Source organism: Stomoxys calcitrans, chromosome 2, assembly GCF_963082655.1.
Source record: "Stomoxys calcitrans chromosome 2, idStoCalc2.1, whole genome shotgun sequence".
Lineage (NCBI taxonomy): Eukaryota > Metazoa > Arthropoda > Insecta > Diptera > Muscidae > Stomoxys > Stomoxys calcitrans.
Genome location: NC_081553.1, coordinates 170,034,129 through 170,178,307, shown reverse-complemented (window position 1 = coordinate 170,178,307; position 144,179 = coordinate 170,034,129). Strand labels below are relative to the sequence as shown.

General features: G+C 40.3%; 2 protein-coding genes across 2 annotated transcripts; both read left to right on the top strand.

Annotated features, from left to right (window-relative positions):
* Positions 1 to 18,955: 18,955 nt before the first annotated feature.
* LOC106091066 (tryptophan--tRNA ligase, cytoplasmic) lies at positions 18,956 to 29,545 on the top strand. Its single transcript, XM_013257478.2, has 6 exons — positions 18,956 to 19,084; positions 19,295 to 19,597; positions 19,680 to 19,908; positions 19,995 to 20,177; positions 28,641 to 29,220; positions 29,282 to 29,545. Exons 2-6 carry the CDS (start codon positions 19,480 to 19,482, stop codon positions 29,393 to 29,395), a joined length of 1,224 nt encoding a protein of 407 aa, XP_013112932.1. The 5' UTR covers positions 18,956 to 19,084; positions 19,295 to 19,479; the 3' UTR covers positions 29,396 to 29,545.
* A 15,184-nt stretch (positions 29,546 to 44,729) lies between these two features.
* LOC106091064 (ataxin-2 homolog) lies at positions 44,730 to 80,738 on the top strand. Its single transcript, XM_013257474.2, has 6 exons — positions 44,730 to 44,869; positions 45,630 to 45,816; positions 70,810 to 71,171; positions 71,249 to 73,873; positions 79,839 to 79,984; positions 80,052 to 80,738. The coding sequence occupies exons 2-6, from the start codon at positions 45,719 to 45,721 to the stop codon at positions 80,343 to 80,345; spliced, it is 3,525 nt and encodes a 1,174-aa protein (XP_013112928.2). The 5' UTR covers positions 44,730 to 44,869; positions 45,630 to 45,718; the 3' UTR covers positions 80,346 to 80,738.
* Positions 80,739 to 144,179: the final 63,441 nt, after the last annotated feature.

Sequence of the window (144,179 nt, the reverse complement as noted above, 5' to 3'; positions counted from 1 at the left end):
TTTAAAAAATCCGCAATTAATTTTTTAAGGCAACCCAATAATTCACTGAGTAAAATTTTAGCGAAATCGGATTACAAATACGCCTTTTATTGGGCCATGACTTTAAATCGAGAGATCGGTCTATATGGTCTATATCCAAATCTGAACCATTCTAGGCCAAATTGAAGTGTGATGTCGAAGAGCCTAACATGTCTCACTGTCCCAAATTTCGGCGTAATCGGACAATAAATACGTCTTTTATGGGCCCAAAACCGAAGATCGAGAGATCGGTCAATATGACAGCTACATCCGAAACTAGACTGATCTGGGCCAAATTACAGACAGATGTGGAAGAGCCTAACATAACTCACTGTCCCAAATTTCAGCAAAATGGAATAATAAATGTGCCTTATATGGGCCTAAGACCTCAAATCGGCGGATAGGTCAATATAGGGGCTATACCCAGATATAGTCCGATATAGCCCATCTCCGAACTTAACCTGCCTATGGACAAACAAAAAACTGTGCAAAGTTTCAGCTCAATATCACTATTTTTAAGGATATTGACGGACGGACATGGCTTGATCGTCTTAGATTTTTACGACGTTCAAGAATATATATACTTTATGGGGTCGAAAGTTGATATTTCGATGTGTCGCAAATAGAATGACAAAATGAATATACCCCATCCTTTGGTGGTGGGTATACAAATTTATATATAACGAAAAATTGATACCATATGGTATCAATGACAATGATATCGAAGCAACACCGTGAATTAATGCCGAAACATTACCGTATAGTATTTTTAATAGTATTGTTTTGGTATTAATTTACTATTAAAACTGTAAGTTTCAATTTTTCAAGTTCCCAAATGCGGAATTAGAATTGTTATCAGAGGTGCATGTCACCAATTTCTATTAATCTACAAAAGTATTAAGTTGTTTGTATTTCTCTAATCGAAATTATTATGAATTTCTTTTCTTTAGATTAATTGCAACGGTATTCATTTCCAGGAATAGGTGCAGTCATCCGGTGACACTCCTATAGAAAGGGAATTGACCGCTACTTTAAACAATTTCATAACAGATCGAGTCGTCGGCGTAGCTAAACATTTTCGAGCGGAGTAGAGTGGGGGCTACGACCCGACCAAAAAAATTATTTTTTTACTTTTTTATAAACGTGAAAAAATTTGCACACACTCAAAAAAAGCTTACTCAAACTTAAAGATTTTGTCCTTAATTTTAGGATTTTTTTAATGATTTCGAGTCAAAGACATGCCAATTTAAACAAGGAAAGCGACCTTGCATAGAAGACGTAGTTTGGATACAAACTAAACACGGTGTCTTAAAATAAACAAGTAAAAGCGTGCTAAGTTCGGTCGGGCCGAACCTTGGATTCTGCTAAAAATTTATACAAAGTAAATTATGTTGTAGGGCATAATTTTATTGGTATGTAGACCAAACTTCTGTCAAACCAGCACAAATTGAAGCTTCTAGGTACCGAACAAGGATGATCGACAGACCGGTTTACATGGGAGCTATATGAGGTTATAGACCAATTTTGTGCCGTATTTGGCATAGTTGTTGGAAGTCGCAACAGAACACCGCATGCAAAATTGCGGCTCGTAAGGGCCTACATCAGGTTCTTGACCGATATGAACCGTACTTAGCACAGTTGTTGGAAGTCATAACATAACACAATGTGCAAAATTTCAACCAAATTGCGGCTTCCAGCGGCTCGAGAAGTCAAATCGAGAGAGTCATAACAGAACAGAATGTGCAAAATTTCAGCCAAATCGGACAAAAATTGCGGCTTCCAAGGCTCAAGAAGTCAAATCGGGAGATCAGTTTATATGACAGCTATATCCAAATCTGAACCGATATGGCCCATTTGCAATCCCCAATGACCTACATCAATATTAAGTATCTGTACAAAATTTCAAGCAGCTAGCTTAACGCGTTCGACCGCTATTGTGATTTCGACAGACGGACGGACATGTCTAGATTGACTCAGAATGGCGAGGCGATCAAGAATATATTGGGTTGCCCAAAAAGTAATTGCGGATTTTTAAAAGAAAGTAAATGCATTTTTAATAAAACTTAGAATGAACTTTAATCAAATATACTTTTTTTACACTTTTTTTCTAAAGCAAGCTAAAAGTAAAAGCTGATAACTGACAGAAGAAAGAATGCAATTACAGAGTCACAAGCTGTGAAAAAATTTGTCAACGCCGACTATATGAAAAATCCCCAATTACTTTTTGGGCAACCCAATATATACTCTATGGGATCCTAGATCAATATTTCGAGGTGTTACAAACGGAATGACTAGATTAGTATACCCCCATCCTATGATGGTGCATATAAAAATGTATACCATATGGTATCAATGACAATGATGGCAGAGCAACGCAGTGAATTAATGCTAAAACATTACCGTATGGTATTTATAATGATTCACATCACCTATACCATACGGTATTGTTTTGGTATTACTTTACTATCAAGACCGCTGGTATCAATTTTTTAGCTTAATACAAGTTACCAAATGCTGAACTAGTATTGTTATTAGAGGTGCATGTCACCAATTTCTATTAATCTACAAAAGTCTTAAGCTGTTTGTACTTCTCTTATCGAAATTATTTAGAATTTCTTTTCTTTAGATTAATTGCAACGGTATTCATTCACAGGAATAGGTGCAGTCATCCGGTGACACTCCTATAGAAAGGGAATTGACCGCTACTTTAAACAATTTCATAACAGATCGCCTCGTCGGCGTAGCTAAACATTTTCGAGCGGAGTAGTGTGGGGGCTACGACCCGACCAAAAAAATTCTTTTTTTGCTATTTTATAAACGTGAAAAAATTTGTATACACTCAAAAAAAAGCTTACTCAAACTTAAAGATTTTGTCCTTAATTTTAGGATTTTTTAATGAGTAAGAGACATGCCAATTTAAACAAGGAAAGCGACCTTGCACAGAAGACGTAGTGTGGATATAAACTAAACGCGGTGTCTTAAAATAAACAAGTAAAACCGTGCTAAGTTCGGTCGGGCCGAAACTTGGATTCTGCTTAAAATTTATACAAAGTAAATTATGTTGTAGGGCATAATTTTAACGGTATGTAGACCAAACTTCTGTCAAACCAGCACAAATTGAAGCTTCTAGGTACCGAACAACGATGATTGAGTGACCGGATTGCATTGGAGCTATATAAGGTTATAGACTGATTTTGGCACAATTGTTGGAAGTCGTAACAAAACATCGCATGCAAATTTTCAGCCTAAACGGACAAAAATTGCGGCTTTTAAGGGCTCAAGAAGTCAAATCGGGGGACCGGTTTATATGGAAGCTATATCAGGTTAAAACCCGATTTTGACCGTACTAAGCACAGTTCTTGGAAGTTATAACAAAACACAATGTCCAAAATTTCAATCAAATCGGATGAAAAGTAAGGCTTCCAGGGGCTCGAGAAGTCAAATCGCGTGATCGGTTTATATGGGAGCTATATCAGGTTCTTGCCCGATTTCAACCGTACTTGGCACAGTTTTTAGAAGTCATAACAGAACACTATGTGCCAAATTTCAACCAAATCGTAAAAAAATTGCAACTTCCAGGGGCTCAAGAAATCAAATCGGGAAGTCAGTTTATATGGGATCTATATCAGGTTATACACAGATTTAAAACCGTACTTGGCACAGTTGTTGGAAGTCAAAATAAAACACCATGTGCAAAATTTTAGACAAATCAAACAAAAATTGCGGCTTCCAGGGGCTCAGGAAGTCAAATCGGCAGATCGGTTCATATGGAAGCTATATCAGGTTCTTGACCGATCTGAACCGTACTTGACACAGTTATTGGAAATCATAACAGCACACTGTGTGCAAGATTTCAGCCAAATCGGATGAAAAGTGAGGCTTCCAGGGGTTCAAGAAATTTAATCGGGAGATCGGTTTATATGGGATACATACTAAGCACAGTTGTTGGAAGTCTCAACAAAATAATTTATGCAAAATTTCAGTTAAATCGGACGAGGATTGCGTCCTCTAGACGCTCAAGAAGTCAAGATCCATGATCGGTTTATATGGCAGCTACATCAAAACATGGACTGATTTGAATCATACCTAGCGCAGTTGTTGGAAGTGAAACCAAAACACCAAGTGCAAAATTTTAGTCAAATCTGACGAGAATTGCGCCCTCAAGAGGCTCAAGAAATCAAGACCCCAGATCGGTTCATATGGCAGCTAAATCAAAACATAGACCGATTTGGGCCATTTACAATACCAACCGACCTACACTAATAAAAAATATTTGTGCCAAATTTCAAGCGGCTAGCTTTACACCTTCGAAAGTTAGCGTGCTTTCGACAGACAGACGGACGGACATGGCTAGATCGACTTAAAATGACATGACGACCAAGAAAATATATATTTAATGGGGTCTCAGACGCATATGTCGAGGTGTTACAAACAGAATGACGAAATTAGTTGGGGGTATACTAATTTCGCCATTCCACCATTCCTATGGTGGAGGGTATAAAAATCAGTAATATTTCTACGTTATTGCAGTTGTAAACAAATGACCTAGCGGCAAACCGTAGAGTAATATTAAACTTGCTCTCATAGATAAAAGCGGCAAACGGTAGTGCAATATAAAACTTGCTCTCATAGATAAAAGTCAGCTGTCTAACATTTTTATACCCTCCACCATAGGTTGGGGGTATACTAATTTCGTCATTCTGTTTGTAACACCTCTAGAGGGCGCATCTCTCGTCCGATTTGACTGAAATTTTGCACGTGGTGTTTTGGTAACACTTCCAACAACTGCGCTAAGTATGGCTGAAATCGGTCCATGTTTTGATATAGCTGCCATATAAACCCATCTTGGGTCTTGAATTCTTGAGCCTCTAGAGGGCGCAATTCTCATCCGATTTTATTGAAATTTTGCACGAGGTGTTTTTTTATAAATTCCAACAACTGTGCTTAGTATGGCGCAAATCGGTAAATAACCTGATATAGCTGTCATATAAACCGATCTGGGATCTTGACTTCTTGAGCGTCTATAGGGCGCATTTCTCATTCGATTTGGCTGAAATTTTGTACAATAACTTCTCTCATGACTTTCAACATACATACGTGTCAAATATGGTCTGAATCGGTCATTAGCTTGATACAGCTCCCATATAAACCGATCTCCCGATTTTTCTTCTTGAGCCCCTACAAGACGCAATTCTTATCCGAATGAACTGAAATATTACGCAATGACTTCTACAATGTTCAGCATTCATTTATGGTTCGAATCGATTCATGGTGGAGGGTATATAAGATTCGGCCCGGCCGAACTTAGCCCGCTCTTAGTTGTTTTTAACACTTTTCCTCACTTAAGGTGGGTATTAAGTTAGCGTTTTGCTGTGAAAATTAATATTTTTTACGATTACTTCAATACATGATTTTATTCATAAGGACATACCTTATTGTTTATTCCTCGTTTTTATTTATGATAAAATTTTAATAAAAGTGTTATGTTATCAGTGATTTTTTTTTTTAGTTTTTCAAAAAGTAATCGTGAAAAACGTGGGTATGTCAATGTGAAACATCTACTTAATACCCACCTTTTTGTTAACATGCAATTTGACTCGTTGAATTTCATTAAAGATTTTCGTAGATAACACATAAAGAAATCGCAATTCTTGGAAGAAAATTAAAAATTCAAAAAGCAAATTTTAAAATGTCACAAATAATATTTCACTGTGCACAGAAATAACAAATTTCTACTAGAATTTTCGTCTCTTAAACATCCCATGAGCTCCGTATCAATTGCCTTAAATACTGTATTGTGAATTATGGAATTCCAAGAAAAATAAAATTGAAATGGTTTTATTTGAAATAATTATTTTAAAATGTAAATTAATCTGGGTGACCATTTCGGGGTTTTAAAATTGTGTTCCCGAGTACTTGAAATTTTTTATTTCATTGCTGATATAATTCAAATAGTTTATAACTAAATATTACTAATTATTCTTTAGAAAATTATTTCAGACTAACAACCAAAATGTTTGATTAAAGACATTTTTTATATGATATTTTTTCTACAGATAAAACTTCAATAAAAATAATAAAACGAGCCATATCGAAATATGGTCCGATACCAATAATAAATACCAAATACCAATAATAAATACAAGTCATTGTTCAATTGTGTATAACAAAATATTATTCTTTTTAGTAGCTATATCTAAAACTATACCGATCTGAACCATATACGACACGGATGTCGAAAAGCCTAACATAAGTGACTGTGTCAAATTTCGGATTAAAAAAGCGTCTTTTATGGGGCCAAAACTTTAAGTCGAGATATCGGTCTATATGGCAGCTATATCCAAATCTGGACCGTTTTGGGCCAAGTTGCAGAAAAATGTCGAAGAGCTAAATTCCTAAATTTTGGCGACATTGGACAATAAATGCGCCTTTTATGTGCCCAAAAGCTTAAATCGTGAGATCGGTCTATATGATAGCTATATCCAAATCTAGACCGATCTGTGCCAAATTGAAGAAGGGCCTAACGTAACTCACTGTCTTAAATTTAAGCAAAATCGGATAATAAATTTGGCTTTTATGGGCCTAAGACCCTAAATCGGCGGAACGTTCTATATGGGGGCTATATCAAGATATAGTCCGATATAGCCCATATTTGAACTTAACCTGCTTATGGACAATGAAAGAATCCGTACTGATCTCTCGATTTAAGGTTTTGGACCCATAAAAGGCGCATTTATTGTCCGATGCCATCGAAATTTGGGACAGTGACTTAAGTTAGGTCCCTCGACATCTTTCTGCAATATGGCACAGATCGGTCTAAATTTGAATATAGCTGCCATATCGACCGATCTCTCGATTTAGGGTCTAGGGCCCATATGAAGCGCATTTATTGTCCGATTTCGCCGAAATTTGCGACAGTGAGTTGTGTTAGGCTCTTTGACAACATTCTGCATTTTGGCCCAGATTGGTCCAGATTTGTATATAGCTGCAATATTGATCGATTAAAGGGTTTTGGGCCCATAAAAGGCGCATTTATTGTCCGATTTCGCCGAAATTTGGGACAGTGAGTTGTGTTAGCGCCTTCGGCGTCCTTCTTCAATTTGGCCCAGATCGGTTCCGATTGGATATAGCTGCCATATAGACCGATCTCTCGATTTAAAGTCTTGACCGCTTAAAATGCACATTTATAATCCGATTTCGATCAAATTGGACACAGTGACTTATGTTTGGCTTTTCGACAAACGTGTCGTATAAAGTTCAGATCGGTCTATATTTGGATATGGCTACTAAAAATACCAATATTTTTTTCTGCAGAATTGAACAAAGACTTCTACTTATTAGACCACTCAATATCCATGTCGAATTAGGTCCAAATCGGACCCTTTTTCAATGAAGCTGCTATGGAGGCATAATTTATGAATTTTTCACCGGATTCTGACGAATGGTGGTTTCTATTTATACCCGAGTATCCGGCTGGGCCGAACTTAACGCCTTTTTACTTGTTTTGTTTTAGAATAAAATTAATTTAAATTTTTTCTTTAGAATAAATGATTTTGTGGGGGGCTCGGGCCCAAGGCCCCCCTGGTTACGTCCTTGATGGGAGCTATATCCAAGTCTGAACCAATATGGCCCATTTGCAATCCCCAACACACTACATCAATATAAGGTATCTGTGTAAAATTTCAAGCAGCTAGCTCTACGCGTTCGACCGCTATCGTAATTTCGACGATAACTAGTATACCCCCATCATATGGTGGTGAATATAAAAACTTAGCCATTCATTTCAGTAAAATATTTAATATATAAAAAAATCCAAATTCACAATAAGTCTTAAACTTATTCATCAAAAGTAAAGGTGGGAGTTTAACTGATGAAGCAAATCCCTCAATATATTTTTATATCCAGGGTTAGCCGCTGTTATGATTTCCATATATAATATCTATTCCTGTAAACCGTTGAAATGCGATTTTACTATCCATTTTCGCCATTACAGTATGCCGCTCACTCATTTGAGTATGTACCAGATCTGACCATGTTTGTATGTAGCTGACAAATAGCCCTGTATTCCGATTGAATGCATTGGACGCACAAAAGCCGCATTTATTCCCAAGAATTGACGAAATTTGGAAGTGATCCCTTAACACGCGTACCAATTACAGTCAATGTCAGAACTTACTCCCTTTTCCTGAAATTTGAAGCATTGAGACCCCTTGTAACAGTGTTTGGCCCGTCAACATCCATGGTTTTGTTTTGCACTTTTAACGAATACACAAAAACGACAAGAAGTGGAGCATTTTGAATTATCCCCGCATATTTTTTCAAAAATAACTTTGTATTTGTATGTTGGAAAAAGCTACTAAAAATTGAGGTCAGCCAACCTAACTACCAAGAGAATAAAAGCCTACCAATTTTGGTAGGAACCTACCAAAAAATGGCAACACTGTTCATGACTACAGATCTAGTACTAACAAGTAATAGCGTGCAAAGTTCGGCCAGGTCGAATCTTGGGAATCCACCACCATGGATTCTGCTAAAAATGTATACCAACTAAATTTAGTTGAAGGGCATAACTTTATTCTACATACCAAATATCTGTCAAACCAGCAAAGTTAAAACTTCTAGGAGACGAACAAGAATAATCGAGAGACCAGTTTATATGGGAGCTATATCAGGTTATAGACCGATTTGGACCGTACTCCGTCAAAACAAAACGCTACATGTAAAATTTCAGTCAAATCGGACAGAAATTGCGGCTTCCAGGGGCTCAAGAAGTGAAATGGGAAGATCGGTTTATATGGGATCTATATCCAAATCTGAACCGATATGGCCCATTTGCAATTTCCAACGACCTACGATGCAAAATTTCAAGCGGGTAGCTTTACGCGTTCGATCGCTAACAAAGCGCCAAAAGTTATGCTACAGAGTTTATACAAAGACGCTCTGGCGGCAAACATTTTATGAAAGCCTGAATATACGGTTTAAAATAAAATTTTAAGTCTAAAACTGCGTTGCCGTTTTGGTTTTTTTCTACCCAATTTAGTAAGATTTACTTTAAATTTTAATGGTTTGGACGGATGGTCTGCCCTTTTCGATGTTGGTAGATTTTTATCGAATTTGTATTTTTATACCAAATTGCACGTTTACATAGAAATTTTTATGATATAGATTTAACTAAATCTAAAAACAAACCCTGCCCGTTTACACTGCTTTTATGGGCATTTAAGTGACTTACACAAGCGTACATGCGTATATATGAATGTGCACATAACACACATCCCTAAACAATTCTTGAAAACAGTTGCATATTTTGGTATTTTTAACGATTATTCAGCCATGAAATCAGGTTGATTTGGGATTCAAAACCAAATCCTGCAAAAATTGGATTTATTTTTATATGGTAAAACCTGCAAAAAAACACAGGATTTAGCACTTAATGTTGGCGACATTTGCGAGGTACAATGCCATGCATGGTCATTTAAATAATTTTCCCCAAAGGTATGTCGCACTGCGGGACGCCGTTCGGATTCGCCAATAAAAAAGGTCCCTTATCATTGAGTTTAAACTTGAATAGGAAACACTCATTGATATGTGAAAAGTTTGCACCTGCTCGGATCCTGGCGTTTTTATAAATTAGGGTAATGAGAAGTGATTTCTAGGGGAGGGATGGCATCTCAGACATTTCGACTCAAATATGGATATCAAATTCGTGCTGAACTTCGTTCGTTTTCTGGTCTCCAATACCATTCGTTGATACCCTTATTGTACCCATCGGACCACTTTCGGATATGGGTGGCGTTTTTGGGGTAAGGGGGAGAGTCCGTCTCCACCCGATATCTGAAAATTATATTGTCTACGTTTCCTTCCAGACCAACGCACACAATCTATGAAAATTTTAAGAAAATCTGTCCAGCCAAGTATTATATAGTCATTATGGGTCTAATGGCGTTTTTAAGGGGAGGCGTGACCCTCTATACTTCGATTTGATTTTGTAAGCCAGATTCGAAATCTACTCCCGAATACCTTTCATTTCATCCCCATATTGAAATGAACGTCCAATATGTCTGTTTGGGGGAGTTTTGGGGTTGGGGCGGCCCGATGGGTACTAAGATTCAAATTTTAATATCATATTCGTATTCTACTCTCCAATACCTATTATTGGTTAACTTTTGATTTTGGGTTGTGTTTTTGGCATAAGGGGGAGGGTCCATCCCCTCCCGATATCAAAAAATTAAACAGCCTATGTGTCCTTCCAGACCAACCTACACAATCTGTGAAAATTTCAAGGTAATCGGTTCAGCCGTTTTTGATTCTATACGGAACAAACAAACACAAATTGAATTTTATGTATAAGGTCGTATAATTCTAAGACGATTTAACTATGACCGTGTGTCTGTCCGTCCGTCCAGAATCCGTCATGAATTGAGATATTGGGCTGAAATTTGTGACAGAACCACATTTTTTTCATACGCAGGTTAAGTTCGAGATAGACCCAAATCGGCCTATATGATGTAGCTGCCACAACTACCGACAACAACTGCATCTATTATCCGATTATCTACTATCTGATTATGTATTATATTATCCGATTATCTATTATATATCTATTACAGTACACTACTTGGTAATAATATCATGCTAAGCCCGAAACGATGTGTAAACATCGTAGATTTCTTGGTGTAATAAATTTTTAACGTCTAGTATACCTCATCCTGCTCAATTGCAGTCACCATTCAACAAATTTCTCAAAGTTATGACGAAGAATGATAAGAAGAAAGTCCCTTGGGCATTCGAGGCAGAAAGAGCATTTTTGGGTTGTAAGGAGAGCCTACTTCATGCAACCATGCTTGCTCAACCGACTTCAACTTCAGACCTAGCTCTTACTACGGATGCATCGGATATTGCAATCGGTGCCGTTCTAGAACAGAACCATAATGGAGTGTGGCAGCCTCTTGGTTTCTTTTCCCGGAAGTTAAGTAGCTCTGAAAGGAACTATAGGACTTATGACATAGAATTGCTTGCCATTTATGAGGCAATAATATTTTTCAACAAATTCTCGAAGCTCGCCATTTTGTGATAAGGACCGAGCACAAACCTTGAATCTACGCTTTTTCTCAAAGACCGGAGAAAGCTTCACCTCGGCAACTGAGGCACTTAGACTTTATCTCGCAATTCACAACTGGGATTATATATTTGGAAGGACCTGACAACAAGGTGGACTTGAAGTAGACATCGATATCGCATTGAGGCGATACTTCAGTTTCTCTAATGGAATTTCAATCAGCACAAGAGACGCGCGAAGAGTTGGTAACTATTCCAAATGGCGTCAATTCTTTAAAGCTTCAAAAAGTACATTTCGATTCAACTTCAGTTTATTGTGACAACTCGACTGGAAATGTTTGTATATACGTTCCTGAGTCTTTACATCAACAAACTTTCGACTCCACTCACAATCTTTCACATTCCAGTGGACGTGCTTGTCTTCAACAGTTTCGTGAAAGGTACGTTTGGCCTGGAATGAAGAAGCAAATTTTTAGAACATTCCTGAAGAATCATCAGAATTTTTTGAAGAGACTTCGTATTCAGTTTAATTTCTTGCGACCCGTTGCCGCCTCGCATCATAACAAGAGTAAAATGATAATATTTTAGAATCTTAAGGATTGTTCTCATGTTTTTCAAAACACAGATGCGAAATAGTTCAACGAATTTCAGATCGAATATATACCATCATGATAAGGACAAGAATGTTAACGTATCCGTCAACCGTCTGAAACTAGATTTCAACATCAATAATTCTGAACAACCAGTTAAAGAACATGCTAACACAAGATGCAACGTCGAGATCTGAGATTATTCCATCATCGACGCAAAACATGACATGGTCTTCAGTTCGAGATTCACCAGCGATTGATAAAACTGATTGATCGAACTACATTCGAGCACACAACCATGTCCATCTCGCAAAAGTGTGTCGTTCCAAGCACTTCCTGACTTGGACACTGGAGAGGGTGTGGATGTGGCAACCCCGAACTTGCCGACTTCTGACAATAAACGAGATGGCAACCCTTCAGCTGCCAGACGAACATGAAAGCAAGTGCTAGTTGCTCGTGAGTTGTTCAGCCTTTAGCTGTAGACTTTCGTAAATGTTAATCGAATTAATTGTTGCACAATTTTTTATTAATAAAAGATAGATTTAAATAGTTTTTAAGTTAAAGTTGAATCTTTTATTATTTAATTTGCCCTGCGTTGCATAGAATGAAAGACCTTTCATAGTAAAACAATTACTAAAAATTGATTTTTTCATCCATAATTGCCATATAAACCGACATCTCTAATAATTTCTTGCCTCATAAAATAGCAAACTTTTCCAAACTTTTTTTTATAATGGCGATTAAAAACCTTAGATTATACTTAATAATAATAGAAAATTTTTGCTATTTTTATATTATTTTATGTATTTCAGGGATAATTTTATTTTTTTATAAAATTATAAATCATAAGTTATTAACTTTATTCCAAATACATTGTTAGATATTTTATTCTTTTTAACGAATTATATAATGCTTCCTTCGAACATATAAACATAATTTATCCTAGGACATCTCCCATATTAAGGGTAGTACCACGTTATTTTAAGTGAAAAAATTCCGAAAATCCGTTTTTTCTCTAATTAAGACAGAGATGCCGTATTGGAAGCTTTAGTGATTTTGGCTATGAAAAACGCTTTTTTTCGTAAAAATGCACCTGGCAGAACTGGTAACTGTCAAGTAAACATATTTTTTATAAATTACTACAAAATAAATAAATCTACTGAGCGATAATGAAAAACAAAAGCTGAAATGATACATATGTATTTACAATAAAGCATGATTCTCATACATTATTTGATAATTTCATGTTAAGACGCCTATTGTTGAACTAGAGCCAACATCCTAGCTAAGCTTTGCCATGGCCACAAAAGCAATAGCTGAAGTCGAGCAAATGATCCAGAAATCTGAGGGAGTATCGTACACATTAGCAAAGGTAAGAGGGATTTTAAACTAATACTTTCCAAATTTTTATTTAAATAATTTGTGCATAGGAGTCCGCTGAAGTTGCTGCTCTATCTACTGTCACAGGCCAAGAAAATGGGCTTTACTGTACATGCCGATAAAACTATTGGCGACAAATGGTTAACGATAACCTCGCTCTGAGAGAAAGTACCAAGTAACTGAAGAAAAGGGCTCTACTACGCGCTACGACAAAAATGTAGATTTTGCTCTAAAGTCTTTATAATACAAGAAATAAAAATATGTTTGGTTAAATCAATAAAACAATGTCTTCGCTCATGTACTTGAAGAGTGAAATGACTCAAAAAAATTTAATTTGCAGAAAACGCATTTTAAGGTTTATAAATCATTAACTCAAAAAATTTATTTTTTGGTTTATGTATGCCACTCTTCTGGTACAGACATTAAAGATATTGTTTTGTTGATTTAACCAAACATATTTTTATTTCCTGTATTATTTATTTATTTTATTGGTAACCCACACACAAATACCGGTATGTTATAATTGACTGTGCGGGTTCGTTATTTTACAATACATCATTGATATGAGCAACTAAGTATTTTAGGTATTAAAGGGTGATTTTTTTGAGGTTAGGATTTTCATGCATTAGTATTTGACAGATCACGTGGGATTTCAGACATGGTGTCAAAGAGAAAGATGCTCAGTATGCTTTGACATTTCATCATGAATAGACTTACTAACGAGCAACGCTTGCAAATCATTGAATTTTATTACCAAAATCAGTGTTCGGTTCGAAATGTGTTCAAATTTTGACAAATTTTGTTCAGCGATGAGGCTCATTTCTGGTTGAATGGCTACGTAAATAAGCAAAATTGCCGCATTTGGAGTGAAGAGCAACCAGAAGCCGTTCAAGAACTGCCCATGCATCCCGAAAAATGCACTGTTTGGTGTGGTTTGTACGCTGGTGGAATCATTGGACCGTATTTTTTCAAAGATGCTGTTGGACGCAACGTTACGGTGAATGAACACATTTCGAACCGAACACTGATTTTGGTAATAAAATTCAATGATTTGCAAGCGTTGCTCGTTAGTAAGTCTATTCATGATGAAATGTCAAAGCATACTGAGCATCTTTCTCTTTGACACCATGTCTGAAATCCCACGTGATCTGTCAAATACTAATGCATGAAAATCCTAACCTCAAAAAAATCACCCTTTATATAAAATAAGGAATACTAAAGTTGTTTACAAATTATTTTCAAGAGTATTAATCTATTTATGTAGTTGGAAGTAAAGATACAATTAATACTTTAAGTAGGAGTATGTGACGAAGAACAATTAAAAGGAAAACATTAGATCATATAGCATGACAAATTGGGGTTACACTATATCTGTCCAAACATTCTGTAAAGTGTGCTTCTGAACGTTATAGCATTGCCTTGGAATTGGGTGCTGGTTGGTAATTGGTTCCAAAGTTTTATTTAATGTATGAAAACATGCTATTCATAAATCTTGGCGCGGTGCCATGGTTTGATCAATTTTTTTCCTCTGGTGGACTGAGCGAATTGTAGGTTAGGTTAGGTTGAAAAGAGGATGCAGATATTAATCCGCCCCATGCCACTATGGACATACATACACCTAAGCCAGCAATCGCCTTGTTGGGCGCTCTAAAAACTATAAAGTAACCACTAAAAAGATAAATTTAAATTAGGAACTCCGTGCTACTTACATACAAATTCCTTAATTTTTTTCAATACCACTCCCCTAAGTTTGTTCATGTCTGATATTGTGTCTCCACCTAAGTACCGATGTCAGTTAGACGCAAAAGACGGACAACGACAAAGGAAATGCTCCAACGTCTCATCATCTTCGCCGCATGCCTTACACATGCAATCACTTGCCGCACCGATTTTACCTAAGTCAGCTCGTAGTCCATGTGTCCCGTTATGATACCAATAGCTATACTGACCTCCTTCTTGCTTCCTTTCAGTAAAAGCCTCGTCTTCTCACGATCAGGTTCCCCCCATAGGATTTTCGCCGTCCTACCGACCGTTTCGCTGTTCCACAATGTTGCACGCGCATTTGTCGCACACTACCTTAACTCGGACTGCGTTGACCCGAAAGGCTTCGGGTTAACCAAGTTTATTGACGGCAGTCCTCTGGCATTCACCACCAAATCGTATGCCCTTTCATTTCCCAATACTCCGTTATGGCCCGGCACCCAAACGATGTGGATTTTCCCATCCTCAGAGAAGGCGTTAATCTCCTTCTTACACTGCAAGACTGTTCGTGACCTTACCGTCCTGTTTGTTATTGGTCTTATTGCAATTTTACTGTCGTAAAGATGTTCACGCTCAACGTCCTCGCGTTAGCACCACAACACTACGCATTCCGTGATCGCCTGGATCTCCGCCTGCAGGACCGTATTATGGTCAGGCAGTCTAAAACATATCTCAGTCCCTGGGTTCTCAATGTAAACCCCCAAGCCCAGGCTCTGTCCTCTAGCTTTGATGCATCCGTGTAACATGATCTTCCAGATGGCAATATTACGGTTTCGTGCCTCGAACTCGACTTCAAGGTTCATTTCAGGTATCCGATCGGAAACCTCTGCTCTTCCCTCCGCCAATGCCAAGACAACATGTTCTCTTAACCTGTTGTATGGTCCTTATGTTTCACTTTTTCTCCATAGCAGTCCACCAAACTACTGAGGCGTAAGTAAGTATTGGTCTAATCACGCTCCTGTAGAGCCAGTGGACTATCCTAGGATTCAGGCCCCATTTCATAGTATCCAACATCTGTGAGTCTTCTCAGAACCCCCCTAAATGCGACACTTCGAAATCAGTTTCCTGTCCAAAATCACACCTACGTATTTAACCTTGTTAGATATCGAAATCGTCGTATTGAGAAGACGTGGTGAGTTAAATTGGCCCACTTTCGTCTTCCTCGTGAACAGACATATTTCAGTCTTCTCTGGGTTAACATTGAGACCTCTGGGTCTAGCGCAGTAATATGCCATATGCAAGACCCTTTCGGTCCTTCTGCGTAGCTGGTTCGGATCCTTACCTCTTAGGAGTTTTATAACATCGTCCGCGTAGCAGACGGGTTCAAATCCCTCCTCAATCGGCATCCGTAATAGGTCATTTACTGTGGTCACCCATAGGAGTAGCGATAAAATGCCACCCTCCTCTTGGTGCTAAATTCACGTAGTTGAACATGTGTATCAAAAAGCAAAGATACATACATACAGCGGTCAAAAAAAGTATTCATCATTAGCAAAATTGATAATAAATTCACTTATTTTGGGTAATTGAAGAAAATTTAAAGTAAACAAATAATGCAGTTTTATGCAATAGTTTATTTTTCGTAATATGTTTTAAAATAAATTCAAAAAATAAATTTAATTAGCGCAAAAAATGCAATTTTATATAATAACACCAAAAACAGAACATAAAAAGTATTCATCATTGATGTGCTATCATCAAAGTCAAATTCAAATATTATTTGGGAATCCCCCTTTTCTGTTTTATTTAGTAAAGGAGGCTTTGCCCTTGGCAGCAAATATTTAATTTCATTGAAAATATAGTTTTTGTCAAAATGGGTCGTAAGCAAAACGAGGTTTCTGATGAGGTAAAAGTTTTGATAATAAAACACCACAGGAATGGTTTAACTCAAAAAACTATCAGTGAAATATTAAATAGACCACGATCTACTATACAATCCATCATCAGAAAGTGGACAGAAACGAAAACTGTTGACAATAAACCAAGATCTGGTCGACCAAAAGCACTTTCAGTTGGAGATGTGCGTTGGCTAGTGCGGCAAGTTCAGAAAACTCCGAAGACAAATGCGACCATTCTTCGTAAAAACACTATGGAATATTTAGGGAAGGAAGTTACTACACAAACAATTCGAAATACACTCAAAAGGCATAGTTACAGAGGAAGAACTGCACGTAAGAAGCCCTTTATAAATAAAATAAACCGAGTGAAAAGGCTAAACTTCGCAAAAATGTATGTAAAACAGCCCGAATCATTTTGGAAAACAGTCATTTTTGCAGACGAGAGCAAGTTTAATCTTTTTGGGTGCGATGGAAAGGTCATAGTGTACAGAAAACCAAATACAGAGCTTGATGAACGAAACACAGTTGCTACTATAAAACATGGTGGAGGTGGTTTAATGGTTTGGGGGTGTATGGCGGCTTCAGGAGCGGGAAATCTTGAAATTATTAATGGAGTAATGGATCATAAGTATTACATTGACATTTTAAAGAGGAATTTAAAAGATAGTGCTGTAAAACTTGGGCTTGGTAATAACTTTCAATATTATCAAGATAATGACCCCAAACATTCTGCTTTAAATACCAAGATGTGGATGCTGTATAACTGCCCCAAAGTCATTAAAACTCCTCCTCAAAGTCCCGACTTGAACCCAATTGAACATCTTTGGGAACATCTCGAACGCAAATTGAGAACGCGCAATTTTTCGAGCAAGAGTCAAATGCAACAGGTGATAATGGAGGAATGGACTAATATAGACCAAAATATAACCGCTAAATTAGTCCAATCGATGTCAAACCGTTTAAAAGAAGTTATAAGATGCGGTGGTCGAATAACAAAGTATTAATTTTTTTAAATTATGTTATTTATTTTTTTGTTTTTTTGCAATGATGAATACTTTTTTTGTTTAATTTTTTGTGTTCAGCTGTAAAATGGCCCTTTTTGTTCCAATAAATACTATTTTTTTCTTTAAAAACAATGAAATTGTGTACATATATATCACACAAGCACTACTGCATCATTAGTTTAATATGTTTTTATTCCAATTGTCTTTTGTAGACTTATTAAAAAAAAAACATTGAATGATGAATACTTTTTTTGACCGCTGTATGTTGTTTGGTAAACAAGCGAGCTGATCGTCTCCAGATGTTTTGTAATATATCTCGTTCCAAACCATATTCGAGATATCCAATTCTAACTGAGGTATATTAATATGTTTAAAGTCCTAATATTTCTCGGTAGATACCTCCATACGCGTACCAAATTCATGAATCATGAATATTAGGTCATGTTTTTATAAACGATGAACCGACAACTACTCGTACAGCAATACTTTATTAGCATCATCGACGATGAATAGGTCTAATAAAGTTTTGCAGGTGTTGGTATAATGCTTCGAATTTACCGCAGCTGGCTGACGCTAGTGGGAGTGAGTTAATTACCTTGTCGATGTTCCTGAGGTACGTTTGGCAGCACTGTGAAAGTCCTTGGGTTTGCTCTGCAAATCATATGGTGCAATCCGCCATCTTGTCATCAAACTGATCGACGTTTTACCACCACACACAAAGAAATTTGTGTCGTGTGTGAGAACAAAGAGAATGCAAACGAAAATCTGAGATCTTAATACCGTAAAACCTGGCTGGCTGTTAACAACCGTTCGCGTGAGACCACATTTTTAAAAACGCCTTGAGACAAATCGAAAAAGATTCGATTTCGAGCGATTCGTGATAGGGCGGTCCTTGTGGCACTGGACCTATCGAAGGCATTCGACACGGTCAGCCATGCCAAATTATTTGAGGACATCGCCAGCACGTCCCTACAGCCAGGCTTAAAACGTTGGGTCGAGAATTATTTGTGTGGTCGCCAGTCATTTTGTGGAATTTAGGGATAAGAAGTCGAAGCATCGTAGAGCGAAACAGGGTGGGGTGATATCTCCGGCACTGTTTAACCTCTACCTTTCCTCCATTCCACCCCCTCCAGACTGTATAGAGATCGTACGGCTGTCTCCTCAGTTCTCATGTGGCTATAATTTGGATTTTGTAGCACATTTATTTTGCATAAACTATTCCTAAATACAAATAAGTATGTATATATTTATTTCATATTATACAATAATTACATTAAAAAACTTGCATTTTTACTTTTGTTTTAATTATTTATATCAAAAACAATTTTATTCGATTGCTTACGAGTGGATTTGGAACAGCTGATACTCGATTGGGCTCTCGTTAACGAATGCCAACATCTCGAATGTCGAAAGTGCTTATACGTTAACGAATACGGTAATGACAAAACAAAAATTTTCGAACAATTTTACTCGTTCACGTATGCGGTAATTCGGCCCCTGGATTATTGTTCGACATCCACTCAGTTTATTTGTCTTGAAAATTACCTTTGTAAACCTACCTTTATCAAATATTCGCCAGTACTTGACGGCGTCATTTTTTTATACATGTACTTTGTACTTTTATAATTTTTTTATAATTCACTAGGATTGACTGGAGGGAACTGACCGTTATTTGAATTTTCTACGTAATATGTCATCATTCATCAATTCGTTCAAGGCACGCCGCATATAAAAGAAGGTACGATCGCTTCTTTTCATTTTAGTAAAGAAAAGTGCGTCTATTAGAAAGAAATTGTTTCGAGCAAAGAGGAGTGCGCTAATTTTTAGAAAATGAGTGATGAACTAAGTGGTGCTGTACAAAAAATATCTGTCGAAGATGAAGATATTGTTAATCCATGGACGGTGGAAAGTATCAGTGATGCAGGCATTAACTACGACAAGCTAATTGGTAAGTATTGGTTTGGCTAATGAGTCAGCCTGCTTTATTTATTTAAATTGTGTATATATATTTATTTGGTATATTCCCCTAGACCGCTTCGGTTCAACACGCATTAATGAAAATTTGATAAAGCGCATAGAAAAGATAACTGGGAAGCCAGCCCATCACATGATTCGGCGAGGAATATTTTTCTCGCATCGGGAATTGGATGTTATATTAACATTATGGGAAAAGGGCAAACCGTTTTATTTATACACCGGTCGTGGGCCAAGTTCGGAGTCGATGCATATGGGTCATCTAATACCTTTCATAATAACAAAGTAAGTTTGCAAAATCAAAAGCTATGCATTTAATTCTGCAAAAAATTGTGTCGCTAATATGTATGTGTTTTTGTGTTAATTTTTAGATACCTCCAAGATTCCTTTAATGTGCCTTTGGTAATTCAAATGTCCGATGATGAAAAATCATTATGGAAGGATTTAAAAGTAGAGGATGCTATTAATTTAGCCCATGAGAATGCCAAGGACATCATAGCAATGGGATTTGATCTAGAGAAGACCTTTATTTTTAACGACTTGACATTTATGGGGTAAGTTCGAATGAATCTGTTAAACAAGAGAAGGTATTATTTAAAAATTTCAATTGACCAAAATTCAATAACATAATGTTTAAGGTGATATATATATACCCTTTAAGGATATATTTCAAGAAAAAAAGGAACTATTGAAATTTTGCTAGAGAATCCTCCATCATGTATCACGCGTCACAAGGGAAAAAATTATTTATATATTTGATACTGGCCACAAGATAATTATATAATTAGTATTGGCAATTAAGTGTTTGTGGCACCACATTGGTGCCACATATCAACAAAGACAGTAGACTTCATTTGCCGATGTCGATATATTTTTTGCAGTCACTGATATCCAAGGGAAATTACCTAACCAATATCTTAGTCAGCTTTTTTTATTGAAATGCTTACGAGCCAGCCAGCCAGCAAATGAGGGCTCATTAAAAACACAAATAATCTTAATATCTTCCAACAGCTTCCTTTTTTTTTTTTGTTTGGGATGAATGTGTTTGTTCTCTCCAAAAACCATTCTCCAAAGCAATTAAAAATAAGAAAAACAATACATAAAATTTACACTAAACAACAAAGGTTTATCATTAAGCCATAAAAATGAAGAAAAAATCAGTCTGTGTGTAGAGATGGGATTCTAACCGTTATTTATAAATAAACACTAGAAATTTAGCTTTTGGCCACAACTGATTGCCAACCCCGCACGGGATAACTATGAGCATCACAAAGGCTGGAACTTTGAGCTCAAATCTGTGTGCTGTTCTTCGTTATCATGAGAAGCTTAGCTGGGCGCGTCTACAGGTTGGGGATAGTGGTATGCACTATACGAAGTAACTGTAAATGCAGTATAGGGGACAACCAGCTGTCCCCGACCTCTCCCGTGCGGCAATATACGCAACAGCAGCATCCCAGCCCCAATATTGTGGATTTCATGACTCGGAGAAATATATTGGGCGCAGCGATTCAGGAGACAAAGCTGAGCAACACCTGCAACTTGCACAGTTGTCACGGATACAATGTGCCACGTAAGGATCGCTCAAGGAATGGAGATGGGGGATTGACCTTCGTGATACACCATTCCGTGGAATGTAGACCCATCTTGCCTGCCCATGGCGCTAGTTACCCCTACATGGAGTGCATGGGGATAGCAGTCAGGTCCGGTACTGCCGAGATAGAGGTATACAAGTCCCGACATAAGTGGGTTACTATCTGCCCATAATCGTCTGGTATTAGGGGACTTTAATGCTAATCACACTTCATGGCATTCTCCCCTAGGTAAGGACCAGCGTGGCATAGCTTTGGCAGAGCAGATTGAAGGTATCACGTTTTGCACGGTGAATTAGAATGCTTCCACTAGTATTACGAGGAAGTGCAGCAGCTCGCCAGACATTTCCATTGCATTCCCTGATTTCCTGAGTGACGTATTCTGGCAAGCCGTCAACTCTTTGGTGTCAGACCACCTCCCCATAATTCTTACCATCGACCGACCACCGAACTTCATAAACTCTGACCGTCGGACGTTTAGCAATCAGAAGAAGGCCGATTGGGCTGGCTTCAGAGAGTATACCAATCGCCGCTTCAGTGAACTGCCACACTGACAAAGAAACCTTGTTGACCACGTACAAAGCAATTGGCCGGTCTGTGGCAGCGCCAGTGCGGTCTCGTCAGCTTTGTGACACGTAGTGGTATAATACTCAGATCTGTCAGAATGCCACCCTCCGAACTGCGACGGGCTGTCTCCTCAGTACTCAGAGAAAGTACTCTCGCAGAGATAGTACTAATTTTCCCGTGCCGGGTGGAAAATTAGTATCGGAAAAAGGCCGAATTGCTTACAGTTTCGAAAATTCTAATGGAAAATGTTGTGAAATGGAAACCCAAACCATAATAAATCCCATGGCAGCCGTTTGTACGTACCGGATTGACCCAATGAAGTCCTTCATCAGCAAGTCCTTCATGTGCAACACACTGCTACAACAACAACCAAACCAGAATCCTGTGTCAGAAAATGGGAAAATTGCGAGGCTAAACAAATTAAAAAGATGCCTATGTTGTCAAAATAAATTATTGAACATAGGTTGATATATTCGAAATAGTCAAAGATGTTATTTTTAGATGGGCAAAAGAAGAATGGCGCAATATTCTTTGGTCTGATAGCTAAAAATCGCCCAAATAGGCGATTATATAATGTAATTAGACCACCTAAAGCTATAGCAAACCCCAAGTATACTGTATTAACTGTGAAACATGTCTTTGGAAACATATTGGGTTGGATAATGTTGACATTTTCGGGGCTGTATCCTTACATTATCTGAAGACCGCAGGCAAGCCAAATAAATTTTCCAACTGAATAAGAGCCTTAACCACACTTCTTAATACAGACATTTTTGGCATAGAAGCAATAAAATGTCTGTCTTGGAGTGGCTTTCAAAGTTTCCGAATCTAAATTCGATTGAAAATCTGCGGAATGTCGTTTGAACTCAAATTAGAAGATCACTTTCGTCCAACTCAGATCAATTTTTGGTTACTCATTTAAGCTTCATAGGTAGTTATACCAGTTTTAGTTCGCCAGAACGGAACCGACTCTATGCATGGGGTTATACAAAGCCTTTTTAAATACAAGAGATCGTTAAGTGACTCTGTTAGAACACAATTTGGGTACATTCGTAACTCAAAACTTGCCTCTTTTTTTCTAATTTTACCATTTTTTCGTGTAAAAACCAGAAGTGTCCCTATAATTTTCCACAGGTTAGGTTAGGTTGAAAAGAGGGTGCATATATTAATCCGTCCCATGCCATTATGGACATACACCTAAGCCAGTAATCGGCTTGTTGTGCGCTCTAAAAACTATAAAGTAACCTCTAAAAAGAACAGGAATTCCGTACTACTTACAAAATCCTTAATGGTTTTCAATGCCACTCCCCTAAGTTGGTTCATGTCTGATATTGTGTCTCCACCTAAGTACCGGTATCTGTTGTACGCGAAAGCCGGACAATGACAAAGGAAATGCTCCAACGTCTCATCATCTTCCCCGCATGCCCTAAACATGCTATCACTTGCCGCACCGATTTTACATAAGTGAGCTCGAAGTCCTATGTGTCCCGTTATGATACCAATAGCTATACTGACCTCCTTCTTGCTTCCTTTCAGTAATAGCCTCGTCTTCTCACGATCTGGGTCCCCCCCATAGGATTTTCGCCGTCCTACCGAACGTTTCGCTGTTCCACAATGTTGCATGCGCATTCGTCGCCCACTCCCTTAACTCGGATTGCGTCGACACGAAAGTCTTCGGGTTAACCAAGTTTATTGATTGCTGTCCTCTGGCCTTCACCGTCTGCCCTTTCATTTCCCCTTACTCCGTTATGGCCCGGCACTCAAACGATGCGAATTTTCCCATCCTCAGAGAAGGTGTTAATCTCCTTACACTGCAAGACTGTTCGTGACCTTACCGTCCTGGTTGTTATTGCCCTTATGGCAATTTTACTGTCCGTAAAGATGTTCGCACTCGACGTCCTCGCGCTAGCACCACACCACTTCACACATTCCGTGAGCGCTCGGATTTCCGCCTGCAGGACCGTATTATGGTCAGGCAATCTAAAACAGATGTCAGTTCCTGGGTTTCCAATGTATACCCCCAGGCCCACTCTGTCCTCTAGCTTTGATCCATCCGTGTAACATGATCTTCCAGATGGCAGTACTAGGGTTCCGTCAATCCAAGACTGTGGCGATGGCAGCAGTGCGTCGCACTCGATCTCAAGTGTCGTCTCAGATATCCAATCGGAAACCTCTCCCCATCCTTCCAGGTTTCCTATCGCCGCCTCGATTATACAGCGATGGTATGAGCTGCTTCCATCCTCAATCCATTCTCCCATCGCCTTAAGGTTTATAGCTGCAATGGCTGCGGCTAGCAGCCACCAAACTACTGAGACGTAAGTAAGTATTGGTCTAATCACGTTGCTGTAGACTATCCTGGACTATCCTAGGTTCAGGCCCCATTTCGAGCCTACGGCCCGTCTACATAATGTGCCCAACATCTGTGAGCCTTCTCAGTACGAATGTGGTTGTCGTCGAGGAAAGCGTTGTGCGAAAATTTTGGCAAGATTGGTCAATAAATGCGCCTGCAGTGGTTCTTGAAGTGAAAATCGGGCGAAGTACATATATGGGAACTATTGGGTTGCCCAAAAAGTAATTGCGGATTTTTCATATAGTCGGCGTTGACAAATTTTTTCACAGCTTGTGACTCTGTAATTGCATTCTTTCTTCTGTCAGTTATCAGCTGTGACTTTTAGGTTGCTTTAGAAAAAAAGTGTAAAAAAAGTATATTTGATTAAAGTTCATTCTAAGTTTTATTAAAAATGCATTTACTTTCTTTTAAAAAATCCGCAATTACTTTTTGGGCAACCCAATATATCTAAATCTATACGGATTTCTATGAAATTCATCAGTAATACTAAGAGTCATAAGAAAATCCTTCCTGCCAGATTTCGAGAGACTCGGTTAACAAATGGGCACATTATTGCAAGTATTTCTCAAAATCGGATGAACTTTATATGGGAGCTAAATCTATACTGATTTCTATGAAATTCACCAGTAATACTGAGAGTCATAAGAAAATCCTTCCTCCCAGATTTCGAGAGACTCGGTTAACAAATGGGCACATTATTGCAAGTATTTCTCAAAATCGGATGAACTTTATTGCTTCAGATTTTGGAAGATTGAGCTTGCATTGGCTCCAGGAGAGAAAATCGTGCGATATACATATGAGAGCTATATCTAAATCTGAACCGATTTCTATGAAATTCACCCGAAATGCCGAGAATCAAGAGAAAATCCTTCTCGCCGAATTGCGATAGAATCGGACGACAGTCCATATCGGACGGAGCTATATCCAAAACTGAACCGATTATGTGCCAAAATTGAAGACGGTCAGATGAAAATCGCGATGTGTAGTTTGTACACAAATTATAAACATGGACAGACAAACAGACGGACATAGCTAAATCGAATCGGAAAGATATTCTGAGTCGATCGGTATACTCATCAATGCGTCTATCTCTCTTCCTTCTGGGTGTTACAAGCAAATGCACTAAGTTATAAAAAAAATGTTGTTCCGTGTTATCATTCACACATACCCATAATGCGGTTGAACGCAATGTTTGTTTCCGACAAGAAATTCTACACCAACTCTTGATTCAATTTTGAGGGAAGTGCCTGGAATTTTAATAGTTCTCTGTGTGTTTATATGGGTGTTTGTATCGATTATTTCTAAGAAAACGAATGATATATGTACCCAGAGACAAAAGCAATCCATTTGCTTTACGGGAAAGTACCTAGAAAAATCAATTTCTGTATAATTCGATATCATAAAGTAAGTGAAAAAAAAAATTATTTAGAAGATAAAATAAACATTGAAGAGATATGTGTAAGAATATAAACCAGTAATTTATTATTAATAGGAAATACTATGTTTTTATACCCTTCACCATAGTATGGAGGCATAGTAATCTTATCATTTCATTTTTGACACATCGAAGTATTGAGCTTAGTGCTCATAAGTGTATCTACCCATCTTGAAATAATTGACAAATGAAGTAAATCGGTTCATATTTTGATATGTATCCCTTATAAGCCTATCATTGTTTGATTTCTTAAACCTTTAGAAGCTTACGTTTGCCCGTTCTGAAATTTGTTCTACGAAATGCAGTAAGGATACCCAAGAATCAAACTTTATAGATCACAGATAGGTCCATAAGTTCATTTAGTCCCCATATTAGTCTTTCAGTTTGAATCTTAAGACTCAAGAATAGTCAATTTTTACATGATTTTGTTCAATGTTGGGGAAACGTGGGTGTATGCCAAACGCTAGTTATGCTGGTTGGATGTCATGCATAAATTTCAGACATTTAACCGAATCCATAATCAAAATACGACTACGATATACATAATAAGAGTGTTTGACTCTTTTTTTATTATAACCTACAATAAAACGTCCCAGCAAAATAGATTGAAAGTTATTATAAATAAACAGCATTTTAGCGACGAACTTTGTTTTTTTTTTCCCCATATCTTTGGAAGTAATGTAGAATAGCATTGACTATGCTAACTTTAAATGCTTCTGGACCCGGCACGGAATAGCTGTGAGCACCACATAGGCGGGAGCTTTTGAGGTCCAATCTGTGCGGTGTTCATTCCTGTCACGAGAAGCTGTGAGCTACTGGACGCGTCCACATACGGAGTAGCTGCAACGGCAGTCGCGGACAATCAGCGGTATCGATCGGAGAGAGTCTCATTGAGAGGTCGGGTGGCAAAGGCTCTTGCGTAAATGCTGGGTGCCTACAATGTTCGATACCAATGACCATCATGTTCCCGCGGCGATTGGTCGTACAGACCGGAACGGGGTTGCTCGCCTATAAGAGCTTGATGAGGATCGCCACCTCCGCTGTGGCCACAACAAGAATATTCATTGGGGGAATTATAAATGGATTGCATGTTTTGTAGCTTCAAAGCGACATATCCTTAGTCGTGTGCTGTGCATTTGCTTAAAAAGGGATTTCGTCATACTCTTGCAGAATTTTTGGTCGATTTTTCACTTGAAGCTTCTATGGTAATTTTCTTTTATGTCGACTTTACGTTTTTCTTACTTTTTGCTAAAATCATTGAAATTTAAAAAACAACATTGAAAATATTGATCCTTAACAGCTATAAAAAAGAGCATAAAATTCGCTGAAAAGGGTGTAGAAGAAATTTGGGGCAGTTTTGGAGTACATCCATATCCCCAAAAACTACATTTTTTCTACATCTTTGGAAGCAAACATTTTGCTGGTCTGTGGTATAGGGTATTATAACTTAGTGAATTTGAATGTAACATCCAAAAGAAAGAGAGCTAGACCCATTGATAAGTATACGGATCGACCCAACATATCTTTCTGATTCGGTTTAGGTATGTCCGGCCGTCTGTGCATGTCAATATGTGTACAAAGTACATTACGCACATTATTTCCGATCATCTTGAAATTGAAAATAGATGATCCCCACAAAGAATTCTCTTGAGACTCTTGACATCAATGATGTATTTCAAAGAAATCGGTTCATATATTTAGAAGCTTGCATAACTCCCATACGAATGTTTCGACCGATTTTCACTTCGTGGGCTTTGGCAGGCGCAATTTTTAACCGATCTCAAAATTTTGCAACAAAACTTTCCTCTATGATTATCAAAACATGTACGGATGTGGTCGAAAACGCTTGTTGTAGCCACATTGGTATGTGGAGTTAGTGATCCTCGTCAAGCTTAAACCAGTGAGCGATATCGTTCTGGTCCATACGACCGATCGCCACTGGAACGTTAAGACCATTGGTTATTAAAAGGCGGATCTCTACTCGATAGCGCTGATTGTCCGCGGCCGCAATAGCAGCATTTCACTCTTCGCGACCTGTGGACCCGCCTGGTAGCTGTCAGCTGAGCTTCTCTTGTTGACGATGAACCCAATACAAGTAGTAGCTTAGAGTTCCAACCCATGTGTTGCTCCCAGTCATGTCGTGCCGGGAGATATAGCTCTCATATACGAGTATATATAAGAGCTATGTGGCGGTGGCATGCAAAGCAGTTATTGTGCTGTACAGTCTTCAAAATCCATGCTGATGCTCGGCGAATGGAAATTCTTCAACGAGGCTCGCTCAAGTGTCTTGGCTACTGGTGAAACAAGGAAGATCGAACTCACGTGACCCGCAGCCAGGGACTTCAGCGACGCCCGACTGTTAACATAAATCGTAACATTCTGTTATGGCGCCGCTCCTAACTCAGAGCCAAATCCAAGGCCCTGAGTATCAGAAAAATCTCTGCCTGAACGACACTGCATCCATTTAGAAGTCTATGTGACTCCCTAAATTCTAGGAATTCAACAAATACCCCTGCTCCGGTGCCCCCATTCATGCCTCGGTCTGAAGGCAGTCTTCAGCTCTGCGCAATCCACGTACAAATGCAAAAGCTTCAGATGAAGTATTGTATTCAGCGCTGCTCTCGGAGCACTCCTTGCTCCCCTATATAAGCACCACCACAATACCCTGTAACTTCTCCAACACATGGTGTACATACTCTGCGCTTGTTGTTGTTGTAGCAGTGTGTTGTACACTGAGGCGGCAGCACTTGCCGATGAAGGAATCCATCGGGTCAATTCGGTACGTACAACCGTTTTGTGACCCCTTCTCAGAAAAAAATCCTATTTTTGCCCGTTTTCAAAATTTCTCAACGGTTTCCCAGACAACGGGACTAATGAGAAGCCCTAGCCAAGATTTTAAACATCCGTCAATGGCATGCTATTTATGACCAATTTTCTATTGGTAGGGGAAAAATATCATACAAATTTATTGTGATAATAAATATAACTAATTTTTATTTTTGTCTGCAAACATAATGAATCAAATCGGTAAATTTCGTTTTGTTAGTATAAAAAAAATATTTTTTTTTTATTTCAGGCAATGTCCAGCTTTTTATCAGAATATAATTCGTATGCAAAAATGTGTGACTTTCAATTCAGTTAGAGGTTTATTTGGTTTCACTGATTCCGATTTGGTGGGAAAGATTGCTTTTCCGATTGTGCAGGCAGCACCAGCTCTATCCACTACATTTCCTTTTATTTTTGGCAACCAGAAAGTTCATTGTTTAGTCCCTTGCGCCATTGATCAAGATCCATATTTCCGCATGTGTCGCGATGTGGCGCCACGTTTGGGTTTCCCCAAATGCGCTTTAATACATTCGACATTCTTTCCTGCATTGCAGGGTCCTAAATCGAAAATGTCCGCAAGTGAGGAGAATTCTGCAGTGTTTTTGACCGATACACCTAAGCAAATTGCCGATAAAATCAATAAATACGCTTTCTCTGGTGGTCGCGCTACAAAGGAGGAACACCAAAAACTAGGTGGCAATCCGGATATTGATGTTTCCTTCCAATTGCTAAACTTTTTCATGGAAGATGATGCCAAATTGGAGGAGATTCGTTTAGCTTATTTGAAGGGCGAATTGCTGTCGGGAGACATAAAAAAGAAGGCCATTGAGGTAAGGTTTGCCTGGAATAGCGAATGATGAAGTGATTGTTAATTCCGTATTTCTTTTGCAGACTATTACGCCTATTGTTGAGCAGCATCAACGAGCTCGTAGATCAGTGACCGACGAAGTATTACAAAGCTTCATGAAGATACGCCAGTTACATTTCAAAGGATGCTCTATTTAGCATTGTTCGTTCGCTCATCACAAAAGGAAATTATAAACCTACATATCTATATTCTGTTTGTTTGTTTTTGATGTTTTTTTTAAGCTTTACATATGTATAATAAATATATAGGGTAAATTGCGTTCTATTCGAATGCAATTTTCATATAAACCGGTTAGCAAAACAGGTCTCTTTCCTACCCGGGTAAGAGATTGCAATTGTTGTTGAATCGAGGATTTGTGGAAGCAGACAGGGCCATGTGCAAGTTATCCCAAACTAGTACATGAGCGAGCTGAAGTGCGTACACGTACACTGAGGTGGCAGCCCCTGTCCGGTGAGTATTCCACCTGGTCAATGTTGTTGGCTGCCATTGGTTGGATTGGATTGAGCGAGATGAAGTCGGCGATTGCGGTGTTATCGATCTGTCTTTACGAGTCAATGGAGGCAGTAATTGAGTCCTCCAGGTTCCTTATAGTGCTCTTCAATGACTCGAAAAACTTTTGATAGATGGTGGAATCTGGTCGGAGTCTAGCTGTGGGATTCTTTGTATACTATCTGCACTTCCCGGTGTGCTAGGTTAGGTTGAAAAGAGGGTACAGATATAAATCCGCCCCATGCCACTATGGACATACACCTAAGCCAGTAATCTGCTTGGTGTGCGCTCTAAAAACTATAAAATAACCCCTTAAAAGAAAATTAAATACAAAATCCTTAATTATTTCCAATACCACTCCCCAAGTTAGTTCATGTCTGGTATTGTGTCCCCACCTAAGTGCCTGTATCTGTTAGACGCTAAAGCCGGGCAATAACAAAGGAAATGCTCCAACGTCTCATCATCAGGAACAGATCTGTCCGTGGGTTCTCAATGTAGACCTCCAGGCCCACTCTGTCCTCTAGCTTTGACCCATCCGTGTAACATGATCTTCCAGATGACAATACTAGGGTTCCTTCAATCCAAGACTGTGCCGATGGCAGCAGAGCTTCGCACTCGATCTCAAGTGTCGTCTCAGGTATCCAATCGGAAACCTTTTCCCTTCCTTCCAGGTTTCCTATCATCGCCTCAATTATACCGCGATGGTATGAGCTGCTTTCATCCCCAATCCATTCTCTCCTTGCCTTAAGTCTCATAGCCGCAATGGCTGCCTCACACTTAATCTGTATGTCAATGGGTCGGATATCTATCCTCATAGCTCCGTCTATGCCAAGACAACATGTTCTCTAAACCTGTTGTATGGTCCTTATGTTGCACTTTTCCTCCATAGCAGTCCACTAAACTACTGAGGCGTAAGTAAGTATTGGTCTAATCACGCTGCTGTAGAGCCAGTGGACCAGACCCCATTTCGAGCCTACGGCCCGTCTACATAGTGCCCAACGCCTGTGAACATTAGTACGTTCCTGAATGTGACACTTCTAATTTAGTTTCGTGTCCAAGATAACACCTAAATATTTGACCTTATCAAATATCGAAATTGTTCTATTGGGGAAACGTGGTGCGTCAAATTGGCCCACCATCGTCTTCCTCGTGTGTCAGTCTTCACTGGGTTAACATTGAGACCTCTCGGTCTAGCCCAGTCATATGCCATAGATATGAATGTCGTACTCTTTATGACGGTGTCCACAATACGTTCCATGGTTTGAGTTGAAAGGACGTAAGGCTTATGGGTCTGTAGGCCTTTGGTGTCACATAACATGCCTTGCTGGGCTTGGGTATAAACACCACCCTTGCCTCCTGCAAGGCTTTCGTAGTATATGCAAGTCCTAGGCACACTGTGAAAATATTGGCCAGATAAGGCGCCAGATGGTCAGCCTCTTTCTGTAGTAACGCCGGAAATATTCCATCAGGTCCGGGTGACTTAAATGGTTTGAAACTTCTCAAGGCTTCCTTGACAATAAATTCCGTAATTATAAACATTCGATCAACGCCATTATTTCAAGTTTCCGGTGCCTCCGTGAGTCCCATCGTATGCTGTGGAAAATGGGTTTTCATCAAAAGCCTCAACATGTCCTCCGTTGTCTCTGCTCTCTCTCCCATGTCGTCTACTAAAGTTTCAGTTTGCACATGGGTTTTTGAGAGAAACTTTTTTATCTTGGCGGCGTCGTTAACGCTATCGACCTGTTAGCAGAAAGCTTCAAGGAGGCACGTTTTGCCGCTCTGGTAATCTTATTGTGTTCCTTGAGCCGTGTGTAATACACATCCCAATAAACATCTGCTTTTTTACGACGTGCTCTGTTAAAAAATCTGCGGACCTCTTTCCCAATATTGCGAATCTCCCCGGTCATCCAGGGTTTTTCTTGGGCCGATTTCCTTTTCCGAAGAGGACAACTATCTTCGAATGACCCCACCAGCGCAGTCGTAATCCTGTTGACATTTTCGTCAATGTCTTTGCTATGTTCTTACGAGATGGTCGGTCAATAGAACGTCGATGTTTAAAACATAACAATCAATTTATTTATTTAAACAATACTTTAAATGACATTAATGAAAAATAAAATCTAATTAAGTAAGTATGATGAAATTGTCTTTAAGAGATGTGTAATGGTTGACGGTTACAACTTGACTCAGCGTGTGTGCAGAAATACAAAAACTGTTGAGCCAGCTGCGCTGCCATGAAGTTGCCAGATTATTACAATAAAACAGAAGATTGTTAGGGTTACCATAACAGTCTTCTATGCTTGAACAAACTAAGTTATTTTGCCCAAGTCTCCTTCTGAGTAGCCTTTCGAATTTTTTCCAGTTGGGTTTCAACTTATTCCGAAGCTTATCGGATTCGGCGCCGGCAGAGAAAGAGTGTTCTATGAAGACCCTCCAATCCTGAACCTCAAAGACTTTCAAAACATATCGTCACATCTAATACCTCCTCCCTAATCCTATTAACAAAGGTAGCGCTGTTACCAATATTAAGTGTTATTTGGTCGTTAGTATTCACGAACTCTGACAGGGATTGGCCAAGCCTATTAGTGTTGGTACTACACCACGAAATGTGGTGAGAGTTCGCATCGCACCCTATTAGTACCTCGTTTCCTGTCTGTTTTGCTTTCCTCACCAGCCGTTGCAGCTCCATCGTGGGTGACGGTGTCGGAGAGTCGAAAGGCATGGCGGAAGGAAAAATAGTCTGGCAGGGAATTCGTTTGAATCCTACGAGTATATGTATGTCAACGGCACCAGATGGTTCGTTGCCGGCTATGCTTCTGCAAAGGGCGAGTTTACAAGTTGGGGATAAGCGACTTCACCTTGACAGCCTTTTTGGTCATAAAATTGAATAAGTTGAAGTTGGCGTCTATACATCACTTTGATGTTTTCTCGTAAATTGGGTTTATACTGAAAGATGGGATTATTGAAGCATCACTAGCAGATGGCCGGCCCGTTTCGAAAAAATGCGACTGAAGGAACTGCGCAAGGAAAGGTTTTATCCCTTTTTTGTGGCTTTTGACTATCAATGAGCAAGTTGTTGCCTATGCGGATGGTGGACAGGCAATAGCCCATGATCAAGTGGTGCAACTGCATTAGTCGAGCTTAAAAGACCACGAAAATGTGTGTTAGATTTCATTCATTATTGCTAAAATCTAAGCTTAAATAGGACAATTAACATGTCATGAAAATGTGGGCCAGTCAGACGGACGGATATGATACGCTAGGCACAGATGAGGGTCACCAGCCCAGAAACGTTATCCATGCCCGATTGTCTGATAGCTGGCAATTTCTTTTTTTCAGTTCATAAAAAAGCAATCTCTTCTTACTTACTTTAATTGGCTATGGCAGAACATTTGTTCCACTAGCCGAACGTAGAATAGCGTTCCAAGCGCCTCGATCTTTTGCGCTCATTTTATAATCTCTGACACCAGGTTTCGAGGTATCTCCCACCACTTGATCTTTCTATCGAGCTTTTGGTCGTCCCGGTTGGCGTACACCACCGTGTTTATTTTGATACGTGTAACTATGTTATCGTCGTCACACAGCTCGTGGTTCATACGACGCCTATATTCTCCATTAACGCAAACTGGTCCATATATTTTACGAAGAATCTTTCTCTCAAATACTCCAAGCACTGCCTCGTCTGCTTTCACAAGTACCCAAGCCTCAAATCTCTCAATTTTCTTTATCTGCTCAGTTGTACAAGGCTTTTTTGTGAATAGAAACCAATCATTTCGTCTTATCTGCATTCTTGCAAAGACTGCTTCCGGTGACCGACCTATGATGTCGATGTCGTCGGCATAGGCGAGTAGCATGTGTTCTCTTGTGATTAGTGTGCCATATCTATTCACATCTGCATCTCGTATAATCTTCCCCAGCAGGATATTAAAGAGATTGCACGATTGGCAGTCCCCTTGTCTGAAACCTCGTTTGGTATTAAATGGTTCCGAGAGATTGTTTCCTGTTCTTAGTGAGGAACGCATATCAGCAAGTGTCATCCAGCAAAGTCTTTTTAATTTGCAAGGATACCAAACTCAGACATGGCTTGGATTACATGTGAACGTATCAGGGTATCGAATGCAGCTTTCTAGTCAACAAAGAGATTTTATGTGTTGATTTGTCCTTCTCGGGTCTTTTACAGAATTTGGCGCAGCGTGAATATCTGATCTAGGATGGATTTACCAGGCCTAAAGCCGCATTGAGAGAGCCCAATTATCTCATTGACTTTAGGTTTCAATCTTTCACACAGTACGCTTAAGAGTATTTTGTATGCGATAGGGAGGAGACTTATTCTTCTGTAGTTGGCACATTCCGTCTTGTCTCCTATCTTGGGTACAGGACATAGTATGCTGAGTTTCCAATCATCGGGTATGCGTTCTTCTTGCCAGATTGCGCAGACGAGCTGATGCATACGCCTTATCAGCGTGTCGCCTTCGGTCTTAAATAGTTCAGCGGGTAACCCGTCGGCTCCTGCAGCCTTGTAGTTCTCTAGACGGGTCACTGTTACTTGGACCTTGACTAGGAGGTAAACATTCTATACCATCATCAGGGATTGGTTCTGCTGTATCCATTTCGCTGCAATCGTCGGACACTAGCAGTTGAGTAAAATATTCTTTCCATATCCTATCTGTGTCAGTTACCAGATTTTCTTCTTTGTCTCTGTAGGAGAATGTGCCTGCACCAAAGCCACCGGTTTAATTGTTTGGTAGAATTTCCAGACTTCATTCTGACTCCTGTACATCTGAATTCGCTCACACTCACGTCTTCATTTCCTTTTTCTTTCTTCGAAATAGACGTTTCTCCTCTCTCCTTTTCTCCCGATACGACTTCTTCATCTGGCGCGTTGCTACTGATTGCAGGGTTGCTCTATATTCGGCATTCTTGGCTTCAGTAGAATCTCGACACTCTCGGTCGTACCATGGGTTTCTTGGGGGAGGCTTCCGGTACCCAAGTATGGATTTCGCGGCATTTTCAAAGGAGTGGGTAATGGCATGAGTTACGATAGCACAATCCCAACCTTAATAACATTTCCTAATCCACCTACGTTATAATATTTCCAAATAAATTTCATATAAGAACATGTAGGTCACTTCATTTCATTTCATTCCATTTCAACACCTGGTTGCTACATTTAAGAACACACAAACATACATACATACGTAAAAGCTCACACAGTCATCCAGGTGCATCTTTTTGCAACAGTTTTCTCACAGTCATTTTACATACATACATACAAGCTGACACAGTCATTCAACTGCATCTTTAGCAATAGTTTTCTCACAGTCATTTTTGTTAAGCTAAGCTATTCTGTAATTTCTATTGTTAAGTTATTGGTACTTGTGAAAAAATTTGAATAAAGAAGACTACTCCCGTTCTGACAACCAACTAGTGAAGTTGTTATTAATTAACTGGCGCAGTCGAAAAAAAGTTGAGTGCATATCAACTTCGCTCCCGCTTTCAAAATCTATTAAAGCATATAATAGAAGGAAGCAAATCTATTACGGAATATAATAGAAAAATAAATATTAGTGCTAAGTGAATTATAATAACAAAAAAAAAAGATTCTATATTTATCAAAAAATTAATAAGTGAAAAAATAAAACAAAAGACAAAACGAATAGTAAAGTATTAAAAAACATTCAATCTATAAAAAACCAGCTTATAAGTGACACATTAAAAGAAAAGACAACGAGAATATCAAACTACTCAATAACCAACAAAGGAAAAGAAATAAAAACAAAGGAAAATAATTATAGAAACTGTCAAAAAATTTTTTTTAACAATCAAGCAGTGATTCAAATAAAACACAAGTAAAACACCACTACCTCTCCTTCGAGAGTCACCAGTGACAATAAATCTCCTTAGGAAGATCGCCCAAATAATTTCTCTGCTAAAATCAACGAATTGAATATTTCGTCTACCTCCCTTAAGGCGGAACATCATAAACGTCCCGAATTGCAACCTTTGAATCTGAAGAAGTCCATAGAACCTACACCACCCTCGCATATCTCCGCTTCGCATAACAGCAAAAGTACCAATAGTCAGAGCAGCAGCACCCTTAACAACTCGAACAACAAAACAGCCACTACAACATCAACAACAACGCTGGACATGGAACTACTTCTAGTAATAATAGGGTAAATAGATATAATCTAATTATTAAGCACACATAAACATAAATAAATATTAAATATATGAGAAAAGCAAACCGTTCAAAACCATATTCAAAAATATTCAGACACCTTGTACCAATACCAGAACACGTAGAAATGTCCTTAAATAACCTACCCCCAACTAACCATCTTGAAAATACCAATGTTCAGTCATCAGGACAAACAAGACCCTCATTAATCCTTGATTCCCTGAAGATTCCAGACATAGTCAAAGACCTCCCCGTTTTTGATGGAAATCCAAGATGCTTACACGAATTTCTTACTAATGTTGAAGAAATTCTAGGCCTACTTGTCGAGATTGACGGTACGAACTACGCCAAAATTATTCTTAGGGCAATTCGAAATAAGATAGTGGGACCAGCAAATGAGATACTAAATATTTATGGCACACCATTAATATGGGAAAATATTAAATCCAACCTAATACTTCACTACTCCGATAAACGAAATGAGACTTCATTAATCCGAGACTTGCACAATCTACGACAGACAAATCAAACCGTTCAGGAGTTTTATAGTTCAATCATAGAGATTCTATCAACCATAAACAATAATATTATGATTCACGAGACAAATTCAAGTGTGATAGAGGCGAAACAGAAACTATTTGCGGAAATGTGTTTAAACACCTTCCTGTCAGGACTAAAGGAGCCTTTAGGTTCGAGTATTAGATCCATGAGACCTAATACGATGGCAGAGGCACTTTCATTTTGCATAAACGAACAGAATATGTTCTATGTAAAGAAACAGTCAAATTACACAAATTTTCTGCCACGACAGGACAATAGAAATTTTTTCCCCACACAACCATATAATTCAAGATTTAGAAATGGTTTCATCCCACAGGTTGCAAGGCAGACTTATCCCATGACACCTTTCACATTTAGCATTCCTGGAAATCAGAATCAACCAAGATTTAGTCCGAATCCTCAAACTAATAGGGCAAATATTTTCGGACAAAATAGACCCTCTATCCCCTTTGCCCAACGGAATTACTCTCCTGACGGACAGAACATACAGACTTCCAACAACCCCAATAACTTGAATACTCAGAGAAATCGGCAAAACATATTACCACCCCCGGAACCCATGGACATTAGTTCGGGCTACACTCACCTGAGAAGACCTACGAGTACACAAGTCCGTAGAAATATGACCCAGCCACAGAATTTGCATAATATAAATTTTTCGAACCCACCGTACACATATTTAGATGATTACTACCAAGAAGACATTGCTTGTATCCAGGGAAATGACTATAGTCAAGAACCTATAGAACCTTTAGGGCATAGCGTTGAGGAAAGTCATTTCGACAACGAGATTGACGACTCGGAAAATTTTCAGTCGAGAGCCTCGCAGGACCAACTGGATACTTAGACGTAAATGTACACGGACAGACCTTACCCTTCATTGAGATATCCTCTCCTTTCGATAGACCATTAAAATTTTTAATCGATACAGGTGCTTCGGCATCATTCATAAACCCAGAAATTGTTAATCCAAACGAATGTGAGACTTGTGCTCCTATTATTATGACAACGTCCCTCGTCAGTCACACCTTGGATAGGAAAATTAAATTACCAATGTTTTTAGAATTCAGAACCGAAGGTGAAATAGAATTTTACGTGTTCAAATTTCACAATTATTTCGATGGATTAATTGGAGTAGATATTTTAAATAGGTTGAAAGCTAAAGTAGATTTTGGTAGGAAATCCCTGATCACCAACTCTATCGAAATCCCATTTAAATTTAGACCAAACTTTTCATCAGGGAAATTCCATATTCCGCCATGTTCGAAACTTGTCATTAAATGCCCAGTAGATACCAAAAACGGCGACTTTTTTATGAGAAAAACGTTTTTGGAACCCGACTTATTTATTTCTGAAGGTATTTACTTCTCGAGAGAATGGCACAGTTTCGTCGAAATTGTGAACAACTCGGACAAGGAAAAAATTCTATGCATTGAACAACCGATAAAGACAATCCCATATGCGAAGGCGGATTTCATTGAAGTTAACAACTTCAATATAGATGCGGGAACCCCGAACCTCACTAATAACGTATGGAAATCCATTCGGATGAACCATCTAAATGTTGAGGAAAGGAAGGCTTTAATAAACCTCGGCAAAAATTTCGAAGATATATTCTTCAAGGAAGGCGAAACCCTTACCTTCTCTAACCAAATCAAACACCGAGTAAAGACGTCGGATGACATACCAATATTCACTAAATCTTATAGATATCCTTATATACATAAGGAAGAAGTAAGATGTCAAATCGATAAGATGCTACGACAGGGTATTATTAAACCGAGTTTCTCCCCCTGGAGTGCTCCCGTGTGGATAGTCCCTAAAAAGAAGGACGCCAGTGGCATCCAGAAATGGAGACTTGTGATCGATTATAGGAAGTTAAACGAAAAAACTATATGCGACAAATATCCAATACCCAATATTACGGATATATTGGATAAATTGGGAAGAAGCATGTATTTTTCGACACTTGACCTGGCAAGCGGCTTCCACCAGATTGAAATGGACCCAAGAGATGTTTGTAAAACGGCATTTTCTGTTGATGGAGGTCATTTTGAATTCGTACGAATGCCCTTTGGCTTGAAAAATGCCCCATCAACATTCCAACGGGTCATGGATAATGTCTTGAAGGACCTAATTGGAACAGTTTGCTTAGTCTACTTGGACGACATAATTGTTTACTCTACCTCATTGCAAGAACACACGGAGAATTTGAAGAAAGTTTTCGAGCGACTCAGAGAGTCAAACTTGAAAATTCAGTTAGATAAATCCGAGTTCCTATGCAAAGAGTGTGCATTTTTGGGACATATTGTTTCCACAGAGGGTATTAAGCCAAATCCCGAAAAAATTAAGGCTATACGAAAATTTCCTATCCCCAAAACACAAAGGGAGATCAAGTCCTTTTTAGGGTTATTGGGATACTACCGGAAATTTATTCAGAATTTTTCGAATATTACGAAACCTTTTACTGAATGTCTGAAGAAAGGTCGGAGAATACGTTTCGACGAACGGTATGTAAAGGCATTTGAGACCTGCAAGGACCTTTTAACTAATGACCCGATTCTTCAATACCCAGATTTTTCAAAACCTTTCAATCTCACTACGGATGCTAGCGACTTTGCTCTTGGAGCGATTCTTTCCCAAGGAACAATTGGGGCGGACAAACCGATATGCTATGCTAGCAGGACATTGACCGACACTGAACTTAACTATTCCACTATAGAAAAGGAACTGTTGGCCATTGTCTGGGCGACGAAGTATTTTCGGCCCTACCTATTCGGCCGAAAATTCAAGATTATAACAGACCACAGGCCACTGACCTGGATTATGAGTCTGAAAGAGCCGAATTCGAAACTAGTTAGGTGGAGGTTGAAACTAGAGGAATTTGATTATGAGATAGCATATAAGAAAGGGAAACTTAATACAAACGCTGATGCGTTGAGCCGCATCAAGATAGACAATTGTGAGATTTCGAAGACCAGCGAAATTGGCATCAATTTACTTGAAAATGTTACGGATGGATCAACGATTCATTCTGCGGACGAGAATTTTGACGATGGGATCCCCATATCGGAGCGACCCATTAACGAGTTCAACATCCAAATTATACTCCAAATACGTGACAGGGCACCTGCCATGGTGCTGGAGACTATATTCAAGAATAAGATGAGGAAGACAATTAGTAGACCGGAATATAACGAGACTACCATGACAGAGATCTTCAGACAACACATACCTTCGAAGAAGCTATGTGCTATAATGTCTGACGACGAGAATTTTAGGATACTTCAAAGCACATACTCAAAATTTTTCTCCAATAACAAACTTTTCAAACTAGTGAGATGTAAAGTCATGCTAACCGATATTAAAGACATCGCCGAACAGGATAGACTTATTAGTGAGTACCACGTCAATCACAACCATAGGGGCATACAAGAATCATACGAACACCTTAAACGGGAATACTTTTTCCCATATATGAAAAACAAAATTGCAAGTTACATAAACCTTTGTGAGACTTGTCAAACACTTAAATATGATAGAAGACCACCGAAGCCGAAATTTGAAAAACCCGAAACTCCGAGTAGCCCTTTGGATATAATCCACATAGATGTCTACTGCATAAATAAGCGAAATATCTTGACGTTCATAGATAAGTTTTCGAAATACGCAGCAGCATACTCCTTAGATTCAAGAAATAGTCTATCCATTTTAAAGAGTATAAAACACTTTACTAGCCTGCACGGCATACCCCGAAAAATCATCTGCGATCAAGGCACAGAATTCAGCGCCTCTATTATAAAAGATTTTTGCAAAATGAACAACATAGAAATTCATTATACATCGTTTCAACAAAGCACTGGTAATTCCCCGGTAGAAAGACTGCATTCAACAATAACGGAAACATACAGGATCATCTTACAGAAATATAAAAATTCCGAACTCCCATTGGACCACGACGAAATTCTAGCAGAAGTCATAATGACATATAACAACTCCATTCACTCATCGACTAAATTGACCCCTTTTGAACTATTTTATGGTAGGACTCAAAGTTTCGAAAAGAATTTAACTTATAACACCGAACACGATTACCTACGAAGGTTACAAGATTTTCAGAATCATCTATACACAATGGTAAAAGAAAAGTTGTCAAAGGATACAGAGAAAAGAATCGACAAATTAAACGTCAATAGAGACACACCTGACAATTTTATTCAAGACGAAAATATTTACAGAAAAGAATGTAGACGCAATAAAATAACCCCGAGGTTCTCGAAACGCTTAGTAAAACAGGACGGAAAAGTAACCCTACTTACTTCCAATAATCAAAAGTTACATAAATCCAAAATAAAAAGGAAACGTAAAAACTATACCTAATTTTCTTTTTAGATTAACTTGGACGCAAGCTCATATAAGAATAGTCAATGTGGGAGAAGGACAAGGCATCATTCCTCTGAAACTGGGAAGAGGCAAAATTATAACAGACTACAATCATTTAATACATATAGTAAACCTGGAAGCCTACGCTAATAACTTAATACAATTAGAGAAGACAATAGATCACTTTAACACAACCAAATTTTCGGAAACTGCACTAAAAACTACTAAATTGAAATTAAAAGAATTATCAACGAAACTACATATATTAACACCGAAATATAGGCAAAAAAGAGGACTTGTAAATGTTTTGGGATCTGCTATTAAAGTAATAACGGGAAATATGGATAATGAAGATGCCGAGAGATTGAACAAGGATATAGACAACTTACTAACAAGTAATAACCGTATTAATAACACACTTACCCAACAACTAATTTTAAACACCAACATGATAACCAGATTCGAAAATATTACTAATTACATCAACAATGAACAAATAGCTATAACAAAGTCAATAAGAAATATTCAAGATCAGACCCAAAACTCCCTCAACCCAACAATAAATACTCTAATGCAAATTCAACAACTAAACCAACTAAACTACAATATTGACATACTAACTCAACACCTTAACAATGTGGCTGAAGCACTAGTACTATCTAAGTTAAATATTATTCCTAAATTGATTCTAGACCCATTAGAGCTAACTGCAATTTATAAGACCTTATACAATGCAACACATATACAATCCTCAGAACACTTATACGAACTATTAGAACTGAATGCGTATTATAACAACACGAACATAATATTTAATATAAAAATCCCTATTTTGTGCAACAGTGTCTTTGATTTTTTCCATGTTATACCAATACCATTTAATAAGACTTTAGAAATCATAAGCGAAAAATATGTACTAGCAAATAAAAATGAACTTGTTATGATTAAAATTAGATGTAAAGAAATAGAAAAGGAATTTTACTGTAATGAAAATAACGCATTAAAATCACATATAAATACGAATTGTATAAAGGATATCATGTATAAAAACCAAACAGCATCATGCCATTTAAAAGATATAGGACAAAAAATAGACATTATACGTCCAGAGAATGATTATTTGATACTTGTAAACCCCCCAACACAACAAATATATACACATTGCAATAACCTCACTCAAACCTACACAATAAATTCTTCATCATTAATCTATTTTACAAATTGTAAAATTGCCATCAATGATATATGGTATAACAATGAGAACGACATTTTCTGGGACAACGGCAAGCTATTTGAAATGCCACCCAGCTTTAATAACAACATTGTTATTCTTTCGAAACAAGAAGAAATAACAATTCCCAAATTAAACGAATATAGATTTCAAAACACAGAATTAATACAAAATTTGGAAAAAAGCTCTACAAAAAATTTTAAATTGACATATACAGCATTCAGCTCACTAACTGTTCTAACTATCATACTAGTTATCATCATTATCTTGAAGAAATCAACTTCAATTATTTATTCATTAGAGCAACGAATTAATGAAGTTCCGGCCACAAATTGCCCCAAGCCCTTATGGCCCTCACTTCATTTTAGGGAGGGAGGAGTTACGATAGCACAATCCCAACCTTAATAACATTTCCTAATCCACCTACGTTATAATATTTCCAAATAAATTTCATATAAGAACATGTAGGTCACTTCATTTCATTTCATTCCATTTCAACACCTGGTTGCTACATTTAAGAACACACAAACATACATACATACGTAAAAGCTCACACAGTCATCCAGGTGCATCTTTTTGCAACAGTTTTCTCACAGTCATTTTACATACATACATACAAGCTGACACAGTCATTCAACTGCATCTTTAGCAATAGTTTTCTCACAGTCATTTTTGTTAAGCTAAGCTATTCTGTAATTTCTATTGTTAAGTTATTGGTACTTGTGAAAAAATTTGAATAAAGAAGACTACTCCCGTTCTGACAACCAACTAGTGAAGTTGTTATTAATTAACTCATGCGACTGCGCCATTATATCATCGGAGAAGGAGTGCTTTCATCAAGCAGTTGGGTCAGTCAATGGGAGTACGCCGTTGCCATCTGTTGTGTTTGCATCTATTCAATGTCCAGCTTCCGTGCAGTATCCGATCCTACTTTCCTCGCCATGTTCAAACGTGTTCGAACCTTTGCTGCAACAAGGGAATGTTCCGATTCTCTATTCGCTCCACGGATCGATCATACATCTAACACGTTAAAATCTAAAATCTAAGATTGATCACAACGTGATCAATTTGCCTAATTCGTCGGGGCATGGGAACAAATAAGGCTGATGTTGAAGAATTTGGCTTTCATGCGCATTGTGGCTAGCTTCTCATCCACCGGAGTAAAGCTTGACTAACCACAATCCAAATCAAATTCATGCCTTGTGTTATGGCAGCTATAGTAGCTTTCTCAGTCCGTCGCACTTCGTGTAAGGCGGTAATATCTGCCTTGTTTTTCTCCAATGCATCCGCCAGCGCGTTTACTTCACCTTCTCTATAGAGAGTGCGGACATTCCAGGTGCAGATCCGCAATTCATGGTCCTTTTTTTATTTGCGTGGGTTGTCAACGTTATGGGTCCGTTGTTACTATTCCTTTGTATCTCATAGTGATTTTTCTAGTTTTCCGGGGTGGGTTACAGGCCCAGTACCCCAACTACATGGGTTTTATAGGATCGCACATGTTGTCGCGAGCCGCTTGCTCCGAGCTCCGAGATCCGACGCTCGCCTCTACCCGCTCCTAACCCGGGAACAGACGCTGATGTTGGCCATTGGTTTGAAGGCGCAAATAACTCGCCTTGTTGTCTCGAGTATCATTGGCACTCAGGATTTAATTAAGAGCCCGTGCCACTTGACTTCTCACTGAGACTTTTCTCTAGTAAATCGCTGACTGCCCGCGGCCGCATTTGCAGCTACTCCGCATAAAAACGTAGCTTTCCGTGATAACGATGGACGCCACACAAGTGCTTGTAGTGTTTTTTTGATTTACTACAAAAATCTCGATGATAACATAATGTCCTACTGAATGAAATCAGCAAGTGGCCCATGGTACTAGTGCGTCGAGGGTCAAGCTCATGTAGGTGAGCAAGCTCGTTCCGGTCCAATGGACCGATCGCCGCAGGAACAGGGTGGCCAACCTCTCACTGAGACTCTCCACTCGATACCGCTGATTGTCCTTGGCTGCCGCTGCAGCTACTCCGTATGGAGCATTCCACTATCCGCAATGTGTGGACGCGCCCGATAGCTCGCAGCTTAGCTTCTCGTGACAGCAATAAACACCATACAGGTCCGATCAATCCCATGGCAGCCGATGGTACGTACCGGATTGACCCGATGGATTCCTTCATCGGCAAGGGCCGCCGCCGCAGTGTATAACACACTGCTACAACAACAACAACACAGGTCCGATCTCATTGTTCCGGCCTGTGTGGTGTTCACAGCTATCCCGTGTTGGGAAACTTTTTCGCGACTACTTTTTAAGCAAAAAACTTGCTGATTTTTTCGGTATAACATTTCCCCATAACTTATGAAACAATTTTAATGAAAGAACATATTAAGTTATCACTGAGTTTTTTGCAGTGTTTCAAAAAAGTAATCGCAAAAACATGAGATATCATTTGGTTGAAAATAGCTTTCCTGAGTGGCAGCATTGCTCATCATAATAAATTGTTACCGTTTGCCACAGGGCCTTTGATATCATAACCTCCCCATACACCATTTTGTTGTGGAAATAGTTGATGTGTGTGATCAGCCTAGTGAATGCAGGTTGCATTAATTAACGGCGTTGCGCGCAGCATGTGACGGCACAACGGCGTTTAAATAGTTGGCTAACTTGTGTTTCTCGTATGTTCGCTTTATAGATGTGGAATTGCCAGTAAAAGTTAAATAGCAATTAAAGATTTGTTAAAAAATAATTGTTATATACTTTAAATTAGCAAATACATAACAAAAGTAAGTAACTTGTCACGCCTCTCAACATTCACAAGGAATTAGCAACAACAACGCACTGTAAAACACCAACAATTACGTGGCGAAAGTTGGTCAACGAATCGAATTCTTTTTTGGTTGGGAAGCAAGAAAAAGGTTGTAAGCAGTGCAGTAGCAGAAAGCGTTGGCAGAACTGATGAGGGACAGCAACAAAAGGGAAAGGAAAAAACAAAGGAAAACGTGAAAATTTTGCAGCGAACTACAAGAACTACAAAGGAATCGGGCGAAAAAAAAACACAAAGCACAATCTGAAAAACATTATCAAAAAAAAAAATTGCAGATCTAAAAAAAAGCAAAACAGCCTAAAAGTGCAAAAGTAACATTTCCAAGAAATTTAATCGAGCCATACGGTCGTCATCAACGGGCAACAAATCGCGAAGAAGGTGTGTGCGTGTGTTGTTGGCAAAGGATATAGGTCTGTGAATGCAGTACAAAAATCACGGAAACACAATCAAAACAAGCTAAATAGACCACAAAAATACCAGCCAACATTCGCAATAGAGGAAAGAAATCAACTGTGCATATTGCACACACTTAATTTGCCAATTATCATTTACAATACACAGTGTAAAGTTGGAAGTAAAACAACTGCACTCGGCAAACAACAAACAAATCAAAAGAAGAAAGACAAGTAGCAAAAGAAACAAAAAAAAAATCGCAGCAGAGTGAGTGTGTGTGTGTGTGTGTGCCTAAAAAACCTATTTTTTGTTGTCTCTGGTTGCAGCGGATTTTGGATTTTCCTTTCTGTAAATCTCTCTTCGTTGGAGCAAAAACAGCAACAAAAAGAACAACTGCAACAACTACAGCATAATTATGAACAACAATAAACGCAAAAATCGCCCAAGTGGTGGTGGCGGTGGCGGCGGCGGAGGTGGCGGTTTGACCACTGGTGGTGGAGGAAACATCTCAAGGTAAGCTAGAAATGCATTGTACACGGTGACCGGCCAGAATGAACATTTATTAAATTATTTCGCCAAACTAACTTTCTTATCAAAGGCAATGACTACTATGTCAATAATCATTCAAACAAATTATGTAACTTGTAGCATATGGAACTTCAAATATGTTCTGCTTTATTTTCTATTACTTCCTCTACTTAAATTAGTAAACAATGCATTTTTGTTTTTGCAAATGATCATGAAATGGTCTCTTTGCGTTTCTCTCTTTTTCTTTTACAAAATGCAACTTTATTTTCGCTCATATTTCCATTGAACCCCAATCGCAAGTTTATTTTGTGTCTCAACCTCAATGAATCCAAATGAATTGAAATGAGTATGGTTTATGCAATAATGAATGGCATAGTAAGCCGCCTTAGCGAATACTCTTAATCTATGAATGCCCAAAGTGGTATTCAGTTTGTATTTAGAAATACATGATATTGCAAAATGAATCCCATCTTTATATAAGTCGTCATCGCATTCTTATAGTAACTAAAAACACGACATTGATTTCCAAATTTAGTGTGGGAAACATCGTGCTGCCAAAATCAAACACATAGAACATGAAACCCCATAGGGAAAGTATGGGGCCCAAATTAAAGGTATTCGGGTGGAGAGAACCTCAACTCATTCATAGGCCTCGATAGTCCGATCACGGTTCAAAATTTAGAAATGTGATTTGTTTGTGTTGTTCTCGTAGCAGTGTGTTTCACACTGAGAAGGCAGTCCTTGCCAATGAAGGACTCCATCGGGTCAATCCGGTACGTACAAACGGCTGCCATGGGATTGTAAATATGTGATTTGTGTTTTTGGGCTACCATTGAAGAACAAACAAAAATTTGCATAAATAGATTAATTCAACTCTGGTAAATTGCAAACTAGCCCATAAACATTCCATTAAGAGACAGAAGCAAACATCCCACATATCTATTAGTGCTGTCCGATTCAAGTCTAAGCTCAATGACAAGGGACCTGATCGCACGCTCACAGCACAAAACCCCGTTTACACTGCTCATTAAATCCGGATTTAAGGCTCTCGTCTGCTGATTTTATAAAGGGAAAACCATTAAATCCGTATTTTGAAATTTTGAATTTTGACTGGTAGGTCTTCAAACTTTAAGAGCTTTTGGGTAGTCATTCAGAGCCACAGATAGTTCTTTGAAATAGTGCGGAACAATCGACTACTCAACCAATGATCCGCCCATGAGTGGAAAATTAATGAACAGATTATACAAAACCTGTTCCGCGTTTCATCATCAAAAATAATCGCAGGAAGAGCTGCAAATATTTGGAATCTAATTAAACTTTACAAAAGGGTCCCACTCCTCTCAATCAAGTGACGGAAGACACGAGTGAAGTGGAAGAGAAATTTCATGTCATATCTCCTGCCCCCGGCTGGTTTTCATAATATTTAGTGATTCCTAAACGTAAGAAAACTCAAAGAATGGATCACCATTTCCATAGAGATACACAACGGAGAAAGCAATGAGAGCATTTGTGGTTCACAACATGCCAATTTCACTCGTTATTATTGCCGGTAATGCTCCAAAACTTACCTCCAGGGTGGTTAAACATTGCAAATTTTGCCCATGAACATTCCACTAAGGGACAGGGGCAAACTTCTCATATATCAATGAGTGCAGTCGGATTCAAGTTTAAGCTCAATGATTTTTTTTTTAGCCGAGTCCAAACGGCGTGCCGCAGTGCGACACCTTTTGGAAAGAAGTTTTACATGGTACCTCACAAATGTTGCCAGCATTAGGAGGAAAAAACCACTGCTGAAAATTTTCTCTGATGGTCTCGCCAGGATTCGAACTCAGGCGTTCAGCGTCATAGGCGGACATGCTAACCTCTGCGCTACAGTGGCCTCCAAACATTGGTTTTTCTAATAAAAATAAATATTTATTCAGGTCTGATCCTCTCAGATGATTGCATTCAAACCCATTTAAAATCTCTCGGAAGCTTTGGGAAGGGGAACAAGTTGAAATTCGGCCTCTGTCCATTGGGCACACACCTAAGACTGTAATTGGCTTGTTGTACCTTCTAAATACTAAATTAGGAAATCTGCACTAGGAACAAAATCAGTATAGCTATTGGTATCAAAACGGGGCACATAGGACTACGAGCTCACTTATGTAAAATCGGTGCGGCAAGTGATAGCATATGTAGGGCATGCGGGGAAGAAGTTGAGACGTTGGAGCATTTTCTTTGACACAATACCAGACATGAACCAACTTAGGGGAGTGGTATTGAAAACAATTAAGGATTCTGTAAGTAGCACGGAATTCCTAACTTAAAAAAAAAAAAATTTTTAGATGTTACTTTATAGTTTTTAAGATGCACAACAAGCCGATTATTGGCTTAGGTGTATGTCCATAGTGGCATGAGCTTATTAATATCTGCACCCATTTTAAACCTAACCCAAACCAACCCACGCTTTTAACTCGGACTGCGTCGACCTGAAAGTCTTCAGGTTAAACAAATTTATCGACGGCAGTGCTTTTGCCTTCACTGCCAAATCGTCTGCCCTTTCATTACCTCTTACTCCGTTATGCCCCGGCATCCAAAAATGCGAATCGTGCCATATTCTGAGAATGCGTTAATTTCCCTCTTTACACTCCAAGTCTGTTAGTGACCTTACCGACATGATTCTTATTCCCCTGATGGCCAGTTCACTGTCTGCATAGATGTTCACACTCGATGTCCTCGCGTTAACACCACACCACCTCATGTATTCCGTGAACGGATCTTTGCATGCAGGACTATGGTCAGGCAATTGGAAATATATTTCAATCTTTGGGTTCTGCAAACACCCAGACCCACCCTATCCTATAGCTTTGATTCATCTGTGTACCATGAACTTCCAGATTGTAATTCCAGAGTTCCGTTAATCTAGGACTTTGCTGCTGGCAGCCTTGCCTTGCACTCGACCCCAAGTGCCGTCTCAAGTATCCGATCGCAAATCTCTTGCATTTCTTCCAGGTTTCGTATCGTCGCCTCGTCTACACTGTGATGGTGTAATCTGCTCCTATCCTTTATCCACTTTCCCATTGCCTTAAGTCTCATAGCCGCAGCGGCTGTCTCACACTTAATCTGTATGTCTATTGGTCGGATATCTGGAATAGTCTCCAGTGCTCTAGTGTGTGTGGTTCTCATCGCTCCTGAACTTTTTTATTATCCTTACATTGCACATTCTCTCCATCGTAGTCCAACATACTACCGAGGCGAAAGTAAGTATTGGTTGTTGTTGTTGTTGTCGCAGTTTTTTGTTTTCTATCTTTTGTTTGCTTGATTCTAAGATTGGGTGCATCTAGAGGTATCTGGGTCTGAGTCGAGTGGGTCTGGCTGGGCAGTTAAACAGTTGACGTGTATAGTGTGGTCCCTGGTCACAATCGTGACAAACATCTTGTCGGCATCAATCCTTGCTCTGTAGGATTTGAGACGGTTGCATCTGCCGGAACGTAATGGAGCCAGAACTACTCTGGTTTGTCGGGGGAGGTCATTTCTTGAATGAAATGGTAGGCGGTCTTCTCACTCTCCTGTAGGGCCTGTTTACTATCCCCGGATTCAGGCCCCATTTCGATCCTACGGCCCGTCTAAATGGTGTTCAACATCTGTGAGGTTTCTAGGTACGCTCCCGAATGTGATACTTTCAGTTCAGTTTCCTGTCCAAGATCACACCCAAGTATTTGACCTTTTCAGATATCGAAATCGTCTTATTGAGGAAACGTGGTGCGTCAAATTGGACAAACTTAAATTGTCTCTTGAACCAGTAGATTGCTTCTGTGGGTTAACATTGATATAGTGCTGGCTAAATATCGATGGCACTATCTACACTATCGGTATTTTAGTTTTTAGTTGAATATCGATTGACATTTTTCCTATCGATACTATCGGTAAGATTCCACTATTTGCAAAATTTACAAAAATTAGCGATCCGATCTTGAATATATATCAATAATATATTTTTCAATAGTCCTTCGTGTTGAGTATTTCAAATATCTTTCGAATCGGCCCATAACCTGATATAGCTTCCGTATTAAATTCCCCGATTCCACTTCTGAGCCTATAGAGGTCATAATTTTCACCCAATTTGACTTAAAATTTTGTACAATGATTTCGTTTTAAACATAACGATTGTGTCGATACTATCTGTATTAATTATTAGAAATATCGATAGATTGCTATCTTTACATTGAGACCGCTAGCATTATGTCATCTCCAAGACCCTTTTGGTTTTTTTGCATTGTTTATCCCTTTGAAGTATAGTTTGCGTAGCAGACGGGTTCAGTTCCGTCCTCATTCAGTATCCATTGTTGTTGTTTTTGTAACTACACATGTGTGTGGGTGGGTCTATGCTCGCCAAGCTCCATATGTGAGCAAGTATAGTTTGCGTAGCAGACGGGTTCAGTTCCGCCCTCATTCAGTATCCATTGTTGTTGTTTTTGTAACTACATATGTGTGTGGGTGGGTCTATGCTCGCCAAGCTCCATATGTGAGCAAGCTCGTTCCGGTCCATAGGACCGATTGCCGCGGGAACGTTATGACCATTGGTTATTAATAGGCGCCAATAACTCGCCTTTTCATATGGTGTATCATAAGCACTCAATATTTGAGCAAGAGCCGGTGCAGGCAGGCCTCTTGCCGAGACTCCCTAGATTGTGCTGATTGGCCGCGACTGCAGTTGCAGCTACTCCATATATGGAGCATCCCACCATCCGCAACCTGTGGACGCGCCCGGCAGCTCCCAGCTAAGCTTCTCGCAATGACGATGAACACCGCATAATTGGAACTGAGAGTATCAACTCGTCATAGGTTGTTGTCGTAGCGGCAGTGTGTTGTACACTTAGGCGGCAACCCTTGCCGATGGAGCACTCCTGGTCAATCCGGTAAGTACAAACGGCTGAAGGATACTTCTATTTTATGCACAACCTTGCCCAGGCAGTATTCAATTACTCAGTGAAAATAAAGAAAGATAAAAAGGGACTTCTCCAATGTTGTCTACCCGCGAATTAAGTACCATGATATTCGAATCTGCATCTGACAGAGAAGGTGAGATGTATTGGGAGCGACGTAACAACCATACCGAATATTGACGCGCGGTGGATGTATGAATAGCCGGAGATTAATACGACTTGTCCCTATATTTACTGAGACTAGCCTCAATCCGCAAAATGCAAGTCCAAACTTTCATTTAGGAACAGGGGCAAACTTCTCAAATATCGATGTCTGTTGTCTGATTCAAATCAATGATAGGGGGCCTCCATTTTGGAGATATCCAAAGAATCCAACATCAAACCGATGGCTTTATTACAGGTCTGCTGCGGAGACAGAAGGAAATCTGATGCAGATACGTGATGAAGATATGGAAATAACTTTTTCCTAGCTGCCGATCCCTCATGATAGTATAAAATGTATACCGCCTAGTCAAAATGAGGTCCAAGTCACTGTAGTCCCACTGAAAAACAACAAGGCAGCAGTAAATATTTAATAACGTAGGCGACATTCTGATACGGCGTAGGCATCAACTCGTCTGCGGGTCATACTAGGTATACCCGTACACAAAAAAGGAGGCAAAGCAGTATGTGTAAACTACAGAGGAATAATTCTCCTTCTTCATCGCACAAGAGATACTCGAGTGTTTTGTGATATAGACTTAAGCCATGTCTGAGTTTACTATCCCTGCTTCTTCTTCATTTCTGACATTTTCGACGAAATGTTGGTCTGGCCAGACCAATTTTGACTTTTATGGCTTCCCTATAATTCATTAAAGATGGAGTTACATATCACGCGAAGCACTTACGCGTGCTTAAGCTATCAGATGCGCCTCATGCGTTCTTTGGGTTGAGTTACATGCCAGCCGCTTTTGGCTTCACACCAATTTTTAAAAATCAGCTTATTTATATCAGTTCGAAAGTTAAAAATGTGGTTTAATATTAAAGTCATAAAAGATTTTCTCTAATTTACGAACAGCAAAACAAATTTTTGAATAGTAAACGTATTCAAACCATATGTTTTGCACTCTGAAACGTGTTCAAAGTTCAGAGTTGGTTAACTTGCGCGAGCTATGTAACTCCACCTTAAACATTTTTATGAAACGAGAACTTAACGTATAAGTAAAATGAAATTTTCTAAGTAAATTAAAAAAGAAAAATAATAAAAGTTTGAATTATTTTGTACATTATATGCTAAAGAAATTAAAACAATTATTTACAATTTTTTTTTGTTTAAAACAAAGTTGACTTAATTTGAAAATTTAATATTTATTGGTTGATATAAATATTTTATTTTTATTTATTTATGTTTTTATACCCACCACCATAGGATTGTGGAAATGCACAAATAAAGATATCCGCTTGAAGTTTTGCACAGGGACTTCTTGTTCACGTATGTCGTTGGGGATTGCCTTATCGGTTTAGGAGTCTAATTCTCGCATCCGGAATCGACTTAATACTTTCGAGTTTTGGATTTTTTTGGATTACGGCATCCGTAATCGATTAATTCTAATCGAAATATCCAATAGAAATGCGCGAGTTTTTGCCTGCAGCAATTTACCTGTCGTAAATAACAAATTTTCGTCTATTTTCAAGAAACTAGACTAGAAATAGGGGTTCGAAGTATTTATTTCATAAAACGAAAACAATAATTTTAATATATACACATTTTTGGTCCCTTAAATTGGACAAAAATTAACTATTTGCTTAAGCCAAATTCGTCAAAGCTAATTATCAAATTATCTATAAACATGATCAAACCAAATATTGTATCATTTAACCACTAAATTTAAGGCTGCAGAATATACAATACAACTTCCAACAGATGAACAAAATCATGTGTAGTGCGGAAGAAGTGTAATTGCCACATAAAAAAATTGGTCATTACACAAAAATACATGCATTGGGAAAAAGTACAGCTTATAGACAGGGTTATCGAGCGTGGTTAATGTGGTAGTTGTATCATAGATGCGTTTTCGCCATTAAAACGGTTCAAATACAACATACCAACAAACGGCTCTTGAAGCCATCACGCCTAATGTGGTTAAAAAGTTTTCTTACCAAAGTCGAAATGCGTCCCACCTTTGGCTGTGCTATAGGCGACGTCATCCACACATTTTTTTCCTTTCACCTAAAACAACAATTTATTTATTTAAACAATTGCATATCGTCTAAAACGTGTTTAATTTTTTTACCACAAAACAGGTAGTAATAACTTTTTTAACAACCACCATTTGCTTTGTTTACCTTTGAGATGGCAAAATATGCTGGGCGTTTCGATTTTTTCTTACCCAAAATCGATAACTTTTTGGCAAATTACGATTGCAAGCCATGGTACAATTTGTACTAAAGGAACGGAATTAAACTTGGAACATAAAACTCGCTCGATAACGGATGTGAGAATTAGGCCCCAGATTTGAGCCTAGTCCGAATTCCGAATTGGATATAGCCCCATATAAACCGACTTCGCGAGTTGACTTCTTGAGCTTCTAGAAGCCCACGTTGTTGTCCGATTTTTGCACGGAATGTTTTTTAAGGACATAAAATAAACGTGCTAAGTGCGGTCCAAGTCGGCCGTTAACCTGATATAGCTCCCATATAAACTGGGGTCAAATTACCGCATACGTAATCGAGTCTGCTGTCGTATCGAATGAAACTTCATTCCGTATTTAATGGATGTTATACCACTTTTATAGACATTTTAGTGTATTGTAAATTTTTTTTTATATATTATGATCGATTTGAACATTTGCGTTCTTAAATTGATAATGGACTTCTCAAGACTAGTTCCTCTGTTGCTACTGGCAACACTCCCATGGTACTCAATGAGATGAACCGTTCATTTGTAGACAACCAATCTGATGTACAAGACGATGTTTTGGAATTTCTGCGTTTCGCTGCTAATGACGGCTTTTCTTTTAGCAGCATTACTCCCGATGAATTGTTTGATGCTTTTATGTCCGTTAAATCTAGTGTCGCTGGGTGTGACGGGTTCCCGATGAAGTTTTTTAAGATAATTTTCACATTTATTTCCGATTTTCTTCTTTTCTTTTTGTTAATAACATAACCATGGCCTCCACATTTCCCAACAGCTGGAAGGTTGCTAGGATTAACCCTATAAGGAAAAAGAGCAAGCCTAGAGAAGGCCTTCGATCGGGTGGATTACTTCGTCCTAATTAAGAAGCTGTCCACAGTTTACCGCCTTAGTAAAAGCGCTTGTAAACTTTTGTTTTCCAATTTGGTTGATAGAAAGCAATTTGTTCAGATATGTGACATAACTTCATCTACGCTGCCGGTTAAAAGCGGAGTTCCTCAGGGATCTGTACTCGGTCCCCTCCTATTTATTTTGTTTTTGAACGACTTACTTAAGTCCATAGAGAATTGGTGTACCCCATATGCATACGCGGTAACCGTCGCTCTTTGAACGTTCTTCAATCGAAGAATGATTTGGCCTTGCCTTCTTAGGTTTAATGGATGTCTGCGAATCGTCCGTCCGTGAATGCGGCCAAGACTAAGGCTCTTTTCTTCGGAACGAATGATACTCCAGGCGTGAGGCTGGTATATAATGGGGATGAAATAGGATTTGTCCATTATATTCAGTGCTTGGTTATTCTTTTGGATGATAAATTGTCATTCGATTTGCACATTGATAATGTTTTCGCCAATATAACTCTTGGCTTGCGCATGCTTTATAGCACTGACTTGGTATTACCTCGATATATTATGGGACGACTGGTTTATGCTCTTATAATGCCACATCTCCTGTACTGCCTTGAGGTAATTTTGGCACCACTGCAAGTAACATGTTGAAGGTTAAACTTGTTTTCAATACAGTAGTACGTTACATTTTTTCTTGCAGGTTATTCAATCATATTTCCCTGTTTATTAAAAGTTTTCTTGTTTGTTCCTTCAATGATTTTGTTAAATTTAGAAATCTGATTATGTTCTACAAAATCTTTAAATCCCGCGATCCCATATTTCTGGTAAATATGTTCTCATTTTCCCACTCTACTCGAGTTAATCAAATACTCATACCAATAGTTCTACCTCATATGGATGGGATGTTTTCTATGAGAGTAGCACGTCCATTTAATTTACTTCCTAACTTCTTGCGTGCCAGTGATACATATCGAAGAAATAGGATGATTTCTCTTTTATTTTTTTTTATCTGTTTTTTTTTCCCCTTTTTCATGTTTTCCTTTCGTTCAATAAAGAAATGCATAATTCACAATAGAGAGATTTCGAACGTTTTTACTCGTTCACGTATGCGGTAACTCTACCGAATTCGTATCTTAAGTCCCTGGAAGCCGCAATTGCTACTCGATTTGGGTGAAATTATGCATAGAGTGTAACGTTAAGTCTCCAATGTCCATGATAAGTATTTTCCAAATCGGACTATAAGCAGATATAGATTCCACATCCCAATTAGTCTTCTGCGGTTTGGCAAAATTCTGTTGATTTCTTAACTATATCTCCATAATTTCTTTTGCATGTACTTAATTTTCATTTTAAACAATTCATTTTAAAATTAGCTAGCATTAAAAAAAATTGTTGTACGAAAAAAAATCCATTTACATTTTATAGTTCTTTTGAAGTTGTGGTCTGGCCAGACCACGTCCGCTCAAAAACGCTGAAAAAAAGGTTCGTCCGTTCTAGAGGTAAACTTGAATCGGACAGCAATCAATGATATGTGAAAAGTTTGTCCTTATTCCTTAATAGAATGTTCATGGGCAAATTTGAATTGCCTAGGATGAGAGTATGCTAATTTTGCTCAGGAACATTCCACTAATGAACAGGGGCAAATTTCTCACATATCAATGGTTTCTCCTTTTTATAGCCGAGTCCAAACGGCGTGCCGCAGTATGTCTCCTATTTGGGGAGAAGTTTTACATGTCATATTACCTCACAAATGATGCCAGCATTAGGATTGGAAACCACCGCTGAAAATTTTTCCTGATGGTCTCGCCAGGATTCGAACCTAGGCGTTTAGCGTTGTAGGCGGTCATCACAATCACAACATTCGATATTTTCGATAGTTTTAATTATAAATATCGATAGTATCGATACTATCGTTAATTTCCCATCTCCTCCTATATTTCAAGCAAAAATGAAATCAGGAGATCGATTTTATAGAAGCAATATCAATTCACAGACCAAATAAAACTAAGAGTAATAAAATCAGTGGGAAGTCATGAGAGAATTCGTTGTACAAAATGTTAGCCTAATCGGATGAAAATTGCGCCCTCTATAGGCGAAATGCATCTTAAAAGATACATTTAGTGTCGCATCGTTTATTTTTCTTTAATTTTACAAAAATTTTAGTATCCATCGGAAAAATATCAATCATATACAGTAAAAAACTTAAATATCAAGTGAGGTCCAAACCGGTCAATCAGTCAATAATCTAATATATAGCTCCCATATAAACCAATCTTCCGAATAGACTTTTAAGGCATATAGAAGCTACAATTTTTGCCTGGCATGGCAGAAATTTTTATTTTTTTTTCCTGAATTTTAAGAGCTAGGGCTGGCAAGCTATCGATAATCGTCACATTCGATATTTCTTATAATAAATATTGAAAGTATCGATACCATCGTAAATTTCCCTTCACCTATATATTAAATGAAAAGGAACAATATCAATGCAAAGGCTTAATAAAATCAAATTTCATAAAGTCAGTTGAAAGTCATGAGAGAAATCTTTGTACAAAATTTTAGCCCAATCTGATGAAAAGCAAAGTGCGCGCTGTTCATCAGATTGGGCTAAAATTTTGGCGCACTGTATCACACATAAGACACATTCGGTGTCGGATTGTTTATTTTGTTCCATTCCGTAAAAACAAATTAAACTTTGCCTATAGTATCGATAGGAAAACCAGTAAGGAGAGGCAAAAGTCGGGCGGTGCCGACTTTATAATACCCTACACCTACCCTTTAAGCTTGATGTGGAAGTTATATCTAATTCTGAACCAATTTTGATGAACTTTAGCTTATGTTTTCAGATGGGTTATTTTACAATTCGAGCAAATATGTTTAAATTGTAGTAAATATGGTTGACTAATGACAACATTATTGCAAATTAGTCAAAATCTAACGAACATATATATGGGAGCTATATCTAAATCCGATTTCGAGCGAACTGCTCAGATATAGTGGTAGTCGTCGAGGAAAGCGCTGTACAAAATTTTGGCAAGATTGGCCAATAAATGTGCTTGCAGTGGCTCTAGAAGTGAAATTCGGACGATATACATATATGACAGCTATATCTAAATCTAGACCGATTTCCATGAAATTCACCAGTAATATTAGGAGTCCCAAGAAAGTTCTTCCTGCTAAATTTCGAGAGAATCGTTTAACAAGTGAGCACTTTATTGGAATATTTCTCGAAATCGGACGAACATATATATGGGAGCTATATCTAAATCTGAACCGATTTCTAAACTATATCTAAATCGATTTCGAGATGCTGCTCAGATATAGTAGTAGTCGTCGAGAAAAGCGTTGTGCACAATTTTGGCAAAATTGGTCAATAAATGCGTTTAAGTGACTCTAGGATTGAAAATCGGGCGACATTTATATATATATATGTTTCGAGGGAATCGGTTAACAAATTGCCATTTAATTGCATTATTACTGCAAATTGGACGAACATATATACAGGAGCTATATCTAAATCTAGGACAAACTATACAATATAATCGAAAGTGCCATCGATATTTAGCCAGCTCTTAATAAGAGCCCAAATTTTGTACCCGAGTACATCTATGTTCTTCAATTAAGTTAATTTTTTGTAAAAATTTAAGCAGATCCTCGGTGGTGGGTTTCCAAAAATAGGACCTGTCGAACTTTGCACCCTTTTAGTTTTTATACCCTACACCATATGATGGGGGTATACTAATTCGTCATTCTGTTTGTTACACCTCGAAATATGCGTCTCAGACCCTACAAAGTATATATATTCTTGATCGTCATGTCATTTTAAGTCGATCTAGCCGTGTCCGTCCTTCTGTCAGCCGAAAGCAAGCCATATTTCGAAGCAGTAATGCTAGGCGTTTGAAATTTTGCACAAATACTGAGCCTCTAGAGGGCGCAATTCTCGTCCGAATTGACTGAAATTTCGCATGTGGTGTTTTGGTATCACTTCCAACAACTGTGCTAAGTATGGTTTAAATCGGTCCATAACCTGACATAGCCGCCATATAAACCGATTATGGGTCTTGACTTCTTCAGCTTTTAGAGGGCTCAATTCTTATCCGATTTGGCTGTATTTTTGCACGTGGTGTTTTGGTATCACTTCCAACAACTGTGCTTAGTATGATTCAAATCGGTTCATAATCTGGTATAGCTGCCATATAAACCGATCATGGATTTTGACTGCTTGATTCGCTGGAGGGAGCAGTTCTCGTCCGATTTGGCAGAAATTTTGCACAACAACTTCTCTCATGACTTTCAACATACGTGCCCAATACGGTCGGAATCGATCAATAGCTTGGTACAGCTGCTATATAAATCGATCTCCCAATTACAATTCATTGTGTAATATTGGGTTGCCCAAAAAGTAATTGCGGATTTTTTAAAAGAAAGTAAATGCATTTTTAATAAAACTTAGAATGAACTTTAATCAAATATACTTTTTTTACACATTTTTTCTAAAGCAAGCTAAAAGTAACAGCTGATAACTGACAGAAGAAAGAATGCAATTACAGAGTCACAAGCTGTGAAAAAATTTGTCAACGCCGACTATATGAAAAATCCGCAATTACTTTTTGGGCAACCCAATATTTCAGTTCATTCGGATAAGAATTGCGCCTTGTAGAGGCTCAAGAAGTAAAATCGGGAGATAGGTTTATATGGGACCTGTATCAAGCTATTGGTCGATTCAGACCATATTAGACACGTATGTTGAAAGTCATGAGAGAAGCCATTGTACAAAATTTTTGCCAAATCGGATGATAATTGTGCCCTCCTAGAGGCTCAAGAAGTCAAAATCCCAGATCGATTTATATGGCAGCTATATCAGGTTATATACAAATCGGATGAGAATTGCGCGCACGATTGGCTCAAGAAGTCAAGATCCAAGATCGGTTTATATGACAGCTATACCAGCTTATAAACCAATTTGAATCATACTCAGTACAGTTGTTGAAAGTGATACCAAAACACTACGTGCCAAATTTCAGTCAAATCGGATGAGAATTGTGCCCTCTATAGGCTCAAGAAGTCAAGACCCAAGATCGGTTTATGTGGCAGCTATATCAAATCATGGGCCGATTTGGTCCATTTACAATCCCAACCGACCTACACTAATAAAAAGTATTTGTGCAAAATTTCAAGCAGCTAGCTTTACTCCTTCGAAAGTTAGTGTGTTTTCGACAGACAGACGGACGAACAGACAGACGGACGGACATGGCTAGATCGACTTAAAATGACATGACAATCAAGAATATATATACTTTATGGGGTCTGAGAAGCATTTTTCGAGGTATTACAAACAGAATGACGAAATTTGTATAGCCCCATCCTATGGTGGAGGGTATAAATATGATGCCGTCTATGGTAGCCATAATGGTTTCAAGGGTTTTTAATATAATTGTTTATGTTATTTTCCTCACTATAAGAAGAGTACTACTTTTCCCCTATTTTTCTCCGACATTTCGCTGACGTTTGCAAAAAAAATATTTGCTTCATGGAAACATATTTTTAACCGTGAATCGCAAGTTCTTGGTGAGTCGTATATGAGTAAAATTTTGGTCTCGTGAGCGTAAGTCGACATGAAGTGGGTGAGCATGCGTGAATAATTTGTTTGTATCGTGAGCGTGCGTGAGTGAAAAATCACTCACGTGCACCCCTCTAACTCCAATTACATTTTTGCAAATTTTTGTCCATGAACATTCACTAAGGAACAGGGGCAAACTTCTCACAAATCAATGAGTGCTGTCCGATTATGGCCTCCTTTTTATAGCCGAGCCCGAGCGGCGTGCCGCTGTGCGACACCTCTTTGGAGAGAAGTTTTACATGGCATAGTACCTCACAAACGCTGCCAGCATTAGGAGGGGAAAACCACCGCTAAATATTTTTTTCTGATGGTCTCGCCAGGATTCGAACCCAGGCGTTTAGCGTCATAGGCGGACATGCTAACCTCTGCGCTACGGTGGCCTCAACTCCAATTACATAGCAGTTCTTATACATTGCCCATTGTTTGCCTATAAAGAAAAGCAAAGAACTTGACAAATGCGATTCATGGTGGAGGGTATATAAGATTCGGCCGCGGGACGGAACTTAGTATGCTTTTAGTTGTTTCGACAAACTTAGATCGACACCTGATCATGGTAGTGACATTAATAGCTTTTGTTTTCTTTCGATAAGACAGTAAGTACAATGCTGCACATATTTATTTAGATTTTGAAAGCCAATTGACCCTAATTTCCAGCTGCCGTCGTCGTCTTCTTAGTTTTGTATCATATTTTGTTTGGTAAAGACATGCCAATTTTTTCTTTTTGCGTGCGGCAAAATCTATGCGACATTTAAATGGTCGGAACTTTAATCTGTTTCCTCTTAGTTAAACGCCAATAATAGTTTTTACTCTAGTGCAGTTTGGTGGCGGCAGACGTTGCCTCTGACGACGCTAACATCTTGCCAATGTCGCTGCTGTTTCTGTCTTCGTACTTTATGCCTGCTTTTGTTTACTTTCGTGGCCTCATTCCATACCCATACTGCGCTCTTTGTATTTCTAGCTGATTTGAATTTGTTTTTCTCCTATAATTTGTATTTGCAGCAATGGCTTTTGTGTTTGGGCTAATATTTTTATTCATTTTGTTAATTATTTTGTTTATATTTTGAGTTTTTTCATACACTCCACTTAAATGATTCATGATGATAGCAAGTTACAATGCGCCTCTTTTTTATTTGGGTTAAAAATTGTTATTGGTTTATCAAAAGTGGTACGTACATCCATGTATACATATGTTTTTGGTTTATATAAATATGGCTCTTTTGGCAAGTGTTCTTAACTCCAAATTGGTATTTTTGAATACTGTTGCTTCAATGCCCCAAAATGAAAGCATTCAAATGAGAGACAATTTCGCTCTGATTCGTGATGTTTGGCCAAATTTTCTTTATATATTTAAAATAAAATTAAACGGCTATAGAGAACTGTCAGCACAATATGGGGCGCCAACGAAAAATATTTGAGAGTTGAAAACGAGACTGATATCCACATTCGGGGCCTAGCAGTTGGAGGGCCAGACCACCCCCAAAACCGTTCAAACAGGACATTTTTGGGGTAAGTGTACCAGTAGTCGGCAGTTTAAAGATTTTGCCTTTCTCAATCCATCCTCCTTCCGGGTACAAATGTTCAATTCAATGAAATTTGGTTTTTAAAATCCGAAATTTTGGTTTGTTTTAGATGTAATTATAAACAAGTAAAAGCGTGCTAAGTTCGGCCGGGCCGAATCTTACATACCCTCCACCATGGATCGCATTTGCCGAGTTCTTCTCCCGGCATCTCTTCTTAGGCAAAAAAGGATATAAGAAAAGATGTGCTCTGCTATTATTATATTATTACATGTTGGAGACCTGTGTAAAATGTCAGCCAGTTCGAATAAGAATTGCGCCCTTTGGGGGCTCAAGAAGTAAAATAGAGAGATCGATTTATATGGGAGCTGTATCGGGCTATAGACCGATTCAGATCATAATAAACACGTATGTTGATGGTCATGAGAGGATTTGTAGTACATAATTTCAGGCAAATCGGATAATAATTGCGACCTCTAGAGGCTCAAGAAGTCAAGATCCTAGATCGGTTTATATGGCAACTATATCTGGTTATGAACCTATTTGAAACTTTTTTGACACAGTTGTTGAAAGTAGGAATAAAATACTTCATGAAAATTTTCAACCAAATCGGATAGGAATTGCGACCTCTAGAAGCTCAAGAAGTCAAGTCCCCAGATCTGTTTATATGACAGCTATATCAGGTTATGGACCGATTTGAACCACACTTGGCACAGTTGTTGGATATCATAACAAAACACTTCATGCAAAAATGCATTCAAATCGGATAAGAATTGCGCACTCTAGAGGCTCAAGAAGTCAAGACCCAAGATCGGTTTATATGACAGCTATATCAGGTTATGGACCGATTTGAACCATACTTGGCACAGTTATTGGATATAATAACAAAACACGTCGTGCAAAATTTCATTCCAATCTGATAAGAATTGCGCACTCTAGAGGCTCAAGAAGTCAAGACCCAAGATCGTTTTATATGGCAGCTATATCAAAACATGGACCGATATGGCCCATTTACAATACCAACCGACCTACACTAATAAGAAGTATTTGTGCAAAATTTCAAGCGGCTAGCTTTACTCCTTCGGAACTTAGCGTGCTTTCGACAGACAGACGGACGGACGGATAGACGGACGGACATGGCTAGATCGACATAAAATGTCGCGACGATCAAGAATATTTATACTTTATGGGGTCTCAGGCGAATATTTCGAGTAGTTATAAACAGAATGACGAAATTAATATACCCCCCATCTTATGGTGGAGGGTATAAAAATTTAAATTTCTTTTATTAAATTCATAAAATTTTCAATATTGAAAAAAAGTGTTTTTCGACCAGTAGTCGGTACCATTTTCCAATGCTCTGCATGTCATGTTCCTCCTATAGTCGCCATATAGTATGTTAGTAGAGAAATTAATAATTATTAAAGAAATATATTGATGTACTTATGTAAAAACACAAGTTTGGCAGGCCAGTGCCGGGAAGTGTAACATTTTCGCAACTAAACTGCCACGGTCTCCGTGGCAAGATCGATGAGATTGTGGATTTTAAGAGTCGGATGAATATATTTGTCACAGCGATCCAGGAGACAAAGTTGACAAACACTGCAGTTTGCACAGTTGTCACGGATAGGCCTTCGTGACACACCATTCCGTGCAATCCCATGGGAGAGTTGTGTACGCACCGGATTGACCCGATGGAATCCTCATCGGAAAGGGCAGCCGCCTCAGTGTACGTGTTCGTCTTTTTTCGTCATGGAAGTGACACATGCCGGAGTGCCTTCTCCGCACGCTTCTGGTCCGTGCGAGGATTGAAAAGAGCCCCGCACCCAGGTTCTGTTCGGTTTGTCAGAACCGCCTCCACCATCGGTCGGTGTCGGTGAGGTGTAACCGGTGCATGGAGTGGGTACATTTCCCATCTTACTCTGCCCTCTCTTCACTACGGGAGTATAGTCATACTGGATATGTCACAAGGTGCTGTGTGAACATAGCAGTGGGTCGCAAGCGTTATCGTCGCCGCCTTCTGCGTCCTTCCCCCCCCCCCGACCTCTCTCGTACGGCAATATACGCAACGGCAGCATATCAGCCCAAATATTGCCAGGCCAGTGCCGGGGAATGTATCGTTTTTGCAGCTAAACTGCAACGGACTCCGTGGCAAGATCGATGAGATTGTGGATTTCATGAGTAGGAATAGAAGATATATTGGTCGCAGCGATCCAGGAGACAAAGCTAACCAACACCTGCAGCTTGCACAGTTGTCACGGATACACTACGTAAAGATCGCTCAAGGAATGGAGGTGGCGGATTGGTCTTCGTGATACACCATTCCGTGCAATATAGACCCATCTGGCGCTTGTGACCCCTACATGGAGTGAATGGGTCCGGTCATGCACTCCTGGTCCGGTACTGACGAGATGGAACTATACAACGTGTACATACCGCCGGTTGGTAGCTGTGTCCCAATTAATGGCCAAGCTTACAACCCCGACATAAGTGGGTTACTATCTGGCCATAATCGACTGGTACTAGGGGACTTTAATGCGCATTACATTTCATGGCATTCTCCCCTAGGTAACGAACAGCGTGGCATAGCACGTTTCGCAAGGTGAATGAGATGCCCCCACTAGGATTTCGAGGAGGTGCAGCATCTCGCCAGACATTTCCATTGCATCCACTGAGTGACATATCCTGGCAAGTCGTCATCTCCTTGGGGTCAGATCACCTCTCAATAATTCTCACCCTCACCCGCGACCGACCACCCAACTGCATAACCTCTAAGCGCCGGACGTTTATCAATCAGAAGAAGGCCGATTGGGCTGGCTTTAGAGCCCCGTCGTCGGTAGACGTGATGACAGGACCTCAGTCACTGTGATCCGAAGAGAAGCTCCAGGTTGTTCAACCGTCAATTTATTGTGCATCCCGAGAGAGACAGGGCAAGGAGGAGAACCATTCGCCGTATTCGTGGTCTCCGAGCCGATGAATAGCCATCACAATTTAAAGTGGCGCCAAATCATCTAAGATGTTGGGCCCCGACGGAATCTCTACATTGATGTTGAAGAATCAGGATTCACCTGGAGTTGAGTAATTCCCGATGTCCTGAAAATGGGCAGAGTGATCCCTTCTCTCACCAGTGGCAAAGACGCTTGGGGCATTACTCCTCCCGAGCCTCGTAGGAGAATTTCCATTCGCCGAGCATCAACATGGATTTCGAAGACTGAACAGCACAACAACAGCTTTGCATGCTATCACCGCACACGTTTGCCGTGGCAGTCAATCAGCCCAGGCCATGTGATAGGACGGTCCTCGTGGCACTGGACCTATCGAAGGCATTCGGATAGGTAGAGGTTAAACAGTGCCGGAGATATCACCCCACCTGGGGGAACTCACTGTTTCACTCGTAAAGTCTCTACCTATCCTCCATTCCACCCCCTACAGACGGCATAGAGATCGTATCATATGCGGACGATTGCACGATCATGGCATCAGGACCCCACTCATTGATAACATCTGCGATTGGTTGAACGTCTACCTCAACGAACTTGCCTCATATTTCGCTGCAAGAAATCTGAAGATATCTGCCACCAAATCTTCAGCCACATTCTTCACTACAAATACGCGTGAGGTGAATACTGAGCTGACTGTGATGGTCGATGGAGAAATGATTCCGACCATCAAGTGTCCCAAAATACTTGGCGTCACATTTGACAGCTCTTACACATTCTCCCCACATGCCACAACAATCTGCGATAAAGTCAAAAGTAGAAACAAGGTCCTCAAATCACTGGCTGGCAGCACTTGGGATGCATCATCTTGTGTATAGATATCCACTGCCCAGAAGCCTTAAGGTAGATCTACATGATATAGAGCGTGAGGTTCAGCGCTACAAGAGAGAATCTCTAGATCAAGCGGCATATCAAGCGGGTCTAAACAACATTCATGCAGATACGGTAGCAGATGCCGTAATTGGCTACCGGGTGAATGTAGTCCTTGGAGAACGACCGCCTCCCATTGCACCCGAAGAAATCGACCTCCGGCAGATGCAGCCGCCACAATTCCCACAGAGCTAGGATTGATGCCGACGTGCAAGATGTATGTCCCGATTGTAACCAGGGTCCGCACGATACGCGTCACTTGTTTAACTGCCTGGCCAGACCCACTCGACTCAGACCCAGATCCCTGTGGACGAACCCCATCTTAGTCGCAGGGTTCCTAGGTTTTGACACTCAACAGAATCAAGCAGACGAAAGATAGAACACAATAAACTACAACAACAACAACAACGAGAAAACCACGGCTCACGACTCATGAGACACTGACGTCTTACGAGACACTCACGAGAAAGTCACTATTCACTCACGAAACGCTCACGATATTATCGATATTTACAATTAGAAATATCGAATGTTGCGATTATCGATAGTTTGCCAACTCTACCGAGTAGTGGGGTTCAGAACTACTCTGTGAGATGTATGTTCATACTTGGGTGTACGTTCTTTGCATTTTAGGATTATTAGATTAATCGTCCTGGCACGGGATAGTTAAGATGGCAAAATATCAATGGCACTATCGAAACTATCGATATTTTTTTTTGTCTGAATATCGATTGATATTTTTCCGATCAATACTATCGACAAAAATATTTTTTTGCAAATTTGTACCATTTGCAAAAAAATAACTGTACCACAGTGGTACAGGGTATTATAAATTTGTGCATTTGTTTGCAACGGAGGAGAAGAAGAAGGAGAAGAGCTGGACCCATCGATAAGTATACCGATCGGCTTAGAATCACTTCCTAATTCGATTTAGCGTCCGTCCGTCCGTCTGTCTGCCAGTCCATGTATTCTTGTAATCAAGGTACAGGTCGCATTTGTTGTCTGATTTTCATAAAATTTTGCACGAATCACTTTTTTTGTCCAAGGACGAACTCTTGATTTTGAAAAATTGGTCCAGATTTAGATATCTTAATTTGATATGCCCTTTTAATGCTGTAGAAGTTAACATTTTGGTCTGATCTTTATCAAATTTGGCCTAATGTGTTTTTTCGACGTCTTAATACGTGTGCAAAATTTCATCAGAATCGGCTCAGATTTATATATAGCTTCCATATATATCTTTTATCCGATGTGGACTTTTAAGTCTTCATCAAAATCGGGTCAGATTTCAATATAGCTCCCATATATATCTTTCATCCGATTTGACCTATTAAGGCTGTAGAAGCCACAATTTTAGTCCGATCTTTACCAAATTTGGCATGAATTGCTTTTTGTCCCAATATATATGCAAAATTTCATCAAAATCGGATCAGATTTAGATATAGCTGCCATATATATCTTTCATCCGATATGGCTTTTAAAGCTGGAGAAGCAACACTTTTGGTCTGATCTTTTGGTCTGATCTGATCTAATATGTCTGCAATATTTCATCAGAATCGGATCAGATTTAGATATAGCTCCCATATATAGCTTTCATCCGATATAGTCTTTTGAGGCTGTGGTAGCCCCAATTTTGGTCCGATCCTTATAAAATTTAACACGAGATGTTTTATTTTACGTCTCATTAAAATCGGATCAGATTTAAACATAGCTTCCATATATATCTTTCAGCTGATATGGCTTTTAATGCTGTAGAAACTAAAATTTTGGTCCGATCGGTTTGAACCTTATAAAATTTAGCCTGAGATGTTAAACGTCCGGGTTTTATCGCCGGGTTTGGACTTATGTGGCCGCAGTAGCAACAATTTTCAAACGATCTGTTCGAAAAAAGTCTGTTCAGATTAGGATATAGCTCTCATATACTTGTATCTATCTATCTATCTATTGTATCTAATTGTAGGGTATTATATAGTCGGCGCCGCCTGACTTTTGCCTTTCCTTACTGGTTAATTTTTTAGTTTTGTGAAACAACACAAAATAAAAACAAAATTTTGTAGTGATATTATGTTCACCTAATTGTTCTTCATGCCAACTGGTTGTTGTTGTTGTAGCAGTTTATTGTGTACTATCTTTCGTCTGCTTGATTCTGTTGAGTGTCAAGACCCAGGAACTCCGCGACTAAGATGGGATGCGTCCACAGGGATCTGGGTCTGAGTCGAGTGGGTCTGGCCGGGCAGTTAAACAGGTGACGTGTATCGTGCGGTCCCTGGTTACAATCGGGACATACATCTTGCACGTCGGCATCAATCCTAGCTCTGTGGGAATTGAGGTGGCTGCATCTGCCGGAACGTAATTGAGCCAGAACCACTCTGGTTTGCCGGGGGAGGTCGATTTCTTCGGGTGCAATGGGTGGCGGTCGTTCTCCAAGGACTACATTCACCCGGTAGCCAATTAACGTGTCTGCATGAATGTAGTTCAGACCCGCTTGATATGCCGCTTGATCTAGAGGTTCTCTCTTGTAGCGCTGGACCTCACGCTCTAGATCGTGTAGATCAACCTTAAGGCTTCTGGGCGGTGGGTATCTATCCACAAGATGATGATTTGGATGATTTCTGCGATAACAGCCCAAAAGGTATTGCTTAGACAGCATGTAGTTATGTCTTCGCACTGGTAGGATCTTTGTCTCCTAATGGAGGTGGTCCACATGAGAACTGAGGAGACAGCCCGTTGCAGTTCGGAGGGCGGCATTCTGACAGATCTGAATATTATTCCACTGCGTGTCACAAAGTTGACGTGACCACACTGGCGCCGCATAACTTACCACAGACCAGCCAATTGCTTTGTACGTGGTCAACAAGGTTTCTTTGTCTGCACCCCAAGTGCTGCCAGCGAGTGACTTGAGGACCTTGTTTCTACTTTTGACTTTATTGCAGATTGCTGTGGCATGTGGGGAGGAAGTGTAGGAGCTGTCAAATGTGACGCCAAGTATTTTGGGACACTTGATGGTCGGAATCATTTCTCCATCGACCATCACAGTCAGCTCAGAATTCACCTCACGCGTATTTGTAGTGAACAGTGTGGCTGAAGATTTGGTGGCGGATATCTTCAGATTTCTTGCAGCGAAATATGAGGCAAGCTCGTTGAGGTAGACGTTCAACCTATCGCAGATGTCATCAATGGGTGGGGGGCCTGATGCCATGATCGTACAGTCGTCCGCATATGATACGATCTCTATGCCGTCTGGAGGAGGTGGGATGGAGGATAGGTAGAGGTTAAACAGAGCCGGAGATATCACCCCACCTTGGGGAACTCACTGTTTCACTCTACGGTGTTTTGACTTCTTATCCCTAAATTCCACAAATGACTGGCGGCCACACAGATAATTCGCGACCCAACGTTTCAGGCCTGGCTGGAGGGACGTGTTGGCGATGTCCTCAAATAATTTGGCATGGCTGACCGTGTCGAAGGCCTTCGATAGGTCCAGTGCCACGAGGACCGTCCTATCACATGGCCTGGGTTGATTGAAGCCACGGCGAAATGTGTGTGGTGATGGCATGCAAAGCTGTTGTTGTGCTGTTGATGCTCGGCGAATGGAAATTCTCCTACGAGGCTCGGGAGGAGTAATGCCTCAAGCGTCTTAGCCACTGGTGAGAGAAGGGAGATCGGTCTGTACGACTCCCCCAAACTCGGGTCTTTACCAGGCTTCAGTAGCGGGATCACTCTGCCCATTTTCCAGATATCGGGAACTATAAGAGTGTTCAATGACAGGTTAAGGACAGTGGTAAGGTACTCAACTCCAGGTAAATCCAGATTCTTCAGCATCAATGTAGAGATTCCGTCGGGGCCCAACGCCTTGGAAGGTTTGGCGCCACGGATGACATTCGTAACTTCGCCCACGGTAAATTGTGATGGCTGTTCATCGGCTCGGAGAACACGAATACGGCGAATGGCTCTCCTCCTTGCCCTGTCTCTCTCGGGATGCACAATAAATTGACGGTTGAACAACCTGGCGCATCTCTTCGGATCAGTCACGGTAAACTCGCCAAAAGTGACTGAGGTCCTGTCGTCCCGTCTATCGGGGTTCGAGAGAGACTTAACAGTGGCCCACAATTTGCCTGCACCGGTGCCTAAGTTACATTGCTCCAAGTGTTCCAGCCACAAATTCCTCTTATGTTCGTTGACTACCCTGTTTATTTCCAGATTCAGCTCGCTGATTCTGGGGTTAGCGGGGTCCATAGCACGAATCCCATCACGCTCGTCTGCGAGTACCACTGCTTGCGCCGGGAAATTGGGTCGCACTTGCGGTATTCGACCGGCTGGTATAAAGCGAGCGGCTGCTGCGTTGATGATGTCTCGGAATTTCCTCTCGGCCACAAGCACATCAGAGGGGGGTGGCAGTTCATTGAAGCGGCGATTGGTATACTCTCTGAAGCCAGTCCAATTGGCCTTCTTGTAATTGATGAACGTCCGGCGCTCAGAGGTTATGAAGTCGGGTGGTCGGTCGATGGTGAGGATTATGGGGAGGTGGTCTGACCCCAAAGAGATGACGGCTTGCCAGGATACGTCACTCAGGAGATCAGGGGATGCGATTGAGATGTCTGGCGAGCTGCTGCACCTCCTCGTAATCCTAGTGGGGGCATCCTCATTCACCGTGCAAAACGTGGAGCTATCTATCTGCTCTGCCAAAGTTATGCCACGCTGGTCGTTACCTAGGGGAGAATGCCATGACGAGTGATGTGCATTAAAATCCCCCAGAACCAGACGACTATGGCCAGATAGCAACCCACTTATGTCGGGGCTGTAGGCCTGGCCATTAATCGGGACACAGCTATCAACCGGCGGTATATACACGTTGTATATCTCTATCTCGGCAGTACCAGACCTGACTGCTACCCCCATACATTCCATGTATGGGTCACTAGCGTCAAGCGCAGGCGAGATAGGTCTATACTGCACGGAATGGTGTATAACGAAGGCCAATCCCCCACCTCCATTCCTTGAGCGATCCTTACGTAACACATTGTAGCCGTGACAACTGTGCAAGCTGCAGGTGTTAGTCAGCTTTGTCTCCTGGATCGCTGCGACCGATATGCTCTTCCGACTCATAAAATCTACAATCTCATCAATCTTGCCTCGCAGTCCATTGCAGTTTAACTGCAAGAACGATACATTTCCCGACACTGGCCTGGCAATAGTAGGGCTAGGGTGCTGTCGTTGCATAAATTGCCGTACGGGAGAGGTCGGGGGGGTCACATAGTCTGACGACGAGGACGCCGAAGGCGACGACGGCGACGCTTGTGACCCACTGCTGGCTATGTTCGCACAGCACCTAGCGACATAGCCAGTATGACTATACTCCCGTAGCGAAGTTAGGCCAGAGCAAGAACGGAAATGTACCCACTCCAAGCACCGGTTACACCTCACCGACACTGACCGATGATGAAGGTGGTTCTGGCAAACGGAACAGAACCAGGGTCCGGGGTTCTTTTCAATCCCGGCACGGACCAGAAGCATACGGAGAAGGCACTCCGGGATGTGCCTCTCCCATGACGAAAAAAGACGAACACGTACACTGAGGCGGCAGCCCTTGCCGATGAGGATTCCATCGGGTCAATCCGGTGCGTACAACCGGCTGCCATGGGATTGTGCCAACTGGTTCATAACAAATGGTGTAAACATATCGAAATCCATACATTTTATTTCAACCTATTTTATAATTATTTCAAAGAGCAATTTGAAGTTGAATAAACTGCTGATACATAAGAGAAGATTATTTAAAATACCCTGTTTATTTTGGTTTTTGTTTCCAGATATTCGAATGATAACCGACAGCCGAATAAAACTCGCCCACAAGCCCAAGGGATCTATAATAATGCCTTCTTCATGCATGCAGCCACAGCATTGGTAGGACATGTTGTACAAATGCGACTGAGATCAGGTAACATTTACGAGGGAGTTTTTCGTACATTTTCGCCCAAATTCGATGTGGCCCTCGAGTTGCCATCTTGCATAAAATTGAGCAAAAATTCACCCGATGAGTCAAAGACTGTACCAAATGTTATGATATTTCCCTACGATACGGTTGTTAGTATTTCGGCAAAGGACTTTGATTCACAGTACGCCACTGGAGGGACATTTCAAACAGATGCGGCCATATCAGAAAAATGCAATGGTAAGTGTGGGATAACACCACAAGCATTAGAGACACTTGTATGGAGCGAGCGTACACAATATTTTCTTTTACTGTAGGTTCTCGCTTTGACGAAAAGGAATTGGAACCTTGGGATCCATCTGGCATGAATGGTGAAATGGAATTTGCTCTAGATGACGCAGCAGCTAATGGGTGGGATCCACATGATATGTTCCGCAAAAACGAAAATGCATTTGGTGTCACATCAACATTTGACGACTCATTGTCGTCGTACACAGTGCCCCTGGATAAAATCGACACCGATGAGTATAAAGAACGTGAAGCCAAAGCTGAAAAATTGGCTGCGGAAATTGAGAGCAATCCTTCGTGTCGGGATCGCCTAGACCTGGAAAATGGCGATGAAGAGTCCATGTTTGCGGCGGTTTCAAGGCCTGATTTGGAGCGAGAACGTGAACGGGAACGTGAGCGTGAACGCGACCGTGAGCGTGAACGCGACCGTGAAAGAGAGAGGGAAAGGGAGAGAGAAAGGGAGCGCGACATGGAGAGGGAAAGGGAACGAGAACGCGAGGATAGAGAACGTGAACAGCGTGAACGGAAACGTTACGAACCTCCAGTTATGACAGAGCGCTACATAACGAAGCCAACGCGTTCTATTACCGGACCACCACCACCTGTTGCCATCGATCGGTCCCAGTCAATGGGTGGTCAAACACCAAGAGGCGGTGGCGGCGGACATAGCGGTCATGACCGTGACGATCGAAATGATCGTGGCGATCGTATGGATCGCAATGACCGCAATGATCGCAATGATCGCAGCGATCGCATGATGGGCAATAGCCTATCGTCATCGGTTTCGGGTATGGGTCTAGGACCGAACTCTACGCAATCATCTGCCGGTAACATGGCAGGTGGAATGAAGGGTTCAGCCCCATCCTCGTCTCAGATGTCACAACAAGATGGTGGCAACAAGTATCAAAGTGGTGGTTCGATGATGAAACGCAAATCCAACCCTCCTCTTAATCAAAAAATGGTACGCAACACTCCACCACCGAATAGCGGAAGCGGTCCAACCGGAATGTCGCAAGGTGGTGGCAGCAGCAATGTCATCTCTGGTGGTATGTCACAAAGTGGCAACAACTCGGGCGGACAAAAACAAATCATGTATAACACAATGCCAATGCAAAATCAACAGCAATCACAGTCAACTTATCAGTCTTATACCCCACCGGCTATGCATGGCGGTGGTCCCTCTCAATACCGCGGTCCCTCTAAACTGAATGGTGAGAGTGGTGGCGGTGGCGGAAGTGGGGGTAACAACATGGGCGGTGGAGGTGCGGGTAAACCAATGCCCCAAAGACCAATGCGCCAATATTCCGGTTCGTCGTCTAATTCGTCTATGACCTATGGCAATGATAGTCAAAACCAAGTTAGACATTCACAACATGGCCCAACGCACGGTGGCCAAGGACAAGGTGGAAGTGGAAGTTCACCTCCTCTGCAAGGTGGTGGGGGTGCCTCTCATGGTCCGAGCATGTCGGGTCCGTCTGTTCAACAACAGCCTCCTCCACAACCGCAACGCCAGATGCGATCACGCGACAATCAATTGCAAGATTTAAGGCAGTTTGGTCAAGAATTTCAATTGGCTCCATCACCGGGACCGCCAACACAACAGCAGTCACCTTCGGTGCAATCGCAGAATCAGCATATGAATCCGAACAAGGGTCATCAACCGCAGCCATCCGTATCGCCTCCCCAGCAACAACCGCCACCACATATGCAAACACAACCACAACAGCCACCACATGTTGCTGCGCATCCACCACAGCAGCATGTGTCAATGCAGCATGTACCGCAGCAACATCATGGAGGACCTCCGCCAGCACAGCAACAACCGCATCATAGTGGACCCCAACAACAGCATTATGTGCCACCGCATATGCAGCATATGCAACAAAACTTGCCGCCACCGCAGCAGCAACAACAGCAAACACAAAAGCAAATGCAACACATACCGCAGCAGCACAGCTCGGGGCCTTCGTCCATGCCCATGCAACATGTGCCCCAACAGCAGCAGCCGCCGCAACCACAGGCACAGCAGCCATCACACATTATACAGGATCAGTCAAATGTGCCACCAGCGGCTGTGGTCCCCACAAATACACAGCAACAACAATCACAGACTCAGCAAAATGTTTCGCCACAATCTGTCACTGGGCCATCGATGCAGCAAACAACCCCGCCCGTTGTCGATAATACTCCGCCACAGCAACAACAAACACCAATTCCCAAATCGGATACTTCCGTTGGCACACCTGCTTCATCGACAAACAGTTGCTCTACGCCTTCAGATAAAACCACACCCCCATCGAGCAACACAACCGTTGTGGTTTCTGCTGCTGTACCGCAAACAGCGCCGGCTAACAACAGTAGCACTTCTACGGGTACCACTACCACGGCACCACCTGTAAAGAAAACACATGTTTTGAACCCTTCGGCCAAACCCTTTACGCCCCGTAGTCCCAGCACACCAAATCCTTCACGTCCCCATACACCACAAACACCGGTCACCCTAACAACCATATATACCCAAGGTGCTCCTATACCAGCGTCTGCGGGTCAACAAACACCCATTTATATGATGCCTGGTCAACAACCAACTGCATTCCATGCTCCGGCTCATCCCCAAGCACCACAGCAACCTCGTATGAGACGAAGCAACTATGGTGAGTATGGCATTTTTTTTTTCGAATTATTCGCGCTTAGGCTAACATGGCAGCCTATCAAGCCATGTTATGCCTCTCTATAAGAGGGTCGCTTTGTTCGGCATTCCCCACAGTGACAAATTTGATCCCAAAATGAAGTTTCAACAGATTTTTAAGTAATTCGTCAACTATGATTTATAATTTACTTTAAATTTCGACTAATTTGCATTTCAACAAAAGAAGCCGCATGGGATGAGTTTAGTAACACTTTCGACAGTGATATCCCTAATAGAATTGAAAAAGCAGTTCACACTGCAGAAGTACCCCAGAGGAGTGCTGCTTCTATTTCTATTTATGTTCCTAAGCGACTTGCCTAAAGATGTAAGATCTGCACTATTTCAGATAGAATATTGAAAATTGAAATTATTCTAGGATCCTTGCCATTTTGTTATGTATGGGGCCTATCACGTCGGACTGCACTCATTGATATGTGAGAAGTTTGCCCACGTTGCCTAGTGGAATTTTAATGTGCAAAATTTGCAATTTTGTATTTGTGGAGACGTTATTGAGTTAGAATTACTCTGGTTTGCCAAGAACGGTAGCTGGTCACTACTTGCGCTACTGTAGCCTCGCTTAACCTATTGCTTGGATTAAGCCTGTGCCATGAAGCCTATCCAAAATATGTTAAATTGGATAGCTGTTACAACATGTAATTTTGTCTTGGTGGTGGAAGGGCATTTGTCTTCTGGGAAATCTAGGTTAGGAATTTTGTGCTAGTTGCATAACCCTTAATTTTTTTCCATGCCACGCCCCCACGCATGAACCAACTTCACGCCTGGTATTGTGTTCCCACCTAAATGCATGCCCTACACATGCTACCACTTGCTGCACCGATTTTACATAAGTGAGCTCGTAGTCCTATGTGTCGCGTTATGATACCGAAAGTCTTACTGACCTCCTTCTTACTTATTTCAGTAATAGTCTCATCTTCTCTCGACCTGGATCTACCCATAGGATTTCGCCGTTCTACCGACCGTTTCTCTGGGATTCACTGCCAAATTTGCTTTTTGCTTTCTCATTCAAAGTTACTCCGCTAGGGGTCAGCACCCAAACGATGCGAATCGTGCCATCCTCAGACAAGGAGTAAATCTCCTTACATTCCAAGACAGTTTGTGATTTTACCGTCCTGGTTGTTATTGCCCTTGTGGCCTATTTACTGTCTGTAAATATGTTCATACTGGGCGTACTCGCGTATTCCTCAACTCACGTATGCCGTTGTCGCCCGGATCTCTGCCTGCAGGACCGTATTATGGTCAGGCAGTCTAAAACAGATCTCTGTGCCTGGGGTTTCAATGTAAACGCCTAGGCCCACTCTGTCCTCCAGCTTTTATCCCTCCGTGTTAACATGATCTTCCAGATGGGTTCCGTCAATCCAAGACTGTGCCTCTGGCAGCAGTCCCTCGCACTTGACCTCAAGTGTCGTCTAAGGTATCCGATCGGAAAACTCTTCCATTCCTTCCAGGTTTCCTATCGTTGCCTCGCTTATACCGCCTCATAGCCGCAGTGGCTGCCTCGCTCTTTATCTGTATGTCTATGGGTCGGATGTCTAGAAGTCTCCAGTGCCCTAGTGGGCGTGGTCCTCATCCCTCTGCCTGTGCCAAGAACCTGTTGTATTATTCTTACGTTGCACTTTTTCTCCATCGTAGTTCACCAAACTACTGAAGTGTAAGTAAGTATTGGTGCCTGTGGACTATCCTCGGTTTCAGGCCCCTTTTTCAGCCTACGACCCGTCTACATTGAACCCAACATCTTTAAACGTTCTAAGTACGCTCCTGAATGTGACACTTCCAATTGCTATCCGAGATCACTCCTTAGTATTTGGCCTTGTCAGATATCAAAATTGTTCTATTGAGGAAACGTGGTGCGTCAAATTTGGCCACCTTCGTCTTCCTCATGATCAGGCAGAATTCAGTCTTCTCTGGGTAAACATTGAGACCCCTAGGTCTAGCCCAGTCTTGTGCCATCTGCAATACCCTTTCGGCCCTTCTGCATAGCTGGTTCGGATGCTTACCCCCAAGAAGTATTTAACTTCGTCTGCATAGCCACAATACGCCCCATGGCTTTGAGTAGAAAGGACGTAAGCTTATAGGTCTGTAGGCCTTTGATGACGAATAACTTGCCTTGCCCGGCTTGGGTATAAATACCACCCTTGCTTCTGACAGGCTTTCGGAGTATATGCAAGTTTCAGGCACGTTGTGAAAATTTTGGCCAGTTGGGGCGCCAGATAGCTGCCTCCTTCTGCCGTAACGCCGGAAATATTCCATCAGGTCTGGGTGGCTTATATGGTTTGAAGCTCCTCAAGGACTCCTTCACCATAAATTCTGTAATGATAAGCCTTCGATCGACACTATTATTCCAAGATTCCGGTGCCCCCGTGAGTCCCGTCGTATCCTGTGGAAAATGGGTTTTCATCAAAAGCTTCAACATGTCCTCCGTTGTCTCCCCTCTCACTCTAATGTCGTCTACTAACGTTCCAGTTTGTACATGGGTCTGAGAGAAAATTTTATCTTTGCGGCGTCATTAACGCTATCGACCTTTTCGCAGAAAAGCTTCCAGGAGGTACGTTTTGCATCTCTGGAAATTTTATTGTATTCCTTGAGCCGTGTGTAATACACATACCAATGTATGTGTATTTTTGCGACGTGCTCTATTAAATAGTCTGCGGACCTCTTTCCCAATATTGGGATTGATGTAAATGGATTAAAAATTAAATTAAAAATAAAAACACTGAAAAAAGGCCAAATTTCATACCTCGTTAATGGTACACTACGGCATGGTACATAATGCAAGTTTTTTTTACCTCGTCATGCTCTTTCTCCAGAGTCCTAAATAATGCAAATTGGATGAGTAGGTAAAAAGTTATGGCATTCAGAATTTAGGAGAAGTCAAAAGTGGTAAACTTTCCAGAAAGCTTATGTCCTCCTCCACAAATGTTTAAAACGTTTTGAACCGCTAAGATCAACAGGTAAAAAGTTATAGACTACCTTTGGCCGTTTGGCCCACCCACATAGTAAAACGTATGAAAATACAATGGTTGTGTTGGCTAGGTCATGTTGTCAGAATGAATGAAGAAGCTCCAGCGAAGAAGTCTTTTGAAGGCATGCATTGTGGTACACATAAACGGTACGACCGAAACTCCAATGGAAACAAAAAAAAAACTCTCGAAACTTGGTGTCAGAGATTGGAGTAGGAGCGCAGAAGATTGAGGCGCTTGGAAACCAATTCTAATAGCCAATTGAAGTAAGTCCTGGTGGATGTCGGAGGCGGTTGTGGATGGAACAGCGAATGCTAGACGAGTTATTTTCTTAAATACGTTATATTTTTATACCCACCAACATAGGATGGGGGTATACTAGTCTAGTCATTCCGTTTGTAACACCTCGAAATATTCGTCTAAAGCCCCATAAACCATATATATTCTTGATCTCGACGGTCTGAGTCGGTCTAGCCATGTCCGTCCGTCCGTCTGTCGAAATCACGATAGAGGTCGAACGTGTAAACCTAGCCGCATATACTTTTGCACATATACTTTATATGGATGTAGGTCGTTGGGCATTGCAAATGGGCCATATCGGTTCAGATTTAGATGTAGCTTCCATATAAACCGAACTCCCGATTTGACTTCTTGAGCCCCTGGAAGCCGATTTGGCTGAAATTGTGCATGCGGAGTTCTGTTACGACTTCCAACAACTGTGTCAAATACGGTCCAAATCGGTCTATAACCTGATATAGCTCCCATATAAACCGATCTGCCGATTTGACTTCTTGAGCCCCTGGAAGCTGCAATTTTAGTCCGATTTGGCTGAAATTTTGTATGTACTGTTCTGTTATGACTTCCAATAATTGCGCCAAGTACGCTCCAAATCGGTGAAGAACCTGATATAGCTCCCATATAAACCGATCTCCCGATTTGACTTCTTGAGCACCTGTAAGCCGCAATGTCCGTCCGTCCGTATGTCGAAATCACGATGGAGGCCGAAAGCGTCAAGCTAGCCGCTTGAAATTTTGCACAGATACTTAATATTCATGTGGGGATTGCAAATGAATATAAGGTCGATGTAGGTGGTTGAGAATTGCAAATGGGTCATATCGGTTCATATTTAGATATAGCTCCTATATAAACCGTTCCTCCGATTTGACTTCTTGAGCTCCTGGAAGCCGCAATTTTTGTCCGATCTGGCTGAAATTTTGTATCTACTCTTCTGTTATGACTTTCAAAAAATTTGCCAAGTACGGTCTAAATTGGCCTATAACCTGATATAGCTCCCATATAAATCGATCTCCCGATTTGACTTCTTGAGGCCTTACAAGCTGCAATTTTTATTCGATTTGGCTTAAATTTCGCATGTGGTGTTCCGTTATGACTTTCAACAAATGTGCCAAGTACGATCCGAATCGGTCCATAACCTGATATAGCTTCCATATAAACCGATCTCCCGTTTTGACTTCTTGAGTCCCTACAAGCCGCAATTTTTGTCCGATTTGGCTGAAATTGTGCAGGCAGTGTTCTGTTACGACTTCCGACAACTGTGCCAAATACGGTCCAAATCAGTCTGTAACCTGATATAGCTCCTATGTAAACCCGTCTGTCGATCATACTTATTCGGTTCCTAGAAGCTTTAATTTTTGCTGGTTTGACAGAACTTTGGTATGTAGAATGAAATTTAGCCCTTCAACTAAATTTAGTTTGTATACATTTTTAGCAGACTCCATGATGGTGGGTTCCCAAGATTCTGCCGGGCCGAGCTTAGCACTCTTTTACTTGTCCTTATTCTTATCTGATTTGGAAGTTGAGGTGATTCCTGTGGTGGCATCTTGTGAGATATTGTTTAGTCCGAACTTCACAATGATTCTTAACATTAAGGATCTTGGTCGCCTCGTGTTTGTGGTCAATGTTTGTCATCTGATTTCAGCTCGTTCACTTCCACGGTTACACCTTAGTAGCGTAGTTCAACACAGGTCGGCCAATCGCCTTATAAATAGGTTGTCAATAGGGCTTCCTTGTTCATTCCCCAAGTGCTGCCGGCCAAAGATTTGAGGACCTTGTTGACGACCCAGAATATATATACTTTATGGAATCCAAGATCAATATTACGAGGTGTTACAAACGGAATGACTAGATTAGTATACCCCATCCTATGGTGTTGGGTATAAAAATTTGCCATTTTGGTCATTGCTACTATAGCCAGTACTGTATCAATGCCTCCATGAAGTTTCGGTGAGCTCTTGAAAGTTTGGTTTTCATTGTTGTAACCACATTCTCATATGTGGATGTAGCGATTCTCGCCAAGCCCCGTAGGTAAGCAAACTCGTTCTGGTCCATAGGACCAGATCGCTGCAGGAGCGTTATGGCCATAGGTTATTTAATGGCTCCAATAACTGGCCTTGTCATATCAAATATCATAGGCACTCAGTTCAGGTGCTGGCCGGCTTCTCACTGAGACTCTCCACTCCATATCTCTGATTGTCCGCGACTAAAATTCAGCATCCTACTATCTGCAACTTGTGGACGCGCACGATAGCTCTTAGCGGAGGTTCTTGATGACGACGAACACCACACAAATCGGAGCTCACAGTTCCAACCCAGGGCAGTCCTGTCGGAAATTAAGTAGCAGCACATCATCGTACACAGCCCAGTGATCTGAATAAGATTGTTTTATGCAACGAAATGTGTTTGCCAAGCAGCAAAGCATTACTAATCAAATCACACCTAATGCTTTATTGGTTGTCGTTGTAGCAGTGGGTTGTACACTGAGGCGGCAGCCCTTGCCGATGAAGGACTCCATCGGGTCAATCCGGTATGTACAACCGGCTGCCATGGGATTGCTTTGTTGGGAAACATCAGCTGTTTGGTTCATAATTTATTCATAAATCTATCTATGAAAACCTTTTTTTATAAAAAAATATTATAATTCCCTTTTTTCAGCGCCAATGACGCCTTCACAGATGCACGCAACTGCGGCTACAGGACAGCCATTGTTGGCGTCAGGACCTTTGCCGGCACAGTTCATACCATACCCCCAAACGCCGCATGCACCACATTTCCAATCACAGCCTTATGCGCCACCAATGGTATGGTGTTTCGAACAAAGCATACGCAGTTGACATTAACCGATTTGTTGTTTCCCTTATTTTGCAGGTCCGAATGTTTGATTCACAGCCATTGCAATTCTTAACACAGACTCCTCCATCAACAACACCTTCGCCAGGCCAGCCGCATCAAACGTTCCATCCGCAACCACAGCCATCCCCCGCTGGCGGGGGTCCTCAGCCCACATTTGCCCCACAGACACAACAATACCATGTTGTGTGTCCCCTTGCCTTACATCCCACACAACTCATGCACAGTCCCTACTATCCAACGGCGACGACGCAGCATCCTCCTCAAGGTCAACAGTTTCAGTTAATTATGCCGCAGCATCCGGCCCAGTAGAGGAGAAGGATCGTTCGGAGAGTCATGTGTGTTCGTAAATTAGATTTTCATTAAAACCCTCCTACACCACTCCTAGCCACATCAACAAAAGAGGAAGTATTCAACAACACAATAGGAAAAACGACGTCATCGGGTCATAGGATAGCGCGTCGTCATCGATATTGTCGTCGAATTCTTTCAAATTGTCATTTGTCCCACAAGAAAAATGAAAAAAAAAGCAAAAACACATTGTCGCGCTAATGTAACATTGCTTTGTAATGTGAAAAAAATTATTGTTGCCTGTTTTAAAGCTTAACACTAAACAAACAAAATTGTGAAAATTACACATTAAAAAGCAAAAAGCAAAAACAAAAGTAAAACAAAACAAAACAAAAACACAAAATCAAAACATAATTATCATGTAATTCTTTGCAACAAAGATGAAAATATCCTGCTCCCCTCCCATAATATCTAAAACAAAAAATTGACCCTTTAGTTTGTTTTTATGCACTCCTCCTCCTCCTCGTCGTCCTCTCGCCTCTTTCTCTACCATCATTTTCTTTATTTTTTTATAATTTTTTTTTTTCGATATCCTCTACACTATTTTCAGTTCTCTTTTGCTTGTTTATCTTTTCTTTTGAATTGCCTCACCTAGATAAAGGAAAATTTTGCTCAAATGTTGAGAATTTGAAAAGTTAAACGTAAAAGAAAATCCAGCAGTGCTTTGAGTGTTAAAACAAAATATAATTAATTGATTTCGTTTTTTTTTCTTCTTTTTCTATTCGTATAATTTATAGTGTCTCAAATAGATAAAACATGTCTTATGTTCTAAAATAAAAGACATAAATTAAAGAGAAAACAAAAACAAAACAACAAATACATTAAATAATAAAAAAAAACCAACAACCAAAAAAAAAAACAAAAACATTAGACGAAGATTTTTAAGCATCATGGGGACTTATTTTTAGGGCGGCATTGTTTGGGAAAGTAAAATGTTTTTTTTGCAAGTGTTAGGTTAGGGTGCAGATATTAATTCGCCCCATGCCACTATCGCCATACTCCTAAGCCAGTAATTGGCTTGTTGTGCGCTCCAAAAACTATAAAGTAACCTCTAAAAAGAAAATTTTAAGTTAGAATTTCCGTGCTACTTACAAAATCCTTAATGGTTTTCAATACCACTCCTCTAAGTTGGTTCATATCTGGTATTATGTCTCCACCTAAGTGCCGGTATCTGTTAGACGCAAAAGCTGGACAATGACAAAGGAAATGATTCAACGTCTCATCATCTTCCCCGCATGCCCTACACATGCCATCACTTGCCGCACTGATTTTGAATAAGTGAGTTCGCAGTCCTATGTGTCCCGTTATGATATTTACTTCCTTTCAGTTATAGCCTAGTCTTCTTATGATCTGGATCCCCCCATAGGATTTTCGGCGTCCTACCTACCGTTTCGCTGTTGCACAATGTTGCAAGCGCATTCGTCGCCCACTCCCTTAACTCGGACTGGTTCGACCCAAAAGGCTTCGGGTTAACCAAGTTTATTGAAGGCAGTCCTTTGGCCTTCACCGCCAAATCGTCTGCCCTTTAATTTCCCCTTACTCCGTTATGGTCCGCCACCCAAACGATGCGGATTTTTCCATTCTCAGAGAAAGCGTTAATCTCCTTACACTGCAAGACTGTTTGTGACCTTACCGTCTTGGTTGTTATTGCCCTTATGGCAATTTTACTGTCGGTAAAGACAGTACGGAGGCCACCGTAGCGCAGAGGTTAGCATGTCAATGAAGCTGAACGCCTGAACGCTGAAATTTTCAGCGGTGGTTTTCCCTACTAATGTTGGCAACATTTGTGAGGTACTAATGCTGGCAACATTTGTGAGGTACTATGGCATGTAAAACTTCTCTCCAAGGAGGTGTTATGCTATAAAAAGGAGGCCGCTTACCATTGAGCTTTAACTTGACTGCACTCATTGATATGTGAGAAATTTGCCCCTGTTCTTTAGCGGAATGTTCATGGGTAAAATTTGCAATTTGCAAAGATGTTCACACTCGAATTCCGTGATCGCCCGGATCTCCCTCCGCCTGCAGGACCGTATATGGTCAGGCAGACTAAAACAGATGTCAGTCACTGGGTTCTCAATGTAGACCCCCAGGCTCACTTTGTCCTGTAGCTTTGATCCATCTGTATAACATGATCTTCCAGATGGCAATACTGGAATTCTGTCAATCCAAGACTGTGCCGATGGCAGCAGTGCCTCGCACTCGGCTTCAAGGTTAATCTTAGATATCCCATCGGAAACCTTTTCCCCTCCTTCCAGGTTTCCTATCGTCGCCTCGATTATATCGCGATGGTATGAGCTGCTCCTATCCTCAATCCATTCTACCATCGCCTTAAGTCTCATAGGCGCAGTGGCTGCCTCACACTTAATCTGTATGTCAATGGGTCGGATATCTAGAATAGTCTCCAGTGCCTTAATGGGCGTGGTCCTCATCACTCCGCCTACGCCAAGAAAATATGTTCTCTGAATTTGTTGTATGGTCCTAATGTTGCACTTTTTCTCCATAGTAGTCCACCAAAATACTGACTAATTACGTAAGTAAGTATTGGTCTAATCACGCTCCTGTAGAACCAGTGGACTATCCTCGAATTCAGGCCTCATTTCGAGCCTACGGCCCGTCTACATAGTGCCCAACATCTGCACACATAGAATTCAGTTTCTTCCTTGTCAGATATCGACATCGTCTTATTGAGGAAACGTGGTGCGGTAAATTGGCCCACCTTCGTCTTCCTCGTGAACAGGCATATTTCAGTCTTCTCTGGGTTCACATTGAGACCTCTGGGTCTAACCCAGTCAGATGCCATATGCAAGACCCTTTCGGCCCTTCTGCATATCTCGATCAGATCCTTATGCATGTGTGCAACAACGAAAAATTTGGCGTTTTTAAAGTCAATCGGTTTCAATGAGCTATAAACGATGTAAGAAGCGGATCACTATCAAAAAGGCTGTGACCTAACCGCCTTTGGCGTCATCGACTTTGATCTATATATATGTAGCGGCTTCAATTTGCTTTGTAAAGGTTACGTGAGGTTGTGTGGGGCGGTTCGACTTTCGTAATTATTAGGGGCAGTCCCACATAAATTCTTATCTGGCATCAACGTCAACGACAAGGATACATGTACATATTTTTCTCCTACGGTCTACTTACCTACGCGTGCCTCAGGCAGACCGCCACGTTTCCACTACGTTTAAGTTTTTCTATTGCCTTGTGAAATATTGATTTGTGAATTGTTTTGTTTTAGCTAAATAGTAGTCTTTTGTTCAATTCAATGGTATAGCCGCGATGTACATGGTGTCGAGAAGGAAGTATGCTTTTTGGGGGGGCCATGATAAAGTTGCCCATTTGTGGAGAAAAATGTCCAAATGTCAGGAATTACGTGCTGCCAAAGAATCCAGTGGACATGCCCTTAAAAGACACCTTGAAGAAACTCAATAATCTCTTCGGTAAAGTCCATACTGAGAAAATCCAACGGCGAAGACTGTAAAGAATACGCATGCAGAGTGAATTTACAATACGAACTCTTCATCCAATTCAAATGCTTGATATACTCCTTGTGTCTAAAATCCAGCAGGGATAATGACATCCGTTTACGCTTGTTGAAGCTGCTGGGTGAAGCCAAGGATTCAACAACACTTGACTCGCTCGTTGGTGAATCGTAGATAATTTTGGATTTAAAAATGGACATCACACTTATTGAACATTAGACTAAGAGCGTTTGTGCTGTCAATACAAATTTGTCTAAACCACAAATGTTCCAAATGTCAACAGACAGGCCACAAAGACAATGATTTTGCCAGCGCCAAACGAGGAAATCCATCGAAAGCTACGCCAAACTCTGAGAAGACCAAATTTAACAACAAAGCTATTTTTCATCAAAGAGAACGCAATCCCAGGAACTTGGAAAATACATCAGCGTGACAGTCATATGTTGAATTACAGATTAATTTACAAAAGATTTACAAAACGGATCAATCCCATGGCAGCCGTTTGTACGCACCGGATTGACCTGATGGAAACCTCATCGGCAAGGGCTGCCGCCTCAGTGTACGTGTTCGTCTTTTTTTCGTCATGGGAGAGGCGCATCCCGGAGTACCTTCTCAGCACGCTTCTGGTCCGTGCCGGGATTGAAAAGAACCGGTGCATGGAGTGGGTACATTTCCGATCTTGCTCTGGCCTGACTTCACTACGGGAGTATAGTCATACTGGATATGTCGCAAGGTGCTGTGCGAACATAGCCAACAGTGGGTCACAAGCGTCGTCGTTGTCGCCTTCTGCTTCCTCGTCGTCGCCGTCGGACTATGTGACCTCCCGACCTCTCCCGTACGGCAATTTACGCGACGGCAGTATCCCAGCCCAAATATTGCCAGGCCAGTGTCGGGAAGTGTATCGTTTTTGCAGTTAAACTGCAACGGGCTTCGTGGCAAGATCGATGAGATCGATGGATTGGTCGCAGCGATCCAGGAGACAAAGCTGACCAACACCTGCAGCTTGCACAGTTGTCACGGAAACAATGTGCTACGTAAGGATCGCTTAAGGAATGGAGGTGGGGGACTGGCCTTCGTGATACACCATTCCGTGCAATATAGACCTATCTCGCCTGCGCATGGCGCTAGTGACCCCTACATGGAATGCTTGGGGATAGCAGTCAGATCCGACACTGCCGAGATAGAGCTATACAACGTGTACATACCGCCGGTTGGTAGCTGTGTCCCCGTTAATGGCCAGGCTTACAACCCTGACATAAGTGGGTTGTTATCTGGCCATAATTGTCTGCTTCTAGGGGACTTTAATGCGCATCACACATCATGGCATTCTCCCCTAGGTAACGACGAGCGTGGCATAGCTTTGGCAGAGCAGATTGAAAGCTCCACGTTTTGAACGGTGAATGAGGATGCCCCCACTAGGATTACGAGGAGGTGCAGCAGCTCGCCAGACATCTCCTTTGCATCCCCTGATCTCCGTATCCTGGCAAGCCGTCATCTCTTTGGGGTCAGACCACCTCCCGATAATTCTCACCATCGACCGACCACCCGACTTCATAACCTCTGAGCGCCGGACGTTTATCAATCATAAGAAGGCCGATTGGGCTGGCTTCTGAGAGTATACCATTCGCCGCTTCAGTAAACTGCCACCCCTCTCTGATGTGCTAGTGGCCGAGAGGAAATTCCGAGACATCATTAACGTGGCAGCCACTCGCTTTATACCAGCCGGTCGAATAGCAGTTCTCCAAGTGCGGCCCAATTTCCCGGCGCAAGTAGTGGTACTCGCAGACGAGCGTGATGGGATTCGCTAACCCCAGAGTCAGCGACCTGAATCTGGAAATAAACAGGGTAGTCAACGAACATAAGAGGAATTTGTGGCTGGAACACTTGGAGCAGGCACCGGTGTAGGCAAACTGTGGTCTACTGTTAAGTCACTCTCGAACTCCGGTAGACGGGATGACAGGACCTCAGTCACTTTTGCGAAATTACCGTGACTGATCCGAAGAGATGCGCCAGGTTGTTCAACCGTCAATTTATTGTGCATCCCGGGAGAGACAGGGCAAGGAGAAGAGACATTTGCCGTATTCGTGGTCTCCGGGCCGATGAACAGCCATCACAATTTACCGTGGGCGAAGTTACGAATGTCACCCGTGGCGCCAAATCATCTAAGGCGTTGGGCCCCGACGGAATCTCCACATTGATGTTGAAGAATCTGGATTCACCTGGAGTTGATAACCTTACCACTGTCCTCAACCAGAACACTCTTATAGTTACCGATGTCTGGAAAATGGGCAGAGTGATCCCGCTACTGAGGCCTGGAAAAGACCCGAGTTTGGGGGAGTCGTACAGACCGATCTCCCTTCTCTCACCAGTGGTAAAGACGCTTGAGGCTTTACTCCTCCCGAGCCTCGTAGGAGAATTTCCATTTGTCGAGCATCAATATGGATTTCAAAGACTGCACAGCACAACAACAGCTTTGCATGCCATCACCGCACACATTTGCCGTGGCTTGGACCTATCGAAGCCATTCGACAAGGTCAGCCATGCCAAAATTATTTGAGGACATCGCCAACACGTCCCTCCAGCAAGGCCTGAAACGATGGGTCGCGAATTATCTGTGTGGTCGCCAGTCATTTGTGGAATTTAGGGATAAGAAGTTGAAGCACCGTAGAGTGAAACAGGAAGTTCCCCAAGGTGGTGTGATATCTTCGGCACTGTTTAACCTCTACCTATCCTCCATTCCAACCCCACCAGACGGCACAGAGATCGTTTCATATGCGGACGATTGTACGATCATGACATCAGGCCCCCCACCCATTGATGACATCTGCGATAGGTTGAACGTCTACCTCAACGAGCTTGCCTCATATTTCGCTGCAAGAAATCTGAAGATATCTGCCACCAAATCTTCAGCCACATTGTTCACTACAAATACGCGTGAGATGAATTCTGAGCTGACTGTTATGGTCGTTGGAGAAATGATTCCGACCATCAAGTGTCTCAAAATACTTTGCGTCACATTTGACTGCTCTTACACATTCACCCCACATGCCACAGTAATTTGCAATAAAGACAAAAGTAGAAACAAGGTGCAGACAAAGAGACCTTATTGACCACGTACAAACCAATTGGCCAGTCTGTGGTAAGTTATGCAGCGCCAGTGTGGTCTCGTCAACTTTGTGACACGCAGTGGAATAATAATTCAGATCTGTCAGAATGCCGCCCTCCGAACTGCGACGGGCTGTCTCCTCAGTTCTCATGTGGACCACCTCCATCAGGAGACAAAGATCCTACCAGTGCGAAGACATAACTACATGCTGTCTAAGCAATACCTTTTGGGCTGTTATCCCAGAGACCATCCAAATCATCATCTTGTGGGTAGATATCTACCGCCCAGAAGCCTTAAGGTAGATCTACATGATCTAGAGCGTGAGGTTCAGCGCTACAAGAGAGAACCTCTAGATCAAGCAGGTCTAAACAACATTTATGCAGACGCGGCAGCAGATGCGGTAAATGGCTACCGGGTGAACGTAGTCCTTGGAGAACGACCGCCTCCCATTGCACCTGAAGAAATTGACCTCCCCCGGCAATCCAGAGTAGTTCTGGCTCAATTACGTTCCGGCAGATGCAGCCGCCTCAACTCCTATAGAGCAAGGATTGATACTGACGTGCAAGATGACACGTCACCTATTTAACTGCCCGGCCAGACCCACTCGACTCAGACCCAGATCTCTGTGGAGGCACCTCATCTTAATCGCAGAGTTCCCGGGTCTTGACACTCAACAGAATTAAGCAGACGAAAGATAGAACACAATAAACTGCTACAACAACAAAACGGATGCCACCGCTACCAACGTAAACAGCAACAGCATAAGTCTAATTGACAAATGTGAATATGACGTCACATTAGGCGGTTCCACTTTGACTCTCTGGTGCTACATAACGGAGATCGACGAATTGAATATAATGCGAATTGATTGAATAGAACGTTTTCATGTTTGGGACAAAGCAATTTCTGCTTGGTGTTGGCAAATCAGAAGCGTCTTTGACAACACCACACTTGGTCTTTGTACCAAGACCAAAGTTCACGTACAACTACTTCCAGACTCCAAAGAAATATTTGTGGCTAACCGTCCAGTTTCTTACCCCGTGAGGACGGAAATTGAAACATAGCTGGACAAACTCGAAAAAGCTGGCATCATTACTCCAGTAAATTCTTCGAAGTATGCTGCACCGATCATGGTTAGTAGAAGAAATGGTAAAATTCGAATTTGTGCGGATTATTTTTCTGGCCTAAACAATTCGATTGAGCTGAACCAGTATCCTCTATCCACTCCTGAGGAAATTCTAGCTGACTGCCATGATTGCGTCATATTTAGCCACATGTATCTCTCCGACGCCTATCTGCAGGTAGAAGTGGACGATGGTAGCAAGGATTTAATTACAATCAAAACTCACAAAGGTTTATACAGGTTTAACCGACACACATCCGGAATAAAGTCAGCTTCTCGAGCTTTCCAGCGAATTATGGACCAGATGTGCGCGGGCATCGAGGGGGCTAAAACCTATATACAATAGATGACATTGTTTTGGCAAGTAGATCTTGGACAGAACACAAAAATAATTTGAATTTATTATTACAGCAAATTTGAGATTTTGGGTTCCGCCCTCAATTCGCATCACATTCCTTGGTCAGGTAATCGACAAGGACGGCGTTCGCCCTGGTCCCGAGAAAATTCGAGCAATTCAAGATCTCAATACTCCTGTACTACAATCGTAGGGAATCAATTTTTGATATCAATAAATGCCTTATGTTTAACTCGCGTGTTATCATACCAGATGAATATCGCAGACGAGTGCTAAAACAACTTCATCGAGGTCATATCACAGCAGAACGGAGCAAAGTCATTGCTGTATATTGGCCCAACATTGATAAGACATCGAGGATCAGAGCAAAAGACGCGGTATTTGCCAACGCGCAGCAAAAAGTCCCGTTAAGACGAATCTCTGTTCTTGGCCTGTCACCTCTCGAGTGTTTGAGATGAGAGCATCCACATCGATTACGCTGGACTAAACAACGGAATCTACATAGTAGACGCATATTCCAAATACCCTGAAATGCTGGATGCTTCTGCAATAACAATAGCTGCAACATTACAATTGCTCACGAATTTCTGTGCACTTTTTGTTAATACTTTGCATATTGTATCTGACAGCGGAACTCAATTTTGTTCAATGCAGTTTGAAAATTGGTATTCTCAGAGAGGTATTGAACACATCAGGACAGTACGATACCACTTAAGTTCCAATGGTCAAGTGGAGAGATTTGTAGATACAATGAAACTACAAACTTTTCTGGATGTTTAAGGTTCTACGTCCAATCCAAACGCACCAAACAGACAATCACCAGCTGATTCGTCTGATTGCATTCGCAGATCAAACGAATGCCCAAAATCCGGAGATCGCAAGTTCTTGACTCTCTCGGTCAGAAGACTGTACTCAACGCAACGCCCTCCACGTACAAGTGCAAAGATCTCAGATCAAGTATCGCAATCAGTGCTGCTCTTGGAGCATTACATGTCGCCCTTATATCAGAACCACCACAATACCAACACTATCGTAAGAAAGTTTATTAATAACTTACTTACTCACAACGTGTCTGGGACTTATATAATCCGAGATGCAAGCCCGGTACGGCAAGTTATGCGACACCAAAGGTCTACCGGCCTATAAGCCTTACGTCCTTTCTACTCAAAACCATGGAATGCATTGTGGATATCATGATAAAGAGTAGGACATTCAGCGAACTGCTCAAATACAAACAGCATGCCTATGTCAAGGGAAGGTCGGTGGAGACTGCCCTGCACGAGGTTGTGTATAAAATAGAAGAATCCTTCGATGCCAAAACGTACACACCTGGCGGTATGCATTGACACATTGACATCGAGGGGGCATTTAACCATCTGCGGACCACGTTTATTAATAACTTACTTACTAAAGGATGCATTACCGTAGGCTTGGGATCTGTGGATCTAAAAACATGGGTCAGCAGAGGAACACTGCTGACTCCTCTACTTTGGAATATAGCCATTAACAATATATTATTATCTCTGGAAAAATAGCTCTAAAAGTGGTATTAATAACTTACTTACTCACAACGTGTCTGGGACTTATATAATCCGAGATCCAAGCCCGGTACGGCAAGTTATGTCACGCCAAAGGTCTACAGGCCTTTCTACTAAAGACCATGGAATGCATTGTGGACATCATGATAAAGAGTAGGACATCCAGTTAACTGCTCAAATACAAACAGCATGCCTATGTCAAGGAAAGTTCGGTGGAGACTGCCCTGCACGAGGTTGTGCATAAAATAGAAGAACCCTTCGATGCCAAAACGTACGCACCTGGCGGTATGCATTGACATCGAGGCATTTAACAATCTACGGACCACGCTTATTAATAACTTGCTTACTAAAAGATGCATTACGGTAGGCTAGGGATCAGTTGATCTAAAAACATGGGTCAGCAGAGGAACTCCTCAGGCAGGTGTACTGTCTCCTCAACTTTGGAATACACCCATTAACATTATATTATTGTCTGTGAAAGAAAAAGGTGCAAAAGTGGTAGCGTATGCTTATGACGTGACAATTGCGGTTAAGGGAAGTTTCCCAGTACTCTTAGAGATATACTTCCGGAAGCTCTAAGAGCGAGAGCGAAATCGGCTATCGAAAGTGGTATAGGCGTAAATCCGTACAAGATAGAAGTAGGTCTTCTAGCAGGAGGCACAAGTTACTTACAGTGGCTTCTGTCTCCTAAAAGGAAAGAATGTTCCATTTACTGAAAGCACAAAATACCTGAGTGTTTGGCTAGACAGGAAATTTAACTTTAAATCCAACATTTTGGAAAAGGCAAGAAAGTCAACTCTTGCCCTATACACTAACATTTGGCTGAAGGTGGGGGTTTAAACCGCGTATCATGCACTGGGTATATACTGCAGTTGTCAGACCAATAATGTTATATGGTTTGTTGAATGCGCGCTTCAATACCTAGGGACATCGTGGCTAGACAAATTGTTGCGACCACTGCTGTGAGACTAAGGGGGCTATCCTTTTGGTCATGCGGCGCCTACGGACACAGTGTTATTCTTGATACAAATCCCGATTCTCCAGGCATTATGGATTACACACTGCCTGATCCGCTTATTGTTAAAAAGTACTATCCCTGATAGAATCTATTGGAACTACAATATCCCTGGTAATAAAAGTAGCATAGACTTTTACACGGATGGCTCCGTACTTAAAACTACCAGTTTGTAGAAAAATTTGTTTTTAGCTTGGTTAACAGTCACATGATAACAATGATGTCAACATACAACTGTTTTCTACCAAAACAAATCTTTACACGCCAAATAAAAAAGTTAAATTACAATTAAACAAATTAGCAACACTGTTGTAAACTTTGTGAGATTTCACAAAATTTAATTGAGGTTTAACAACATTTTCCGCACAATAGAAGTCAGTACTAGGCTTTAAGGCGAAAATCGATAATAACCAAACATGTAAAAGAATGTCAAATCAATCAAAATAAAAAACATGTCTCTAAAAGGGCTGTAGTTGTGTTCGTCTCCATAGGAAGTAGAATATTAAGGAAATGTGTCATCCAACAGGTTTAGGCAGACCTCAATAGCGGCAAGGCATTTTACATTCAAGTTTTTAAGTACAATACAACAATGCTATTCAAAAAACGAGCTCTTTTAACACGGAAAAGAACAAGAAAACCTGGACAAAGGACCTAGCCCAGTTTCAAGCACCATCAAGAAGATGGATGAATACTCCATTCAGTTAACGGAGTCGCATGCCCCTGAAAAAGCACGTCATTTGATGCTTTATTTTCTAAGTCCACTACCAAAGAACGAAGAGAGAGGGTCGATCTAATTGCTATAGAGCGTAAGTCCCTATGGAGCAAAACATTGAACTTCCCGCATATGTCTGATCAAGCCATTTGTGCAAAACTAACAAAACTTCTGAAAGACAACGAGCGTTGCAGAAAAAACAAAACTTTGATTTATTGAAGGAATTCTTTGACTCAAGCAAGATAAAAGGCAAATGGATGTGCAAAGAAGATGAGGGATTCCACAAATTTCCAGCGGCAAACATGCTGGTGCCGATAGAAACTTGAAACATCCACCCATCCAAGCGAAACAGGGAAATGGAAGCGACTGTTTTTAACTTACCAACTCGGCGATACTTGATTGTTCCGAAAGTAGTACGAATTCATTCGACAACAGTACAGAAAGTCCGTGAGAGGATTACAATGCAACATAGACGAGAAAAAGGAAGCATAACCCAACAGGTGTTGCAAAACGCCTTGTTATAAGCTCAAAGCTGTCGTCCCACAGAGCACCAACGGTCTGCCACCAGCCTTTCACTGAGGGCATTGGCATCCCAACTCCATGTCAGTTTGGAATCCACCAGGCTATATACAAGGAAGCTGCTCGGACGAAGGAGTACTCTGTAAAAACGCTTTATTTGGAAAATTGGAGAATGCACTTTGATGGCAAACACCTGGAGAGCGTTGTATTGTATATCAGGCCGTGGTCCTCAAGAATGAATCCAAAGAAATTAAGTTGACTGCCCCCAAATTAAAAGATGGGAAAGTTCAAACAATCGCAGAAGGACCAAAGAATGTTTTTTATCAGTTCAAAATGTGTGTATCAATTGTGATGATTTTTGCCGACACAAAAAAGCGCGAATACCGATAAAAAGACGAGCGTCTAAGTTCGAGTGCAGCAAATGTTCAAAGAGAAATGTCACCCTACACCCAATTTCATCAGTTGCCAGCATCAGGTGCTGTATCGGGTTCTGCATGTTGTCATGGACTATGAGGTCTACGGATCGACTCGTATGTGCAGGAATTGATGAGCAATTATGATGAATTGGAAACAGCCTTCAGAAATGGTAAAACTCTGATTAAGGAAACAGGCATTAAGTTTCTCTTCCACCTCTCTTATGTCTTCCGTTATTCACTGAGAGGAGTGAATTCGCTTTTGTAAAGTTTATCGAAATCCCAAATATCTGCAATGCACACTCGAACTCTTGTGCCATTCTAGCTCTTCTTGCGTTTATTTTGGTGCATGAAACCAGGAACATGTTGCGTAAAATCTCTTCATTCGTTTCTTATTCATAAGCGCTGAAGATTTTAAAGAACAATCTATAGCTCTGAATGACTACCCAAAAGCTCTCAAATGTTTTCTGGCGTTGGCCAGAAACTTATACAGCCGCCCTTGTATTAAGGTCTTCAGTTAATGGAATGAAATGGGGGATGGATGCTACATTCGTAATTGCTACAGAACGCCTATCCGTCCTTTATCGTGGTTTTTGCTCCTTAATTTAACAACCGCCCTGTCGAGGAACCTCACTTTCCACCCGAGTTTTAACCTAGAAGTTCCCGTCGCTGTCTAAAGTACTTATCGAGGTCCTTATACCAGAGTTCCCCTGGACGTCCCAGGGAACACCACTTTGAACCACTACCTGGAAAAGCCTCTCAGCAGATTAGAGTACTTACCAAGGAGTGGGGATGAATTTTCCACTGTGGCGTTCCCTGTGCCACTTTCTCCCTTATATTTATGTCATGGGACACTCAATTTATCCACCTGTTCCTTATAATATGGTTTATCCGGTTTTCAACTTATTCCGGAAGCTTATCGGATTTGGCACTGGCCGTGCTATTCTAAACCTAATGTAACCATGGTCAGAGAAAGAGTGTTCCATATAGACACTCCAATTCTGAATCTCATCGATTAGATTTTAAGAACATATCGTTAAAAGCTAGCGGTATTACCAATATTAAGTGTTATTAGGTCGTTAGTATTCAAGAACTCAGCCAGGTCTTGGCCCCGCTTATTAATGTTGGTACTTCCCTACGAAATGTGGTGAGAGTGATGCCAGGTATACTTCACCGTCTCCCTGTCTCACCACTGTTGCATCCGACGTTGACAACTCTGGGGAAAACATATAATTCAAATTTTTATGACAAATAACGAAGGTCCTCGGTCGAGTATCAGTGGTAGCATAGAATAATTGGTAGTTGATATGGCTCAGTCCAGAAACATTGTTCCGGGTCGTTCTGGCTCCTGAATTACGGCAATATGAATCTTGCCCTTGCTGATTTTCTCCATTGGAGCAGTCTCGCTCCGGTGGGATTTATCTGGATTACCTCAATCGTTGGTCCTCCAGTAAATGGGCATCTTGGGAATAGGTGATGTTCTCATCGTTTGCTCCCTGTTCTTTAGACTGAATTGAGTTTCCTGTTATGCGCTGCCTGATGTCATCGTATAAGGTTCTTTGCCTATCCAAGTCTTCCGAATCTTTATAAAGTCGGTAATGGTTCCACCGTCGGGTCCCTGTTCGTTAGGCTTTATTGCGTTTTAGTCTTAGCCATTAGCCAAACTCGTCACAGAGATTTAATCAATGCCAACCACAAGGAGAGTTCCTTACACTTCTTCTCCCTGTGGAAGACCTCCCACTTCTCTGCGATCAAAGCTTGGTTTTGCTTGCCGAAGAATCCTAACATGCGTTCCGTCGCAAATTTACTGTGTCATTGCTTGATGAAGACCGTCGCTTTTGTGAGCTGGAGATTGTCCATATTTCTCAGCAGGTCGAGCTTTGCGCCCTCCCAGCGAGCGTGGATACCTCTGACGAGCTGTTTGACGGTATCAATACATTCCGCCGACGCAAAGCGCAACGTAAAGATGTACCCTTCATACTCGCAGCTCATCATTTGTATGGGTGAACCCTCTACAGAGTTCTGCTCGTTAACCAGATCCTCTACTTGGGACCGATGATCTGATGGAATCCTAATCTCATCCTCATCCTCATCTCTGTTGTGAATCCTTATCCTCTGGGGTAAGAGGGCGGCTCCTTACCATTCTCACCGACCATCTTCCCCTTTCGTGATGGCTGTGACCTCCTTTTGGAAATACTTCAGTCCATTCGGATAAGAATTGCACCATGTAGGGGCTCAAGAAGCATAATCGAGAGATCGGTTTATATGGGAGCTGTATCAGGATATAGATCCATTCAGACCATATTAAACGCGTATTTTGAAGGTCATGGGAGAAGCCGTTGTACGAAATTTCTGCCAAATTGGGTAAGAATTGCGCCCTCTAGAGGCTTAAAGAGTCAAGATTCCAGATCGGTTTATGTCGGTTATGTACCTATTTGAACCATACTAAGCACAGTTTTTTGGAAGTTATACCAAAACACTTCATGTAAAATTTCAGCCAAATCGTATGAAAATTGCGCCTTCTAGTGGCCCAAGAAGTCAAGATACAAGATCGGTTTATATGCCAGCTATATCAGGTTATAGACCGATTTTAAATATGCTTAGCCCAGTTGTTGGAAGTCATACCAAAACACTTCATGGAAAATTTCAGCCTAATCGGATCAGATCGGTTTATATGACAGATATATCAGGTTATGGACCGATTTCAACCGCACTCAGCACAGTTGATGGAAGTCTTAACAAAACACCTTATGCAAAATTTCAGCCAAATCGGATAAGAATTGCGCCCTCTAGTGGCTCAAGAAGTCAAGATCAAGATGGCAGCTATATCAAAACATGGATCGATATGGCCCATTTACAATCCCAACCGACCTACACCTAGCTTAACTTCTTCGAAAGTTAGCGTGCTTTCGACAGACGGATGGACGGATATGTCTAGATCGACATAAAATGTCATGACAATCAAGTATATATATACTAAAAAAGGCCTTTACTAATCAAAACAAGTAACAGGCAAACATACAAAAGAACATAATTTTTTTTTCAGCAGATTATGTTTGTTGATTTTGCTGACCGAAATGTTTGCTAATACAGCCGCCCTATGTATGCTGGAAATGTATAAATGTTTGCTTTCCTTTCCTGTTTTGAATATCAAATTTGGTTGAGTGTAGGGGATCGAGGGGCCTTTGCCCCAGAAACGGAATTCAAAATTTCGTTCCTTGGCGCAGAATATATAAAGTGAAAATTTCCCCAAATTTCGTCATTTCGTTTGTACCACCTCGAAATATTTATAATAAACTAGCTGAACCGGGCCTGCTCCGGTGCACTTTCTTTTATAATTTGTGGAACAAAATTATCCTTTGAACATCTATTTTCGATAATTAAAGACCTTTTGGTGAAATATCATGCCAGCGGTATAACACTATAAATGCCTTTATCTGAATCCCATATGATCTTTATTGGTATATGAATTCGCCTCGAGGGCTTAGGGTCATTCAAGTTATTTGTATGTTCGATTTAGGGGTGTTTTGGGGGATGGGGTGGGATGGTCCCCCGGATACTTAGCTCGGAAATAAATATCAACACCTGCTCTACTCTTTAATTCATTTATTTAAACCCCATATTGACATTGGTTTAAGGGGAGTTTATGAGATGAAGCGTCCAAGTGCTCCAAAAAATAGATATCAAGTTTGTTTTCTAATCTCAAATACCTTTCATTTAAGCCCCTTATTGCAAAAGTCTGAAAATATGTCTGGTTTGAGGGTAGGCCCTATTTAGAGCTTGTTATGGTGGTGGGACGTCTCCTAGACAGTTGGTCCCGAATGTTGTTTTCAGATTCGTGATCTACTCCCAAATATCTTTTATTTAAGCCTCATATTTCTATAGTCGGCAAACATGTCCAGTTTGTGATTTTTTTGGGGGATGGGGCGACCACTCAGTGACTTGACCCTGAAAATATAAGTTAACAGTTACTACATTTCTGTTTTTATTAATTTGAGTGCTTTTACAGAACTGAATCAAAAATCTTAAACTTAGGTTGAAGTTGGTTGGTGCTGCTGTTGGCGCTGCTGTTGGTTTCTTGCTGATTGACGATTTTGTTATTGTTGTCGTCATGAGGTGTCAGGTTACCCGCTTTGCTGTGTTTGCTGTTGATCTGCGGTACTGGTGGATACGGATTGTTGACCCTTGCGTTAGCTGTAGAAATGCTTACATTTCATTACCATTACCATTTCATATTGTTGCTTACAAATCATGATGGTTCACTGTTTGTTGTTGCAGGCGGACAATGTTGACTGACAGCGGTCAATGAATTAATCAATAGAATCAGCAATTTTTTGGTATCGAAATCCAATATAAAGAATTTTTTGTTTGGCTGACATCCCAGCAAACATCTTTGATGTTAACACCTCCCCTCTTAGTTACGAGCGTCCTCGATCGTAATACCGTTAGAAGTAAGGTATCTGAGATAATCTTGGTACGTCTCTTGGAAAGTTTGTTGAATTCGATGTCGGAACTGATAGTTGATTGGGAGGTGCTAGATTAACGGTTTCAATCAATGGGCGCTGCTTTCTTCTTATCAAGAACAATACCAGAATGAGAGCTGCAGCTATTGTGAGTAAATGCACGGCCGCACTCCATTTGTTTTTAATGTTCAACAGTTCTATCGCTTTTGTATTGTTTAGATGGATCCTTTTTACAAATTCCAAAGTGGTTACTTCTTCTATTTTTGATCCAGGAGATCTAGGTTGTAGGATTGCAGGTAATGGTTCGGCATACGTTGTTTGGAAATAGTTGTATGTCTCGTTGTCAATTGTTATGGAAGCGTTTTGAAACTTGATTATGAAGGTTCCCGTAAGATTGTACTGCTCGTCGTTGATGAGAATGGTACCATCGAATTGATTTAGTAGAATCATCCCAGGCAAGACTTCCTCTACTGTAGGGGTGGTGCTATGTCTCAATAAAGTACAGTTTGCTTCTACGCTTTTTAAAAGATTTAACAAACAATTTTCTTTTTCTATTCTTTTGACATTATTTAAATTACAAACAGTCAGATTATTGAAAGATTTACATGGTTTAAGGATCCCATAGGATTCATTTTTACAAACTAGTATTTCATTATAATCAATTTTATTAATAAGATCCCCACTCTTAGTGGGTTTAATCAAGAGTTTACTGCAGGAATCTAAATTCGTAGTCGGTACATTGACAATATAAATAAGTGATTTTTCATTTGATGCAATTTTTACTTCAGAGAATTCGAATATTTCTTCTATGTTTACAAAGGGAATTGAATCTTTCTCGAAAAGCTCTTTTGCAATATTCACTTCAGTGTTCGACAATACAAATGAATTTATTATGCCGGACTTTGCCCAGTGAATGGCATAATTTACATTAACAATTTCTTCCTTTAAAAGGTCAATTTTCATTTTGAGCATGGTTATAAAATTTTCATTGGTTTTTACAATTTTTATAATTTTGTTGGTATTTTCTGTGAGTTCATCTATTTTTTTTAGAGACAGATTATTTATTACAACCTGCCTATTATTGCTTGACAAAACATTGTTAATTTTTTGCTCTATTATCTCGAAATCGTCGTGATCTGGATTTCCGGCGATCCATTTCCAACTTTTCTTAATTCTATTGATTTTTCTATTTCCTGAAGTTACAATTTTTAAATTCTTTAATTATTCACCAAAATTTTTTCTCTACCAGAGTTTTCACATTTTTTTCACTTTTGTACTTAAATTCTTCTTAATTATTAAATCTAACTTTTTCCAACTTTTCTTAATTCTATTGATTTTTCTATTTCCTGAAGTTACAATTTTTAAATTCTTTAATTATTCACCAAAATTTTTTTCTCTACCAGAGTTTTCACATTTTTTTTTCACTTTTGTATTTAAATTCTTCTTAATTATTAAATCTAACTTTTTCCAACTTTTCTTAATTCTATTGATTTTTCTATTTCCTGAAGTTACAATTTTTAAATTCTTTAATTATTCACCAAAATTTTTTCTCTACCAGAGTTTTCACATTTTTTTTCACTTTTGTACTTAAATTCTTCTTAATTATTAAATCTAACTTTTTCCAACTTTTCTTAATTCTATTGATTTTTCTATTTCCTGAAGTTACAATTTTTAAATTCTTTAATTATTCACCAAAATTTTTTTCTCTACCAGAGTTTTCACATTTTTTTCACTTTTGTACTTAAATTCTTCTTAATTATTAAATCTACGATTCACAAATTTTTTTTTGTGTTCACTGCCTACTTACAAATGTATCCCTATAAAGATTTTCCATACGTCCATGGAGGCGATTTCGTTGTCCTTTCGTTAAATCTACTTGGAGAATCGTCCGCTTACTTGTTGACGTGTGTTGAGCCGGTAGTTGTAGCTACAGCCTCTGTGGTCTTCTAGGGTGTTTTTTTGGTCCTTGGTCACAGCCTCCGGGTGCGTTGATGGATTGTTGGGCGCCAGTTAACAGTTACTACATTTCTGTTTTTATTAATTTGAGTGCTTTTACAGAACTGAATCAAAAATCTTAAACTTAGGTTGAAGTTGGTTGGTGCTGCTGTTGGCGCTGCTGTTGGTTTCTTGCTGATTGACGATTTTGTTATTGTTGTCGTCATGAGGTGTCAGGTTACCCGCTTTGCTGTGTTTGCTGTTGATCTGCGGTACTGGTGGATACGGATTGTTGACCCTTGCGTTAGCTGTAGAAATGCTTACATTTCATTACCATTACCATTTCATATTGTTGCTTACAAATCATGATGGTTCACTGTTTGTTGTTGCAGGCGGACAATGTTGACTGACAGCGGTCAATGAATTAATCAATAGAATCAGCAATTTTTTGGTATCGAAATCCAATATAAAGAATTTTTTGTTTGGCTGACATCCCAGCAAACATCTTTGATGTTAACATATATATAAGATTCCGGTTCTACTCTAAAAAACCTTTTACTTGAGTCCCAAATTTCAATGGTCAGCAAATATGTTATGGGGGTAGGATGGGCCCATGAATTCTTTTTCCCTAATATTCATATCAGATTCGTGCTCTACTCCCATAGACCTTTCATTTGACCCACATATTACTACGATCGTATTTTTGTTCTCTTTTGGGGGTGTTTTATTGGAGGGGCGGCTCCCCAAATTATTGGTCCCATTTGAATATCAGATTCGTATTCAACACTCAAATACATTTTATTTGAGCCCAATATTGCCACGGTCAGTAAATAAGTCCTGTTTGAGGGGTGGTTAGGAGGAAAGGGTGGACCCCCAGAAACTTGGGTATCAGTTTCGTACTCTACTCTCAAATACCTTTCATTTGAGCCCTATATTGCCATGATCGGTAGATATGTCCGATTTAGGGGTTTCTTGGATATTGAGATGGTCCCCCAAATACTTGGTCTCACTATTGGATATCAGATACGTTTTCTTCTCTTAAATACCTTTCATTTGAGTCCCATATTATCGTAGTTGGTTTATATATATATATATTCGGTGGTTATGGAGGTGGGTCGACCCCCTATTCCCCGCACCCGAAATTTAGGTCCGCCGCCTCTTCAGACATCAAAAAATGTATTACCCTATTTTCACCACGAGTTCATTATGCACCATCTGTGATAATTTCAATAAAATCGGTTCAGTCGTTTTTGTATCTAAAAGGAACACACAAACAAACACAAATTGATTTTTATATATAAGATTAGCTCGACGAGCGTTTAAGTTCGAGTGCAGCAAATGTTCAAAGAGAAATGTCACCCTACACCCAAGTTCATCAGTTGCCAGCATCAGGTGCTGTATCGGGTTCTTCACGTTGTCATGGACTATGAGGTCTACGGATCGACTTGTATGTGCAGGAATTGATGAGCAATTATGATGAATTGGAAACAGCCTTCAGAAATGGAAATGATTAAGGAAACAGGCATTAAGTTTCTCTTCCACCTCCCTCGTGTTTTCCGTTATTCACTGAGAGGAGTGAATTCACTTTTGTAAAGTTTATCGAAATCCCAAATATCTGCAGTGCACACTGGAACTCTCGTGCCATTCTAGCTCTTCTTGCGTTTATTTTGGTGCATGAAACCAGGAACATGTTGCGTAAAATCTGTTCATTCGTTTCTTATTCATAAGCGCTGAAAATTTTAAAGAACAATCTGTAGCTCTGAATGACTACCTTTAAATAGCTTTCATTTGATATCCATTTAGCCCCAATCTGTTTTTTGTGTCAGATTTGTATTCTACATTTAAGTAATTTTCATTTGTTACCCATTTTGTTCATAGAGGTTAAAGTTTCCTGTTGGGTGGGGTTTTTGGGGGTGGGGGACACCCGACACTCAGGGTTACATTTTAATGCCAAGTTCGTACTCTACTCTTAAATACCTCTCATTTGACACCCATATTACCCAAAGCGGTGAAAGAGTCCTCTTGGGGCTTTTTGGAGGGTGAGGAATCCCCCCGAAAATTAATAGTGAATTTTGTATACCAAATTTATACTCTGCTCTTAAATACCTTTCATTTGATGCCCATATTGTCCGAATCGGTATACATGTCCGTTCGGGTATGTTTTGGAATGGGGCGTCCCCCCAGGCTATTTGATCCCAAAATTTTTTACCAATTTCGTGTTTTTGGGGTACCATAAGGTGGCGTAGGTGCCACCTTATGGGTAATCGGTACCGAGATTTGGCGTTTTTCAAATCCAAAATTTCACTCGCAGGTACTCAGCTCAAATGAAATTTTCTTTGCCTATTATCAATGGATTACGAAGAGAAATTTATGTGTTGATAGGCCAATGCAACATGAAATTAAGTTAATTGCAAATAAAAACGATTAATTTTAGCCAAAAATGATTTGTTAGCCAAAAATGATTAAAATTCGGCCAAAGTTATAAATCGATGTTTGTCGCCATCTTGTATTCCACACAGTGGCGACATAAATGTCTTGCCTGCAACCGAACATCTCGTTAAAGGTGTATATCCGGCTTTAGGCCGAAGTTGGGAGTTGCGTTTCTATTATCAACTATTCATCCCAAACACTCGTCTGTGAAACTCTCATAATGGGTATACGTTTTACTTTAATCTTGTTAAAGAGTCGTTGAAATATTGAATAAAGTTTAATTTTTAAAAAACCTTCCCCCTATAATCGCCTTGGTTTCTTGCATATTGAAATTTTAAGTAAAACAAGAAAAGTATTGTCATTTGCCAAATGATCCTTAAATCCATGGTGTCTTCTTGGTTTAGAAGAACAGCAAAGCAGGCGGGTATATACAACAAACATGTACTATACAACAGAGACCACACCCTGTAAAGGAGCGTTAGGGTTTATTGTTTCTTAAAAATTCCTAAAATGTCAACATCCAAGAAAGCCAAGTCATACGTTAAAGCATGGATGCAAACATGATTAAAGAGCAGCGGGAGATAGATGTTTCTGAGGATACCCTTGAGTGCCTAGAAGGCAGTGTGGGCCCATGTTGAATGCAATTTTGACCATCATATTCTATGCCAAGGCATGTGTGCATACGTACTTGGAAATTGTTTTTTAGTTGTGATGCAATTTCCAGTATTGCATGCAAATTGTGTGTATGTATGTGTTTCCGATTGTGCGTTATTATTGTTGCGGCCTATTGCGATTTCCCATTGAATCTGTTGCTATTGCTATGACCGCCGCTTTTGTGACAGTTGTTGCTGCTGCTATTGCCACTGCCACTCGCATAGCTGCCTGCTGTTTATGTGTTTTTTGTTTTTGTGTGTGTGTGTGTTTGGTGCTGTGTGTTGTTGACTTGCCTTGCCTTTTGCAATGAACTGTTGAATTCTTCTTCACCCAAACTCGTCAAAATGGCTGTGATATGTGTTTTGAAAAAGAACAATAAAATTTGAAGATTTTGGCCTTCGAATTTAAAGTTATACATAAATCACCAACCCTTTTAACGAAGTAGTTGAAAGAAATTTCGCAGGGAGAGGTTTTGAAAAATAAGACAACTTAAGCACTTTTTCTTGGCAGATATCGAAATTAAATTAAAAAAAAAAAAATAAAAATTGTTTGTGGTATACAATTTTAGATGTTGTTGTTGTTTTGCGATTGCTCGCTTAACTCATCAAAATGGCTGTGATATGAGGGAATGTTATAACATTTCACAACATCTTGAAGAGTTACGCAAGAATCATGATTTTCATTTGTATTTCGCCTTTGTGCGATTCTGTCCTTTGCACTGCACTATTTTTTTAAGTTAAAGTAAGCAATATTTTTCATTAGTTTTACGATTCTTATTGCATGTTTTCTTTGTACGCCTTACTCCAGATAAACTACGGCACTTCTTCAGCCGAAAAAATGCGTATGTATGTGTTGCCAAGCAAAAAAAAAAAAAAAAGGAGAGAAGAAAAAAAAAACACAGAAGGCAAGGGAAAGAAGGAATTTTGTTTAATTTTATTCTATTCTTGTTTTAGTTTGTTTTGCTGCTGCTGCTGTTGCTATTTGTTTGTTTGTTTCTTTACACCCATTACTTTTTGGGGGACGAACACATACACATTATTAAGGTGGAAGTAATATTCGTCGTCAGAAGAGCACACTGGCACCGCTACACATTTGTGTGCGATGTGCATGATGATGATGATGTTGGCAATGACGATGATGATGTACACAATACCTACAACACTAACAACTTGTTTGAATCTCACCGGAAAATATACACAAAAAAGAAACAAACTCACACGTATAAGGTAACGTATACCAACATGAAAATGTTCACTAATTCACTCTCTCTCTCTCACACACACACACACGAGGAATTGTTGAACACAGAATTTTTTTGTTAGTAAATTCAAAGCACACTTTTAGGTTACTTTTCCCATGCTGTAGGCGCAGGGGGAAGAGAAATTTGATCGCGTCGTTTATTTTGTAATAAATTTCACCTTTTTTTCACGCTATTTTCCCTTTATTTGTTTATTTATTTTTTCAATTGTTTGTTATTTCTGATGTTTCTGGTTTATTTTGCAATGCTCATCAAAGCTGGCTGTGATACTCAATCGAATGCAAAATATCATACAACAGCCCTTTTTGATGACATTGAAATTGCCTTTTGGTGGTGGTGTTGCTGCTGCTGCTACTGCTCTTGGTACTCTTGCTACGCGACACACTTCGTTCGTTATGGGTTCGTTTGAATTCAACACAGAATTAGTGCGCGCACACAAACCGACAAACACACACCCAATAGGTAAGTACTCATTTCATTGCTTATTCTCCATGGCTCTCGCTCTCTTTCTCTCGGTCTCTCAGTAGTATGTTACCTTCTCAGTTATGCCAACCGCCTCCCAGCCTAGCTGGGTGGCTTAAGCACACAGAAAGTTGAGACACTCGAACGTATACATAACAGCGGCATATATTACGTATACACAACAATGTTATTGAAGTCAGTCATGTAGACACACACACACACACTCGCATTCACACATACCCCACACTCATGGATATGTTAAGTAAGCATACTTAACAGTCATTGAAGTAAATGTATAGAAGAACAAATCTCACCTATCTTTGTCATCTTTGCTGCTGTTACAAGTCAAATAGGCGGAAGACAAAAAAATAGAACAGAACAGCAAAGAAGAAGCAGAGTTTTTAAGGTAGTGAATACAATGACATTGTCCATATGAGTGAGTGGGTTCGTTGATTTTCTTGTATTCGCCTTCGGGTTGTTTTGTTTTTTTTTTCTCTCTTTTTTGGTGATTCTACAAGAGCTGTGTTTTGTTGTATCAACGTTGATTTCTGTATTTTTGCCCCCTTGCACACACATAAACTCCTGTGTATATCGACTAATGCTACAATTGTGTGCAAAAGTATTTGTCATTAAATTATGTTTAGGAATTTGCCTTTGTACTTTGTTTAGATTTGTGGGTTTGTGTTGTTTTGATTTTATCGAACGCAACAAGTAAGAGAGTCGATGGCAAACGTAGGGCCCACACTTCATCCTATACCAAAGAATCAGTGGTTCGCTTAAAGCAAAGCAAAACCATAACACATCGTATTTATTATCTTTGTTTGGTGTTAATTGGAATTTAAATGGGTGTTTAGCAATTCCAAATCAATTGGAGATTTCTCAGCATGGAGAAACCCAAATGATGTGATAAATAAAACAAAAAAGAGGCATAACGTGCAGGTATAAAAATTATTGCATACCTACAAAAGCCCACGAGCACATAAAACATTTTCCAGGATTTAAAGAGGACTGTTCAAGGTGACTGTAAGCGGAAATTAATTATTCAAATTTAACACCAATGCAATGGTAATGAATCTCCGAGTGAGCAATAGATGGAATCTGATATACTTGAAGGTATTATTCATTTGCCTAACGTACTGGAACTAACTCCGGTAGGTATCTACCAACAATTTTCGAATTTTTAAAATATTTAAAGTATGATTTGGTTTTTAAACAAAAAAAAATAGGGTAACCATATGCCATGTTTGTGGGTTCTGGAGTACGCCAACCGTTGCAAAAAGCAAATTTGAATTATGATTGTTTAATGTTTTTTATTTTTACAAAATAATGGCAATAAAAGAGTATTCAACATTTATATTTGTAGGGATTACGATTATAAATCTCATTAAAAAATTGTTTTATATAGGGTTTCTATCCCAAAGTGTGTTGGATGACCACAGCTTCTCTGATCATCGTTATATTAGTTTTAGCCTTGGAGAAAATACTGCAGTTGTGGTCCCTCGGCTAAACAGAAGAAAGGCGGATTGGGATAAATTTCGTCACAAATTCTGCACCACTATCCCTTCTAGACTAGAAAAGGAAGTGGAAACTACGGAGGATATAGACAGAGTGGTCAAACGGATCACGAAGGCCCTGAATGACTCGCTTGTGTCAGCATGGCCTAATGCCAAGCCAAGGGGCAAACAGCGACCATCATGGTGGACCCCAGAGCTGGTTGGTCAAAGGAAGGACTGCAGAAAACTTTTGAAGAGCACCACACGATTGGGACATCTATAAGGCTGAGCTAAGAAAATATAAGGGCGAGCTTAGAAAGGCGCAGAACAAATCCTGGGTAGAATTCTGCAGCTCCGTGGAGGATACATCTGAGGTCTCTAGGCTAAGAAGATTCTGTCCTCGAGACCTATTACGGTGGGGTATATCAAGAAGTCAGAGAATGTGTGGACAATGTCTAGTGAGGAAACACTAGAACTACTCGTTGATACACATTTTCCGGGAAATTCTCCAACGGACAACATGGCACCAGAAGAGGTTGTCACTGGTATGCATTAGTCGGAGGCCTTTAGGAAAATTGTGTCTGAGCCGAAAATCCTTTGGGCGATAAGAAGTTTAAACTTCTTTAAGTCGCCAGGCTCTGATGATGTGTCACTGGTTGAATTACAAGCTGTGTCTGATAGACTGGTTCCTTGGCTTAGGGAGATATACTCTGCTTGTATCAGAATGTCATATATACTTGTGGGATGGAGGACACGAAGGTCATTTCCATTCCGAAAGAAGGAAAACCTTAACACACGAAGGAGAAAGATTTTCGTCCTATTAGTCTGTCATCTTTTATGCTGAATACTCTTGAGAGGTTGATAGAAATATATCTTAGGGCAAAGATCCTTGGAGATCGCCTGTCGCGGCAGCAGAATGCATATAGTAAAGGTAAATCCACTGAAACAGCCCTTCACGATCTAGTCGGCTACATAGAGGGTTTTCTCGTTGTCAAGGAATATACAATAGTAGCATTTCTTGACATTGAAGGTGCTTTCAATAATGTAAAACCGACGTCAATCATGAAGGAGTTGGAGTTTCTAGGCGCCAACTCTACCGTAAGAAAGTTTATTAATAATTTACTTACTAAAAGATGCATTACGGCAGGCTTGGTATCTTTGGATCGTAAAAGATGGGTCAGCAGAAGAACACCTCATGGAGGTGTACTGTCTCCTCAACTTTGGAATATAGCCATTAACAATATATTATTGTGTCTGGAAGAAAATGGCGTAAAAGTGGCCGCGTATGCTGATGACGTGGAAATTGCGGTTAGGGAAAAGATTCCCAGCACTCTATGAGATATACTTCAGGAACCTGTACGTGTAATAGCAAAATGGTCTGGGTATAAAGCCGTGCAAGACAGAAGTAGTTCTTTTCAGCAGGAGATACAAGTTGCCTACAGTGGAGCCTGTCTCCTTGGGTGGAGAGAATGTTCCATTTACAGAAAGAGCAAAATACCTGGGTGTTTTGCTGGACAGGACATTTTGGAGAGGGCAAGAAAGGCCACTCTTGCCCTATACACCTGCAAGAGAGCCATTGGCAAAAGTTGGGGGTTTAGACCGAGTGTCATGCATTGGGTATATACTGCAGTTGTCAGACCTATAATGCTATATGGTGTTGTGGTCTGGTGGACGGCGCTTCAAAAATCCACCTACTGCTCAATACTTAACCGGATCCAAAGGATGGCTTCTTTGTGTATCACAGCCGCACTGAGGACGACACCATATAATGCACTGAATGTAATGCTTCATCTTATGCCTCTGAACATTATGGCTACCCAAATTGCAGTGACCACTGCCGTGAGGTTAAGGGATCTTTCTTATTGGTCATGTGGCGGCTACGGACACTGTGTCATCCTTGGGACAATATCCGATGTTTTAGGCAGTGTGGATTACACCCTACCTGAGCCGCTTTTTGATAAAAATTACTGTGTCTCTATTTCTGATAGAACCGATTGGAACTACGATATCCGATTGGAACTAACAGAAGTTACTTAGACTTCCAAACTAAACGGCCAGGTGGGCTTTGGAGTGTACTCTAAAGATTTAGAACTGGTCATATCGAAAAGTTTACCCGACCACTGCAGTGTGTATCAAGCGGAGATCCTTGCAATTAAGGAAGTGGTGGAATGGCTAAGATATAATATCATAACGACGATTGGCATAAATGTCTTCTCAGACAGCCAGGCAGCCATTAAATCCCTAGAGAACGTATTTCTGAACACAAAAACCGCCCTCGACTGTCGCAGATCTCTCAACGAGATGGCTGAACAGTTCAAAATTCACCTGTTCTGGGTGCCGCGCCACAGAGATATCCTAGGGAATTGTAAAGCGGATGAGCTTGCGAGACTAGGAACTACCCTACACTAGACTCTAGCGACATGTTAGCTATGTTTTCAGGACCAGGCCTGAAGGACAACGAATGATGGATGGCCACAAAGAGGGGGCTGTGAGCATTCCAAACATTTTTTTTGGCCTAATCTGAACTTGAAGAGGTCTACTGCTTTGCTGTCATTGACTAGAACAGACGTCTCAGTCATTGTGTCCGTCATGACAGGTCACTGTCTAATCGGAAAACATGCTGACAGACTGAAGGTTGCCAGCAACGACTTTTGCAGAAGCTGTAGGGACTTCGAAGAAGAAGACACAATATAACAGCTTCTGTATGTGTGTCCTGCACTGGCAGTTAGAAGGAGTTCCAATTTAGGTTCTTATTTCTTTGAGAACCTGTCTGATTTAGCAGATGTGAACATTCGGAAGTTATTGGGATTTTTAAAGCGATCTGGATGATTCAACGGTAGGAATTAGAAGGCATCTTCCTTCTTCTGTATCACAATGGAGGAAAACGTCTAAGTGAGTCCGATGGCAGACTGCCACTTAAATTTAACCTAACCTATCCCAAAGTGGACTTAAATGTATCCTCCTTCGAACACATGTAGACAAACTGAACAAATCAAAATATTTCCCAAATCGAATGAAAAACAAGTAAGGAAAGGCAATAGTTCTTATAAGTGGAAATTGGGAGCTATTGTATAACTTATTCTGAACCGAATTTAATGGACTTTTCAGATAGGTTATATAACACTCAATATAGTTATAACTAAGACTCTATATTTGCAAGTAGGGCGATAAACGAGTATATATACACGGAAGCTAAACATAAATCTGAACCTATTTTGATAAAATTTACCAAAAATGTCTAAAGTCATTAAACCAAAAATGTCTACAGTCATGACAATCGGTTGACAAATAACCCATTATTGCAATATTACTCAAAGTCGGACAAACATATGTATGGGTATCTGAAACGATTTCGACCAATTTCCTGATATTGTGGTAGTCGTAGAGGAAAGCTATATGCTACATTTTGGGAAGATTGCTTGCAGTGGCTCTAGAAGTGACAATCGGACGAAATATACATACGGGGCTATATCTCAATCTGAACCGATTTCCATGAAATTCATCAGTATTCCTGTATCCCCTTCCTGCCAAATGACCCATTATTGCAATATTACTTAAAATCGGACGAATATATATATGGGAGCTATATCCAAATCTGAACCGATTTCGTCTAAACTCCTAAGGTATTGATTTTGGGAAGATTGAAAATCGCTCGATATATATAAAATCTTTCCTACAAAATTTCGAGATAATCGGTTAACAAATGACCACATTATTGCATTAATAGTCCAAATTGGACGAAAATGTATATGAGAGCTATATCCAAATCTGAACCGTTTTTTCCAATTTCAATAGGCTTTGTCTCTAGGCCGAAGAACATGCCTGTACCAAATTTGAAGAAGATGGGATGAAAATTATGACATATACTTTGTACACAAATTAACATGGACAGACCGACAGACAGACGGACATTGCTTAATCGACTCAGAAGGTGACTCTGAGTCGATTGGTATACTTATCAATGGGTCTAGCTCATTTCCTTCCGTATGTTACGAACAAATTCACTAAGTTATAATACCCTGTACCACAGTAGTGGTGTAGGGTATAATGATCTTTCGGTGTTCTCGAGAAATAAAATTTGGAGATCGATCTTAATGGGAACCATTCCAGAAATTGGACCTACGTCTAACATACTTGAGAGCAATGTCGAAGGGGCTAATACAACTCACAAACTTCCAATTTCTCATTAAAATCGTTAGAAAAATTCTACTTCTGTCAATGTCGTAGTGTGTATCAAGAGGAGATACATGCAATTAAAGAAGTTGTGGAATGGCTCAAAAAGCCAGCCAGCTGCCTCCTGCTGGTTGAAAAGCATGCTGATCGAGCAAAGGTTGCAAATAACGATTTCTTGCAGTTGCAATGAGTACGTCGAGAAGGAGTAACTATGCACAATTGGTTGAATGCGTGTCCTTTACTAGCAAGAAGAATCAGTTGCAGTTCAGATTTTAATATCTTTGGAAATGTGGCGGCTTCTTAAAGCTATGTGACTGGTTACAAATGTGTCTTATTTCTCTTGTTCCTGGGACTATCATGTCGGAGTAAGTCTTATTGCAGGATGTTGCTTAAAACTAACCTTAACCTTCGTCCAACAGAGAATATGAGAGAAATGTTGTCTGTTCCTTATTGGATTGTCATAGCTGTGTGCAAAATTGACAGATAGAAATACAGAATTTTGCAAAGTTAAAAATTAAAAATTTTAAACTATTTACTAACAGAAGAGGTACTTGAACCGTTGAGTGGAGCGGACGTTTTGTTATTTCGCTCCGCAGGAATATTTTGTATCTCGTAATAGGTAGTAATTTTCGACCAAAAAAAAAAACTTTGAGGCGGTTGACGACCTATGTCTGTTTCCAGTCGAGCGGTAGGTCTAGAGCTGGGTTGTAGGCTTAGAATGGACTTCAAAGATCCAACAGCTGCGGTGGTGGTATCAGGACGTAGCCTGTTGTATGCTACTGAGAACTCGACTGGTGGAACGGCTGCGCCAGGCTTCATTAGCCGTCAGACGACTGGCCAGCAGGAACTTTTGACTAAGACACCCGGTTCGGGGCTTAGGCACAAGGCTGAACCTATTTTATCTTCGTATATCATTTACCTAGGTCATCGGCCTTCCCCGAAAATCCAACACGCTCTTTAGGAGGTAAGAATTATAGAAGACGCATCGCTCTCAGGTTTTTTGAGAGGTTTGGTGCGAATGATCCTGAGACTCTCACTAATAGGGAGAGAGAATCCCTAAAATGGGCTCGGGAATTCGCTGCACAGGCTACTCCAAAGACTACACGTCTAGATTCGGATATCCCATGCCTAAAATAACTAGTAAGTAAGTAAGATGCTAATGTTGCTAGGAACAGTTTGGTAATGGCATTTGTCGACAAGGACAGGGAATGGGGTTGCATACTTAGGAATAATTAGAGAGGGACAGTCCATGTTCTGTAATCAGTATATTCCGATATCCTTGCGGAATTTCCTAGGTTTTCCAGTTTGTGACGATGCAGGCTGGTATAGGGGCCGATACGGACTAATTGCCTTCGGAGATCAACGCTCAATTGAAATGTAACGTTGCGGCCTAAAAAAGATTGACGAGATCTGGACAGGCGCTGCACTGGATTAAGTCAAGAAGGAAGATATTCCTTTTCGACTAATGGCACATGCTTGTATACCAAGGATTCCCTCAGATCCTGAACCCATACATGGAAGACCGGTGAACTGTAATCCCAATCTTTCAACCACTGATTGGAAGATCGGTAGATTGGATAAAGCTGACGGCGCACAGTGAAACATAATAAAAATAATTCTGGAATTTTTAAACGTATAGAGATATGTCCACGAAGCATTACATAGTCAATGTAAGGTGTTTTCCAATGAGTATGCAAAATTTGGAGACCTTAGATGGTCCAGAGGCTGATCCATGGGGCTTGAAATTTGGCCACCTCGAGTATGTAAAATTTTGTATTGCTTGCCAAACAGTCATTTATGAACATATCGGCTTGATTCTTTTTATACTCTCCACCATAGGATAGGGGTATACTAATTTCGTCATTCTGGTTGTAACTCCTCTAAATATTCGTCTAAGACCCCATACATTGTATATATTCTTGATCGTGATGACATTTTAAGTCGATCTAGCCATGTCCGTCCGTCGAAAGGACGCTAACTTTCGAAGAAGTAAAGCTAGCCGCTTGAAATTTTGCAAAAATACTTCTTATTAGTGTAGGTTGGTTGGGATTGTAAATAGGCTATATCGGTCCATGTTTTGATATAGCTGCCATATAAACCGATCTTGGATCTTAACTTCTTGAGCCACTAGAGGGCACAATTCTTATCCAATTTGGCTGAAATTTTGAACGTGGTGTTTTGGTATCATTCCCAACAATTGTGCTATGTATGGTGGAAATTGGTTCATAACCTGATATAGCCGATCCGGGGTCTTGACTTCTTCAGCTTTTAGGTGGCGCAATTTTTATCCGATTTGGCTGTAATTTTGCACGTGGTGTTTTGGTATCACTTCCAATAACTGTGCTAAGTACGATTCAAATCGGTTTATAACCTGGTATAGCTGCCATATAAACCGATCTTGGATCTTGACTTCTTGAGCCGCTAGAGGGCGGAATTCTCATCTGATTTGGCTGAAATTTTGCATGAGGTGTTTTGTTATGACTTCCAATAACTGTGCTAAATATGGCGCAAATCGGCACATGACCAGATATAGCTGCCATATAAACCGATCTGGGATCTTGACTTCTAGAGCCTCTAGAGGGCGCATTTTTTCCGATTTGGCAGAAATTTTGTACAACGGCTTCTCCCATGACCTTCAACATACGTGTCTAATATGGTCTGAATCGATCTATAGCTTGGTACAGCTCCCATATAAACCGATCTCCCGATTTTGCTTCTTGAGCCCCTACAAGGCGCAATTCTTATCCGAATGAACTGAAATATTACACAATGACTTCTACAATGTTTAGCATTCGTTCATTTATGGTCCGAATCGGACTATTACTTGATATAGCTCCAATATAATAAAATTTGGTATTCATTATTCTTTGTTTGCCTATAAACCGAGATACCGCGCAAAGAACTCGATAAATGCGATCCAAGGTGGAGGGTATATAGATTCGGGAGCATTGAATATTGAATAATAACTCTTTTTCATCAAAGTTGAGTTTGACATATTGTATTTATAGACCGGCGATGTCCAGCCCCTTACGGCAGTGTTGATGGCGAGTCACACATATTCTTATTCTCTTTGTTTCAGTCGTTGTTGAGACAGCAACGAAAGAACATGCGCCGGGGTATACGCGTCGTTTTTCTGTTTTTATTTTAAAAGCAATGATTTTTGTAGATTAAACGTTTGGAAGATATAAAAAAGTATTTACAATTTCTAATTGTAGGTTTACTTTTACAAAACACTAATCATTCAGTTCAAAAAATGATTTTTTAGATACTGAGAGAAGTCAAAATACTTAAAGAGAGTAATACACACATACAGTCACATTTTATTTTGGACATTGCTGTTATAGACACAATGTTATCATCAATGGAAGTGACTTAAAATAACATTTTACAATAACATGTGTAGCAGCTGTTATAGCACAGATCATGTGATTCTGCTTTTCAATACAAAGGTCCCGAGTTCGAGTTTCAAGCCAGTAAAATGATTTTTAATTATTTCATATCTTGCAGGGAGCCAAAAAAAAAAAAAAATAATGAAATATATTTTTGGGGTTAATAATCGCACAGCCATGAAATTTGATTTCAGTTCAACACCAAATAACAGTTATTAAAATGTTTTTACTTTGGAGCATGTTATTGTGAATTCATGAAAAAGAAATTGTATACATTTTAGTTATATTGAACTAAAAATCCAAATTTCTTTAAACAGTTCATTCCGTACTAAGTTTTAGATGAGGTATCGTCGACGATAATATGCTTTAACAAGGGATCCGGAGCGGGTACTTTTTTCCGCTCCCGCTCTGGTAAAAGTTTTCTGCTCCGCTGCTTCAATTTTTTTTCAGCTCTCCTCCCGCTCCTTTACTTTTAAATTGACTATTTATTTTTAAATGCTCTTCTAAAACGCATCCTGCCTAATGAAGTGTTATATTAATTATACCCTCCACCATAAGATGGGGGTATACTAATTTCGTCATTCTGTTTGTAACTACTCGAAATATTCGTCTGAGACCCCATAAAGTATATATATTCTTGATCGTCGTGACATTTTATGTCGATCTAGCCATGTCCGTCCGTCTGTCCGTCCGTCTGTCCGTCCGTCCGTCCGTCCGTCTGTCTGTCTGATTTCTTGAGCCTCTAGAGTGCGCAATTCTTATCCGATTGAAATGAAATTTTGCACGACGTGTTTTTTTATTATATCCAACAACAGTGCCAAGTATGGTTCAAATCGGTCCATAACCTGATATAGCTACCATATAAACCGATCTTGGGTCTTAACTTCTTGACCCTCTAGAGGGCACAATTCTTATCCGATTTGAATGAATTTTTGCACGAAGTATTTCGTTATGATATCCAACAACTGTGCCAAGTATGGTTCAAATCGGTTCATAACCTGATATAGCTGTCATATAAACAGATCTGGGGATTTGATTTCTTGAGCTTCTAGAGGGCGCAATTCCTATCCGATTGGAATGAAATTTAGCACGACGTGTTTTGTTATGATAACCAACAACTGTGCCAAGTATAGTACAAATCGGTTCATAACCTGATATAGCTGCCATATAAACCGATCTGGGATCTTGACTTCTTGAGCCTCTAGAGATCGCAATTATTATCCGATTTGCCTGAAATTATGTACTACGAATCCTCTCATGACCATCAACAAACGTGTTTATTATGATCTGAATCGGTCTATAGCCCGATACAGCTCCCATAAAAATCGATCTCTCTATTTTATTTCTTGAGCCCCCAAAGGGCGCAATTCTTATTCGAATTGGCTGACATTTTATACAGGTCTCCAACATGTAGTAATATAATAATAGCAGAGCAAATCTTTTCTTATATCCTTTTTTTGCCTAAGGAGAGATGCCGGGAGAAGAACTCGGCAAATGTCATCCATGGTGGAGGGTATGTAAGATTCGGCCTGGCCGAACTTAGCACGCTTTTACTTGTTTTTTTTATTACGTTTACAACATCAATCAATGTTTCACTCTGATTATATGTTTTCTTGATCGCCGTCTATATCTGGCTACATCCATCTAAAGGCCTCATAAAACCGATCTCCTGGATTGATTTCTTAAGTCTCTTGAGGGCGCAATTCTTATCCGATTTGGCTGAAATTTTACAAACTGGGTTTTTTAAGACCTCCAACTCTTTTGTAAAGTATTGTCTCAATCGGCTCATGACCGTTTATAGCCCCCTTATAAATCGATCTTCCGATTATACTTCTTGAGCCCCTAGAGGGCGTTAATCTTATCCGATTTTTGTAAAATTTTGCATCATTTCTCCTACGACCTCCAAATCCCTATAATCCGACCTCCAATTTTACTTCCTAGCGTCTAGAGGGCTGAAATTTTTCATAATGATTTCTCCTATAACCTCCAACATCCATGCGATGTATTGTATGGATCGGTGTCTATTGCTAAACAGATCATTCGACTTTATTTCTTAGGCATATACCGGAAGCAATTCCTCACCAAATTAAAAAAAGAACAAGTTATGGTTCATATGGGACCTTAATTGAACTGAATATTGGATACCAAATCTAGAAAGAATTGCGCACTTTAGTTAAATCGGATAATAATTCCGTCCTCTAGTGGCTCAAGAAGTCAAGACCCCAGATCGGTTTATATAGCAGCTATATCAGGTTATGAACCGATTTGAACCTTATTTGACACAGTTGTTGAAAGTCATAACAAAACACGTCGTGCAAAATTTCAGCCAAATCGGATAAGAATTGCGCACTCTAGACGCTCAAGAAGGCAAGACTCCAGATAGGTTTATATGATAGCTATATCAGGTTATGAACCGATTTCAACCATACTCAGCACAGTTGTTGGAAGTCATAACAAAACACCTTATACAAAATTTCAGCCAAATCGGATAAGAATTGCGCCCTCTGGCGGCTCAAGAAGTCAAGATCCCAGATCGGTTTATATGGCAGCTATATCAAACCGTGGACCGATATGGTCTATTCACAATCCCAACCGTCCTACACCAATAAGAAGTATTTGTGCAAAATTTCAAGCGGCTAGTTTTGCTTCTTCGAAAGTTAGCGTGCTTTCGACAGACAGACGGACGGAAAGACGGACATGGCTAGTTCGACTTAAAATGTCATGACGATAAAGAATATATTTACTTATGGGGTCTTAGACAAATATTTCCATTAAATTTCATGGCTGTGCGATTAGTTACAAACAGAATGACGAAATTAGTATACCCATATCCTATGGTGGAGGGTATAACAATCATGTAATAATGCATTAGGTTCAGCCGCATCGAACTTTGGATTCCCACATTGGCTATCATATTTTTTATAAACTAACTATTGTATATCTATGTTTATGTCCAAGTATGGGCCGATTTGGATCATATTCGGTTCAGGTACCGCGATGTGTATATAAGTCACAGTTTAAAAGTTCAAGGAAATCAGGTAATAAGTGAGGATTTTGTGGCTTAAGATCGCAGATCTTCAGATCGGTTTATATGGCAGCTATATCCAAATATGGCCTGATATGGACTATACGGGGTTCGGATATTGGGTGGCCTAGTGCAACTCCATGTTCCAAATTTATATCGAAGTGTTGTCTGGACCAAATTTGGTTCGAGCAAAGAGAAATCTAGTACAACTCACTGCTCTACATTGCAGCGAAATAGGAAAATACGGTCTTTTATGGGCTTAAGACCCTAAATCGGTTGGTCAGTCTATATGGCAGCTATAGCTAATTATGGCTCGGAGCGTATATCGTACAACTAGCGGTTTAAAATTTCAACAAAATCGTATAATAAATTCAGCTTTTAATGGCTTAAGACCCTAAACCGGGAGATTGGTCTATATGGCAGCTATATCTACATATGATTTATATGTGAGCTATATCAGGTTATAGACCAATTTAGGCCGTACTGGGCAGAGTTGTTGGAAATCATAACAGAACACTATATGCTCAATTTCAGCTAAAACGGACAAAAATTGCGGCTTGTAAGGGCATCAGGTTATAGATCGATTAAGACCGTACTTAGCACAGTTATTGGAAGTCATAACAGAACATAACATGCAATATTTCAGCCAAAACTGACAAAAATTGCGGCTTCCAGAGGCCGAGAAAGAAATCAAATCGGAAGATCGGTTTATATGGGAGCTATATCTAAATCTGAACCGATATGGGCCATTGCAATGCCCAATGATGTACATCAATATAAAGTATCTGTGCAAAATTTCAGTGGCTAGCTCTACGCGTTCGAACGCTATCAGACGGACGGACGGACGCTACAGACGGACGGACATGGCAAGTTCGAATCTGAATGTCGAGACGATCAAAAATATATATGTTGTTATTGTAGCAGTGTATTATACATTGAGGCTGCAGCCCTTGGCAATGAAGAACTCCATTGGGTCAATCCAGTACGTACAACCGGCTGCCATGGGGTTGAGAGACCTTGTATTCTAGGTTAGGTTAGATTGAAAAGAGGGTGCAGATATTAGTCTGCCTCACGCCACTATACACATACACCTAAGCCAGTAATCGGCTTGTTGTGTGCTCTAAAAACTAACAAGTTAAAAGCGTGCCAAGTTCGGCTGGGCCGAATCTTGGGAACCCACCACCATGGATTCTGTAAAAAATTTATGCAAAATAAATCTAGTTGAAGGGCTTAATTTTATTCTATTGTACATACCAAACTTCTGTCAAACTAGCAAAAATTAAAGCTGCTAGGAACCGAACACGGATAATCGAGAGACCGGTTTATATCAGGTTATAGACGAACTTGAAGCATATTTGGCACAGTTGTTGAACGGAGTAGCAGAACACCGCATGCAAAATTTCAGCCAATTCGGACAAAAATGGCGGCTTGTAAGGACTCAAGAATTCAAATCGGGAGATCGGTTATATCAGGCCATAGACCATTTTGAATCGCACTAAAACACTACATGCTCAATTTCAGCCAATCGGACAAAAATAGCGGCTTCCAGAGGCTCAAGAAGTCAAATCGGGAGATCGGTTTATATGGGAGCTATATCTAAATCTGAACCGATATGTCTCATTTGCAGTCCCCAACGAGATACATCAATACAAAGTATCTATGCAAAATTTCAAGCGGCTAGCTTTACGCGTTCGATTGCTATCGTGATTTCGACAGACGGATGGACGGACATGGCTAGATCGACTCAGAGAGCCGAGACAATCAAGGATATATATTCTTTATGAGGTCTTAGAGGAATATTTCGAGGTGGTGGGTATAAAAGGTGGGTAACCTCGAAAAAGACAATTTTAAGTTAGGAATTCCGTGCTGCTTATAAAATCCTTAATTGTTTTCCATACAACTCTCTTTAGTTGGTTCATGTCTGGTATCGTGTCCCCATCTAAGTACCGGTGTCTGTTAGCCGCGAAAGCCGGGCAATGACATAGGAAAGCTCCAACGTCTAATCATATTCTCCACATGCCCTACACATGCCATCACTTGCCGCACCTGCTATAGCCACATTTTTACATACATTTTTTTTTGTTTCGTCTGAGCAAAGAGCAGTATATTGAGCAGCTCGGACGAGTGTGAACGGTAAACACGGAAAGTGTAAATTTTCATAAGAGCAACACACAAATGGCTGCCAGGTACAAGAAAACACAACAAGAATTTCTAAGGAACATAAATTGTTTGATAACATTTACGCCCCACCTGGCCAATATTTTCACAGCGTGCCTGAGACTTGCATATACTTCGAAAGCCTGGCAGGAGGCAAGGGTGGTATTTATACCCAAGCCAGGCAAGGCAAGTTATGCGACACCAAAGGTCTGCAGACCTATGGAAACCATGGAACGTATTGTGGACACCATGATTAAGAGTAGGACATCCAGCGAACTGCTCTTATGCAAACAGCATGCCTATGTCAAAGGAAGGTCGCTGGAGACAGCCCACAACGTACGCACTGGCGGTATGCATTGACATCGAGGGGGCTTTTAACAATGTGCGTACCGACACACTGATCCAATCCTTAGACCAGTACCGGGTTGACCCGGTCCTTTGAGACTGGATAAGCCATATGCTAAGGAACAGGTGGATAAATTATGTGTCCCACGGCATATATATAAGGGTGAAAGTGGCACAAGGCACGCAACACGGGGAGGATTTTATCGCCACTCCTATGGGTAACCACCATAAATGACCTATTACGGATGCTGACTGAGGAGGGATTTGAACCCGTCTGCAACGCAGGCGATGTTATAATACTTCTAAGAGGTAAGGATCCGAACCAGCTATACAGAAGGGTCGAAAAAGTCTTGCATATGGCATATGACTGGGCTGGGTTAACATTGAGACCCCTAGGAGAAGACAGAAATCTGCTTGTTCAGGAGGAAGATGAAGATGGGCCTATTTGACGCACCACATTTCCTCAAAAGAACAATTTCCATATCTGACAAGGTCAAATACACAGGTGTTATCTTGGATAGGAAATTTAATTGGAAGTGCCTCAGTAGTTTGGTGGAGAAAAAGTGCAACATAAGGACCATACAACGGGTTCAGAGAACAAGTTGTCTTCGCATAGGCGGAGCGATGAGGGCCACGCCCACTAGGACACTGGAGACTATTCTAGATATCCGACCCAGTCCATGCCATCGCGGTGTATTCTAGGCGACAAAAGGAAACCTGGAAGTAGGGGAAGAGGTTTCCGATCGGATACCTGAGATGACACGTTTGGCCGAGTGTGAGGCACTGCTGCTAGCGGCACAGTATTGGACTAACGGAACCCTAATATTGCAATCTGGAAGATCATGTTACACGGATGGGTCAAAGCTAGACGACAAAGTGGGCCTGGGGGTCTACATTGAGAACCCAAGGATTGAGATGTGTTTTAGACTGCCTAACCATAATACGGTCCTCTGGGCGGAGATCCGGGCGATCATGGAATGTGTGAGGTGGTGTGGTGTTAACGCTAGGACGTCGAATATGAACATCTTTGCGGACAGTAAAATTGCCATAAGGGCAATAACAACCAGGACGGTTAGATCACGAACATTTTGCAGTTTAAGAAGGAGATTAACGCCTTCTCTGAGGATGACACAGTCCGCATCGTTTGGGTGTCGGGCCATAACGGAGTAAGGGGAAATGAAAGGGCAGCGATTTGGCGGTGAAGGCCAGAGGACTGCTGTTAATAAACTTGGTTAACCCGAAGCCTTTCGGGTCGACGCAGTCCATGTTAAGGACGTGGCAACTAACGCTCTGGAACAACAAAACAGTCGGTGGGACTACTAAAATCCTATGGGGTGATTCGGATCGTGAGAGGACGAGACTATTACTCAAAGGATGTAAGAAGGAGGTCAGTATAGCTTTCTGTGTCATAACGGGACACAGGGAAGATGATGAGACATTCGAGCTTTTCCTATGTCATTGTCCAGCTTTCGCGGCTAAAAGACACCGGTACTTAGGTGGGGACACAATACCAGACATGAACCAACTTAGGGGAGTGGCATGGAAAACAATTAAGGATTTTCAAAGTAGCACGGAATTACTAATTTAGATTATCTTTTTCAAGGTTACTTTTTAGTATTTAGAGCGCACAACAAGCCGATTACTGACTTAGGTGTATGTCCCTTTTTTTCAACCTAACCTAACCTACTTGTATTGTGTAACTAACTCAAAGTTACGATAAGCATTTTCTGAGTGTACACGACATGGCATAGTACCTCACCAATGTCACCAGCATTAGGAGGGGAAAACCACCGCTAAAATGTTTATTCTTATGTTCTCGCCAGGATTCGAACGTAGGCGTTCAGCGTCATAGGCGGACATGGTAACCTTTGCGTTACGATGGCCTCCACAAGAAAGTAATAAGCGACCGTACTTGGCATAAGGTTTTTATATGAGACTACTTTCCAATGGTAACTAACAGAACCAAAAAATTGACAATAAAATGGACCACATGCCCTTGTACGAAGCCTGTGCACTATTAATGCACCTTTAGTCTTTGACCCCAAAAGGTATACTCAAAAATTGATTCAAAGTTTTTTTCGCTATGATTTTTTATTTATGTGTTTATCTCTGTTGGTATATGCGTGTAGAAATCCTTACACATTTTTGTGTGCGACCATATGGTCGTGTGTATCATAGATGAGAGGAAAAAAAAGAAAACAACTGAAGAAAAAAGCTTAGAATTAAACACCTGATGTGTGGTGCAATGCTCTTCATGCGAAAGGACCATTGTGTGGGGGTGTTGCAACATGTTGCAATTGCATTGTGGCGAATACATTTGCTATTCATTGTAAGAATGGGGTCTGTCTTCCATACACACAAACACACACACAAACACCATGGAATTATACTTTTAACGAATTCACACAAAATTATATACACAGTTATACAGTAAATCGCACGAATTCATGCCACAGTAATAGCACGCACCAACATTCTCTCATGGGCATACCAACGGAGCGACTAGTACAAAAACGCACACACACACACACACATACACTCTCTTGGTCGCACATTAACTTTGACAGCTATGAAAAGTAACTGATATTAACTTTGAAGTACTTGTACGCGCTGTTCAACGTGTTACATGCCAACATTTCTATAGCATATACTACATACGTGAATAGGTACACATACATATGTATGTACATCTATATGTTATGTGTGTATATCCACATATACATTGAAATTGTTACTTGGAGGACAAAAACCTTTAAAGGAAATTACACAAGAAATATACCAGATGAAATGATGAAGATAAAATGGTGCTTAAGTTTTTTTCTTTTTTTTCCAAATTGGCTTTAATTTTCCGATAAATTGAAGAATAGTTTTTTAAGAGTTTTCTTAGTTTATATATGTTTTTTCCAACGATGTTGCATATACACTTTTATACAATACTGGTTAGTAGAGTTATACATCTTTCTTATATACGAAGTAAAATGTTCACTATTTTTTTTTTTATTATTTTGAAAAAAATTAACAAGAATTTTTCTGTTTATTTTTTTTTTTAATTTTTTGAATTTGAAATATTTTGGATTTTCATTTAAGTGCTGAACAATACAAAAAACCACCGCCCTCGACCGGCTAAAATCTTTTTTGGAAAAACAACATTTCATTTTAACAGCTTTGTGTTATCTTCTCAGCTTTTCCGTTCCGTTCTGTGCTTCTTCTTCGTCTTGTTCGTTTTTTCGGTTTGAAGCAACGGTTACAGAAACAAAAACAATGGTAATTTGCACATACTAGGCTTTAGTATGAGCCACCAAAGAAGTGTAGTTGGTGTGTGTGTGTGTGTGTGTATATGAAGTTTGTTCGCTTAACATGGGAAGAATAAATACACACACACACACACCCTATCACTCACTTACACACTAACACGCTCTCAACATTAACTGTTAAAGCGGAAAAACTCTCGCAATCATATGTAGCAGTGGCCGTTAACGGCAATAGAATGGAGAATGTGAACAACCCAGATTGCAGGATTGTTTGTTTTTGTTGTTTTATGTTTAGTAAGCTGTTGGCAGGATAATGTTGTGTGGCCATACGATTCTCATTCTTCACCAATTCATTTCCTTTTGCTGGTTTCGTACTTTGGGATGTTAGTGCGTTCGCCTTGAATGTGGTTCGGTGGGAGTTGGGAAAGTTCATATTATTACATTTTTAATTTGAATTACTATCAGCTAGGGTTGCCAATGCCCTTACAAATTGCGATAGAAATAAGGGTGACTGTAGTAGCGTCAAATTGACAGTTTATTTCTAAATATTTCTGTTTGTGGTTTCATTGCATTTTTACAGCACACACATACTTGATCTTACGTGAAATGTGGTAACATTTTCAAGGTATGTTTTAAGTTACAAGTTTGAAGGTATTTTTTGTTGTTGTTGCACTCAAAAGAGTACAAGTAAAAGAGTTTTAATTTTGGCTGAACCGAATCTCATATACCCTCCACCATGGATTCTATGGCAGCCGGTTGTACTCACCGGATTGACTCATTGGAATCCACATAGGCCAGGGCTGCCGCCTCAGTGTAAGTGTTCATCCTTTTTTCGTCATGGGGGAGGCACATCCTGAATTACCTTTTCCGTACGCTTCCGGGATTGAACCGGACCCTGGTTCCGTTCGGTTTGCCAGAACCGCCTCCATCATCAGTCGGTGAGGTGTAACCGGCGCATGAAGTTGGTACATTTCGAATCTTGCTCTGGTCTTACATCACTACGGGAGCTTAGGTTAGGTTAGGTAAGAGTGGCAGTCCTTCACAGACTCACTTAGACAATTTTAAGTCAATTGTGATACCACAGTAGCAACAGACCAAGGTTTTTGGCGGAAATCGAACGGACGACCCCTGCACTGGTAATCCAAGCACGTTGCCAACTCGGCAACCGGGGCGTCCACTACGGGAGCTTAGTCATATTAAATATGTTGCAAGGTGCTGTACGAACATAGACAACAGTGGGTTACAAGCATCGTCGTCGTCGTCGACTTCTGCGTCCTCGTCTTATGACCCCCTAGACTTCTCCCGTGCTGCAATATACGCAACAGCAGCATCCCAGCTCCAATATTGCCAGGCCAATGCCGGGAAGTGTATCATTATTGCAAACGAATTGCAACGGTCTCCGTGGCTAGATCGATGAGATTGTGGATTTTATGTGTAGGAAAAACATATTGGTCGCAGCGATCCAGGAGATCACACTGCCGAGACCGTGTACATACCGCCGGTTGGTAGCTGTGTTCCAATTATTGGCCAAGCTTACAAAACCCAACATAGGTGGGTTACTATCTAGCCATATTCGTTTGGTTCTAGGGGAGTTTAATGCGCATCACATGGCATTCTCCCCTAGGTAACGACCAGCGGGGCATAGCTTTGGCAGAGCAGATTGAAGGCTCCACGTTTTGCACGGCGAATGAGAATGCCCCCACTAGGATTACGAGGAGATGTAGCAGCTCGCCAGATATTCCCATTGCATCCCCTGATCTTCTGAGTGACGTATCTTGGCAAGCCGTCATCTCTTTGGGGTCAGATCACCTACCCATAATTCTCACCATTGATCGACCACCCGACTTCCTAACCTCTGAGCGCCGGACGTTTATCAATCAGAAAAAGGCCGATTTGGCTGGCTTCAGAGAGTACATCAATCACCGCTTCAGAGAACAGGTACCCACTACGGATGAGCTAGTTGCCGAGAGGAAATTACATTACAAATTACATCATCAGAAATTATATCAGTCGGTCGAATACCCAAAGTGCGGCCCAATTTCCCGCCGCAAGCAGTGGTACTCGCAGATCGTGGTGGGATTCGTGGTATGGACCCCGCTAACCCCAGAATCAGCGAGCTGAATCTGAAAATAAACAGGGTAGGGTAAGGCGTTGGGCCCCGACGGAATCTCTACATTGATGTTGAAGAACCTCAACCTGTCTTTGAACACTCTTATAGTTCCCGATATCTGGAAATGGGCAGCGACAGAGTTCTTTTTTTGCTCAATGGGTACGTAAATAAGCAGATTTGTCGATTTCGGATTGAAAATCAGCCAGAAGCATTATAAAAGCTACCAAAGCATCCAGAAAAAGTCACAGTTTGGTGCGGTTTATGGGCTGGCGGCATCATTGGACCGTACTTCGTCAAAGATAATGTGAATCGTAAAGTAACTGTGAATGATGAGCGCTATCGTGAAATGATATCCAACCTTGTTTTTGGTCAAAATGCACGAGTTTGACTTGCATGACATGTGGTTTCAAAAAGACGGTGCTACATGCCACACAGAACGCGAAACAATGGACTTATTGAGAGGCGAGTTCGGTGAACATATTATTTCACGTTCGGGACCGGTCAATTGCCCGCCTAGATCGTGCGATTTAATGCCTTTAGATTACTTTTTGTATGGCTATGTTAAAGCTCATGTCTATACAGACAAGCCCGCTTCAATTGACACATTGGAAGATGACATTGAAGCAACATTATTCGTGAGATACTGACTGAATTGTTGGAAACAGTATGCCAAAATTGCTATAGCTCTTAAAATCTCACCCTTTATTTCGATCGTTTTTGTCAAATTTGACAGTCGAGTTCGACTTATGTGATATCAAAAATGGAAACAAATTTTTCTCGTCGACAAAGATAATACCAGAATAAGGGGGATTAACTTAGTTTCAATCTGGATTACTTCCAAGCACCATTATGCTAGAAAATATCAAACTTGCCAATGGAAAGCAACTTATGTAGCAACCCTCATATCGAGGTATGGAGTTTTATGGGAGCGATATTCATATGATGATAAGAGGGCGTTAGTTTACTCCACGTACCACGTTTCATCAAAGTAAGGTTAGATTTAAGAGGCAGTCTGCCATAAGTCTTACTTAGACGTTTCCATCCAATGTGATACTACAGGAACGGTAGAAGGCAGATGCCTTCTAGTTCCCATCGTTAAACCATCCAGATAGCTTTTAAAACTCAACAACTTGCGAATGTTCACATCTGCTAAATCGGACATGTTTGGAACCGGGCACCAAAAACAGGTGAATTTTCAACCATCTGGGAGAAATCTATGATAGTCGAGGACGGTTTTTGAATTCAGAAACATGTTTTCTAAGGATTTATTGGTTGCCTGAGAAGATATTTATGCCAATCGTCATTGGATTTTCAGCAAACAACAGATTTTTCAGCAGTAAGCCTGCTATCCTTAAATTGCAGTACTACTGTTGTATTGAATAACAAAATTAGTTCAGTATATATACGATTCGGCCCCGTCGAACTTAGCACGCTTTTACTTGCTTCAGTGTTATCACTCTCCGCTAGAGCCAGTGGAGCATCTTCGGATAGTGGCCCTGTTTTGAGCCCACAGTTCGGTATATCTGTGTGAAAAAATTGCTTTTTTATTTTTCACTACAGTGATAGAAAAATACGTTGCAAAATCATGTACCAGAGGTGTCATTATCATGAAAAGACGTTGTCAAATATTTGTCAACATACGGTTTTGCTTCTAATGAACGCGCGTTGTTGATTTTTTGCACCGACCCTTATGAACATCATCTCTACAAAAATGTGTATGTATACCAAGCATAAGTTGAATATGTACATGGAACATGGGAATAGGTTCGATTCTCAGCAGCACACAAAAACTTTTGGCAATTTTACAAAAAAGGAAAACCTGTGCACTGGACATTGTCAGAATGCGAACATATGTGGACAGTTTCGAAATTTCCGTTAAAAATAATCTGTTGTTTATTTATGAACATTTATGGTTGATCTGATAACATTTGTGAGTTGGTTCACTTTTATGAATCAATGGGGTCAATTTGACAACGCCCTGCTTGATTTGAAATAAAACACAGTAAATAACGAATTCATCACCATTCTCCTTAAAATTGTTGCAAGTTTGATATCACATCTGTGTTAAGTTGAATTATTGAACCCATTGTGGCAGGATAAACAACGATGACAGCTGGTGTGTTGTATGAGCGCACAAGGAAAATAAACGTGTTGCTTACTTTACATCGGAACCCATTAAAAGCAACAAGGAAAAAATTTGCCGAGTGGTGACTATTTTCACCACCATCAAACACAGCAAGCAAGTTGCTCATACAATAATTACAGCTGTTAGACAATTGCCGTGTTTATTTGTATCTATGAAAATGACGTTGGCAGCTCTGACAATTCGTAAATGAAACTAACACAGCAAGTGTCGCTCACACGCCCTTTGAAAGTTGAACGCCTTAACGCCCTTTTTACACTTGTTTATTTTTTACATTACTTACATTCAAGAAAATCCTCCCCCTGTTCCGCGCACTGCTTAACGTTATGCGATGCAGGCGAGGCAAACAGAAATATACAAAAAAAGTCAACAAAAAATACTACGCAAAAGTATCTAAACAATGTTCATTCTCAGAAATTGCTTTTGCTCTCTCTCACATTTTCTTATACTCAGAGTGTCATGCGCGCGCTTTTTGTACTCTCTATTGAGCACCTTATTCCTTTGAAGGTACCGCTAAGGACAAATTCATTTCAATGCTCTTATTTTGCCCGGTATTCATGATTTACTCACCACCCAAACTGCGGCGCCTGCCAAAAACAGAGAGATGGAGTAAAACATATCGAAGGATAAACGTTGAGAAACAATGACATACCAAGTGGAGCAACGTTTGGCTGCTGACTTTACGGCATCCTTTAGTTCTTCCTGTTATCCTCATAGTTTACGAATTCGTTGATTTGTGTATATGCATGTGCCTGATGCCTTCGCAGCAACGTTTGTGTTGGTTGTATGTAAGGGAACTTGTGTGTTCCCAAACAGTTGTTTGACAAAGTGAAGGCCTTATGGGCCGTTATAGACAGGCCTTTTTGAAAATTTGCAAATATTTCCTATTACAAGTAGTTTTTATACCCTACACCACTACTGTGGTACAGGGTATTATAACTAAGTAAATTAGTTTGTAACACCTAAAAGGAAGAGAGATAGACCCATTGATAAGCATACCAATCGACTCAGATTTCAATTTCATCCTTCAATTCAATTTTCATCCGATTGTCTTCAAATTTGGTATGGGCATGTTTTTCGGCCTAGAGACGAAATTTATTGAAATTGGAAAAAATCGGTTCAGATTTGGATATAGCTCCCATATATATGTTCTTTCGATTTGCAGTAATAGTGCAATAAAATAGTCATTTGTTAACCGATTCTCTTGAAATTTGTTAGGAAGGATTTTCTTTTGACTCTCCACATTATAGATGCATTTCATAGAAATCGGTTCAGATTTCCCAACCCATCTGAAAACACCCGGCGATGTCCATCAAATATGTTTCAGGTGTAGGGTATTATAAAGTCGGCACGAATCCAGGCGTTCAGTGTCATAGGCGGAGATTTAGGTGTTGATTTTGTGCACTAAAAACCTGTCCCACAAACGCTGCCACTTACCGCTCCCTTTCTGCATGAGTTCGTCCGTAGTCCGTAATGATACCGAAAGCCTTACTGCCCTCCTTCCTCTCAATAATAGCTTCGTCTTCTTCCGATCCGGATCCCTAGGATCCGGATTCGTCGTACCTCCGACCGTTTCACTGTCCCAGTGCTACCTGCGAGTTTGTCGCCCACGCCCTTATTCGGACTGCATCGTTCGGAAGGCTTCGCATTCACCAAGTTTACTGGTAATAGTGCTCTAGCCTTTACGACCAATTTATGTGCCCTTTCGTTCCCCCTCATTTCGCTATTGCCCGGCACACGAACGATGCAGTTTCTACCATTCTCAAAGAAGGCGTTAATCTTCTTCTTACACTCCAAGACTGTTTGTTACCTTACCATCCTGGTTGTTATTGCCCTTATGGCTAACTTACAGTCCGTAAAGATGTTCACTCTTGAAATCTTGGCGTTAAAACCACACCACCTGTCGCATTCCATGATCGCCCAGTTATCTGCACCACATAGGCTGGAACATTGACGTTCGAACTGTGTTGTGTTCATTGCTGTCACGAGAAGCCTAGCTGCGAGCTACTAGTTGCGCATAGTTGGATTCTCCATACGGAGTAGCTGCAACGTCAGTCGCGGACAATCAGCGGTATCAAGTGGAGAGTCTCATTGAGCGGCCGGGTGGCTCTTGCACAAATACTGACTGCCTATGATGCTCGAAATGACAAGACGCGTTATTGCCGCCTTTTAATAACCAATGGCCACCCTGTTCCCGCAGCGATCGATCCTTTGAACCGGAACGAATTTGCTCACCCACAAGAGCTTGACGAGGATCGCTACCTCCACATGAAAATGTGACTATAACAACAACAGTCAAAAACAGATCTTAGTCCCCGGGTCCTCTATGTAGACCCCCAGGCTCACTCTGTCCCCTACCTTTGATACATTCGTGTAGCATAAACTTCCGGTTGGCAATACCAGGGTTTCGTCAATCCAAGACTGTGTTGCTGGCGACAGTTTCTCGTGCTCGACCTCAATTATCATCTAAGATATGCTATCCGAAACCTCTTCTATTCTATCCAGATTCTATTTACGCTACTGTTAACCCAATGGTTTACAGTAGCGTCGCCTATGTCGACAACATTGACATCATAGGTCGGTGATCGGAAGTAGTAACTGCTGCCTTTGAAGGAATCGAAAGAGAGTCAGTGAAAATCGGTCTGGCAGTAAATGGAGATAAGACGGAATGAATGGTTTCAACTCCCAAAACACCTTGTACAACCGAGCAGATAAAGAAAATGGAGAAAGTTGGGAACCACAACTTTGAGATAGTCAATAGGTTAGGTTAGGTTTAAGTGGCAGTCTGCCATCAGACTCACTTAGACGTTCTCGTTCATTGTGATACCGCAGGAACAGAAGAAGGAAGATGCCTTCTAGTTCCTACCGTTGAACCATCCAGATCGCTTTAAAAAACCCAATAACTTGCGAATGTTCACATCCGCTAAATCAGACAGGTTCTCAAAGAAATGATAACCTAAAGTGGAACTCCTTCTAACTACTTGTGCGGGACACATACACAGAAGGTGTTCTATAGTCGCATCTTCTTCGATTCCTCACAGCTTTTGCAAAGGTCGTTGCTGGCAACCTTCAGTCTGTCAGCATGTTTTCCGATTAGTAACAGTAACCTGTCATGACGGACACAATAACTGAGACGTCTGTTCTAGCCAATGACAGCAAAGCAGTAGACCTCTTCTAGTCTAGATTAGGCCGCATTGTTTTGGATTGCTCACAGCCCCCTCTTTGGGACCATCTATCATCCGTTACCGTTCGGGCCTGGTCCTGAAAACTTAGCTTACATGTCGCTAGAGGCATACCCGAAGATTCCAGTATTCCTGGAATGTGTAAGGTAGTTCCTAGTCTCGCAAGCTTGTCTGCTTTAGAATTCCCTGGCACCCAGAACAGGTGAATTTTGAACTGTTCAGCCATCTCGTTGAGAGATCTGCGACAGTCGAGGGCGATTTTTGTGTTCAGAAATACGTTTTCCAGGGATTTAATGGCTGTTGGGCAGTCTAAGAAGATATTTATGCCAATCGTCGTTATGACATTATATCTTAGCCATTCCACCACTTCCTTAATTGCAAGGATCTCCGCTTGATACACACTGCAGTGGTCGCGTAAAATTTTCGATATGACCAGTTCTTGATCTTTAGAGTACACCCCAAAGCCCACCTGGTCGTTAAGATTGAAACCATCCGGATAGAAGTCTATGTAACTTCTATTATCAGGGATATCGTAGGTATAATCGGTTCTATCAGGAATAGTGGTATAGTACATTTTATCAAAAAGCGGCTCAGGAAGGGGGTATTCTACACTGCCTGGAACATCCGATATTGTATCAATGAAAACACAGTTTCTGTAGCCTCCACATGACCAATGAGAAAGCTCCCTTAACCTCACGGCAGTGGTCGCTGCAATTTGTCTACCCACAAATGGATCCGGTTAAGTATTGAACAGGAGGTGGATATTTGAAGCGTCGTCCACCAGATCACAATACCATATAGCATTATAGTTCGGGCAACTGCCGTATATACTCAATGCATGACTGGCGGTCTAAATCCCCAATTTTTGCCAATGGCTCTCTTGCAGGTGTATAGGGCAAGAGTGGGCTTTCTTGCCCTTTCCAAAATGTTGGATTTGAAGTTCAATTTTCTGTCCAGCAAAACCCCCAGGTATTTTGTGCTTTCTGTAAATGGAACATTCTCTCCACGCAAGGAGACAGTTTCCACTGTAGGCGACTTGTATCTCCTGTATCTCCTGCACGGACCCAGACCACTTTCAGTAGCCCACTTTGTGTTGCACGTAGAGCTTCCTGAAGTATATTTCTAAGAGTGCTGGGAAACTTTCCCCTAAACGCAATTGCCACTTCATCAGCATACGCGACCACTTTTACGCCTTTTTCTTCCAGAGACAATAATATTATTATTAATGGATATATTCCAAAGTAGAGGAGACAGCACACTTTATCCACCTCGGCACCACCGTAACAGAAACGAATGACACCAGTTTTGAGATAAAGCGAAGAATAATACAGACAAACAGATGCTACTTTGGACTAAATAAGCAGTTTAGAAACAAGGCCACCTCTCGACAGACAAAGATTACACTATACAAGACACTGATATTACCCGTGCTGTTATATGGTTCTGTTTATGGCATGGCTACTTGTGAATGCAGATGAGGCAGTGCTTGGAGTATTTGAGAGAAAGATTCTTCGTAAAATATTTGGGCCAGTTTGCGATACTGGAGAATATAGGCGACGTATGAACCACGAGCTGTATGACGACAATAGCATAGTTACATGCATCAAAATACACCGGCTGCGTTGGCTAGGTCATGTTGTCAGAATGGATGAAGAAGTTCCAGCAAAGAAGTCCTTTGAAGGCAAACACGGTGGGACACGCAAACCGGGAAGACCAAAAGCCCAATGGAAAGATCAAGTGGTGGGAGACACCTCGAAATTTGGTGTCAGAGATTTTAGAATGAGCGCAGAAGATCGCGGCGCTTGGAACGCTATTCTACGTTCGGCTAGTGGAACAAATGTTCTGTCATAGCCAATTAAACTAAAGTAAAGTAAGTAAACTCAATGGAATATCCTTAGATTGGAAGTAAGCCTTCTAAGTAAACACTGTACACTCGTGAAACTTCCATTTCAGTTTCCCGCCCAAGATCACTTCCAAGCATTGGACTTTGTTGGACATCGAAATCCTTTTGTTGAGAAAACATGGCGCCTCAAACTAGGCGCCTCGTAGACCAGCAGATCTTAGTCTTGTCTGGCTTAACATTTAGACCCCTAGGTCTTGTCAAGTCGTTTGCCATCTACAAGATACGATCGGGCCTTCTGTATAGCTGGTTTGTACTTCCATCCCTTAGAAGTATAATAACATTGTCTGCGTTACAGATGGGCTTAAAAACCTCCTCAGTTAGGATTCGTAGTAGACCACCCATTGGAGCGGCGATAAAATAACGACTTTGCCACAATTCGTGTGCGTATTTCTTTGCAAATGCTTTATCCAGTCTCAATAGGTCTGGTCCACCCGATAGGGGTCTAAGTGTGTCGGCCCTCATATTGTTAAAAGACTCTTCGATGGCAAAACATATCGCCAAAACGTACATCTTGACACCGAAGGATTCATCTATTTTATGCACCCATACCTATATGGACTCTCTTAGACTATTTTAGTCCGTTGTGATACCGCTGTAGGTGGGGATCAGGTCTATGGTGGGAATCGAACCTAGGACCCGCAATTGTAACCCAAACAAGCTATCAACTCGGCTACCGGGTTCGATAAGGAACCTATATATAAATATAAATCTGATCAGGTTTAGATTTTGTACACCTATTAAGAGCAAGCGAAGAGGTTAGCATGCCCTCCTTTGACGATGAAGGCCTGAGTTCAAAGCCCGACAAAAACATCAGAAAACAAGTAAAAAGGCGTGGTCGAACTTTGGATACCCACCACCTCGGGTATATATATAAACCACCTTTCGTCAAAATCCGGTCAAAAATGCATACCTTATGGCGCATAGTAGCTATATCGAAATTTGCTCCGATTTGGACCAAATACTTATAGGTACAAGTCATTTTTCAATTGTGTATAACAAAATATTGGTCTTTTAAGTAGCTATATCTGAAAATAAACCGATCTGAACCATATATGACACGGATGTCGAAAAGCCTAAGATAAGTCACTGTGTCAAATTTCAGTGAAATCGGCGCCTTTTATGGGGCCAAAACCTTAAATCCAGATATTGGTCTATATGGCACCTATATACAAATCTGGACCGATTTGAGCCAAGTTTTAGAAAAATTTTGAAAAGCCTTACACAACTCACTGTCCCAAATTTCGGCAAAATCGGATAATAAATGCGCTTTTTATGGTCTCAAAAACTTAAATCGACATATAGGTCTATATGGCAGCTATATTAAAAACTGAACTGATCTGGGCCAAATTAAAGAAGCATGTCGAAGGTCCTAACATAACTCACTGTCCCAAATTTCAGCAAAATCGGATAATAAATATTGCTTTTATGGGCCTAAGACCGTAAATCGGCGGATCGGTCTATATGGCAGCTATATCCAAATCTGGACCGATCTGGGCCAAATTGAAAATAAATGTCGAAGGGCTTAACATAACTCATTGTCCCAAATTTCGGCAAAATTGGAGAGTAAATGCGCCAATGATGGGCCCAAAACCTTTAATCGAGAGACCGGTCTATATGGCAGCTATATTCAAATCTGGACCGATCTGGGCCAAATTGAAGAAAAATGTCGAAGGGCCTAACACAACTCACTGTCCCAAATTTCAGCAAGATTGGATAATAAATATGGCTTAAAATCATCGGTCAATTAGGGTGCTATATCAAGATATAGTCCGATATAGCCCTTCGAACTTAACCTGCATATGGACAAAAAAAGAATCTGTGCAAAATTTCAGCTCAATATCTGTATTTTTCGAGACTGTAGCCTGATTTCAACAGACAGACGGACGGACATGGCTAGATGGTCTTAGATTTTTACTCGGATCAAGAATATATATAAATATATATATATATATATATATATATATATATATATATATATATATATATATATATATATATATATATGCTTCATAGGGTCGGAAATGGATATTTCGATGTGTTGCAAACGGAATGCAAAATGAATATACCCCCATCCTTCGGTGGTGGGTATAACAAGTACAAGCTCCCTAAGTTCCGAGGCCGAGTCTTATATAACCTCAGATTGCATTTGTCAAGATCTTTGTCCGGGTTTTCTTCATGGGCAAACCAAGGATAATGGATAAGAATTGCCGATTTATGCCTGGGTCAAAAGAGAAATCTGCACAATTTTACATCAATCAGACAAAAAATTGCACTTGTGCATTGATCACAATTATAGATGAGAGATTAGTGACATTAACTCAGATACGAATTCAGATTTTAGTTATAGCTCTACTTGCAAATTCTTGCCTAAGGATTTAAGTGTTGCAAAGGCCCAGGCAAATGTTGGCGCCTAAGAACATGTATCAGCATGTTTGTGTGTGACGGTTTATTTTCTCCCCTCTGCATCATTTTACGTTTAGTAGCATGTTTAGGTGAATTGTTAAGGGTGGGTACTTTTTTAATTTCGTTGGCGCGAATATTTTTATGCTCAGGCGCTTTTTCTTACAAATTTGTGTGAGTGAGTGTTCATTTTCGGTTCGAAGGCCTTAGTCTGTTAATATTTATGTGTGCGTGCGTGTGTGGGCCTGTGTGCGTGCCTATGTCTTTTCGGATATCATTTTGGGGGTTGGGAAACTTTTATTTGTTGGTAATGATATGATTACTTTGTTGTCGTTGTTACTGTAAATGTTAGCATACCACCGAATATAAAGCAATAAATCTGTATAAGAATTTCATATGGGGAAAAGACCCACCGAATAATAGAATTTTCATTTGACCAGTTCAATGGCCTTTTAATGTTGTACAGGACAATCAAACCATCAAAATCAAAAATACTTGGCAGTAGTAGGGAACGAAAGCAGAAACATTACACACCAAAGATTTGCAAAAACTAATACGAGTATGTCTTACAAGGACAGCAAATATAAAAACATTAACAGTAAAGCTGCTATTACACGATAACACTTGTCATATGTAATTTCAAAAATAGGAACTTTGAAACTTGTACACAACGTGTGATATGTACGAAAAATGGAATATGGCAAATGGGATTTGGAATAAATATGCAATTTTTTGGATTAAATCGAACATACATAATTCTTCGAGCATACATGTATAGTCTACATCTACAGACATCGTTAGACATGTCTCTACATTGTAGACACATGTCTATAAAAAAAAGTACAATACATATGAGAAAACATGCCAATTAGAGCGCGCTCTATTCGTATTTGACATATTTAAGACAAGTCTTATGAATGCAGAAAGTGACAGCTCATAAGGCAGGTCTTGTTGTATAATAGCAGCTTAAGGAAAACGCCACTGTGACGCAGAGGTTAGCATGACGCCGAACGCTGGGTTCAAATCCCGGCGTGTACATCAGACAAATTTTCAGCGGTGATTATCCCCTTAATAATGCTGAATACATTTGTGAGGTATCCTGCCATGTTAAAACTTCTCCATCAAGTGGTGTCGCACAGTGGGAGAACATCGAAAAAACTATTCACAAATGCCGTGTGAGAACGGATAGAGATATCTCTTTCAAATTTGGAATGGTTTGAGCTGAGGTGTTAGGCCTATGTTGTCCGGCGCCTTTTGGTACGCCCCTAGAATTGGTCACCTCGGAATTTAGAAAAATTTTTCGGACTGCCAAATCTTCATTTGTGGTCCGATTTTTTTGCCGGATAGTGTCCAAAAATCCCCGGATTGAGGTCTACAATACCTCCGGTATATGCGAGTTTTCATTTTTATTTGTTGAAATTTTGGTCAAGATTGGCTTAGTTTTTTGCAATTTACGAATGCATTTGTGGATCGATATTCATTGTTATGCATGATTTGGATTTTGTGACAAAATTTACAACATCATTGCGGCAACAAGTGTCCACATCTGATTATTCAGTTAAAAGTTATGCAGTTTGAAATTCAAAATAAATGTAAAAATAGTGTATATTGCATTTTTTGGTAAAAAAAAGTATTTTCATTGACAAGTCTATATTGAAAACACTTGCATAAATATGTACGTTAACTTGTATACCCTCCAACATAGGATGGGGTATACTAATTTCGTCATTCTGTTTGTAACTTCTCGAAATATTCGTCTAAGACTTCATAATGTATATATATTCTTGATCGTCATGACATTTTATGTCGATCTAGCCATGCACGTTCGTCTGTCCGTCCGTCCGTCTGTCTGTCGAAAGCACGCTAACTCTCGAAGAAAAAAAGCTATCCACTTGAAATTTTGCACAAATACTTCATATAAGTTTTGATCGGTTGGGATTGTAAATGGGCCATATCGGTTCATGTTTTGATATAGCTGTCATATAAACTGATCTGAGGTCTTGACTTCTGAGCCTCTAGAGGGCCCAATTTCTATCTGATTTGGCTGAAATTTCGCATGACGAATTTCGTTTTGATTTGCAACAACTGTGCCAAGTATGGTTTAAATCGGTTCATAACCTGATATAGCTGCCATATAAAAAGATCTTGAATCTTGACTTCTTGACCCACTAGAGGGCGCAATTCCTATCCGATTTGGTTGAAATTTTGCATGAGGTGTTTTGTTATGTCTTCCAACAACTTTGCCAAATATGGTTCAAATCGGTCCATAACCAGATGTAGCAGATCTGGGATCGATTTTTTGAGCCTCAAGAGGGCGTAATTATTATCCGATATGGATAACAGCTTCTCCCATGACCAATATACGTGTCAAATATGGTCAGAATCGGTCATTAGCCTGATATAGCTCCCATATTAACCGATCTCCTTATTTTACTTCTTGAGCCTTTTAGGCAAAATTTACTTATTCGATTTGGCTGACATTTTACACATAGACTTCTACTGTGGTCTCCAACATTAAATTCAATTAGCATAGCAATTATTTTTTTATCCTTTGTTTGTCTAAAAAGAGATACCGGGAAAGAACTCGACAAATGTGATCCATGGTGGAGGGTATATACGATTCGGCCCGGCCGAACTTAGCACGTTTTACTTGTTTCTTTTTTGTTTGTGAAGAGGACATATTGTAGATGTTTTTAAGCGGAATTTGAATTAGATATGTGAAATTAAATTTAAACTTAAATGTACTTTAAATAAGACAATTTTATTAAAAAGTTGAAAAAACCCCACCACCATAGAATGCGGGTATACTAATCTAGTCATTCCGTTTGTAACACCTCGAAATATTCGTCTAAGACCCCATAGAGTATATATATTCTTTATCGTCTCGTCGTTCTGAATCGATCTAGCCATGTCCGTCCGTCCGTCTGTCGAAATCATGATAGAGGTCGAATGCGTAATGCTAGCCGCTTGAAATTTTGCACAGATTCTTAATATCCATGTAGGTCGTTGGGGATTGCAGATGGCTCATATCGGTTCAGATTTAGAAATAGCTCGCATATAAACCGATTTCCCGATTTGAATTCTTGAGTCCGTGGAAACCGCAATTTTTGTCCGATTTGGCTGAAATTGTGCATGTAGTGTTCTGTTATGACTTCCAATAACTGTGTCAAATACGGTCAAAATCGGTCTATAACCTGATATAGCTCCCATATAAACCGATCTCCCGATTTGATTTATTGATCCCCTGGAAGCCGCAATTTTTGTCCGATTTGTTTGAAATTTTGCACGTTGTGTTATTTTGCGACTTCCAACAACTGTACGTCCAAATCGGTCTATAACCTGATGTAACTCCCATATAAACCGATCTTCCGATTTGACTTCTTGAGCCTTTAGTAGCCACAAATTTTGTCCGATTTGGCTGGAATTTTGCATGTGGTGTTCTGTTATGACTTCCAACAGCTGAGCCAAGTACGGCCAAAATCGGTCTATAACCTGTTATAGCTCCTGTGTAAATTGGTCTTTCGATCATCCTAGAAGCTTTAATTTGTGAAGGTTTGACAAAAGTTTGGTATGTAGAATAAAATTATGCCCTAAAACTTAATTTATTTTGTATTCGTCTTTAGCAGAATCCATGGTGATGGGTTCCCAAGATTCGGTCCGGCCGAACTTAGCACTCTTTTACTTGTTTTTTACTCAATAATAGATATGTACGCTTGGGTGATTTTTCACTCACGCTTACCAGAAATAAATATAATTTACGCACGACCTTTTTATGTAGACTCACGTTCACGCACGCCCACGAGACGAACACTTTACTCACGCACGCCTTTCAAGGAAATCACGACTCACGAGAATACCACGACTCACGAGATAATCACGACACACCCACGACTTAAGAGACAATCACGACTCACGAGAAAATCACGATTCGAGAAAAACTCACCTGTCACGGGTTAACAAATATTTTTCCATGAAGCGAATAATAACTTTTTTCCCTAAGAAGGAGACTAGCTGGACCTATTGTTATATTGTAAATACCGATCGGCTTAGAATTAAGGACGTGCGCTATTGATTTTGGAAGGAATTGGTTTAGATATAGCTCCCATACATATTTTTCATCCGATATGGCCTATTATGGCTGCTGAAGACACACTTTTTTCCGATCTTTTCAAAATTGTACATGAGATGTTTGATTTGACGTCTCAATTAGCGAAATCGGCCCAGTTTTAGGTATAGTTCTCATATATATCTTTCATCCTATATGCACTGTTATGGTTGCTGTAGCCACAATTTTTTCGATCTTTACAAAATGATGCATGAGGTGTTCGATTTGGCATCTCAATTTGTGCGTAAGATCTCATTTAAATACGTCTAGTTTTAAATATAGCCCTCATATATATGTCCTTCATCTGATATGACCTATAATGGCTGCAGCATGCTCTCAGAATTGCTTAATAAATAGTAGTAGGTAGACTCGGGGTGTAGGGTATTATATAGTCGGGTTCGCCCAACTTTTGCCTTTCCTTACTGGTTTTAAACTTAAGTCGTGATTTTTTGTGAGTGTCTCGTGAGTCGTGATTTTTTCGTGAGTCGTGATTAGTGCAGTGAGAATGATTTCATTCACACTCACGCACCAAGAATTTTAATTCAATAATGGTCACGAACGATTACGTGATTGAATTTGGATCTCACTCACGAATTACGTGACTCACGCGTGGCATGACAACTCACGTGGTCACCTCTACTCCATATGTCGGTTAAACCCCTGCCAAAAATATTTTGCATCTAACAATATTTGCAGCCCTCAAAGCAAATTTACTAAAAAATGCCGATTTTGAAACTATCTTTGCCTGAAAGGGGTATTATGGGGATTTTTGTGAAAAAATTCGCGCACAATTTATTTTTAGTGTTTTAAAGACACTTTTATCTGCACAACTCAAAAAAAAAAAATACTAAAATATCTCTATTCGTTTTTTTCCTATATGGGAACTACATATAAAACTGGATCGATTTTGATACAATTTGACACGCATAAAGGGTGATTTTTTAGCTAATATCTTTTGAGCTGACACTAGTTTATAGATCTCACGCACGTTTCGTGTTTGGTTTACTGTCAAACATCTACAGTTTGGTCTATAATTTAATCATGAATCGTCTTACAAACGATCGTCGAACAAGCGAAGTCACAGTTTGGTGTGGTTATTGGGCTGGTGGCATCATTGGACCGTACTTCTTCAAAGATGATGCGAACCGTAACGTAACTGCGAATGGTGAGCGCTATCGTGAGATGATATCCAACTTTTTTCCCAAAATGCAAGAGCTTATCTTGCATGACATGTGGTTTCAACAAGACGGTGTCACATGCCACATAGCACGCGTAACAAAGGATTTATTGAGAGGCGAGTTCAGTGAACATTTTATTTCACGTTCGGGAACGGTCAATTGGCCGCCCATATCGTGCGATTTAACGCCTTTAGACTATTTGTTGTGATGCTATGTTTAAGCTCGTATCTATACAGACAAACCCACTTCAATTGACGCGTTGGCAGACAACATTTGAGCATTTATTCGTGAGATACCGGCCGAAATGTTTGAAAGAGTATGCCAAAATTGAACGAAGCGGATGGACCATTTGAGGTGCATTCACGGTCAACATTTGCATGAAATAATCTTCAAACATTAAAACTTTCCTTTAGCCTTTCCTCACCCTTTTACAATGAGGTGTTTTATTTGACGCCTTATTAGTCAAATAAAACACCTCATTGTAAATTTTGTAAAGATCGGACCTAAATTGTGGCTACTACAGCCTTTAAAGACCATATCGGATGAAAGACATATATGGGAGATATATGTAAATCTGGACCCATATTGTCGAAATTGCACATATATGGGGACGTCAAATAAAACATTTTTTGAAAAATTTTGTTAAGATCGGACAAAAATTGCATATCGGATGAAAGATATATATGGGAGCTATTTCTAAATCTGAAGCGATTATAATGAAATTTTGTACACCTCTTAAGGCGTGAAATAAAACCTCTCATGCCAAATTTTGTGAAGATCGGCTTAAAATTGCGGCTTCTACAGCCTTAATGGTCTGTATCGGGTGAAGGTTGCCAGGAGAAGGCAATACCTTCCTTTGAGTATAAGCGTATGGATATATAACTGATAAGTGTTGGATGACCAAAGCTTTTCTGACTATCGCTACCTGCAGTTCAGCCTTGGGAAAATACTGCAGAAGTGGTTCTTCGGCTAAACGGAAGGAATGCAAATTTGGAACAGCCACCGCCCCGCTGGGCTCCGAAATTGATTGGTCTAGGGAAGTGTTTACGTAAACTCTTTAATAGGGCGAAAGTCACAAAGGCACCATACGGCTAAGAAAATTCAGGGTTGACCAAATCATGGCTTAGAACAAAACCTAGGTGGAATTCTGCGGATCTAGGTCTCTACATCTATTACGGTAGGGTACGGTCAGAAGTCAGAGAACGGTCAGTCAAAAGTCGGATAATGTCAAGTGATTCAAAGCTTAAACTTCTCATGGATACACATTTCCCGGGAAACTCCCCAAAGTAAAAATTGACAACGGATAAGGTTGTCAATCGAAAAAACTAGTAAAAAATATGCCATTTGAGAACGGATAGAGATAACTCGTTGAAATTTGAAGTGGTTAAAGCTGAGGGGTTATCGAGATCATTTACATTCGGACCACAAATAAAGATTTGGCATCTCCAACAATATTTCGAAATATCGAGGTTACCAACTTTAGGACCATGCCGAGAGGCGTCTGGACCACCTAGGGCCTTACAATTTTGCACATGTTCTCAGCTTTAACCATTTCAAAGAGTTATCTCTGTCCGTCCTCAAAAGGCATATTTTTTTAATAATTTTTTGTCAATTTTCTCCCACTGTGCTTCGGAGGTTTTTGGGGAAATTGTGTGTGAGTCAAAAATCCTTTCTCCTGTTCCAGTGCTATCACAATGTGCGAAAAATGCAAATAATCGAATTTTGCTTAAAACAAAATGTTTTTTATATCCTCCACCATGGGATAGGGGTATACTGATTTTGTCATTCCCTTTGTAAAACATCGAAGTATTGATCTGAGACCCTACATAGTATGTATATTCTTAATTGTCTTGACATTCTTAGAGATAGGCGATGTGTAAATACCCAAAAGGTACTTACGGGTCAAATATGTAAATTCCTGGGTATTTGCCCAGATATACGCAAAAGCTGGGTATTTATAATTTTGCATCTATCTTGGGTATAAAAATATCTCCCCAAGAAGATATTTGTATACAAACCTGACCTTCAGATCTCATAAAATCAGAATTTAGTTATATATTGCCGCTATACTGATAGAAAATAACGGTACTTTACCATTATTGCCTGGTATTATTTTGTTCGCGTCATTTTTATTACCATTTGGTAACAATTCAATACCAGAAAAAGGAGGCAAATAAGAATTGACGGCTTCACATTTGTATTCTTGTCATCGCGCTAGAAGTGCTGTTGACGCTGTTATAAAATATTTGTTAAACAAATAAATAAAATGTTTTAATACAATTTGAGTGCGTATAAAACTGTCCAAACACTCGTAGGTGGTGAAAATGGAAATAGTTAAAATTTTAATGACATTCTCATCAAAAGCATGATAGTCTATTGTATGGAAAACGATGAAATTATTTTCAATGGTTTTTTTTGCTCATTAGGGGGTGGAATAATCAATAACGGTTTGGTACTAAACCAATAATAGTCTGGTGCTAAAACCAATAACAAATTGGTATTAAAACAAACACCAGTTCGGTAATAAGGCTAGCATCAAACGGTACTAATCATTTTATGTTTCATCCATACCATCCAGTATTGTTTTGTAACATACGGTGTTGGTGTACTGCCAATACCATATGGTACTGAAATGAGCACGTTTGGTATCAACTTTTCTCTGGGTGTATATAGACCGATTTCAAGACTTTAAGTTTTGATGCAATAAATTAGTAATTTTTCATCCGATTTCGATGAAATTTTTCACAGTTATTTCTGTGGTCCAGATTAGGCCATATTTGTATATAGCTGCCATAAAGACCCATCTCCCGATATGGTGTATTGAGCCTATAAAATGAGTATTTTTCATCCGATTTTGATGAAATTTGAAACAATGAGTTTTGGTACCCCTCTACACCTTTTTATTGAATATCGTCCAGATCGGACCATATTTGAATATAGCTGGCATTTAGACAGATTTCTCAATATAGAGTTTTGAGCGTATAAAAGGAACATTTTATCCGATTTTGATGAAATTTGAAACAGTGAATTTTGGTATCCCTCTTCACCTTTTTGTTGAATATCGTCCAGATCGCACCATATTTGAATATAGCTGTCATCTTCCGATATAGAGTATTGAGCCTATAAAAGAAGCATTTTTCATTAAATGTTGATGAAATGTAAAACGGTGAGTCTTGATGGACCTCTACACCTTTTTGTTGAATATCGTCCAAATCGGACATAGCTGCCATACAGACCGATCTCCCAATATAGAGTATTGAGCCCATAAAAGGAGCATTTTTCATCCGATTTCATCCGAAATTTGAAACAGTCCTTGGAACTTTACACAAATACTTTTTATTAGTGCAGGTCTATTGGGATTGTGAGTGGATTATTTCGGTGCATGTTTTGATATAGCTGCCATATAAACCGATCTTGGGCTTTGAAATTTTGAATGAAGTTTTTTGTTTTGACTTTTAATAACTGTGTCCAGTATGGTCCGAATCGGTTCAAAACCGATCTGCCGATAATAATAATTGAACCTCTAGAAAGCATAATTCTTATCCGATTTGACTGAAATTTTGCACAGTGACATTTTTTATGACCTTTATCATCCATGGTAAATATGATCTGAATCGATCAATAACCTGGTATAGCTCCTATATAAACCGATCTCCAGATTTTATTTCTTGAGCCTCTAGAAATCGTAATTCTTATACGATTTGGGTGAAAATTTGCACAGTGGTAATATGACCTTTATCATACGTGCTAAATATGGTCTGAGTCGGTCCATAAACTTATATAGTTCCCATATAAACCTATCTCCTGATTTTACTTCTTGAGCCTCTATAATGAGCAATTTGTTTTAAATTTGGTTGAAATTTTGCACAGTGACATCTACTTTGGTCTTCAACATACAAGCCAAATATGGCCCGAATCGGTTCATAACCTGATATAGCTCCAATAGCATAGCAATTCTTTTGTAATATCCTTTGTTTGCCCATAAAGTTATACCGGGCAAAGAACTTGATATATGCGGGGAGCGGACCCTCCCCCTTACCCTAATTGCTGGGGGCTTAAATGATCATGGCAAGATGGGGCTTAAATAAAAGGTATTTGAGTGTAGAACACGAATCAGATATCTAGATTTGGGACCAGCTGTTTTGAGAGGCCGCCCATCCCCGAGAACATCAACCAAAGAAGACAAATTTACGACCATAGCAATATGGGGCTCAAATGAAAGGTCTTTATAGAAGGTCTATATAGATCTTATATATATTTTCAAAGCCAAGTCACTGAACGGCCGCCCCTTCCCCCAAACCGGTCATGTTTGCCGACTATGGAAAAATGGAGCTCAAATGAAGGGTATTTGGGAGTTAACCATGAATCTGACATCAACATTCGCGACCAACTGTTAAGGGGACGTCCCACCACCATAACAACTCCCAAGCAGGACGTTTTTGCTCACCAAGACAATTTGGGTATTCAAGACAGTGGAGCTCGATATTCATAGTTTTTAGGGCCCATAGCCCAAAGCAGAAATATTTGCTGGCTCTTTCAATAAGGGATAATAAAAATATCGGGCTGAAATAAAGTATTTTAAGAATGGAGTACACAGTACATTCAAACTTAAATTCGTAGACCAATAAAGATCATATGGGATTCAGATAATTATATTGTTAAACTGTTTGTCAAGCGATATACTATTTTCGTAGCATGGTACGAAATAGGCGCATGCAATTTTACATAAATACTTCTTTTAGGTGCAGGTCGGTTGGGAGCGTCAATGGACCAGATCGATTCATGTTTTGATATAGCTGCCATATAAACCGATCTTGGGTCTTGAATTCTTGAGGTTCAAAGGGACACAATTCTTATCTGATTTAGCTGAAATTTCAAACGTTGCGGTTTGGTATGACTTCCAACAACTGTGCCAAATATGGTCAGTCCATAACCTGATATAGCCGCCATATATACCGAGCTCCCGATTTGACTTCTTGGGTCTCTACAGGGCGCAATTTCTGTCCAATTTGGCTGAAGTTTGGCATATGTTGTTTTGATATAACTTCCAACAACTGTGCCTAATATGGTCTAAATCAGTCCATAACCTGATATAGCCGCCATATAAACCGAGCTCCCGATTTGACTTTCTGAGGATCTGGAGGGCGCAATTATTACTTGATTTGCCTGAAGTTTTGGATATGGTATTTTTCTATAACTTCTATGGTCCATATCCGTCTATAACTTGATATAGCTCATATATATTTGAAAGGGTCATTCAAAGAATTTGACAAATGCGAACCATAGTGGAGGGTTTAAAGGATTCGGCGCGGCCGAACTTAGCACGCTTTTATTTGTTTTTCAATGGCACTGGATCGGTGATGAATCTCCTAAAATGATGTGTGTACCGACCGAATAGAAACATATTCGGCGGGATTTGAGTTAGTTTTCAATGAGATTGACATACAAGAAATATCTTTAAAGCATAACCGCCCAA

What these genes read in the sequence shown, in the direction of transcription:
- LOC106091066 (XM_013257478.2), top strand. Translation starts at nt 19,480, where the DNA reads ATGAGTGATGAACTAAGTGGTGCTGTACAAAAAATATCTGTCGAAGAT. An exon ending in TAACTACGACAAGCTAATTG is followed by an intron (nt 19,598 to 19,679) that starts GTAAGTATTGGT and finishes ATATTCCCCTAG; the next exon opens with ACCGCTTCGGTTCAACACGC. An exon ending in TAAAAAAGAAGGCCATTGAG is followed by an intron (nt 29,221 to 29,281) that starts GTAAGGTTTGCC and finishes TTTCTTTTGCAG; the next exon opens with ACTATTACGCCTATTGTTGA.
- LOC106091064 (XM_013257474.2), top strand. Translation starts at nt 45,719, where the DNA reads ATGAACAACAATAAACGCAAAAATCGCCCAAGTGGTGGTGGCGGTGGC. An exon ending in TATGAGACGAAGCAACTATG is followed by an intron (nt 73,874 to 79,838) that starts GTGAGTATGGCA and finishes CCCTTTTTTCAG; the next exon opens with CGCCAATGACGCCTTCACAG. An exon ending in AGCCTTATGCGCCACCAATG is followed by an intron (nt 79,985 to 80,051) that starts GTATGGTGTTTC and finishes CTTATTTTGCAG; the next exon opens with GTCCGAATGTTTGATTCACA.